This window comes from Ornithorhynchus anatinus, chromosome 10 (assembly GCF_004115215.2).
Source record: "Ornithorhynchus anatinus isolate Pmale09 chromosome 10, mOrnAna1.pri.v4, whole genome shotgun sequence".
In the NCBI taxonomy this organism is placed as follows: Eukaryota; Metazoa; Chordata; class Mammalia; order Monotremata; family Ornithorhynchidae; genus Ornithorhynchus; species Ornithorhynchus anatinus.
The window spans coordinates 56,069,831-56,207,163 of NC_041737.1; the positions used below are offsets into that span (position 1 = coordinate 56,069,831).

General features: G+C 58.7%; 6 protein-coding genes and 1 non-coding gene across 12 annotated transcripts; 3 read left to right on the forward strand and 4 right to left on the reverse strand.

The window, feature by feature from the left end:
* Positions 1–10,895: 10,895 nt before the first annotated feature.
* On the forward strand, positions 10,896–24,204 carry CERS5 (ceramide synthase 5). Of its 3 annotated transcripts, XR_003762293.1 has the most exons (11): positions 10,896–11,126; positions 18,045–18,150; positions 19,034–19,164; positions 19,547–19,604; positions 19,697–19,747; positions 19,964–20,056; positions 21,344–21,472; positions 21,561–21,667; positions 22,191–22,347; positions 22,725–22,834; positions 23,818–23,901. XR_003762293.1 is itself a non-coding variant. In XM_029072668.2 (10 exons), exons 1-10 carry the CDS (start codon positions 10,924–10,926, stop codon positions 23,965–23,967), a joined length of 1,185 nt encoding a protein of 394 aa, XP_028928501.1. In that variant the 5' UTR covers positions 10,896–10,923; the 3' UTR covers positions 23,968–24,204. The 3 variants fall into 3 exon arrangements, 2 of the variants coding, with proteins under 2 accessions (XP_028928501.1, XP_028928502.1); XM_029072668.2 differs by lacking the exon at positions 22,725–22,834 and having other exon boundaries at positions 23,818–24,204; XM_029072669.2 differs by lacking the exon at positions 23,818–23,901 and having other exon boundaries at positions 22,725–23,096.
* A 1,628-nt stretch (positions 24,205–25,832) lies between these two features.
* On the reverse strand, positions 25,833–26,728 carry LOC100085933 (cytochrome c oxidase assembly protein COX14). Of its 2 annotated transcripts, none has more exons than XM_029073770.2 (2): positions 26,693–26,726; positions 25,833–26,331 (listed from the first exon to the last, which is right to left on the reverse strand). In XM_029073770.2, exon 2 carries the CDS (start codon positions 26,248–26,250, stop codon positions 26,071–26,073), a length of 180 nt encoding a protein of 59 aa, XP_028929603.1. In that variant the 5' UTR covers positions 26,251–26,331; positions 26,693–26,726; the 3' UTR covers positions 25,833–26,070. The 2 variants fall into 2 exon arrangements, with proteins under 2 accessions (XP_028929603.1, XP_007654859.1); XM_007656669.4 differs by having other exon boundaries at positions 25,834–26,258; positions 26,693–26,728.
* A 7,962-nt stretch (positions 26,729–34,690) lies between these two features.
* GPD1 (glycerol-3-phosphate dehydrogenase 1) lies at positions 34,691–43,076 on the reverse strand. The gene is given in 14 exon segments (XM_029072923.2): positions 34,691–35,102; positions 35,303–35,334; positions 35,336–35,353; positions 35,355–35,411; positions 37,282–37,332; positions 37,334–37,441; positions 37,444–37,497; positions 37,499–37,513; positions 37,515–37,532; positions 38,634–38,746; positions 38,946–39,084; positions 39,602–39,742; positions 41,506–41,683; positions 42,972–43,076. Coding segments are annotated over 14 exon segments (1,386 nt in total). The 5' UTR covers positions 43,022–43,076.
* A 3,198-nt stretch (positions 43,077–46,274) lies between these two features.
* SMARCD1 (SWI/SNF related, matrix associated, actin dependent regulator of chromatin, subfamily d, member 1) lies at positions 46,275–56,849 on the reverse strand. Of its 2 annotated transcripts, XM_029074239.1 has the most exons (14): positions 56,676–56,758; positions 55,481–55,680; positions 52,909–52,951; positions 52,375–52,377; positions 52,113–52,235; positions 51,813–51,935; positions 50,353–50,469; positions 50,076–50,177; positions 49,817–49,978; positions 49,490–49,587; positions 48,452–48,587; positions 48,173–48,295; positions 47,835–47,936; positions 46,275–47,310 (listed from the first exon to the last, which is right to left on the reverse strand). In XM_029074239.1, the coding sequence occupies exons 1-14, from the start codon at positions 56,733–56,735 to the stop codon at positions 47,257–47,259; spliced, it is 1,446 nt and encodes a 481-aa protein (XP_028930072.1). In that variant the 5' UTR covers positions 56,736–56,758; the 3' UTR covers positions 46,275–47,256. The 2 variants fall into 2 exon arrangements, with proteins under 2 accessions (XP_028930072.1, XP_028930071.1); XM_029074238.1 differs by lacking the exon at positions 52,375–52,377 and having other exon boundaries at positions 56,676–56,849.
* Positions 56,850–61,498: 4,649 nt separating this feature from the next.
* ASIC1 (acid sensing ion channel subunit 1) lies at positions 61,499–84,251 on the reverse strand. Its single transcript, XM_029072775.2, has 12 exons — positions 84,118–84,251; positions 83,282–83,685; positions 81,543–81,738; positions 69,515–69,665; positions 68,132–68,259; positions 66,956–67,106; positions 66,732–66,788; positions 64,351–64,504; positions 63,602–63,693; positions 63,169–63,248; positions 62,460–62,564; positions 61,499–61,703 (listed from the first exon to the last, which is right to left on the reverse strand). The coding sequence occupies exons 2-12, from the start codon at positions 83,641–83,643 to the stop codon at positions 61,599–61,601; spliced, it is 1,581 nt and encodes a 526-aa protein (XP_028928608.1). The 5' UTR covers positions 83,644–83,685; positions 84,118–84,251; the 3' UTR covers positions 61,499–61,598.
* A 10,961-nt stretch (positions 84,252–95,212) lies between these two features.
* Positions 95,213–95,285, forward strand: TRNAK-CUU. Its single transcript has one exon. It is a non-coding gene; the product is annotated as a tRNA-Lys (tRNA).
* Positions 95,286–115,611: 20,326 nt separating this feature from the next.
* Positions 115,612–137,016, forward strand: RACGAP1 (Rac GTPase activating protein 1). 2 transcript variants are annotated; one of them, XM_007662744.3, is made up of 17 exons: positions 115,612–115,699; positions 125,443–125,531; positions 127,466–127,668; positions 128,244–128,380; positions 129,247–129,316; positions 129,820–129,873; positions 130,348–130,428; positions 130,776–130,893; positions 131,645–131,775; positions 131,889–132,053; positions 133,885–133,980; positions 134,073–134,271; positions 134,883–134,988; positions 135,312–135,444; positions 135,549–135,684; positions 135,875–135,983; positions 136,071–137,016. In XM_007662744.3, the coding sequence occupies exons 2-17, from the start codon at positions 125,447–125,449 to the stop codon at positions 136,144–136,146; spliced, it is 1,899 nt and encodes a 632-aa protein (XP_007660934.1). In that variant the 5' UTR covers positions 115,612–115,699; positions 125,443–125,446; the 3' UTR covers positions 136,147–137,016. The 2 variants fall into 2 exon arrangements, with proteins under 2 accessions (XP_007660934.1, XP_001515108.1); XM_001515058.4 differs by having other exon boundaries at positions 125,447–125,531.
* Positions 137,017–137,333: the final 317 nt, after the last annotated feature.

Here is a 137,333-nt window from a genome sequence, read left to right on the forward strand (position 1 = left end):
CTGGGGGAGGTTAATAGAGTTAGTAGATCCAAGACCTTCTGGGAGTTTAAATCCTGGGAAGGAAATGCTCTCAAATGTGTGTGTGTATGTGGTTTTACACACATATATGTTGAGGGGAGGTCAGGGTACCCCAGAGAAATGCTGTAGGTTCAAGGAAATTAAATCAGCATTTACCGAATGTCAACTGTGTGCATAGCACTGTAATAATGATAATAATAACGATGGCGTTTGTTAAGCGCTTCGTGCCGGGCACTGTTCTAAGCGCTTGGGAAAGTAGATAGGATCCCTACCTTCAAGGAGCTTACATTCTGGGGGGAGACCGATGCCACAATAATTTACAGTGGATGCGCGTATGGGTAAGCGTTAAAATAACGGAGCACGGAAAATACGCGCAGAAGTGCCGGCGGGATGCGTGTACGCCTAGGGGTACGTCAGCAGCGTGGCTCAGTGGAAAGAGCCCGGGCTTGGGAGTCAGAGGTCGTGGGTTCTAATCCCGGCTCCGCCGCTCATCGGCTATGTGACTTTGGGCAAATCACTTCTCTGTGCCTCAGTTCCCTCATCTGTAAAATGGGGGCGAAGACCATGAGCCCCATGTGGGCCGACCTGATTACCTTGTATCTACCCAGTGCGAAGAACAGTGCTTGGCACATAGTAAGCGCTTAGCAAATACCAAAATTTATTCTTATTATTATTACTTGGTGCAGGGGATGAAGCCAAAACTGTCATGGGTGTGACCCCCCCCATCCCGTGACAACGTGTGCCATCCTGTGGGACTCAACGTCTAGGCTGCCACCCCGAGCCTCGAGTTGCCCCGTCTGGACCCAGCGTGGCCCAGTGGGAAGAGCCCGGGCTTGGGAGTCCGAGGTCGTGGGTTCTAATGGCGGCTCCGCCGCCCGTCAGCCGTGTGACTTTGGGCAGGCGACGTCACTTCTCGGTGCCTCAGTGACCTCCTCTGTGAAATGGGGATGAAGACTGTGAGCCTCACGTGGGACCACCCGATGACCCCCCCGTATCTACCCCGGGGCTTAGAACGGTGCTCGGCACATAGTCAGCGCTTAACTAGATACCAACGTTATTAATATTATTTTTATTATTACCCGAAAGGCCGGCGTGGCGTGGAGGCGGGCAGAGGAGAGACGACAGGATTGGCGAGTGGCCACTGGGTGGTGCCGGCGAGCCGCTCCGGAGCTGAGCAGAACGTGGTTGACAAGGTCAAACCCCTTCCCGGACCCTAGCGGAGCCGGGGGCCTTAAGCCCCTCCACCCCCTGCTTTGACACATTCAACCAGGTCCACACTCGTGCTCGCGCTTAAGACAGCCGTTACGTTTCCTTCCCAGGGTTCACATTATTAGCCTGATGTATTAATATTACCGTACCGGTTGAGCGCTCACTACGCATCGGGCGCTGTAATAATAATGCTGGTATCTGTTAAGCGCTTACTACGGGCAGAGCACCGTTCTAAGCGCTGAGGTAGATACAGGGTCATCAGGTTGTCCCACGCGAGGCTCACAGTTCATCCCCGTTTTACTGATGAGGGAATTTAGGCTCAGTGAAGTGACTTGCCCACAGTCGCCCAGCTGACAAGTGGCGGAGCTGGGATTCGAACCCATGACCTCTGACTCCCAAGCTCGGGCTCTTTCCACTGAGCCACGCCGCTTACGAAGCCCCGGGGGGGGGGGGATACAAGCGAAGTGGGTTGGACACAGCCCCTGTCCCATGTGGGGCTCACAGCCCTAATCCCCATTTTCCAGATGAGGGAACTGAGGCCCAGAGACGTGACTCTCCCAAGGCCGCGCGGCAAATGGAGCCGGGATTAGAACCCAGGCCCACGCTCTATCCACCGGGCACGCTGCTTCTCTGACCGTCATTGTTACGGAAAGAAGCGCTTACTATAAGTTAAGCACTGGGGTAGATACAAAATAATAATAATGGTATTCGTTCAGTGCTTACTATGCGCAGAGCACTGTCCTAAGCACTGGGCTAGATACAGGGTCATCAGGTTGTCCCACGTGAGGCTCACGGTCTTCATCCTCATTTTCCGGATGAGGTCACCGAGGCCCAGCGAAGCGAAGTGACTCGCCCACAGTCACACAGCTGACGAGTGGCGGGGCTGGGAATCGAACCCATGACCTCTGACTCCCAAGCCCGGGCTCTTTCCACTGAGCCGCGCCGCTTCTCGCGGCTCACCACGAGATAACCAGGACAGTCCCTGTCCCACAGGGGGGAACTCCCCATTTTACAAGTGTGGAAACGGAGGCCCAGAGAAGTGACTCGTCCAAGGTCGCGCAGCGGGCAACTGGCAGACTCAGTTGCTCTGACTCCCAGGCCCCGGGCTCTTTCCACCAGGCCGCCCCGCTCCTCCCTCAACACTCTGTACCTTTCGCAAAGGGAAGGGGCTCGTGTGATCCTGTTAATTGATCAACTGCTGGCGTCCTAGGCTCGTCACGCCCCGTCGGAGCCCCGAAGGACGGTTTCACCCCGCGTCTCCCTAGGGCTTTTCGTCGACATGGCTTTCGTCAGCCTGGTGCGCGCCCGGAGGGGAAAGTTCTTGCCTTCGCCCCGTGCCGAACTGTAGCTTTTGGAGGAGGCGGGTGCCCGGTCCCCGGGCCGAGACGCTGCTTTCCGAGCCCACGGAGGAGGAGAAAATTCTCCCTCGGCCGAACGAGAAAGATTGGTGCCCGTATCCGGGGCCGGCGGAGGCTAAACGGCTGCGGATAATTATACCCTGCTCCGGGCTGCTCCCCGGGGATCATTTGGGCGTCAGCCTGGGCCTCTGAACTGTCTCGGAGCCAGAACTGTGTCTGGTCCCCTGTGAGATGATGGTAATAAAAGGTACCCGTTAAGCGCTTAATAATGATGTTGGGATTTGTTAAGCGCTTACTATGTGCTGAGCACTGTTCCAAGCACTGGAGTAGATACAGGCTAATCGGGTCACGGTCTTCATCCCCATTTTACAGAGGAGGGAACCGAGGCCCAGAGAAGTGAAGTGACTTGCCCACAGTCACACGGCTGACAAGTGGCAGGGCTGGCATCCGAACCCGTGACCTCTGACTCCCGAGCCCGTGCTCGTTCCACTGAGCCACGCTGAAGCACCTACTCCGTGCCAAGCACTGGTCCGAGCCCTGGGGTAGATACTCATCAGGTTGGACGCGGTCCCCGTCCCGCCGGGGGCTCACGCTCTGTATCCCCATTTTCCAGATGAGGTCGCCGAGGCCCAGGGGAGCGAAGCGACTCACCCAGGGTCACACAGCAGACAAGTGGCGGAGCCGGGATTAGATCCCAGGTTCCGATGCCCGGGCCACGGGTTCTCCGGGGTCCCCGGTCCGGACCGTCGTGGAAGGGAGGGGGCGTGGGGAGGGGCTGGACCAGTTGGATCAGTCAGTCGTGATAGAGGGAAGCAGCACGGCGGAGTGGATGGAGCCCGGGCCTGGGGAGCCAGAAGGGCACGGGTTCCGATCCCAGCTCCGCCACGTGTCTGCTGTGTGACCTTAGACAAGTCACTTCACTGTGCCTCAGTTACCTCATCTGTAAAATGAGGAATAAGTCTGGGAGCCCCACGTGGAAGGTGGACTGTATCCAACCCGACTTGCTTATATCCACCCCAGTGCTTTGTACGGTGCTCGGCACGGAGTAGACGCTTAACAAATACCATAATTATTCGGCGCTTAGCACAGTGTTTGGCACAGAGTAAGCGCTTAACAAATACCGTCGTCACTATTTACCGAGCGCCTTCCGCGAGCTGAGCGTTGCCCCCCTCACCCGCGTCCTCCCTCCGGCCTGGAACTCCGTCCCCCTTTATATATGTCGGCCGATGGTTCTCCTCGCCTTCGGAAGCGCTCTTAAAAATCCCAACTCTTCTTAAGCCTCATCTCCCCTGTGCCCTCGCCCTTCTGGTTCACCGCCCCCTCTAGCCAGGGAACGGGTCTCCCAACTCTGTTGTACTCTCCCAAGCGCGTAGCACAGTGCTCTGCACGCAGTAAGCGCTCGATAAATGAAGAGCCCGGACTTGGGAGTCAGAGGTCATGGGTTCGACTCCCGGCTCTGCCACTTGTCAGCTGTGGGACTGTGGGCGGGTCACTTCACTGGCCCTCAGTGACCTCATGTGGAAAATGGGGATGAAGACCGTGAGCCCCACGTGGGACAACCCGATGACCCTGTATCTACCCCAGCGCTTAGAACAGTGCTCTGCCCATGGTAAGCGCTTAACAGATACCACCGTTATTCTTCTTTTTAGAGAAGCAGCGTGGCTCGGTGGAAAGAGCCAGGCTTGGGGGGTCAGAGGTCATGGGTTCGAATCCCGGCTCTGCCACGCGGCGGCTGTGTGACCGTGGGCAAGTCACTTCACTTCTCTGGGCCTCAGTTCCCTCATCTGGAAAATGGGGATTAAGACCGCGAGCCCTACGTGGGACAACCTGAGCGCCCCGTATCTACCCCGGCGCTTAGAACAGTGCTCCGCACATAGTAAGCGCTTAACAAATACCAACCTTATTATTCACTTCTCTGGGCCTCAGTTACTTCATCTGGAAAATGGGGATTAACTGTGAGCCTCACATGGGACAACCCGATTACCCTGTCCCTTCCCCAGCGTTTAGAACAGTGCTCTGCCCATGGTAGGCGCTTAACAAATACCGACATTATTAATAAATACCACCGATTGTTGACAGCTGGGCACCTGGGAGAGAACAACAGCCGGTAGGCACAATCCCTGCCCTCAAGGAGCTTACACTTCCGGCTGAGACATCCCCTAATTATGGTATTAAGCGCTTACTATGAGCCAAGAACGGTTCTAAACATCAGGGTAGATAGAAGGTTATCAGTTTGGACCCGGTCCCCGTCCCGCCTGGGGCTCGCCGCCTAAGTAGGAGGGAGTGGGATTTAATTCCCACTTTACAGATGAGGTAACTGAGGCCCGGAGAAGTTAAGTGACTCGCCCGAGGTCACGCAGCGGACAAGAGGCGGAGCAGGGATTAGAACCCAGGTCCTCCGACTCCCAGGCCCGGCCTCCCTCCACGAGGCCACGCAGCTTCTCCCACCCACGCAAGCGTCGTTCGTCTTCCCCTGCGTCGGGTCGGGGTGAGAGCTTGTTGGTGTCTTTCGGTATGAGAAGCAGCGTGGCTCAGGGGAAAGAGCAGGGGCTTTGGAGTCAGAGGTCATGAGTTCGAATCCCGGCTCTGCCGCTTGTCAGCCGTGTGGCTGTTATTGCCATTGTTCTCGTCCGTCCGTCTCCCCCGATTAGACCGTAAGCCCGTCGAACGGCAGGGACCGTCTCTATCTGTTGCCGACTTGTTCATCCCAAGCGCTTAGTACAGTGCTCTGCACATAGTAAGCGCTCAATAAATACTAGTGAATGAATGAATGAAAGTCACTTCACTTCTCTGGGCCTCAGTGACCTCATCTGGAAAATGGGGATTAAGACCGTGAGCCCCACGTGGGACATCCTGATTCCCCTGTGTCAACCCCAGCGCTTAGAACAGTGCTCGGCACATAGTAAGCGCTTAACAAATACCAACCTTATCATTATTATCCCAGCCCCATGGAGCGTCCTGGGTTCGTGAGCTCGTTGTGGTGTTCTACTGTACTCTCCCGAGCGCTTAGTACGGTGCTCTGCACCCAGCAAGCGCTCAGTAAGTACCACTGAATGACGTGTGGTGGGGGTAAACTGACGCGCTCGTCCTTTCTCTGCAGTTGGCTGTAATCGGGCGACTTCCTCCTCGGAGAGGAGGAGAAGGCAGTTGCAGGCAGGGCAGATAAGCACCTGATAAATCCCATTAATAGATCGATACGGCAGAGGGAGGGAAGGGGGTGGGAGGAAAGTCTAAATGACCACTTCATCTGGTCGTCGAAGGGGCGCGGGGGGCTCTCACCGGGCGCTGTCCGAGACTGTCGGGTCAACGGTATTTATTGAGCGCTTACTGGGTGCGGAGCGCTGTGCCGGACTCTTGGGAGGATACGGTATAACAGAGTTGGTAGACATGTTCCCTGCCCACAGCGAACTTACAGTCTAGAAGGGGAGACAGGAATGAATCGAAAATAAAAATTAAGGACGCATATGGGCAGAAGTGCTGTGGGGCTGAGGGAGGAGTGAATACGGGCTGAGAATCTAAGTGACCCAGAGGGAGTGGGAGAAGAGGAAATAATAAGAATAATAATAATAATGTTGGTATTTGTTAAGGGCTTACTATGTGCAGAGCACTGTTCTAAGCGCTGGGGTCGATACAGGGGAATCAGGTTGTTCCACCTGAGGCCTACGGTCTTAATCCCCATTTTTACAGATGAGGTAACTGAGGCCCAGAGAAGTGAAGTGACTCGCCCACAGTCCCACAGCCGACAAGTGGCAGAGCCGGCATCCGAACCCATGACCTCCGACTCCCAAGCCCGGGCTCTTTCCACTCGGCCCAAGTCGGGGAAGGCCTCTCGGAGGAGACGGGCTCCTCATCAGGCTTCGGAGGTGGGAAGAGCGATTGCCGGTCATGAAAAGTGTGGGTGGTCCGGGCCCGTTGATCAGTGGTATCTATTGAGCGCTTACCGCGCGCGGAGCACGGCACTAAGCGCTTGGGAGAGTGCGGCACAACAGAATTGGTACGCACGGTCCCTGCCCGCAGCGAGCTCACAGCCCAGAGGAACGTTCCAGGTCGAGGACCAAGCCGGCCGGAAATAACTTCAAATCGCAGCGAGAGAGATTGGAGTTAGACGCCGGGAAGAACTTCTTGGCAGGGAGGAAGATCGAAAGCAGAAACTGGGGCCCAAGGGATATAATGGCGACACCAATCCCTGACGCTCCCACGCCCGCTCCGGACGAGTCGAACGTGCACCTGCCCGGGGACGGGGGGGGGAGCTGGACCGAGTGGCTTTCGGCTCCCCGGCTTATCCAGGCCGGCGCGCCCGCGGTCACCCGCGGCTTTCCCGCCGCCCGGCTGTGGGGTCCCCGGCCCACCCCGCTCCCCCCTACGGATGCCCCTTCCTCCTCCGCGGGCCGGGCTGCAGCCGCTCTGCCCCGTGCCCGGTTTTCGGCCGGGCTCGGCTCTCCCCTGGGTGCCAACGTGCTCGGACTGGTTAGATGGCTCTCTTATCTCTCGCCTTGCGCAAGACGTAGAGATTTTAGTGCCCTCGATCTCCTGGCAGATCAACCCAGTCGCAGCCTCTTAGGGTAATGAACCTGGCAGGTGACCGTCCCAAGGCGCTCGGGCGCTCTGCCTCACGCGTCCACACACGGGGGGCCGGGCGGGCCTGGGGGAGCCCCTTCGACCTCCGTCGGGGGCCGGGTTTCAGGCCCGGGGGGACCCAAAGGGGGATGAGCAGATGGGGGTGACCCCCTCCTCTCCTCCCCCTTGCGTCGGCGAAGGCGCAGGTGATGCTTCTTGCTTCCTTGAATTTTCCACTTCAGTTCTTGAAGCCCTTAGACTTCCTCCACCTCTCTCGTCCTCTCCCTCCCTCTGGTTCTCTCTCCCGGGTTCTCTCCTTCCCCTTGGCCCCCGCGGCTCGGCTCCAGGCAGGGTGCGGCCAAGCGAGGAGACGGGGGAAGGCCCGAAGACAGAGAATCGGGGAGCCGGGCTGGGCCCCCACGGCCCCTCTCCCTTCCCCGCCCCCCGGGATCACCCCTCTTGCTCTTCCATCCCTTTCCGTGCCCTCACCCCCTTCTCCTCCGAGGATGGCCCACCCAAGTCCAAAGTCTCATCCCTCTGTTTTGGTCTCCGAACAAGACCCAGTGCGGGGAGGCGAGGCCCGCCGGAGGGCGGGGTGGAGCAGAAGGGGCAGGGCCCCATTTTTACCCCCGCTCCCCAGCTTCCTAGGGGCACGGGTGACTTGGGGGGGGGGCGTGGACGGGCTACTGCCGGGATTGCCTGCGAGGGAGGGGGCTGGGTGGGGGAAGGGCCACGTAGGCGGGGCACCCCTCCGCCACCCGCAGATCCTCCACCCCACATAATGACGCTTGCGGTATTTGTTAAGCGCTTACTGTGAGCCGAACGCTGAGGTAGTTAGAAGATAATTGGACCCGACACGGTTCCCGTCCCACCCGTTGGCTAAGGAGGAGGGAGAGTTGATTGGGAATCCCGTTTTACAGACGAGGAAACCGAGGCCCGGGGGGAGTGAAGGGATTTGCACCACCGGCCCGTGGCCCGGCCGGAATGAGAAGCCAGCTCCTCTGACCCCCTGGCCCGTGCTCTTTCCGTCGGGCCGGCGCACCGCCCCTCATCTTCAGAGCCCTCCTAAAAGCCCGCCTCCTCCAGGAAGCCTTCCGGCCGGGCTAACAGCCGAGCTAGTTATGGGCCGGGGACGTATTTGTCGATTCCGCCGTATCGTTCTCTGCCGAGCACTTAGTACGGCATTCTGCGCTGTCGTAAGCACTCACCGAACACCATCTACTGATTGAGCGTGGCCTCGTGGACGGAGCCCGGAGCGGGGACTCAGAAGGACCCGGGTTCTGATCCCGCATCTGTAAAAGTGGGATTAAGACTACGAGCCCCTCACGTGTCCAACCTGATTAGCTTGTATCTAGCCCGGCGTTTAGCCCGGTGCCTGACACCAAGACCGTCATTATCATCTATTCTTATTATACCCCCTCGCCAACCCGTGCGCGTCCGATATCTCATTCGGCTACCTCGCCCCCAATCCTCCCTCGTAACCTTGACCTTCCTCTTCACCGGCGGCGCGAAACGTTTTGGGTCGGTTTGCCTCCTCCCGTCCGTTCGGCTGTGAACCCCTGGAGGGGCAGCGAAGGCGTGCTCGGCTCGGACGGGTCGATCAGTTGCCGACCCATCGATCCTCCAGAAACTTCACGGATTAAAAAAAAGGCGGGGGAGGGCGAACGGAGGGGGCGAGGTCCCGGGTGGAAGGGGAACGGGGCCGGGGGCCCGGAGATTCGATCGTTCGTTCGGTCGTATTTATTGAGCGCTTACTGTGCGCAGAGCGCTGGACTAAGCGCTTGGAAAGTAGAATTCGGCAACAGAGACAATTCCTACCCAACGGGCTCACGGTCTAACGGGGGGGGGGGGGGGGGAGACAGATGACAAAACAAGGCAAGCGGACAGGCAACGATCGCATCGTTATAAATCGACGGAATTATGGATAGATACGCATCGTTAATAAAGTAAGTAGAATAATAAATATGGACATATAGACACAAGCGCCGTGGGGCGGGGCGAGGGGTAGAGCAGAGGGACGGAGTCGGGGCGATGGGGTGGGGAGGAGGAGCAGAGGAAAAGACTGTCTCTGTTGCCCAATTGTACACTACAAGCGCTTAGTACGGTGCTCCGCACACAGTAAGCGCTCAATCCGACTGAATGAATGGGAAGGCCTCCTGGAGGAGGTGAGCTTTCAATAATAATAATGGCATTTGTTAAGCGCTTACTAGGTGCAAAGCACTGTTCTAAGCGCTAGGGAGGATACAAGCCAATCGGGATGTCCCCCGTGGGGCTCACAGTCTTCATCCCCATTTTACAGATGGGGTAACCGAGGCACAGAGAAGTGAAGTGACTCGCCCATAGTCACACAGCTGACAAGTGGCTGAGCTGGGATTTGAACCCATAACCTCCGACTCCCAAGCCCGGGCTCTGTCCACTGAGCCGCGCTGCTTCTCTAGGGCTTTGAGGGGGTGGGGGAAAAAGGGGGGAGTGCCACGAGCGGGGCTCCGCTTGGAACGAGAAGCGCTGTGGCTCAGTGGAAAGAGGCCGGGCTTGGGAGTCAGAGGCGGTGGGTTCCAATCCCGCCTCCGCCACTCGTCGGCCTATGACCTCGGCCAAGCCACTTCGCTTCTCGGTGCCTCGGTGACGTCGTCTGTAAAACGGGGGTCAAAAGCGTGAGCGCCACGTGGGACGCGTGGCTCAGCGGAAAGAGCCCGGGCTTGGGAGTCGGAGGTCACGGGTTCGAATCCCGGCTCTGCCACTTGTCAGCCGGGTGACTGTGGGCGAGTCACTTCGCTTCTCTGGGCCTCAGTGACCTCATCTGTAAAATGGGGATTAACTGCGAGCCCCACGTGGGACAACCTGATTCCCCTCTGTCTCCCCCAGCTCTTAGAACAGTGCTCGGCACACAGTAAGCGCTTAACAAATACCAACACTATCATTATTATCCTGATCACCCCCGGCGCTTGGAACAGCGCTTGGCACAGGGTAAGGGCTTGCCAAGGACCGTCGTTGTGGAAGCAGCGTGGCTCAGTGGAAAAGAGCCCGGGCTTCGGAGTCAGAGGTCATGAGTTCGACTCCCGGCTCTGCCACTTGTCAGCTGTATGACCGTGGGCGAGTCACTTCACTTCTCTGTGCCTCAGTCACCTCATCTGTCAAATGGAGATTGAGACCGTGAGCCCCACGTGGGACAACCTGATTCCCCTGTGTCTCCCCCAGCGCTTAGAACAGTGCTCGGCACATAGTAAGCGCTTAACAGATACCAACATTATTATGATTCTGGAGGGTGGGGTGGAGGGGGGTGAGAATCCCGAGGAGGGGGAGGTGGGCGGGGCTTAGGGGAGCTGCCCCCCGATTGGACGGCAGTCGAGGGGGCGTGGCCTAGGCGACCCCAGGGGCGGGGCCTGTCCGAGGGGGCGGGGCCAGGACGCCACGGGGCGGCGCGGCTCAGTGGCAAGAGCCCGCGCTTGAGAGGCAGGGGTAACGGGTTCGAATCCCGCCTCTGCCTCCAATCAGCCGGGTGACCGGGGTGGGGGGCGATCCACTTCGCTTCTCCGGGCCTCAGTGTCCTCATCTGGAAAACGGGGGTGCGGACGGCTGGGCCCCACGTGGGACCATCCCCATCCCCCTCTGTCCTCCCCGGCGCTTAGCGCAGCAGAGGAGGCGCTCAGCAGATAGCGGGGGGGGGGGGGAGATCGGGCGGGACCGGGGCGTGCAGGGGGCGGGGCCGGCGCCGTCGTCGTCGGTGTGGGAGGGAGGGAGGGAGGGAGGGAAGGAGGGCGGTGTGTCGGGGAGGGGTAAGATGGCGTCGTGGGCGTCGGGAGGCCTGGGCCTGCTGTGGGGCTGGTTGTGGAGCGAGCGCTTCTGGCTCCCGAGCAACGTCAGCTGGGCCCACCTGGAGGCCAGCGGGGGCCCCGGCCAGCCCTCCTACCCCCGGGCCCGACACATCCTCGCCGTCTTCCCCCTGGCCGCCGGCCTCTTCTCCGTCAGGCTGCTCTTCGAGCGGTGAGAGCCCTCGCACCCCGAGGAGCGGGGCAGGGGACCCGCTGGGAGCGGAGGTGGCGGGGCTCGGGGTGGCCATCCGGACCCGGGGCTGGGGATTTAGGAGCGAGGAGGGGGCGGCCGGAGCGGGAGCGGGAGGCCTGGAAGCAGAGGTGGAAGGGCTGGGGGCGGGGGGGGGGGGGATTTAGGAGCAGGGGGGTGGGAAGCAGGGACAGGGAGACGGGAGGCAGAGGCTGGGGGCGTTGGGAGGGGGGAGCCGGGGGGAGCAAAGAGCGGGGGAGTCGGGAGCAGCAGCAGGGGGCTGGGAGTGGGGAGCCCAGAAGCAGGAACGGGGATCTAGGAGTAGGGAGGAGGAGCGGGGAACGGGAGCGGGATCGGTGGGCTGGGAGCAAGAGAGCCAGGAGAGGGTGACGGGGGAGGCATCGTGACGACGGCATCCGTTGAGCGCTGACGATGCGCCGGGCGCTGTTCTAAGCGCTGGGGGAGATACGAGGTCGTTAGATCGTCCCACGTGGGGCCCTCGGTCTTAATCCTCGTTTTACAGATGAGGTGATCGAGGCTCAGAAAAATCAAGCGGCTTGCCCAGAGCGACAGGTGGCGGAGCCGGGATTAGAACGCACCACCTCTGACTCCCGTGCTCCTTCCGCTGAACCATATTGCCCCTCCCTAGAAGCGGGGGGGCTGGAGCCTGGGGTCGAGAGCGAGCAGAGTTCGAAGTGGGGGAGGAGGGGGGCGGGAGCTAGGAAGGGAGTTGGGGGCTGGGCCTGGGAGAAGAGGGTTGTAGGGTGGAGTTGGAGGAGGGGGCTGAGGGCTCGGGGAAGAAGGAGGAGGCCAAGGTGATGGGGAGGAGGAGGCTTGGGAGGAGAGGACGGAGGGGGAGGAATGGGGCGAGGGGCCAGGACGGGTTAAAGCCGTGCAGAAGGGGTCTTGGCGGGTTGGGGTCGGCGGGGTAGCGGAACCGGGATGGGGGCATCGGGGCCGGTCCGAGGGCCGGGACGCCCGTCGTCTCCTACGCCCGTCAGATGTGTCCCGAAGCGCCTCCGACCTCCTGTGGTCGCCGAGGAAGGAAGGAGTCGGTGGTAACCGGGGAGAGCCGGGGGACCCCCGGGGAACGCCGGAGACCGGCGGCAGGCGCGGGGTGCGGGCCGAGCGGGGGCAGACGGATGGGAATCCGGAGCCGGGCCCCGACGGGGGCAGCCGGGGTGGGCGAAGACGCGGGGTCCGGCCCCTTTGGCCGCTCCCCGGCCGCCGCGCTCCACCCCGTCCGAGGGGCCCGGCCGGACCTCGCTGCCCGGGCCGCTGTGGGGCCGAGGGGCGGGGGGTTCTTTCGGGCCTCGGCCCCGGCCGAGACCCCCGGCATCCTCCCGCGCGGCGAGCTGTATCAGAGAAACGACGCCCCCCGCCCCTCTTGGCGGAAGCCCCCTCCTCACTCCAAACCCAGAAGCGGCGTGGCCTAGTGGACGGAGCGCGGGCCCGGGTTCTACACCCGACCCTGCCGCCCGTCTTCTCCGTGGCCTTGGGCAAGCCACTCTCTGCTTCTCTGAGCCTCAGTTACCTCCTCTACCAAATGGGGATGAATCGTGTGGGCCCCATGTGGGGCAGGGACTGGGTCCAACTCGATTAGCTTGTATCGACCCCGGCGCCTAGGACGGTGCTTGACGTATAGTAAGCGCTTAATACAATAAAAAGCGGAAACCCTTGAGCCTCTCCCAACTCACCCCAGCCTCCGGGTGCCACCGAGATTTCCTCGGACCAAGGGCGACGGGGGCGGCGGTGTCCCCGCTCCGAGGATCGACGGGGGTTCCCTGCCCTCTCCTGATCGCAACCGACGAGGCCGGGAAACCCTAGCCCGGTGTTCTTCTGGGGCCGGTGCCGGACTGGACTGATAATACTAATTGTGGAATTTAAGCGCTTACCCTGTGCCAGGCAGCGTACTAAGCGCCGGGGTTGGAAACAAGCAAATCGGGTCGGGCACAGTCCCACGTGGGGCTCACAGTCTCAATCCCCGTTTTCCAGATGAGGTCGCTGAGGCCCAGAGAAGCAAAGCGACTCGCCCGAGGTCGTACAGCGGACAGATGACGCAGCCGGGATTAGAACCCATGACCTTCTGACTCTCGGGCCCGGGCTCTAGCCACCGGGGCCGGACTGGGCTGGAGCCGGGCTCAGCCTCCCCGCGGGTTACCCGGACTCCTGGGGCCGGGGCGGCGGGGAGCCTCGCGCGGTGGAGACGCGGCGAGGGCCCACGGGGCCGGGACTGCCGCCTGGATGCAGGGAGAGCCCGTGCCGTCGGGCCCCTGCCGTTGCGTCCCGGGAGACGGTGAGGGGGCCCGGGGTTCGAGTCCCAGCGCAGCCGGCTTGATCTGGGGCCTGGCCCGGTTCCGGCGGCGGTGGGGTCCCTGGCTCCGGCCCCCGCCCCCCCGTCAGCGGCGGTCCCCGGCTCCGGCCGGGGGTGGTGTTGGTGGTGGTCTTCCCTTGGGGGGAGCGGAGGCGGCCCCGGCTCCCGCTCCCGGCTTTGCTGGGATGTGGCGGGTGGCGGGAACGGCCTCGTGGATCGCGTCTGGGGGCTCGTGCGGTGACCCCGGTGTTCCTGGTCCGCGCGTCCGGGCCGGAGGGCGGCCCCCCCGTAGACACGTGTCCATCAGTCTGTCCGGGTCCCCGTGTATGTGTGAGTCCCACCCTGGGGCCTGCCCACAGCCTGTGCGTGTGTGTATGTGTGTGTGTTTGTCCCGGGCCTGCCCCCAACACGTTTGTGTGTGCGCACACATGGGCGTACACGTGTGTGTCCTAGCCGGAGGCCTGTGTATGTGTGGGTGTCTCTCCCAGCCGGAGGCCCGCAACCCCACCCCCACGCGTGTATCGACCGGAGACCCGCCCCCGGCCCTTTCCCCTCCCGGCCAAGGGGCCTGGAAGCGAGTCGGGCCGGCGGCGGTGGGCAGCGGCGACAGCGATGGCTGGGCGCTCCCGGCCCCCTGGTCCGCTCCCCCACCCCGCCCCGTTGGGTGGGCTCGGGAGAGGAAGCACGTTTCGCCCGGCCGGACCACCGTCTTCCTTTCTCTTTCTGTTCCCGGCCGGTCATTCCTCCGCGTTAGCAGAGACGACACCCGGGGCCGGGGTGTGGGGCCGGGGGCGTCGGGGTCGGGGAGCCTCGGGGGGCAGGGGGCCGGGGCGGCGGTCAGCTTCCGGGCCCGGCCGGATCCGCCCATCCAGCCGGGCAACGGCGACAAGAGGCCTTCCCCCCACCCCGCCCCCTTTCCGCCTCACGCCTCGGCCCGAGCGCCTTAACCGGAGTCGGGGGCCGCCGCCCCCCACCTTGCCGAGCCTCGGCCCCGAGGGCCCCGAATCCCCACGCTTGAGGAGATCCCCGGGGAGCGGTCCCCTGCCTCCAGGGGTACCGCCGCCCAGGCCGTGAGGACGGTTAATTCTGGCTCGCCCTCGCCCTTTCCCGCTCTCCGAATCAGTTGCCCGTCCCGGCGTTGAATAAGCCCGGCAGGAAAAGCTCTTCCTCGGGTCTAACCGCAGTCTCTCGTCGCAATCGAAGGCCCGTTTCCTCTTGTTTGGGCTTCACGGACGGGGGCGGGGGCGGTTATGCCGGGTTCCCCCGACTCTTCTCTAGAGCCCCCCGCCCCCTCTGCTCTGTTTGGTTGTGTGCGCGCTCTCTCTCTGTCTCTGTCTCTCCAGAGCAGCCTGGGACCTGGCCTCCCACCGCCCCTCCCCGCTGTGGGGAAGCCCAACTTTTGAGGGGGCCGGCGTGGGGTCCGCCAAGACCCGGACCCTCGGCGGAGGGGACTCGGGCCACCGGCCCCTCTTCCGCCAGTCCACTGACCACCGCACAGCATACAGTCATATTGATGATGACGCCATCTGTTAAGCGCTTACTCTGCGCCAGGCACTCTACCGAGCCCCGGGGTGGATACGAGCAGATCGAGTCGGGCACAGTCCCCGTCCCACGTGGGGCTCACGGTGTCAATCCCCGTTTTACGGACGGGGGGACCGAGGCCCAGGGAAGTGGCGGAGCCAGGAGTAGAACCCGGGACCTCCCGGCTCCCGGGCTCTAACCGCTAGGCCACGGTGCTTCTCAGCATACGCGGGGGTGGGAGGGGCCGCTGCTCGTTCTCCTGGTGGTTGGCCCTGGCTGGGTTGGACCTTTTTTTGGAGGGGGGGGACGGCCAGTCGGAGTTGGGGTGGGACAGGTACGGTTGGACTTTGTGGTCTTGGCCAGTTCCCTGCACTCGTGTCCGTGGATCGCACAGCTTCCTGTGTCTTTAGGGTCTGTGGTCCCCTGCCCCTCCTCCACCCAACCCCCACCTCCGCCCGCCGCCCCTCTGCCACTCAGTGCCCAGACCGACCCGTCCTGGCGGATGGGCGGCCCGAGGGGAGGGGAGAGAGCCGGAGGGCTTCCCGGAGGAGGGCGCCCCGGGGCGGACGCCGGGGGCGGGGCGCGTCCGAGTTCTGATCCCGGGGTCTCGCTCCCGGCTCTGAGCCAGGGTGGCCGGCGCCGCCTTGACCCGGTGGCGACCTTGCGGGGAGCCCCAGGTCTCGCTGGCATCCACTCGGGCCGGGGTCTGTTGCCCGGAACTGGGCGTCGGGAGAGCTGGGTTCTAGCTCTGACTCTGCTTGTGTGACCTCGGGCTAGCCAGAGAAGCGGTGTGGCTTAGTGGATAGACCCCGGGCCCGGAGGTCGGAAGGCCCAGAGTTCTAATCCCAGCTCCTCCACTCCGCCGTGTGACCTCGGGCCGGGCACTTCACTTCTCTGGCTCTCATTCATTCAATAGTATTTATTGAGCGCTTACTATGTGCAGAGCACTGTACTAAGCGCTTGGGATGAACAAGTCGGCAACAGATAGAGACGGTCCCTGCCGTTTGACGGGCTTACGGTCTGATCGGGGGAGACGGACGGACGAGAACGATGGCACTAAACAGCGTCGAGGGGAAGAACATCTCGTAAAAACCGATGGCGACTAAATAGAATCGAGGCGATGTACAATTCATTAACAAAATAAATAGGGTAACGAAAATATATACAGTTGAGCGGACGAGTACGGTGCCGTGGGGATGGGAAGGGAGAGGTGGAGGAGCAGAGGGAAAAGGGGAAAATGAGGCTTTAGCTGCGGAGAGGTAAAGGGGGGATGGCAGAGGGAGTAGAGGGGGAAGAGGAGCTCGGTCTGGGAACGCCTCTCGGAGGAGGTGATTTTTAAGTAAGGTTTTGAAGAGGGAAAGAGAATCAGTTTGGCGGAGGTGAGGAGGGAGGGCGTTCCGGGACCGCGGGAGGACGCGACCCGGGGGTCGACGGCGGGACGGGCGAGACCGAGGGACGGTGAGGAGGTGGGCGGCGGAGGAGCGGAGCGTGCGGGGTGGGCGGTAGAAAGAGAGAAGGGAGGAGAGGTAGGAAGGGGCGAGGTGATGGAGAGCCTCGAAGCCTAGAGTGAGGAGTTTTTGTTTGGAGCGGAGGTCGATAGGCAACCGCCGGAGTCGTTTAAGAAGGGGAGTGACACGCCCAGATCGTTTCTGCGGGAAGATGAGCCGGGCAGCGGAGTGAAGAATAGACCGGAGCGGGGCGAGAGAGGAGGAAGGGAGGTCAGAGAGAAGGCCGACACGGTAGTCTAGCCGGGATATAACGAGAGCCCGTAATAGTAAGGTAGCCGTTTGGGTGGAGAGGAGAGGGCGGATCTCGGCGATATCGTAGAGGTGAAACCGGCAGGTCTCGGTAACGGATAGGATGCGTGGGGTGAACGAGAGGGACGAGTCAAGGATGACACCGAGATCGCGGGCCTGCGGGACGGGAAGGATGGTCGTGCCATCCACGGTGATGGAGAAGTCTGGGAGCGGACCGGGTTTGGGAGGGAAGATGAGGAGCTCAGTCTCGCTCATGTTGAGTTTTAGGTGGCGGGCCGACATCCAGGTGGAGACGTCCCGTCCCGGAGGCGGGAGGAGATGCGAGCCCGAAGGGAGGGGGAGAGGACAGGGGCGGAGATGTAGATCTGCGTGTCATCTGCGTAGAGGTGGTAGTCAAAGCCGTGAGAGCGGATGAGTTCACCGAGGGAGTGAGTGTAAATGGAGAACAGAAGAGGGCCAAGAACTGACCCTTGAGGAACTCCAACAGTTAAAGGATGGGAGGAAGCTCCAGCGTAGGAGACCGAGAATGATCGGCCAGAGAGGTAAGATACCTCAACTGTAAAACGGAGACTGGGAGCCCCTTATGGGACAGGGACTGTGTCTAACCTGGTTAATTTTTATTTCATGGCCTTTGTTAAGCGCTTACTAAGTGCCAGGCACTGTACTAAGCGCTGGGGTAGATACAGGGTAATCGGGTCGGACGCAGTCCCTGTCCCACATAGAGTTCGCAGTTTGAATCCCCATTTTACAGATGAGATAGAGGAGACACAGAGAATCGATCCGTCATCTCGGGGAGAGTACAGAGAAGTAAAGGGACTGGCCCGAGGTCGCACAGCAGACGTGACCGAGCTGGGATTAGAACCCAGGCCCTTCTGACCCCAGCCCTGTCGACCAGGCCAGGCGACTTCTCAAGAGTAGACGTGGGATAATCAAGTTGGACACAGTCCCCGTCCCACGGGGGGCTCACAGTCGACGACGGGCTTCGATCGCAACCCCGTTTTACAGATGCGGAATCCGAGGCCCCGTAAAGCGACTTGCCCGAGGTCACACGGCAGGCTTGCGGCGGAGCCGGGATTAGAACCCAGGGCCCGGGCTCCTTCCCCAGGCCGCGCCGTCTCTCCGTTCCGGGTGTCCGAGGGGAGCCGAGGGACTGAAGTGGTGCCGAGCTCCGGACCCCGCGGCTGCTTCCTGACTGCGGCCGCCTCGGGGAGCGCTGGGTGAAGCACCAGGGCAGGGGTTCGGGAACGGACCCGGGCGCTCCAATCCCCGCACCCGGTCCCTTGACCGGCTTCCCGTCCCCTCCTGCAGGTTCGTCGCCAAGCCGTGCGCTATCCACCTGGGCATCCAGGACAGCGGGACGCGCCACGCCCAGCCCAACGCCATCCTGGAGAAGGTTTTCACGTCCATCACCAAGGTGAGCGGGCGCGGGCTCCCAGAGGGGGACGGGGGGGGGCTCCCCTGGCTCGGTTCTGCCGCAGCCCCCTCCCCGCCCCCCCCCACGGAGAAGAAGGGGAGGTCCTTGCCGTTCGGTACCATCGAACGTATTTATTGAGCGTTTACTCGGTGCAGAGCACCGTACTGAGCGCTTGGGAGAGTACGGTGCGTCAGACCCATTCCCCGCCCGTATGGAGTTTACAGTCTAGAAGGGGTGGCGGACACGGATGTGAATAAATTACGGATTTGGACGTAAGTGCTGGGGGTGGTGAACAAAGGGAGCCAGCGAGGGCGACGCGGAGGGGAGTGGGAGACGAGGAAATGAGGGGTTAATCGGGGAAGGCCCCTAGGAGGAGACGCGTGAGGCCGCCGGGCAGGGAGACGGGGAGGCAGGGTGGCCCGGGGCACGGAGGGACCCAGCCCGGACCCCGGAGACCCCGCCCGGGGAGCGAGACCGGGGTCGATCAGTCGAGCGATGGTATTTATTGAGCGCTTCCCGTCGGAGTCCGATAGGACAGATTTGGTCGGCACGCTCCCTGCCCGCCGTGCGGTTACGGTCGGGCCGCCACAGGGTCCAGAACCGAGCGGCCCCCTTCCCTCGCCATCCCGGGAGGACCTCAGTCAATCGGTAGTATTTATCGAGGGCCGACTGTGGTGCGGAGCACTGTACTAAGTGCTGGGGAGGATACAAGACAGCAGAGATGGAAGGCCCATTCCCTAGAGGGGGATCAAAGGCAGGTTGGCAAACTCTCTCGCCCGAGGGCCCCCCCACCCCGGAGCCCGGTCCAGGAGTCCACCAGCCTGGGGGGCCGGGGGGGGGGGGGGGGGGCCGGGGGCGACCGTGACCCCTCCCCGACCTGCAGAGCCCCGACGGGAAGCGGCTGGAGGGCCTGTCCAAGCAGCTGGACTGGGACGTGCGGAAGATCCAGTGCTGGTTCCGGCACCGCAGGAACCAGGAGAAGCCGCCGCCGCTCACCAAGTTCTGTGAAAGCATGTGGGTGTGCGGGGGAGGCGGGGGTGGGGGGGCGGGGGGCGGGGGGCTCCGGGCCGCGGGGCCTGGGAGAGTCGGAGACCTCGGTCTCCCTCCGGGACAGCCCCCGGGTCCGCGCGCGGGCGTGGGCGCGCCTGTGATCCCCCGGATCGGACTGGCCACCCCGAGGGCCAGGACTGGATCTCCCCCAGGACGGGGTTCTGCAGGAACGGGGTCCCCGGCCCCTCCCCCCCACCCCGTTTGGCCAGCCTGCCTCGACACCCCCCGGGACCGGGCCGCCACCACCCCTGCACCCTCAGTCGGGGGGCGGGCGGGGGGAGACGGCCCCGAGTCCCTGAACGGGGCAGGGGTCTCCGGGTTCACCCCCGCCCCCTCCCCCCACCAGGTGGAGATTCACCTTCTACCTGTGCGTGTTTTGCTACGGGATCCGGTTCCTGTGGTCGGTGAGTCGGGGCGGGGGCGGCCGGGAGTGGAGAGGGGGGCGCCTCCGGGCGCGGGCTGACCTTCCTTCTGGGGGGGGGGTCTCCTCCCTCAGACGCCGTGGTTCTGGGATACTCGACAGTGCTGGCACGGTTACCCCTACCAGGTGGGGCCGGGGGCTCGGGCCGGGACCCCTGACCCCAACGGTCCCTCGGGGCGGCCGGGGGGAGGGGCGGGGGGGCTCGGACGGCCCGGAGGCTGCGATTCGGGCTCGACCCTTACTTCCCTTGCCACCCCCCACCTCGGGTCAGGGATCTGGGGGGCGGGAGCTGGGACGGGGGGGGTCCCGCCCGGAGTCTCACCCGTCGTCTCCACGCTGCAGCCCCTCACCTCGGACCTGTACCACTATTACATCATGGAGCTGGCCTTCTACTGGTCCCTCATGTTCTCCCAGTTCACGGACATCAAACGCAAAGTGAGAGGCTTCTCCCCCTCCCCTCCCTCCTCCCCCGCCCCCTCCGCCGCCCCGCGGGGGGGGGGGGGGCAGACTGCGTCCGACCTGATCAGCTTGTCCGTACCCCAGCCTTAGTACCCGACGCTAAGTGAACGCTTAACGGACGTCACCGTCAGGCAGGCACGGCTAAGCAGCCCCCCAGCACCGAGGTTTTCCGTGGGGCGGCCCGGGCCACACCGACCCCGTTGACCGGCTCACAGCGGCCTCGGCGGCCCCCCTCCTCCCCCCGTTTCAGGGAACGGGGGGGTGTGGAGGGAGGGGGATGTGGGCAGGGACTCCCGTGGGTCTTTTACCCGGGGGATGGGGGTGGGGGGCGAGGGCGTGACCCGGCCGGGCTTGCAGCCTCCGCTCCCTTGACCCGGGCCCTGCCCGCCGCCCGGGCCTGGGCACGCGGGGTTTGTGGGGAAGGCGGGGATCGGGGTGGCGGTGAGGGCGGGGGGCGGGCAGGAGGCACGGACCGCACGGGTCCGCCTCCTCCCGCCGACCCCCCTGGGGACAGCTGGGCCCCAGGGGAGGGGACCCAGAGCCGGGCAGACCAGTCCGTCCCAGGGTCTCGCGGAGAGTGGGGAACGGCCGGCCCCGCCGGCTCCTCCGCTCTCCGAGTCCTCGGCTCGGGCAGCCTGCGGGGACGACGCCGGCGGGGGTGGGAGGGGCAGGGTCGGCGACTCAGACCCAAGGACCCCGGCCCCGAATCGGGTCCGTAGGGTCCCCAGAAACGTTCGTCCCATTATATTTACCGAGCACCCACCGTGTGCGGAGCGCTGTACTGAGTGCTTGCGAGGGGCACGGCCTAGTGGGAAGAGGAGGGGCCTGGGAGTCGGAGGACCCGGGCTCCGATTCCCGTTCCTCCGTGGACTTGCTTTGAGACCTCGGGCAAGCCCCTTCACTTCTCTGGGCCTCAGTTCCCTCATCTGCAAAAATCAGGGATCCGGTATCTGTTCTCCCTCTTACTTACAGACTGTGAGCCCCATACGGGACCCGATTATCTTGTACCTACCCCAGTGCGTAGTAGAGGGTCCGGCACGTAGTAAGCGCCGGACGGATACCGCGATTACAATATAATCCTCATTATCACTATCGTTATCGTCAAGATGGACCCAGAACGATCCAACCGGGTCCGGACGGGTCAAGGGAGAGGGCCGGGCCCAGTCGGGGCCGGGGCCGGGGGATCCTCCGCCGGGCGGGGAGGCGGGGCGGGTCGTCGAGCGGGCGGTCCGTGGACCGTGGCCCGCTCGTCCCCCTCCCCAGGACTTCCTGATCATGTTCGTCCATCACCTGGCCACCATCGGCCTCATAACCTTCTCCTACATCAACAACATGATGCGCGTGGGGACGCTGGTCATGTGCCTGCACGACGCCTCCGACTTCCTGCTGGAGGTGAGCCGCCCGCCCCCTTCCTCAGCTCCTCCCCTCCCCCATCTCCCCCCCTCCCCTCCCCGCCTCACCAGCCATCCCCTCCGTCCAGGCAGCCAAGCTGGCCAACTACGCCAAGTACCAGCGGCTCTGTGATGCCTTCTTCGTGGTCTTCAGCGCCGTCTTCGTGGTCACGCGCCTGGGCATCTACCCGTTCTGGTGAGTAGACGGCGGCACCGTGCCCCGGCTCTCCCCCTCGGGCTCCCCTCCCAGCCGGCCCCACCTGTCCCTTCCGAGCTCCTCCCCCGACGTGTCCGCCTTTGGGCCCGGGGCCGTGCCCCCCCAATCTATCTCCTGCGCCCCCTGCCCTCCCCCGGGCTCTGTACCCATTGGTTCCCCCGAACTCTGTCCCCGTCCTGCCCTCCCGGGCCCCACCCCGTTCATCCCCCCGAGTTCCCGCCCCGTCCATCCCCCGCAGGCCCCACCACCGTCCACCTGCTCAGACCCACCCTGTCTGTCCTCTTCAGGCTCTGCCCCCCCCCGCCCCGACTCCCCCATCCCCGTCAGGCTCCACCCCTTACACACACACCCCCATCCATCCCTCCAGGCCCCACCCCATCCATCCCCATCCCCCCGCCCCCGTCCGCTCCCGGGTCACCCTCCCCGCTTAGCGGCCGTGGGTCGGCGCTTGCCCCCGGCCCTCGCCGCCCCATCCCCCCCATACACCTCCCGCCCCCCGCAGGATCCTGCACACGACGCTGGTGGAGAGCTGGGAGATCATCGGGCCCTACCCGTCCTGGTGGCTGTTCAACGCGCTGCTCCTCGTGCTGCAAGGCCTGCACGTCATCTGGTCCTACCTGATCGCCCGCATCGCCTACAAGGCCCTCGCCCGGGGCAAGGTGGGGCCCGGGCCCCAGGCCCCCTCCCCGCGACCCCGGCCGGAGGGGCGGGGCCGCGGGACCACTCGCTTAGAACGGTGCCAGCCCTTAGAACGGTGTCCGGCACATAGTAAGCGCTTAACAGATACCGTCGCTATTATTATTATTATTATTATTGACCGGCGGCTCCGCCCGGGTCCTTCCCCCACCCTTCCGGCCGGGGCCGGGCGGCGGGACCCCCAAGCCGTGCCCGCGGTCGCCAGTGTCGCCGTGCCACCTCCCGGTGTCTGTCCGTCCATCTGTCTCGCGGTCGCCAGCCGCCCCCATCTCTCCCCTCCTGCTCTTCTCTCTCTCTCCCTCTCTCTGTCTCTGTTCCTCTCCGTCTCTCTCCTGCCCAGGTGACCTAGCCCAGGGGAGGACCGGACCCCGGCTCTGTACTCTCCTCTTTTCTCACCTTCCTCCTTTTCTCTGTGCCAGACACGGAGCTGGACAGTCTCATCTCTTGCATGTAAGTGTAATCTGTGACGCCGCCGCCCCGCTGCCCCATCCCGCGAGGGTCGTGTGCGTGGTGTCCGTCTGCGGGCGGGCACGTGTGTGTCTCTGTGTGCGCGTCCCGTGTCTCCTCGTCTCTCCTGTCTCTCTCTTCCCGCTTCTTTCTGTCTCTCTGCGTCTCTGCCCCCGGCCCCGCCTCGTGTCTCCGGGCGCCTGGCTGCGGCGCCCCCCTCGTGGCCGCCCCCCCGCACCCCAGCCTGCCCTCGCGCCCTCTGCCGGGGGGGTGGGATGGAGGAGGATGGGGCCCGGGTGGGCAGGCCCGCCACGCCTGCCCCCTGGGGGAGCCCGGCACCGGGGGGAGGTGGGGGGGTTTAGCGGCAAGAGGACGTGGGTTCTAATCCCGGCTCCGCCACGCTTCTGCTGTGTGACCCTGGGCGGGTCGCTTCTCCGGACCTCAGTCCTTACCTCGTCTGTAAAACGGGGATTAAAACCGTGAGCCCCACGTGGGCCAGCCTGACTGCAGTGTGTCTTCCCAGGCGTTTTAGAACAGCGCCGGGCACGTAGTAAGGGCTCAACCGATGCCGTCACCGTTGTTGTTTGTGAGAGGGCAGGGCCAAGGGAGCCCCGGGCTCCTCCCTCCCGCCCCTGCGACCCTCCGTCCGGCAGCCCGGGCCGAGCCCCCCGGGGAAGAGCCCCGGGGCCCCGGATCGGATGGCGGGGAAGCGGGGGGGGGGGGGGGGGGGCGGGGGCCGGGAACGCAAGCCATCCCGGCGAGCCTCCCGGGGGCGAACCCGAGCAGCCCCGAGCCGGACGGTCGGTGCTTTAAGAGGGGGTGACTCCGGGAGGGCTCCCTGGAGGCGGCGGACCATCCCGGAGTCCGGGAGGGCGGCGGGTTAGCAGGCAGACGGAGCCGCGGGGAGGGGGCGCGGGACGGCGGCGACGGGACTGACCGGCTCCGTCTCCCCCTCTCCCCGCCCGCCCTCCCGCCGGGGGCCGCAGGTGTCCAAGGATGACCGCAGTGACGTGGAGAGCAGCTCGGAGGAGGAGGACGGCGCCCGGAAAGGTCCTCGGGGCGGGGGCGGCACCAGCAACGGCGCCAACCGCGCCAACGGGCACGCCTCCGCGGGGAGCCGCTGGGCGAGGGAGTAGGGCGGGCGGCCGGGCGGGGCCGACGAGGGGGCACGGCCCCCGGGACCCACGGACTCTGAGGCCTCACCCGCGGCCCCGCTCCGGGACGGAGGAGCCGGGGCCCTGGAGACAAACGTTTTTCCCTTTTTTTTTTAAGAACCCCCCGCCTTTTGTATTTAATAGCCTCCGTGTCCTTCCGTGACGTGACGGCGGTGTGCGTGTGTGCGTGCGTGCGTGTACGTGAGCTGGGGCCGGGACCCCGGGGGGACCGGGGCTCCCGGTCTCTCCCCCCCGGCATCCCGCTCTCCCACCCGCCCCCCGGCCGGCCCCCGTGCCCCTTCGGGCGGCCGCGTGCGGGCCCGGCGGCGGGGACGCGGAGACTTGCCCGGCCCCCGGATCCTCCGGCGGGGGCGGCCCACCCCGGGGGGCGCCGGGGCCTCCCGCCATGGTACGTGGAGATGATGGGCGGCCCCCCGGGGGGGGGGGGGGGCAGAGCGGGCGCCGGCGGGTGAGAGCTGTTACCGTTTTATATCGTCGTTTACTCTTCTCTGTGATTAAATGTGCTTGGCCCCCTCCAGCTCCGCGCGCCGTCTCTGTTCCCCTCCCCGGCGGCGCCGGCCCGGGGGGGGCCCGACCCTCTCTGGGCCGCGGGGAGGGAGGTGCGGCCCGGTCCGGCCGGGGGCCCCCTCGAAGCCACGGCCGGGGCGGGAGGACCGGTCCTTGGGCCTCGGACCGTCTTTTTCTAATGGTATCTGTTAAGCGCTTACTATACGCCAGCCTCTGTACTAAGCGCTGGGCTAGATACAAGCTAATCGGGTCGGGGACAGTCCCCGTCCCACACGGGGCTCACGGCCTTAATCCCCCCTTTTACGGAAGAGGTAACTGAGGCCCAGGGAAGTGGAGCGACTCGCCTGAGGTCACACAGCAGACAAGCGGCAGACCCGCGATCCATTCATTCGATCGTATTTATTGAGCGTCCACTGCGTGCAGAGCGCTGTACTAAGCGCTTGGGAGAGGACACTGGGACGATAAAGAGACACACTCGGGCCCCACCACGATCTCGCAAGTCTCGAGGGGGAGAAAGACGATAGAAATAAATGATGAGAACCCGGGGGGGCCTAGCGGAGGGCAGAAGGCCCTGGGTTCCGATCCCCGCTCCGCCCCTTGGCTGCGTGACCTTGGGCGAGCCGCTTTACTTCCCTGTGACTCGGTTACCTCACCTGTAAAAATGGATTCAGGCCGTGAGCCCCACAGGGGACACGGATTGGGTCCAACCCGATTTGCCTGCATCCGGCCCAGTGCTTAGTACAGTGCCAGTGCCCGGCACATAGTAAGCGCCTAGCAAGTGCCACGATCGTTAGGTTCTTCCGACTCCGGGCCTCGTGCTGTTTCCATCCCCTCTCTGTCCATCCTCCCTGCGGGCCCGGGGGTGGCTCTGGCCACGAAGAGGGGGGATCGGTAGCCCGGGTTCTAATCCCGGCTCGCCCGCCTGCTGGCTGGCGGGATTCCCGACCAGGTCGCTCTGCTTCTCTGTGCCTCGGTCTCCTCACCTGCAACACGGGGATTCGACGCCCATCCTCCCTCCCGCTGCGAGCCCCCCGCGAGACCGGGGTTAGCTGGTCCGACGCTACTGGGTCTGTCAACGGAGAACCGAGAAGCGGCAGGGAGTGGGGGGTGGAGCCCGGGCCTAGGAGTCGGGCCGTGGGTTCTCAACCCCGCTCTGCCACCTGTCTGCTGTGCGACCTTGGAAAAGTCACTTCGTTTCTCTGGGCCTCAGTCCCCTCATCTGTAAAACGAGGATCGAGGCTCCGTCCAACCCCATCTGCCTGTATCGACCCGGCGCCTGGAACGCAGTAAATACCATGAGAGAGCGCGTAATTCCGATTCATTATTATTATTAAATACTTAAATATAACAGTTATTATCCCCGCCCCCCGCCCCCGGGACGAAGCTCGGGGGAGAGAGGATGCTCCCTCTCTGCTCGGTGCCCGTTCCGGGGCGTGGGTGGGGCGAACGTGGCGGGCGATGAGCCCGACCGGACCCGTTTCGTGCCCCCGCCTCCCCCTCCGGTCGCTCCCCCGCCTCGGGCCGGGGGCGGCGGGCAGACGGGGGGGTCCGAGGAGGTCAGTCCCGCAGGGCGGGCGGGTCGGCCTGCTGTTGGGCCGCCTGGCGGAGGGCGCCGCGGCGCTGGAAGAAGCGGTAAGCGCGGGCGCTGCACAGGAAGGCGCCGTACACCGTCAGCACCATCATGGAGCCCGAGAAGGCCTTGTACCCGAAGTCGGCCAGCTGCTTGGCGGTGGGCATGACGCCTCCTGCGGCGGAGGGGAGAGGCGGGGGCGGACCCCACTTGCGACCTTCCGTTCGATAGTATTTACTGAGCGCTCCCTACGGGCGGAGCACTGTACTAAGCGCTTCGAACGGACGATTCGGCAACAGAGAGAGACCGTCGCTGCCCTCTCACCGGTCGAGTCAACCCGCCCCCCCACGCGGGTCCCCCCTCCATCTCCACCCGTCCTCCGGCTCATCCGCCCGTGGCGCCCGGGCACCACCCCCGGGCATCCGTCCTCACCGCTACCTCCCCTCCCGCCCCTCATCTTATTCGTCGAGCGCTTACTCTGTGCAGAGCACTGGGTTAAGCGCTTGGAAGAGTCCGATACAACAGTGAAGAGACAAATTCCCGGCGAGCGGCCCGGCATCCCGGGGGCACGGAGATATCCCCGTCACCACTCGCTGGGAGAAGCCTTACCTTTAGTTTGGGAAGCGGCGTGGCCCGGCGGATAGAGCACGGATCTGGGTTCTAATCCCCGCTCCGCCACGTGTCTTGCTGGGTGACCCGGGGCAAGTCGCTTCACTTTTCCGGGCCTCGATCACCTCACCTGTAAAAGGGGGGTTGAGACTGTGAGGCCCCTGTGGGACGGGGATTTGTGTCCAACCCGGTTATCCTGTATCTACCCCAGGGCTTAGTACAGTGTCTGCACAAAGTAAACAGGTAACAATTACATAAATACATAAATACATAAGTAAAAAATAAAAAAAGAGCACACAGTAAAAGGGAAACAGGTGAGCGGGCCACGTGGGACACCCAATCTAAGTATGAGAGAGTAGAGGAATCGACTCTCCACTTTACAGATGAGAAAACTGAGGCACAGACTGAGGCCCGTGGTGGCACGGCAAGAGAATTAGAACCCAGGTCTTGTGACTCCCGGGCCCGGGCTCTCTCCACTAGGCCACCCTGCTCAAATCTCTGCTCGTTCAGGGGCTGCTTCTGACCATTCTGGGGGTCCCTTCTCCATCAATCAATCGATCAACGGTGTTTGAGCACTCTGTGCAGAGAAATCAATGGTATCTACTGAGCGCTTACTCTGCAGAGCACCGTACCGAGCGCCTGGAAGAGTACAGTACGGCAGAATTAGCAGTTGCGTTACCCTGCCCTCGACGAGCTGACAGTCTAGAGGCTCAACTCCACGTCCTTCCTGGGACGCGGGGACCCCGCGGCCGCGTGGCACTGAATTTCTGGGCGCCCCGGGCTTAATCAAATCAGTGGAATTTACTGAGCACCTACTACGTGCGGGACACAGCACTAAGCCCTCTACTCAATCTGGGAGACTCCGATTCGGCAAAATTAGACCAATTTAGGCAAAATTCGGCAGACCCGTTCTCTACCCATAACGAGGTAACAGTCTAGAGGAGTTATGCGCGTGGCTTAGTGGATACAGCCCGGGAGTCAGAAGGTCATGGGTTCTAATCCCGCTCCGCCACTTGTCTGCTGTATGATCTTGGGCAAGTGGCTTCACTTCTCCATGCCTCTACCTCATGCCCAAAATGGGGATCGAAACCGTAAGCCTCGGGTGGGACAGGGATTGTAATAATAACGTTGGTATTTGTTGAGCACTTACTACGTGCAGAGCACCGTTCTAAGCGCTGGGATAGATACAGGGGAATCAGGTTGTCCCCCGTGAGGCTCACAGTCTGAATCCCCATTTTACAGAGGAGGTAACTGAGGCACAGAGAAGCGAAGTGACTTGCCCACAGTCACACAGCTGACAAGTGGCAGAGCCGGGATTCGAACCCATGACCTCTGTATCCAACCCGATTTGCTCGTATCCACCCCGGCGCTTAGTACGGTGCCTAGCACAGAGTAAGTGCTTAACAAATACCATAATTATTATTACTACTGATCTGACCTAAATCCCTCGCACTGCATTCCCCGCTGTCCCGTAGCAGAGCCTCCCCCACCTCTCCATCTCTCATCGCCCCAGCTCCCCTGTGGCCCCCCGGAAATCTGTGACCTGTGAACGCGCCCCCTGGGAAGCAGCACGGCCTAGTGGCTAGAGCCCCGGCCGGGGAGTCAGAGGACCTGGGTTCTAATCCTGACTCCGCCGCTTGGTCTGCTCTGTGGCCTTGAGCAAGTCACTTCTCTTCTCTGGGCCTCAGTTCCCTCATCTGACAAATGGGGATGAAACCCGTGAGCCCCATGTGGGACAGGGACTGTGCCCAACCTGATTACCTTGTAGAATAATAATAATAATTGATATTTATTAAGCACTTACTACATGCCAAGCACTATTCTAAGCACTGGGGGAGATACAAGGTGATCAGGTTGTCCCCCGTGGGGCTCCCGGTCTTCATCCCCATTTTCCAGATGAGGTCACTGAGGCCCAGAAGTGAAGTGACTTGCCCAGAGTCACACAGCTGACAAGCGGCAGAGCCAGGATTAGAACCCGTGACCCATGACCTCCGACTCCCAAGCCCGGGCTCTTTCCACTGCTTCTCTAACGCTGAATCTACCCCAGCGCTTAGAACAGTGCTTGACACAAAGTAAAGCGCTTAACAAATACCACCACCATCATCATTATTATTATTATTATTAATATTACGGGAAGCAGCGTGGCTCAGTGAAAAGAGCCCGGGCTGGGGAGTCACAGGTCATGGGTTCAAATCCCGGCTCCGCCGCCTATCAGCTGTGTGACTTTGGGCAAGTCGCTTCACTGGGCCTCCGTTCCCTCCTCTATAAAATGGGCATTAAGGCTGTAAAAGAGCCCGAGCTGGGGAGTCACAGGTCATGGGTTCAAATCCCGGCCCTGCCGCTTGCCAGCGGTGTGACTTCGGGCCAGTCACTTCACTTCTTGGTGCCTCAGTTCCCTCATCTGTAAAACGGGGATGAAGATCGTGAACCCCACGTGGGCCAACCTCATCACCTTGCCTCCTCCCCAGCGTTTAGAACAGTGCTTGACACAGAGTAGTCAGCTGGGTGACTGTGGGCAAGTCACTTCACTTCTCTGGGCCTCAGTTCCCTCCTCTGTAAAATGGGGATGAAGACTGTGAGCCTCACGTGGGACAACCTGATTACCCTCTATCTCCCCCAGCACTCAGAACAGTGCTGTGCACAGAGTAAGCGCTCAACAAATACCAACATTCTTCTTCTTCTCTGTGCCTCATCCATTCAATAGTATTTACTGAGCGCCTACTAGGTGCAGGGCACTGTACTAAGCGCTTGGAATGGACAAATCGGTAACACATAGAGACAGTCCCCGCCCTTTGACGGGCTTAGTGACCTCATCTGTAAAATGGGGATGAAGACAGTGAGCCTCACGTGGGACCCCCCGATGACTCTGTATCTCCCCCAGCACTTAGAACAGTGCTCTGCACAGAGTTAACGCTTAACAGATACCAACATTATTCTTCTTCTCTGTGCCTCAGTGACCTCATCTGTAAAATGGGGATGAAGACAGGGAGCCTCCCGTGGGACGATCCTGATGACCCTGTATCTCCCCCAGCGCTTAGAAGCAGTGTGGCTCAGTGGAAAGAGCACGGGCTTTGGAGTCAGAGGTCATGGGTTCGAATCCCGGCTCGGCCACTTGTCGGCTGTGTGACTTTGGGCAAGTCACTTAACTTCTCGGTGCCTCAGTTCCCTCATCTGTAAAATGGGGATTAAGACTGTGAGCCCCACGTGGGACAACCCGATTCCCCTGTGTCTACCCCAGCGCTTAGAACAGTGCTCGGCACATAGTAAGCGCTTAACAAATGCCAACAAAAAGAACAGTGCTCTGCACAGAGTAAGCACTTAATAAATATGTGGCTCAGTGAAAAGAGCGTGGGCCTTCGGCATCAGAGGTCATTTGTTCGGCTCCCGGCTCTGCCCCTTGTCAGCTGTGTGACTGTGGCCAAGTCACTTCACTTCTCTGGGCCTCAGTGACCTCATCTGGAAAATGGGGATTAGCTGTGAGCCTCACAAGGGACAACCTGATGAGCCTGTATCTCCCCCAGCGCTTAGAACAGTGCTCTGCACAGAGTAAGCGCTTAACAAATACCAACATTATTATTATGATGATGAAATACAACGTTACATAAAACGCTTGACAAATGTCATGAGGATCATTATTATCATTGCTACTTCCGGTGGGCCCCTCAACGGGTCTGTCCCCCAAGGGGGGGGCGGTCCTCGGGGGGCAGGACTGGTGGCCGCCCTCCCCTCACCTCCCCGGCTTCGTGAGGACCCCAAGGCCCGGGCCGCGACCCCCAAGTCCCCCCTCACCTCCACGGCGGCCTCCTCCTCCCCTTTCCCGCCACTTCCGCTCCAACGGCGGCCTCCAGGAACCATAGAGACGCAGGCGGCCGGAGCCTAGAGCGCCCGGGGACGCCCAGCGGGAGGCCGCCATGTTGGCTTTGGGCGGAAGTGCCTCGCCCTCCACCACTCCGCCCTAAGCGGAGTCGGGTGGGCCGAAACGGCGAGGCCCCGAGAGGTCGACGGGGAGTCGGGGGCAAAGCCTCCGAGGGGCCGGCCGTCCTCTGCCTCCGAGCAACGAGGAGGGTCCCGTCCTGAAGGGGAAATTCAACTTCCGGTCCCTGGGACCAACCATCTTGCTCTCCTGAGCCAGTCCTTTCTGTGGAGCCCAGTGCATTATGGGGTTTGTAGTCAGCCCCAGAAAGGGCCCGGACCCCTGGGTCCCCAAGGAAAGGGGTAGAGAGGGAACGAAAACCCTGCCCTCTCTCCCGATGGATTTACTAGGACCTCCCCTATGTAAAATAAATAAATAAAACCCTCAAAATATAGTGGCATTTGTTCATAATAATAACGTTGGTATTTGCTAAGCGCTTACTATGTGCAGAGCGCTGTTCTAATAATAATAATGGTGGTATTTGCTAAGCGCTTGCTAGCTGCAAAGCACTGTTCTAAGCGCTGGGGGGAATACGAGCTGATCAGGATGTCCCATGTGGGGCTCACAATTTTAATCCCCATTTTACAGCTGAAATCACTGAGGCCCAGAGAAGTGAAGTGACTGGCCCAAAGTCACACAGCTGGCAGGCGGCGGAGCCAGGATTAGAACCCATGCCCTCTGACTCCCAAGCCCGGGGTCTTGCCAACTGAGCCACGCTACAATAATGATGGTATCTGTTAAGTGTTTACTATGTGCAGAGCACTGTTCTAAGCATTGGGGTGGATACAGGGTCATCAGGTTGTCCCACGTGAGGCTCACAGAATTCCCATTTTACAGATGAGGTAACTGAGGCACACAGAAGTGAAGTGACTTGCCCACGGTCACACAGCTGACAAGTGGCAGAGCAGGGAGCGCTTACTATGTGCCGAACACTGGGGTAGATACGCGATCATCAGGTCCCGCACGGGACTCTCACAGTCCAAGTGGGAGGGAGAACAGGTGTTCAATCCCCATTTTGCAGATGAGGGAACCGAGCAGGGAAAGTGAAATGACTTGCTCAAGGTCACACAGCACATGAAGAAGAAGAATAATGCTGGTATTTGTTAAGCTCTTATTAGGTGCCAAGAGCTGTTCTAAGCGCTGGGGTAGATACAGGGTCATCAGGTTGTCCCCAGTCTTCATCCCCATTTTACAGATGAGGGAACTGAGGCACAGAGAAGTGAAGTGACTGGCCCAAAGTCACACAGCTGACAAGCGGCGGGGCCGGAATTAGAACCCTCCACCTCTGACTCCCAAGTCCCAAACCCGTGCTTTTTCCACTGGGCCACGCCGCTTCTCTCGGCAGAGGGCGGATTAGAACCCAGTTCCTCTGACTCCCAAACCCCTGCTTTCTCCACTAGGCCACACTGTTTCCCATTCATGCTACTTACTATCCGTTGTATCTTTCTTCTTCCTCCTGCTCCCTGTATTTGTAGATGATTTATGTAGGCCTGAGGGTAAAACCCCTGCAAGGCGGAGAAGAGAGGTGGGGTCAAACCCCACCCAAGTATTGTATTACACGTTGTTTCCACGCCCTTTATTCCACTGAAAGCGCCCTCCCTCCTCACCTCCGTTAAACCAATTCTCTTCCCCTCTTCCAAACCCTACTTAAAGCTCACCTCCTCCAAGAGGCCTTCCCAGACTGAGCTCCCCTTTTCCCTCTGCTCCCTCTACCCTCCCCCCCGCTTCACCTCTCCTCAGCTGAACCCTCTTCTCCCCCCTTTCCCTCTGCTCCTCCCCCTCTCCGGTCCCATCCCCTCAGCACCGTACTCGTCGGCTTATCTGTATATATCTTCATCACCCTATTTATTTTGTTAATGAGATGTACATCACCCTGATTCTATTTATTTGTTATCGTTTTAATGAGATGTTCTTCCCCTCGATTCTATTTATAGCCACAGTTCTCGTCTGTCCGTCTCCCCCGATTAGACCGTGAGCCCGTCAAAGGGCAGGGACTGTATCTGTTACCGATTTGTCCATTCCAAGCGCTTAGTACAGTGCTCTGCACCTAGTAAGCGCTCAATAAATACTATTGAATGAATGAATGAATGAATAAAGTCACCACTGATCTTCTTCTTGCCAGATCCTCTACTCCTTCCTCTACTCCATCCCTAATCCTCCTCCACCTCTCAGCTGCCTTCGAAACTGTCTGTGGGACCTGATGATCGTGTATCTACCCGAGGGCTTAGTACAGTGCTTGGGATATAGTGAGTGCCTAAAAAAAATCACAATTATTATTATCATTGTTGTTGCCACCCAACCCCATCTCCCCAACAGGGGACCTGAGGCCTCCGTTTCCTTCCCCAGAGACTCCTCCCCAGAGACCCCTTCCCAGGAGAGACTGAGTCAGACAGGGATGAAGACTTTTTGCGGAGAGCCATTCCCCGAGGGCACGTCTCCAGGCTCCCCCGAAGTGGAAACCCTTCCCAACACTCCTGTCCCTCTCCCACCCCGCTTCTATTTGTAGCCCTGGACGGGTTGCTGACCCGGGCCGTGGATCAACCGGCACTGCCATCCGATCCCCTGGAAGGCCCCGGCCGGGCCCACTGCCCCTGGCTGGACTCTCTCTCCCTCCCTCCCTCTCCCCGTCCCACTGGCGGGCAGGCGGGGGGAGGCAGGAGGGCAGGTGCGGTGCCCCTTCCTTCAGGTCACCTCCCCCACCCCGGCGTCGGGTTTCGCGGCCCCAACTCTGCCCACCACATGGCGCTCCAGGAAGCCGGCAGATGGGCCAGCGGAGGGAGGGTCGAGGGTGGCGTGGGGCGGGGGCTGAGAGTCAGCGGAGGGTGGGGCGGGGGCCGGGGGCCAGATGAGGGTGGTGCGGGGCTGGGACCCCGGTTGGGCACAGGCTCTCCGGGTGATGGTGTCATCTCCCCCCTGCTGGGAAATCTCAAAAGATCGTCTAGTTCAGTCCCCTGCCCTCCAGCAGGGCTGCCCGCCCCCGCCACAAAAGGAAGCTGCCTCATCCCAAGGGATGGAAATGTTGGGGCCTTCTGGGCTCTTCCAGGAGCCCCTTAACTCTCCTGTCTAGCCCAAATCCCTCCCGCTGCACAAGAAGAAACGATCTATCCCGTTCTCTACGGCCCTGGATCCCCATCACCCCCGAGCAGCGTGGCCTAGTGGAAAGAGCTCGGGCCCGGGGCTCAGAGGGCCCGGGTTCTAATCTGACCTGTCACCCGCCTGCTGCGTGACCTTGGGCGAGTCACTTACCTTCTCTGTGCCTCAGTTTTCTCATATGTAAAATGGGGACTCAATACCTGTTCTCCCTATTATGTGGGAGCGTCATGTGGGAGGGGGGACTGGGTCCTGACCTGATTAGCTTGCTTAGCTACACCAGTGCTTAAGAACGGTGTCTGGAACATAGTTAAGCGCTTAACAAATACCATTAAAAAAAACCAAACCCATTTGCCTTGTCTGAGGGCTCTGCCGCCTCAGACCCTGATTTCTGGACGCAATAGCTGGGCATCCGGAGGGGTGAGCACAGAGTCACGCCCTAACGCAGGCCGGTCTGGACGGGGCGGGCCAGAGCCCCCACCCCCAACCCACCCCCGGGGAAGAGCTCGGCCCATCCCCGGGTCTGAATGCCCTCCTCTCCGCTGTGGTCTTCCCAGAACACGTCTACCAACTCTATGTTGTTGTAGCCTCACTCTCCCAAGCCCTTAGTACAGTGCTCTGCGCACAGTAAATGCTCAATAACTACGATGGACTGATCGAATCTAAAACACGACTCCTGCCTCCATTAGGAGGCCTTCCTAGACTGGACCCGGAGTCTGGTCATCCGCGCTCTCCCGCATTGGGAGTATCGACCCCCCACACCCGCCTTGGGGTGTGTTGGCAGAGGAAGGGCAGTGTTGCGGGGGGTTCTCCCCACCCCTGGGTCCGTGGCGGTGGCCGGCCCGGGCTGGGGTCCTGGGGTAAGCAGAAAGGTCAGGGCGGAGGGGGGTGAAGAGGGCCTCCTGCACATCAGCAGATCAGGTTCCGGCCCGGGGGGTGGGGAGGAAGGAAGGAAAGGTCACGGAACGGCTGCCGGGCGGAGGGAGCCGGGGGGACTAGGGGTCCGGGCACCGGGGCGAGGGCACTGCCAGGCCCGGGGGCACGGGGCCGGAGAGACGGTGCCCGACGCAGGAGCGGGGAGCTGCAGATCTTCTGTATTGTTCTCGAAGGGTCCAACCGGTGCTAGGCCTGAGGAGCACCCCCACTCGGGGGAGGGTCGGAGGGGCCCCCACCCACCCCCCGCAGGGGCAGAGACGGGAGTCCCGGGCCTGGAGGAGAAAGTGTCCCAGGCGGTCCGAGGCGGCCTGCATCGAAGAGGTGGGGAGCCCCCGGGGGCGGGGGACTGGCCGGGCCAGCCGTCCGCGGTTCACATGTGCTCTGGATGGTTCTGAGGGCAGCGGATGAACTCCGACAACCGGGTGGCCCTCGTAGCACACCTGGTACAGGTCCGCCGTGAAGAGGGGGAACCTGGATGGTGGCGGGGGCAGGGGTCAGCCGGAGGGGGGGGCACCTGGTCGGCCAGAGAGGGGTGAGGGGTCAACCCGAAATGGGGCAACCGAGAGGGGAAAGGATCAGCCGGAGGAAAAGGGGGCACGGAGGGGTACGGTCCTGGGTCCTCCTGGCCCCCGGGGTCCCCGGAGCGGTGGGGAGCGGGCGGGGTGACTCACTTGTCCACGGCGGATCGGTGCCGGAGGAGTGCCGTGGGACTCCCGGGCCGTCTTGCGGACCCTGCAGCTTCTGCCCGTTCAACATCTCCGCCTCCAGCTGCTCCAGCGACTGCGTGGGTAGGGGTCGGGGTCAGGGGGTGGGGGCGCCAGGGCAAGGGCCAGGGCTCAGAGGCTGAAGGTGCGAGGGGTCGGACAGAGGAGGAGAGCGCTCGGGGAGGGGGGCGTTGGGGAGGATGATGAGGGTACCGTCCAGCTAGTGGGAGAGGGCGGGAAGACTGCGTGGCCTAGTGGATAGCGCCTGGGCCTCCCTACTGTACCTATATATGTATGAATATACTATAATTCTATTTATTTACACAGATGCCTGTTTACTTGTATTGCTGTCTGTCTCGCCCCCAGTCTAGACCGTGAACCCGTTGTGGGCAGGGATTGTCTCTTTATTGCTGTATTGTGCTTTCCAAGCTTTCAGTACAGTGCTCTGCACACGGTAAGTGCTCATCGAATCCGACCGGATGAAGGAATGAATGAGCCGGAGCACCAGGCTTCTCATCTCTGCCTGCTGCGTGTCCCTGGGAAGAGCACTTTTAAGTTCCCTCATCTGCAAAATGGGGATTCCAGTGCCTGTTCTCCCTCCTACTCTTTTTTTTTTTAATGCTTACTTGGGTGCCAGGCACTGAACTCAGCACTGGGGTAGATTCAAGATGATCAGGTTAGACACGGTGCTTAGCCTACGTGGGGCTCACAGTTTAAACCCCCATTTTAGAGATGTGGTAACTGAGACACCGAGAAGTAAAGTGACCGGCCCCCAATCGCACAGTAGACAAGTGGCAGGGTTGGGATTAGAACCCAGGTCCTTCTGACTCCCCCCAGACCGCGGTCTATCCACTAGGCCACGCTGCTCCTCCTTGTTAGACTGATTCCCTCTCGCCCCCCCCCCATTATCTACTCCAGTACTTAGTACAGTGATTGACACATAGCAAGCACTTAACAAGTATCCTAATTATATAATAATAATTTTTTAACCTCTCCAAACCTGTTTCCTCGAGTTTATAATGGGGTTATTAATACCTGCTTCTCCCTCACCAGGAATATTGGGAGGATAAAATGAAATGACTAAAGGGAAAGCACTTTGAATAAATAAAAGTCATGGCTTTTCTCTCCCCTAATCTCCACCCCCACCAAGACCCTCCTGCCTCTCCAGACCCAACCTATCCCCCCCCCCCTTCCCACCTCCCTTCTCCCTCCATTCCCCTTCTTCTCCTCCTTCTCCTCCCGCTTAATTCCGCTAGATTGTAAAACCCTCGAGGGCAGGAGTTGGGTCTCACTCTCTCTGCTACTCTCCCCAGCCTTTCGTACAGTGTTCCGCACACAGTGACCGCTCAGTCATTTCCATTGATGGATGGATTGATTGATTCCCGTAGACTGGAAGCTGCTTGTGGCCGGGGATCGCCTCTACCAACTCTGTTGTACTGGACTCCCCCAAGCGTTCAGTGCGCCGTACGGTACACCGGAAGCGCTCAATAAATACCACTGATTGATCTCCCTGCCCTCCTCCTTCGCCCTCCTCTCTGCCCCTTTGCCCTCCCCACCTCCTTCCCACCTCCTCCTTCACCCTCTCCCCCTCCCCTTCTCCAGCAGCGTGGCTTAGTGGAAAGAGCCCGGGCTTGGGAGTCGGAGGTCGTGGGTTCTAATCCCGGCTCCGCCGCTCGTCAGCTGTGGGACTTTGGGCCAGTCGCTTCCCTTCCCCGGGCCTCAGTTCCCTCATCTGTAAAACGGGGATGAAGACTGGCAGCCCCACGTGGGACAACCTGATGAGCTGTATCTAAATCCCAGCGTTTAGAACTAGGTGCTTACTTTGCACATAGTAACGCGCTTAACAAATACCATTATTATTATTATTCCTCCCACCTGCTTCTTCCTCCTTTGCCCTCTGCCACTCCCGGCCATCTGGGGACCCCGGGGGCCCGGGGTGCGCGGGCACCTTGCGCGGTGCGCACGAAGGCCTCGGCCAGGCGGCGGTTGCGTCCCCCCGTAGCAGGTGGTGATGAGGTCGGCCACTGCCGCAGCTCTCTCAGGAAGGGTGTCGGGGGGTCACGGGCCCGGCGGCAGAACAGCCTGGGCGAAGCCGATCATCTCGGTGTGAGCCCCAGCCGGATGACCAGGCCCGCCTTCGTGTTGTCGCCCAGGCCCAGCCCCGTCGCAGAAGCCGGCGGCCCACCGCCACTACGTTCTGCGGAGGGCCGGGGGAGGGAAAAGGGGAGGGACCCCTGAGATACGGCGGGGGGAGGGCCCCACCTGGGTCCTGGACCACCACTGGCCCAGCCGTCGCCCGTACAACCTCCACGTCCCCCAGAGACCAAGCCAAGAAGCGAGCGGGCTTTGACTGCAGCAAAGAGAGTCGGGTTAGACTGGGGGAAAAACTTCCCGATCCCCCCATCGCTTCGAGGACTCGACCCCGACCCGGTGGAGTCTCTGTCCTCGGGGGCTTCGAACCCCGGGACAGGTGGATATTCTCCGGTGAGGTTGGGCCGGAGAACGTGTGAGTCTCCCCCTCTAGTCCGTAAGCTCGCCGCGGGCAGGGCATGGCTCAGTGAAAGACCCACGGGCTTGGGAGTCAGAGGTCATGGGTTCGAATTCCGGCTCCACCACCTGTCAGCCCTGTGACTGTGGGCAAGTCACTTAGCTTCTCTGTGCCTCAGTTCCCTCATCTGTAAAATGGGGATGAACTGTGAGCCTCACGTGGGACAACCTGGATTACCCCGTAATCTACCCAGCGCTTAGAACGGTGCTCTGCACATAGTAAGCGCTTAAACAAATACCAACATTATTATTATTATTACATATCTCCCAGGTGCTTAGTGCAGCGTTCTGCACACAGTAAAGCGCTCGACAAATACGATTGATCGATCGATTGGGCGGGTCACAGGTGAAGTACCGGCTAAAAAACAGCTGTCTCCTCCTCGGGGAAGCTCGAGAGTCAGAGGGCCTGGGTTCTAATCGCGTCTCTGTTTTGTGTGCCCACTATGGGCAAATCGGTTCTCTGTTGCCTCAGTTACCTCACTCGCCAAATGGGGATTCAATCCCCGTTGTCCCTTCGACTTGAGACCTGTGCGGGACCTGATGATCTTGTAGCTATCCCAGTGCTTGGCACAGAGTAAATGCTCAACAGATGCCGCAGTTATCAGTGTTATTGTTATTAGAGGCCAGCTGAGAGTTCTGGGTGTCCTGCTCTTCCCTCGGTATGCTGTGTGACCTCGGGCAGGTCCCGTGACCCCTCGGGTCCTGTTTCCTGGCCTCTGCAAGGGGGGTGGACTTTCCCGCCGCTCGTCACCTTGAGGGCTCCACAGATCTCGACCGTGTCCACTTCCTTGACCACAGTGACCCGGAAGTTGGGCGTCTGAAAGAGTTCCTTCAGCAGCTGACCCTGGGCCGGGTCCCCGCACCCTGGCACGGCAGAGAGGGAACTGTCAGGGGTGTGGGCATGGGGGCCACCCCCGGCAGGATGCAATTGGCCACGGGGTCAATGGCCCGGGAATCTGGGTCCCCGTCTGGGGGTGAGGCACGATTGGGCGAGGTGGGGTGGGGAAGGAGAGGGAGGGGCTGGGCCAAGATGGGCGGGAGGCTCGGCCCGGCGGGGATTTACCGATGGTCGTCTCACAGAAGTTCTCGGCCGCCACCTCGTTGGCGATGTTGGCTCCCATGAGCACGCTCATGGGGATGCCCAGGCTGTCCCGGATCACCTCTGAGATCAGCTTCAGCCCCTGGGGGCCCTCGTCCACGCCCTGCCACGGGACGGGCATCAGGCCCGGCCGGCCCGTACGGAAATCACACAGACTCACACACACACGCTCTCCCTCTCAACTGGCACTGGGGGAGGGACAGAGAAAGAAGACGTAGTCCCTGCCCCCGAGGCTGCCAGTCTGATGGGGGAGAGCAGCGCTCTTTCTCGCTCTCATACGTCCGTGAGAGAGCACGGACCCTCAGACCCAGAATAACAGACAAGGCCATTGTAGCGACGGGGGGGGGGTCGGGGGAGCCCGTGGGGGTTCATCCGGGCCGGCTTCCCGGAGGAGGAGGGGAGGGCGGTGGTGGTTGGTTCGGCGGCCACCCGAGGAAGGGGACAGTCACGTCTTGGAGAGGAGGTACGGGGAAGGTATTGTTATGTTGTCTTCCCCCAAGCACTTAGTACAGTGCCCGGCACACAGTAAGCGCTCAATAAATACGATCAATAATAATATCCCGGGCCGCGGGGCTGGCCGGGCCGGGGATTTCCGAGGGCGGGGTGGGTGGGTTCGGCACCTTGATGAGGGACACGCCGAGAGTCTCCGCTTTCAGGCGTCCCTTGAGCTGCTCGCAGATGCGGCCGATGAACTGGTGCGGGACGACGAAGACCAGCACGTCCGCGTCGGCCGCCGCCTGCACCAGGTCCGCCATGGCCACCTGAAGACCCGACCCCCAGCCCAGGGACAGGAGGGGAGGGGGAATGGTCCGCAGCCGCCCGAGACCCCCTCGCCCCCCTCCCTCGCGGGGGTCCCGGCCCCTGGGCCAGAGACGGGATCGGGGCCCGGAGGCCGGCACGGCAAGGGTGGGAGATGGTGGGGGGGGGTCTCGATGCTATAGACCCAGGCTAGGCTGCTGTGTGACCTTGGATAAGTCACTTAACCTATCTGGGCCTTAGTGAAATCTTAGATCTCCTCTCGCCTACCCCAGGGGCCTCGGGGGTGTGTGTGTGTGGTGTGTGTGGGTGTGTGTTGGGGGGTGGTCTCCACATTGAGGATTAAAGGCTTACTCGGGTAGGGGGTGGTACGCTATGTTAATGATAATCGTGATTAATAACGATAATGTTGGTATTTGTTAAGCGCTTACTATGTGCAGAGCACTGTCCTAAGCGCTGGGGTAGATACGGGGTCATCGGGTTGCCCCACGTGAGACTCACAATCTTCATCCCCATTTTACAGATGAGGGAACCGAAGCACAGAGAAGTGAAGTGACTTGCCCACAGTCACACAGCTGACAAGTGGCAGAGCTGCCATTCGAACTCATGACCTCTGACTCCCAAGCCCGGGCTCTTTCCCACTGAGCCACGCTGCTTCCCAATGATTATGGTATCGTTAAGCGCTTACTATGGGCCAAGTGCTGTTCTAAGCACTGGGGTAGATACAAGGTCATCAGGTTGTTCCATGTGGGGCTCACACTCCTAATCCCCATTTCACAGATGAGGGAACTGAGGCACAGAGAGGTTAAGTGGCTTATCCAAGGTCACACAGCAGACAAGTGGCAGAGTGGGTATCCACCTCGGCGCTTAGAACAGTGCTCGGCACATAGTAAGCGCTTAACAAATACCACCGTTATTATTAGTATTAGAGCACGGAGCTGGGAGTCGGAGCACCTGGGTTCTAATCCCGGTTCCTCCACCTGCCTGCTGTGTGACTGTGGGCAGATCACTTAACTTCTCTGTGCCTCAGTTACCTCATCTGTAAAATGGGGATTAAGAGTGTGCGACCCATGAGGGACAGGGACTGGGTCCAATGTGATTAACTTGTATCTGCCCTGGCGCTTAGAACAGTACTTGGCACATAGTAATGTTGATGGTATTTGTCAAGCGCCTACTATGTGCCAAGCACTGTACTAAGCGCTGAGGTGGATACAAGCAAATCAAGTTGAACCCAATCCCTGTCCCACGTGGGGCTCACAGTCTCAATCCCCATCTTCCAGATGAGGTAAGTGGGGCCCAGAGAAGTGAAGCGACTTGCCCACGGTCACACAGCAGACAAGTGGCGGAGCCGGGATTGGAACCCGTGACCTTCTGACTCCCAGGCCTGGGCTCTTGCACCATGCTGCTTCTCAAGTAAGTGCTTAACAAGTACCAAAATTATTATTATTGATAATAATAATAACCTCCCCGACCCTCTCTCTCTCTCGGAAATGGGCCTGGCCGAGGAAGCCCCAGATCTGGATGTTGTTCGTAGCCTCCTTTGCTCCTCATTCATTCATTCAATAGTATTTATCGAGCGCTTACTACGCGCAGAGCACTGTACTAAGCGCTTGGAATGGACAATTCGGCCACAGATAGAGACCATCCCTGCCCAGTGATGGGCTCACAGCCTAAGCGTCCCCAGGAGCAGTAGAACGGGGGAACGGGCCTCAGCCCGGCCCCCGGCCCCGTCTCCCCCGGCCCCCCGAGACCCCAGACGCCGGCTCACCACATTGGGGGGCAGCTTGTGGCCCGGCAGATACTTGACGTTTTCATGTTGGGAGTTGATGATCTCGGTCAGCTTCCGGCCGTCCACCTCCTCCTCAAACACCCACATGGTCACCCGCGAGTCGAACCGGTCCAGTTGCCCGGCGTTGCTGCCTACGATCTTGGCGATGGCCGAGCCCCTGGAAAGGTGTCACATACACACACCGATGGAGGGGTCGGTGGGCTCGGGCGTCTCCCCTCTCTCCCTGCTTCAAAGGTAGTGTAACTTAGTGCCACTTGTCAGCTGCGTGACGGTGGGCAAGTCACTTAACTTCTCTGTGCCTCAGTGACCTCATCTGTAAAATGGGCATTAACTGCGAGCCTCACGTGGGACGACCTGATGACCCTGTATCTCCCCCAGCGCTTAGAACAGTGCTCTGCACATAGTAAGCGCTTAACAAATACCAATATTATTATTATTATTACTAGTGGAAAGAGTCAGTAGGTCATGGGTTCTAATCCCAGCTCCGCCACTTGTCTGCTGTGTGCCCTTGGGCAAGTCACTTTACTTCTCTGGGCCTCACTTACCTCTTCTGTAAAATGGGATTGAGACCGTGAGCCCCAAGTGGGACAACCTGCTTACCTTGTATCTATTCCGGGCCTTAGATTAGCGCTTGGCACATAGCGCTTAACAGATATCATCGTAATTATTATTATTCCGGCAGGGTGGCCCTCCTGGGGGTGGGGAGGGGGCGGGCCGAGGCCGTAGTTTCGCTCCTATGATAATGTTGGTATTTGTTAAGTGCTTACTATGTGCAGAGCACTGTTCTAAGCGCCGGGGTAGATACAGGGTAATCAGGTTGTCCCACATGAGGCTCACAGGTAATCCCCATCTTACAGATGAGGTATCTGAGGCACCGAGAAGTGAAGCGACTCGCCCACGGTCACACAGCTGACAAGTGGCAGAGCCGGGAGTCGAACCCATGACCTCTGACTCCCAAGCCCGGGCTCTTTCCGCTGAGCCACGCTGCTTCCCCTTATCGTTCAGGGGGCGCTGATAACGGGAGTCCAGGACGGGGAGGGCCCCGCCCGGGGTCAAAGGGCGCCGACCGGGACAACTGTCCCAGCAGAGCCGGGGTCCCTCCACTCCCAAAGAGCCCCCCAACCCGCGGGACTGGACCGAGGGCTTTTTGCCTCGGGGAAGCGGGATCAGGAAGACCCCGGGGCCCTCTCCCAAAGCCCCCTTCCCGACTGGCCTGAGGGTCCTACCCCAGGCCCCGGCCCGAGGGTCGGTGCCAGAGGGAGGGATTACCCGCCCCCAAGACCCCCCACCCTCCTAAATCTGCAACACCTCAGCAGCACCCCCACGGCCTCGGGCTCGCTCCCCCAACCCCCCAGCTCTGAGGACCCTCTCCCTCTCCCCCCAGCTCCCCCTCTCCCTCCAAGGACCTCGGGGGATCCCCCCGCTCAGCAGAGCCCCAAACGCACCAGTTTCCGGACCCCACGATGCAAACCTTCTTCCCGCTCCCGGTCGCCATGGTCCTGCCACCGTCCGCGCTGCCCCTCGATCCCTTGCCCCTCGGGCGGCCCGGGGCCTTTAACCCGCACACAAACACACAGACACACACACAGGTGGGTGTCCCTGGGGCCCGCCTCCCGGGGGAGGGACAGTGGAGAGAACGAAAGAGAGAGACAGTGACAGAGAGACAGAGACAGAGAGAGACAGAGAGAGCGAGGGGGACAGTGATGGACTGAGACAGGTGGAGGGGAGGGGAGAAGGCCGGACCCAACCCCAGGGACCCATTCTCCCCTCCCTCGCCCCACCCCGACCCTCTTCTCAGGCTCCTCTCCCACCTTGGGTTCCCGGCGGGATCTCTGGTTTCTCGGTTTCGGGGACCCCCCAGCTCTGGGGGAGCGGAGGCCGAACCCGTCCCGGCCCTGCCAGGCACCTATAATCCCCCTCCCCGCCTCGTGCTGCGTGACTGGTGGTACCCCCACAACGGTCTCCCCCGGATTTGGGGGGGAGCTGGGCCTCTCCAGTTTCAGGGGAGGGTAAGTTAAAGCTCAGAGAGGGACACGGTTTACCCCAAGGGTAGACAGCAGTCACCCGGAGGCGGGGTGGACAGTGGGCCACTGTTCCACTCAGGACCCTCTTAAGCCGATCAGGGAGGGGAGAGTCACCCCTGACTTTTCACCCACAGACGTTGGGGTTCTCGGGGCCCGGCTTCCCTCGTGGGGGGCGGGCGTAGCACGGGGCCCGGCCCAGATTACGGCCCGTGGGAACCTGCAGTTTGCCCAGGCCAGCCGCCGCACGTGTCACCCCCTCTGCCCGGCCCCCGCAGAGAGGCCGGGGATGGGGGCGATACCCACCCCCGCCCCTCATCGGGTCTGCCCAGAGAGCGCGGCGGGGTCGGGGGCACAACCCAGCCGGGCCAGGGCCGTCCATGAGGGTGGCGGCCGGCCGGGCAACCGGCCGCGGCTGGCCGGCTCCCTGTTAAGGGAAACGCCGGCGGCTTGCAGGTTGGCATCAGGGACGGGTCAGACGCCAACGGTAGAGCGAGCCAAGCTCGGGGGTGAAGCCCCCGGTGGGGGCTGGGGGGGGCAGGGCCACATGGGTCAAATATTCCCGGTGCACGTCTGCATTTAATAATAATAATAGCTGTATTTAGTGCTCACTACGTGCCAGGCACCGTACTAAGTGCTGGGGATTGATATAAGGTAATCGGGTCGGACGCGGTCCCCGTCCCACACGGGGCTCACGGTCTCCATCCCCATTTTCCAGATGAGGGAACTGAGGCCCAGAGAAGTGAAGTGACTTGCCCGAGGTCACAGAGCAGGCAAGTGGCCGAGCCGGGATGAGAACCCAGGTCCTTCTGACTCCCAGGACCAAGTTCCGTCCTCCGCCCGGGTCGAACCTGGAGCCAAAAGCCCCGGTCGGCCCAGAGGCCGGATCCCACCACCCTTCGGCCCACAACCCTGGAGTAGGGCTTCCAGGGATCGTTCGGCGACACTTCTTTCTTCGTTTTCCCCTCTGATCTCTAAGCTCCTTGTGGGCAGGGAGCGTGTCTACCAAGTAGCAGTGGGGTCCAGGGGAAAGGGCACAGGCCTGGGAGTCGGCGGACCTGGGTTCTAATCCCGGCTCTGCCCTTCGCTTGCTGTGTGACCTTGGGAAGTCGCTTCACTTCTCCATGCCTCAGTTCCCTCAACTGTAAAAAGGGATTATTATTGTTAACAACAGTAATAATAATAATGGTATTTGTTAAGCACTCACTGTGTGTCAGGCACTGTACTAAGCGCCGGATTAAATACTGTACTCCTTCCTAGTGAGTCTCATGTGGGACAGGGACTGTGTCCGGCCTAGTCGATCAATCGTATTTATTGAGTGCTTACTTTGTACAAAGCACTGTACTAAGCACTTGAGAGAGGACACTAACACATTCGTTGCCCTCCACAAGTTTAGTCTAAAGGGAATCAATTAACCCGATTAACAAGTTGACTAGCACGTGAATAAGGGACCTAATTAACTTGTACCCACTCCAGTGCTTAGAACGGTGTTTGACACATTTGACAAATACCGTAAGAACCCACCTCAAAACTCTATGTTCTGCTCCCCCAAGCGCTTAGTACAGTGCTCGGCTCACAAGTGATCGATTCCCAAGCACTCAGTACCACACGACGCATCCACTAACGTGGCCACGCTGTCTCCACCCAGAGCCCTCTAGGGCAGACGGACCCGAGTTCAGGAGCGCGCTTTTGGAAATTAGCTCCACTCTAGGGGTGAAGCCCCGCGGGGGTCCGGTGCTTCTTGCTGCCTAGCCCAGGGCCCTCGTCGTCGTTGCCCGGGCCTCGTCCCCAACCCCTTTAGGACCCAGCTTTCTTCCCTTCGTCCTGGTTGCTCTCTCGCCCTGAGACACTTTTAGCCTGGCAGTTCCAACCCTGCGGGGTGGGGGAAGAAAAACAGCAGGCCCCTGGGGTTGGGGAAAGGTCAGCGGAAAGACAAGCAGGGTGAGGGCTGGCACACGCCCAGGGGCGGCAGGCTCGGGCAGCACGGGGGAGGGACCCAGTCGCTCCCAGGATGGGAGAGGTGAGACCCGGGTGGGCGTGGGCAGCCCGAGGTGGGGACTGTCATCACGGTGGCCTCCCTGCGGGCCCGGACTCACCCCAAGCGACGCCCCTCCGTCGGCATTTCCCCCCAACCCGGCTCCCCCTCTGGACCGTTAACTCATCACGGACGGGGAACGTGTCCGCTAATTCTGTTGTAATAAAAAGGTTTGGTACAGAGCTCTGCACGTAGTGAGCACTCGAATACCATCCGTGGGGTGGTTGAGAGAGATTTTTACCCGGGGCAGCGCCCATCTGTTTGTGTAAATCCATCTGAGGTGGGATTTGGGGTTCAATGGTCTCCCCGTTTGGAGGTGCGGACCCAAGGCTGGGAGAACCAAAGGGTCATCTGGTCGGGTTGCCGGCCTCCAAGACTGAGGATTTCGGCTCTCTCACGCAGTCAGCCAAATCTGTCTGGGCTTGGGCAGCCCCCTGCTCTTCCCCCTCTCCCCCCGACCACTGGCGTGAGGGGCGAGACCGAGGAGGGGTCTCCATTGCAAAAACTATCAGGGTGCTTTCCCCCGGGACGCTGAGATGACCCACTCTTCAATCCCATGAGCAGAGCAGGGGCCACTCCAGGGCTCCTATTCCCTATTTCCTACTGCAGGCCAGCGTCAAGCGAGGCCAAACCCGGACCGTCGGCCACCCCCAAACGCGTCCCTCCCCCCCCACAGGGCCTGACCCCACATCTCGGACCAACCTTCTGAAGAGGCTTTTATTAAAACCGGGTGACAACTAGTAGGGGACAGTACAAAAAAAATTTGGTCCATGAAAAAATGCAGTATCCGGTAGTAAAAACAGTTATTCTGCGACAGCTACTGGCCGGGGCCCCGAGCCTTCCCGCCCGGTGTGGGGGGGTGGGCCTCCCCAGCCCCCGGCTTCCTGGGGCTCTGGAGGGGGAGCGGGAGGCCCGGGGGGGTGGCGGGGGGAGAGGAAGAGGCGGGGGAAGTCGGCGGCCGTGTCTGGCCGGTCGCTGCGGACCTCTGGGTCGCCTGCCGGCCCGGCCCCGCCGCCCCCGCCTAGGTCTCAGCTCGGTCCGGTGCCTCTAGTGGGTGGGGGGGACGCCCCAGGATCTGGTCACCGGGGGCTTGTAGGGGTGGGGGACTGGGGGTGGGGAGGCCCGCAACTCGGCCCCGGGCAGCGGGCCTGGCAGCCCGTCAGCACCCTTGGAGAGGGGTGCGGGAGGTCAGTTGGGGTCACCCTTCCCGTGGGCTGGGATGTCCGAGGTATGGGCAGAGCCTTGCGGAGGAAAGGGTGGGGAGTGTGCCCGAGGTGGGTGGGTCTCAGTAGGGAGGAAAGGGGAGGGGTGGGGAACTGCCAGCTTACGGGCGTCTCCGGGGGCCGGCTGCGGCTGGGACCGGTCGGGGACCCCGATCCCCGACCCCCGGACCCCAACCGGCTCCGTGCGCATCAGATTCCCACCACGGGGGTCTGGCACTAACACTATGAGGGTCCTACCGGGACCGGGGCAGGCCCGGAGGCGGGAGTCTGGCGGCTGACAAGGCAGAGCGAGGGACGGGGTGGGGGGGGGGGGGGGAAACGAAGGACCGAGGGCGAGGGGCTAACAGCTGCCGTGCGGCCCAGAAACGAGGCAACTCATTGGGTCGGGGTGGCGGCCTCCGGCCCCGGGGTTCCCGGGTAGCGGGGGGTGGGGGACCGGGCCGGCGAGCCCCTATGTGTTACGGATTCCGAGGGCCTGCTCCAGCTCCTGCCGCCTCTGCTGCACCTGGAAGGGGGGAGGGAGAAGAGGAGGGGGTGTCAGCGACCCTCCCTGAGGCCCCCCGACCCCCGGGAGTCCGGGCCTGCGTCCTCAGACTCTCCCATGGCCGTTCCCCTCCTGCGGCCTCCCCGTTCCCCACGCCTGGCTGTCCGTCTCCCCCTTCAGACCGAGAGCCCTTCGTTGGGCAGGGACTGTCTATCTGTTGCTCTAATTGTACATTCCAAGTGCTCTGCACACAGTAAGCGCTCAATAAATACGACAACGAATGACCGAATGGAATGCCCTCCCGGCTTCTCTTCCCCTCCTCCTCCCTGCCCTCTCCTCCACCCCAACCCTACCACCATCTCCTTTAGAGAGCCTTCCCAGATTAACACCTCCCCCGGCTCCCGCCCCCGGCGAGCCTCTCCGTCTGATTTTGTCCATCCTGTGCGGCCCACCCTTCCCCACTGCCCGCGAGGTCTGAGCTCTGAGGCTCGGGGCGGAGGCGGGCCTCGGCCCGGCCCACCCGCCAGTCCGGGCCCCGCACCCACCTTAGAGTAGAAGTAGCGACACACGGCCTCCTGTGCCCACGGCTGGAAGTAGAATTCGGCTCGCCTCTCCTCCTCCGGGTTGCCCACCACGTCGGTCATGGCCTGGGGGCGGGCGGGATCCAGGGGCTGGGCCGATTCCCCGGCCCCCCTCCCGCGGCCGGTCCGGTGACACGCTTTCCCCCCTCCCCAGTTTGCCGGCACCAGAACGGCCGGGACGGGGATGGGGTTGGAGGGGGCCGTCCGTCGGGGCAGGCGACCCGGAGCTCTCCCCGCTGGCCCCGCCCAAGCTCCGAGCCACGGGCACAGCAGCGCGGGCGATTTCGGGCCCCCGGGCTCACCTTGAGGTCCCGGCACTGAGACTGGAGCCAGTCGTTGATAAAGCCCTGGGGGTCCCGGGCGAAACTCAGCATGAACTCGCGCTGCGTCTTCAGCTGGTTGATGGTCTCGATGGTCTCGTGAATCTGGGGACGGCAGGGATTGGGGCCGGGGGGTGGGTCAGGGTGGGCACAGCAGGGGTTTCCGGGGGGGGGGTGTATCAGGACCATCTTGCGGGGGGGGGGTCTCCCTAGAAAGGCCAGTTTGGCCCGCCCCCCGGGTGGACGGGGGCGGCCCCCCACCTTGTTGTCCAAGGCGGCGATCTCCTGCTGGCTGGCGGTGGACAGCAGGAAGGAGTTCATCTGCGTCTTGAGCGTATCGTCCACTTCCACGTCGATGTCGTAGCAGGCCGTCTTCTTCTGGTCATTGGGGTCAACGCTGGCGGCGCGGGGAGGGGGACGGGGAAGACACGGCGGCCGATACAGAGCGACCCTGACCAAAGCCCGACCCACCTCCCAAATTCCATCCTGGACTCCCAGGCCCCACCCCGGCCCACCCCCAGCTCCTCCACCCCCAGCTCACCCGACTCCCGGGATCCAGCCACCCTCTCCCACCTCGAGCTCTCTGCTTCCCAGGATCGTATTTATTGAGCGCTTACTGTGTGCAGAGCACTGAACTGAGCGCTTGGGAGAGAACAATATAACAATAAACCTCTGCCCCTATCCATCTCAATCTCCTGATTCCCAGAATCTTCTCCCACCAACCCCTTGGACCTCTATCTCCCACCTCCAAAGATGGGGCTGGCCCAGGGGCCAAAGAGATCGGGGCAGGACGGGCTCAAAGGGACGTCACCCCCCCCAGGCTTGATAATCCCGAGCCCTGTTCTGGGCACCGGGGGAGAGGGAGAGGGAACCCAGCCCGGCCCTCAAGGGCTGCCAGTCCATTGGCACTGCTAGATCCAGAAAGGTGTTCTCGGAGCATCGCAGGGGCCGAGGGGCCGACTGGAGCGGCGCGGCCCAGTGGATAGAGCCGGGGCCTGGGAGTCGGAAGGACCCGGGTTCTAATCCCGGCTCTGCCACTTGCCTGCTGTATGACTTTGGGCAATCTGGGCCTCCGTTCCCTCATCTGTAAAATGGGAATGAAGGCTGTGAGCCGCACACGGGAGGGAGACTGTGCCCAACCTTATATCTACCCCAGTGCTTAGCACGGTGGCTGGCCCACAGTAAGCACTGAACAAATACCAGTTAAAAAACAGAGTCCCGAGGGGCCGGAGACGAGAGGGTGCGATCCTGGAAGACTCCTTGGGAGAAGAGATCGGGGGAAGCGGGCCTGGGCGGTACCTGATGACGTGGTTGATGATGATGGGCTCGGGGGGCATGAGCAGGGCATGAAGCCGCTGGGGGATCTCTGAGAACTTCATCCGCTGCGACTCGAAGATCTGGTGGGAGAGTCGGTCGGTCAGTCGATCGTATCGACTGACCGCTTACCGCGTGCGGGGCACTTTACTAAGCTCTTGGGAAAGCACGGTACAACGGGAGAGAGACACATTGCCTGCCCACGACGAGCATACAGTCTAGAGAGGGTGCGACAACCGGGGCGGGGGCAGGAGGGTGAGGACGGGGGAGGGCAGGGGGTTGAGGGCTTCCCCTTGCTCGTCCTCCCGTCACCTGCTGCAGATACTTGTCACAGCTGACAAACTCCCTCTCGTGGGGGTCCTGGAGCTTGTGGGTCTTGATGTACTGCCATAGGGCCTGGATGATCACGGGCCGGGTCTGCGTGTGGATGCCCAGCAGGCGGGCGAGGCGGGGGTCCAGCTTGAACTGGGGAGGCTGGCGGGGGGGACACAGAGACAGCGGGAGGGAGCTTTGAGGGGGCGAAGGTGGGGAGAGGATGGACAGGGCGGGGACAGGGCGGTAGGGGCGTTACCTGGTAATCGAGCATGAGCAGCACGGTGCAGCGGACATTCACGTCCCCCGGCCTCTTCACCTGGAAGCCGTCCGTCTCTTGCGTGGTGGCGGTCCGGTGCCACTGCGGGGGCGAGGGGAGGGAGGAGATCGTCCGGGAGCGGCTCCGCCCGCTCCACCGCAGAGGGAAGAGGGCCCGGGGGAGGGGCATTCCTCCGCTTGGCTTCCCCAGCCCCGCGGTGGGGCCCGGGATCCGGCGGTTGGACGCGCCAATCTAATCTCCCGCCCCCACCGCTCACCTCCACCAGGTGGTTGTCGGGCCCGTACAGGTCCTTGTCCAGCTCGATCACCAGGGACTTGAAGAAGGAGGAGAATTTCCTCTTCTGCTTAGTGGCGTCGTACTTGGACAGGGCCGACTGGGGGGAGGCCGAGGACACGGTTTGGAGAGGACCGTGGTGGGGACCTCCACGGAGCCTGCGCCCTCCCCAAGGCTGCCCGGGGTGGACGGGAGACTCCGGCCGGGAGGGCAACGGTGCCAAGGCCTCACACCGGGACGGAGGGGCCGTGGGTATCCGGGGGGCCCGCCCGGAGGCGGGCTGGGCTCAGAGGCGTGGGAGGCCCCGTGGAGCCGTTCCCGGAGCAGGCGGGAGCAGAGTGGGAGCCGGGGAGGGAGGAACGAGGACTCGGGAAGAATTCACTGCTATGGGAACGAGGGGGAGAGTTGCTGGGCCTGAATAACTGTGTGAGTTTCTATATTTGGGTGGGAGAGGGGTGGGCGGGAGGGAGGAGGAGAGACGAGAGAGACGCGGGCAGGAAGAGAGAAAAGGAGAAGGAAGGGAGAGATGGAGAGGTGTGGAGGAGAGGGAGATGTGGGGGAGAGAAAGATGGAGGGAGGAAGGGAGAGGGAGAGATGGGAGTGGGAGAGAGAGGTAGGGGGAGGGAGAGACGGGGCGGCAAGGGAGAGATGGGGGAGGAAGAGATTGGGGGAAGGGAAAGATGGGGATGGAGACGGAGGGAAAGGAATGGAGGTGGAGGGAGGAAAGGAGAGATGGGGAGGAAGAGAAAGATGGGATGAGGAAGGGAGAGATGGGGAGTGAGAGCAGCAGTGAGGACGAGGGAGACGGGAGGAGGAAAGGAGACAGGAGGGGGGAGATGGGGGTGGAGAGCATCTCTGGGGGGACTCCTTCCAGTCACCGGCATGAAAGGGCTACACTCCTAGGGATCACCTGGGCCAGGCCCCTGCCTTCGGCCAAGTAAATGTCCTTTTTTTTTTTGTTTGGCCCTAGGTGACCTGTTCTGAGGCTTCCTTGGCCTGCTCCCCAGCCCCAGAGGGCAGAGGCTCCTCCTGCTGTCTAACGTGACTTCGGCCTGATTTAAGGCCGGTTCCCGTGTCTGGGGGTTGGCGGGGACGGGGAGGCGGCAGCCGGGCAGGATCCTCCTTACTGGAAGCGTCAAGGGCTCGAAGGCCTTTGGTTCCTCCCCTTCCCCATCTCCACCCTGCCCTGAGCCCCCAGTCTAAGCCCCCACCCCAAGAAGGGCCTGAAGGGAGACCAGCCTGAAGCCCTTCTGGAACAGGCAGGGTCAGAGGAGGGGTTGGCTGGCGGGAGGATCATGGGGTCTCCGGCCTGACAGGAGAGGCACACAAAGGGCCATTGTCTCCAGGCCGGGGAGGAGGAGGACAGAGGACAGAGGGCTTGGCTCCGCCCACCAGCCTCTGGCCCCCCACCCCCAGCAGGACCCCCGCCCCCTGCCCACTCACGTCCTCCAGGAGCCGTCCTTCCACCCGCAGCTCCCAGGAGGCCACGGTCCCCTCCCCGTCCTCCGCGTCCGACTTGGCCGGGTTGAAGGTGTTGGAAATGAAAATGCGCAGCTTGCGTTTTTGCTGGGGGGAGAGGGGCATCGTCAGCAGGGTCCGCGGGGGCGGTGGAGACCCCGAGGCCAGGGACCCTGCGGGGAGCACCGGCCCCGGACCCCTCACCCGGGGGAAGGACGCCCGGTCCGACTCCACCGGGACCCTCGGAGGGGAACCCCGGGTCGGGGGCCGGGGGGGGGGGGTTACCTTGATCGGCCGCTTCAGGGCCTCCTGGATGTCCAGCCGTTTCCTCATGATGGTCTGGTCCAGTTTGCGCTCGAAGGCCAACAGGTCCATGTAGGCCTGGGACTCTGGGACCAACTCCCGGATCTGCAGGGGCAGCGGCGCTCACTCACTCACTCGCTCGTGTTTATTGAGTGCTTACTGCATGCAGAGCGCTGTACTAAGCGCTTGGGAGAGGACGGTCCGACAATATAACAGACACATTTCCCGCCCATAACAAGCTTACAGTCTAGAAGGGGAGACAGACATTAACGTAAATAAATAAAATCAGGGGACAGCAGGCCGGGAGGCAGAACGATCCGGGAGACCTCAGCGGGGTGGGCCCACGAGGGGCCGTTGAGGTCCAGCCCCTCCGTCCGGACCAGAGTCCCTCTTCCCGCGAGCTAAACCCTTCCGTCCTGAAAACTCCTCGGGGACGGGGACGTTCCACAATCTCCCCAGGACACCCTCCTGCGCCCCGGCAAGACGGGGCGGGGCGGGGGGGGGGGATGTCCTTCCTCGGGTCTGAACTGAACCTCGCCTCAGTTCCCACGTCTGCAAAATGGGAATTAAGTCGGTCAGCCTGATGTGGGACGGGGCCTGGGTCCAACCCAATTAGACTGTATCTACCTCAGAGCTCAGTACGGTGACCCACACATAATGATAATAATTACGGTGGTATTTGTTAAGCGCTTACTACGTAAGCATACGCAGTAAGCATTTAAAAACAAAAAATACCCCCAAACCTCCCCGGTTGCCCCAAACCCAGCCAGGGACTCACCCTCTGAGGTAGAATCTTGTCAGCCATCTTCTTCTTCTTTGCACTGTGGACAGGAAATAGCAAAGTGAGGGAGGCAGCACCCAGCTGGATGCCCACCCGCGGGGAGTGATCATCCTCGCCGTGGTCTTTGCTAAGCGCTTACTCTGTGCCGAGCACTGTGCTAAACACTGGGAGAGATACAAGGCCATCAGACTAGACACCATCCCAGTCCCTCGCGGGGCTCGTGGTCTAGAGAGGCAGCGAGCGTATTGGAAAGAGCCCGGGCCTGGGAGTCAGAAGGTCGTGGGTTCTAATCCCGGTTCCACCACTTGTCTGCTGGGCAGGTCACTTCCCTGGGCCTCCGTTACCTCATCTGTAAAATGGGGATTAAGACGGGGAGCCCCACGTGGGACAAGGTGTACGTCCAACCTGATTGATTTCTATCCACCCCAGCTCTCAGTACAGTGCCTGGCACATACTAAGCGCTTAGCAAACACCGTAATTATTATAGTGTGGGTCCCTTAAGGCTCCCGCAGCACAAACCAAGCAGTCCTACCCGCCCACCCATCCGCGCTTAGCACAGTGCCCGCAGTAATCGCTCAATAAACACGACCGATCGATGGATCCGACCGCAATCCAAGAATCCCATCTCCGCTGCCCGCGGCTTTCCCGACATCCCCGGCCTCGTGCTCCACACCAACTCCACCCTCGGATCCCTCCTCTGGTAGCTGCAGGAACGGGGCTGATCTGAGCTCCCGCCGGATGCGACGCGCTGTACTGAGCGCTTGGGAAAGGGCAATGGGAGCACGAAGCCCATCCCCTGCCCGTAAGGACCGTCCACTCAGTCGATCATCATCAATAGCATCTATTGAGCATTTACCGTGTGCGGAGCACCGTACTAAGCGGCCGGCAGAATACGACCCTACAGGGTTGGGAGACACGTCCCCTGCCCACAGCGAGCGCAAAGTCTAGAGGTGAATCGAACGCATTTCCTGAACGCCGCGTGCACGGCCCTGTACTAAGCACTCGGGAAAATCCACTCAACGGAGCTGGTAGAAACATTCCCTGCCCACGAGGAGCTTACAGTCTGCAGACTACGCTCTAACACAGGCTTGACCAAGAGGAATCTGAATAACTGACTCCACAATAGATTTCACAGGGGTGCTGAGGATGGGTTATAAAAATAATAATATTAATAATCGTGGTGTCTGTTAAGCGCTTACCGTGGGCCGGGCACTGTATCGAGCGCTGGGGTGGATACAAGCAAATCGGGTCGGACACAGTCCGTGTCCCTTCGGGGTCTCCCAGTCTCGATCCCCATTTCACAGACGAGGTCACGGAGGCCCAGAGAAGTGAAGTGACCTGCCCAAGTTCCCGGAGCAGACCAGTGGCGGGATTAGAACCCACGACCTTCTGACTCCCAGGCCTGTGCTCCACTAGGCCATGCTGCTTCATCCACTCTACCAACTGCCAGAGGTGGCTGTTGAGTGTCCACCCCTCTTCCGGCCGCTTTCAACCAACCAGTAGCATTTATTGAGCACCTACCATGCTCAGAGCTCTGTACTGGGCGCTTGGGAGGGTACTCCTTTAGACTGTTGGTATCTGTTAAGCGCTTACTATGTGCCGAGCACTGTTCTAAGCGCTGAGGTAGATACAGGGTAATCAGGTTGTCCCACGTGAGGCTCACAGTTGATCCCCATTTTGCAGATGAGGTAACTGAGGCACAGAGAAGTGAAGTGACTTGACTGAAGCCCCATCGATCAATCGGTCGGCCGTATTTGCTGAGCGGTTAGTTGGGAGAGTACAATATGACGGACTCAGTCGCCACGTGTGAGACGCAGGGTCCCATCTCATCATCTTGCACCTACCCCAGCGCTTAGGACAGCGCTAAGCGCATCGAAAGTGCTGAACCCACGATACAACTATAATTACAAGAGGATGAACAGACCAGATTCCTGTCCCCAAGGAGCTTCCGCTCCCACCCGCCTTTCTCCTCTCTGCCAAGCACGCCCGTCTCTGCTGAGGAGCCTTCCTGGGTTCCGCGCATAGTAAGCGCTCAATACATAGTACTGCATGAATGGGTTAACCCCTTCTGGCTCCGGTCCCCCCGGCGAAACCCTCGCACCGCCACCCGCGTCTCCGCGACACCATCACCGGGGGTATTTACCGAGCGCTCACTGTGCGCACGGCCCTGTGCCGAGTGCTCGGGCGAGGACAACACAGTCGGCGTCACGCGCATGCCGCGTCCGTAGCTGTCTGTGCCTTAATCGTGGCATTTGCTAAGCGCTTCCTACGTGCCAGGGACCGTACTGAGCGCTGGGGCGGACACGGGCAAGTCGGACCCGGTCTCCGTCCCACACGGGGCTCACGGTCTTCGACCCCGTTTGACAGCTGAGGTAACTGAGGCCCGGAGGAATGAAATGATTTGTCCGAGGTCACACGGCGATGAGTGGCAGAGCTCAGTACAGTGCCCGGCATAGAGTAAGCGCTCGACGAACGCCATCGTTATTGCCGGATACCCCCGGCTGAGCGACCGGTTGATTCGATCCCCCCGCCGGAGGGGTGGAGGCGGACCGGGCCCGAGACCCCTTACTTGTGGTTGCGGTTCTGCACGGCCGCCTGCTGCTGCTGCTGCTGCACCTGTTGGATCTGCTGCGGCGCCGGGCGCTTGCGTGACTGGTCCAGCCCCGTCTGGGCCAGGCCGGGCCGGACCGAGGGGCTCCCGCCGTAGCCGGGGGGGCCCATGGACGGCCCCTGGGGGGTCAAGCGGCTGCCCGGTAGCATCCCGGGGCGCTGCGGAGAGAGGAGACCCCGGGGGTCGGGGATGGGAGGGGGAATTGGGGGAGATTGGGGGGGGAGGGGAACCCCGGGATGGGGGAGATGAGCCGTGGGACCCGGATCGGCGGGGGGAGGGGGAATTGGGGGAGACTTGGGGGTGGGGAGGAGATTCTGGATTAGGGGAGACCTGGGGGGGAGGGGAAACCCAGGGGGGTGATGAGATGCAGGGAGAGGAGACCCCGAGGTGGGGGAAGTGTGGGGGGGAATTGGGGGAGACTTGTGGAGGGAAGGAGAACCCCAGGGGGAGAGGAGATTCTGGAGTGGGGGAGAGTGGGATTTGGGGGGGACTTGGTGGGAGGGGAAACCCGGTGGGGGGGTGAGATGCAGGGAGAGGAGACCCCCGAGGTGGAGGAGTTGGGGGGGGTGAGAAAATGTGGAGGGAGGGGGAAGTGGGGGAGACTTGTGGGGGAAGGGGAACCCCAGGGGGGAGAGGAAACCCCGGATTGGGGGGGGAGTTGGAGGGACGAAACCCAGGAGGGTGATGAGATGCAGGGAGAGGAGACCCCGAGGTGGAGGATTTGGGGGGTGGGGTGAAAAGGCAAGGTGGATGGAGGAGGAATTGGGGAGACCAGGGGGAGGGAAGGGAATTGGGGTATTCCTCGAGGCACCCCAGCCCCTGGTGCCTGGAGAGGAACCCTCCCTCCCTTCCTCTCAAATCCCACCCGACGAGCGCTTAGTCCAGTGCTGTGCACATAGCGAGGGCTCAGTACATACTACGGAACGAATGATAACCCCGCGGATAATCCACCCGGGCCGCGGTTAATCCGCCCGCCTCAAGGGGCCGGCGGCCGGTCCTTGGGGGGGGGGGGGGGGAGGAGGAGGGGAGCGCGCCCCCTGTCGGTCCGGCCCGGTCCTGCGGGGGCCCCGCCCCCTTGCGCGCGCCCGCCGGCCCGCGCGTCCCCGAGCCGAGCCCAGCCGAGCCGAGCCCAGCCGAGCCCCCGCCCGCTCACCGGATAAGCGGCGCCGGGCAGCGGGGAGCGGTAAAGCCCCTGGCCGGGGGCCGGGCCCATCCGCACCGGGCCGCCCGGGGGCCCGCCCGGGCCCAGCCCCGCCCCCGCCGCCCCCGCCGCGCCGCCCCCGCCGCCGCTCGGAGCCACTGACTGGAAACCCGCCCGGGCCGCCATCTTTAGCCCCCCCCACCCCCCTCCCCCCGGCCGCCGCCGCACAAAGAACCGGATCCGGAACTCCTCCCCCCCCCCCCGCCGCCCCGATTCCCTCCCCTCCGCCCTTTTGCCGGCGCGGGGCGGCCGGGAGGAGGCGAGAGGGCGGGCTAGAAGGGCGGCGGAAGCGCGGCAGGTCCCGCCCCCTCCCCCCGTCTCCAGCCGGGGGAGCCACCGAGCTCCGCGCGGGGCAGAGCGGCCCCGAGAGAGCGCCCCCCACAGGGCGGGAGGAGGGGAGGCGCCTCCGCCTCTCGGCTGGGTCACCTTGGGCGAGTCGCTTCTCCGGGCCTCAGTTCCCCCATCTGGAAAATGGGGATTCATTCATTCAGTAGTATTTATTGAGCAAAAACTCCTCGCTCTAGGCTTCAAGGGTCTCCATCACCTTGCCCCTTCCTACCTCTCCCTTCTCTCTTTAATAATGTTGGTATTTGTTAAGCGCTTACTATGTGCAGAGCACTGTTCTAAACGCTGGGGTAGACACAAGGGAATCAGGTTGTCCCACGTGGGGCTCACAGTCTTCATCCTCATTTTACAGATGAGGTAACTGAGGCACAGAGCAGTTAAGTGACTTGCCCACAGTCACACAGCTGACAAGGGTCAGAGCCGGGATTCGAACCCATGACCTCAGACTCCAAAGCCCGTGCTCTTTCCACTGAGCCACGCTGCTTCTCTCTTTCTACTGCCCATCCCGCACGCTCCGCTCCTCTGCCGCCCACCTCCTCGCCGTCCCCCGTTCTCGTCCATTCCACCGTCCACCCCTGGGCCACGTCCTCCCGCGGTCCTGGAATGCCCTCCCTCCTCACCTCAGACAATCTAATTCTCTTCCCCTCTTCAAATCCCTACTTAAAGCTCACCTCCTCCAAGAGGCCTTCCCAGACTGAGCTCCCCCCTTTTTCCCTCTGCTCCCTCTACCCCCCCTTCACCTCTCCGCAGCCAAACCTTCTTCTCCCTCCTTCCCTCTGCTCCTCCCCCTCTCCTGTCCCACCCCCTCAGCACTGTACTGGTTTGCTCGACTGTATATATCTTCATCACCCTATTTATTTTGTTTAATGAGATGTACATCACCCTGATTCTATTTAGTTGCCATTGTTTTTACGAGATGTTCTTCCCCTCGACTCTATTTATCGCCATTGTTCTCTGTCCGTCTCCCCAGATTAGACCGTGCGCCCGTCAAACGGCAGGGACCGTCTCTATCTGTTGCCGACTTGTTCATTCCAAGCGCTTAGTACAGTGCTCTGCACATCGTAAGCGCTCAATAAATACTATTGAATGAATGAATGAGCGCTTACGATGTGCAGAGCACTGTACTAAGCGCTTGGAATGGACACTTAGGCAACAGAGACGATCTTGTATCTACACCAGTGCTTAGAACAGTGCTTGGCACATAGTAAGCACTTAGCAAACACCGACATTATTATTATTATAACGGAGGGCACGGGAACCACCCCCCCCCCCCCCCATCAATCGATCAGTCCTATGTATTGATCGATAAACCTTCCAGGCGCTATTTCCCTGACCCCCATCCCAGATCTCAGCCCCCCACCCCCACCCCTAACCCCAGTCCTCAGTCTCCTCCCTCTCACGTTCGGTCTGGTGAGAACGGGTCCGAAGCGTTTAGTACAGTGCTTTGCACACGATAAACACTCAAATAGGTGCGATTGAACGTCAGGTCCCACTCCAACAGCGCCTGATTCCTGGCCTTTGACTCTCCGACCCTGGATTCCTCACCTTTGACTCAACTTGATATCAGTTGGTTCTCACCAATGGAACCAGCCCTGGCCTAGCTGTCATAGTTGGAGAACAGAGTGGCTCAGTGGAAAGAGCACGGGTTTAGGAGTCAGAGGGCATGGGTTCTAATCCCGGCCCCGCCACCTGTCAGCTGTGTGACTTTGGGCAAGTCACTTAACTTCATGGTGCCTCAGTTACCTCATCTGTAAAATGGGAATGAAGACTGTGAGCCCCACGGGGGACAACCCGATTACCTTGTATCTACTGCAGCGCTTAGAACAGTGCTCGGCACATAGTAAGCATTTAACAAATACCAACATTATTATTATTATAGTCCCTCCGGACCCCATAGTTACCTCCTTCCTGGGAGCCCTAAGCCCTACGCGCTAGCCCGTTCCTTTTTTTTAATGGTATTTGTTAAGCGCTTTCTACGTGACAGGCACTGAACTAAGCGTTGGGGTAGATGCGCGCGAATCAGGTTGGACACAGTCCATGTCCCACGTGGGACTCACAGTCTTAATCCCTATTTTACAGTTGAGGGAACTGAGGCCCAGAGAAGTAAAGTGACTTGGCCAAGGTCACACAGCACACAAGTGACGGAGTCAGGGTTAGAATCCAGGTCCTTCTGACTCCCAGGCTCCTGCCGTCTCTTTTAGGCCACACTGTTTTCCACACTGCGCCTCCCGGAAGGGTCTGTCTCGTGATCTTCCGTGTCATCTCTTTAGACTTTAAGCTTCTTGTGGACGGGGAAATGTGTCTAGAAATTCTGTTATGCCATACCCTTCCAAGCGCTTAGGACAGCTTCTGCGCAGCGCAAGCGCTCAATAAATACCACTGCAGCTGATGATACTCTCCCTAGTGCTTAGTACAGTTCCCCGCACACGGCGAGAACTTAGTAAATACGATTGTTCGATTTGATTGATTGATCCACTCCCCTCTCCCCGGGGACAAGAACACCACAGTGAAAAGCAGTTGGTTCAAACCCGGTTTATTAAGCCAGAGGCATGCGTCCTCCATCACCGCAACCGCCCAGCGCACCACGACCCTCCAGCCGGCCTCCTACGTCCCTCGGGAAGCAGCGCCCCTCACCCGTGGCGCCCCTCGTCCGTCCGGAGGGACCAGCGACGGGGACCGGGGGCCCCGGGCGACCCCCGGGCGACCCCCGGGCGACCGCCGACTCGATGCCCCCTCTGGGGCCGGGAGCGACGGTGTGATGTCAGAAGGCAGTCTTGTCTCTGGGGCCAGGGAGCCGGGGGGGGGGGGGGGATCGGGGCAGAGAGGGGGTGTCTGGGCCCTACAGGTTGGCCTGGAAAGGGGGCAGGGGTCTGGGCGGAGGATCTAAAGTGGGTTGAGCCCACCAGACCCATCCTTCCCAGACTCTCTCCCACGCCCCCCAAGTGTCCTCTCCCTCCGCCTTCTCCTCTCTGACTAGGCCGCAGCGGAGAAACTGAGCTTCGGAGGGTTACGGGCGGCAAGAGAATAGACCCCTCGGGAGGGGGCAGAGGGCAGCGGTTAATCAGGCCTCCAGACCCCCCACCCCCCGGGAGCTCTCCCTGCTCTCCCATGCCTCCCCCCACCAGTGCCTTCTCCCCATCGTGTCATCCGGATTAACTGCGCAGCGGAGTGCGAGGGGCGAGGGGTGAGTGGGGGTCCGGTCTCAGAGACCCTACAGGGACCCGGGGATCCTCTCCACCCCTTCCCGCCCCTCCTGCCAGGCCCCAGATAGGCAGAGCCAAATCCCAGAGGGGGCAACACCCCCGGTTTAGGGAAGAAGGTCACGGGGGCCTATCGTGGGAGGGTGGGAGTTTAAGGCTACAGAGAGGGGAAGGGGCGAGGGTCAGAAAGGGGTCGGGGGCGGAATTCACAGCTTCCTTTATGTCGCCGCTAAGAGAGCGAGAGATACAATGCGTATGTCGTCGTGTTGTGCTTTCCGAGGGGTGGGGGGTGGTTTGGGTGTGTACACAGACACCGCAGAGGGTCTAACACTTTATACAGGCGAAGGCATTCGGAGACCCGAGGGGTTCGATGCGGGGGTCGTGGGTGGGGACGGGGGTGGGGGAGAGGGGCCAGAGACACAGGGGAGGCTCTCGGGGGGGCGGAGGGGGTTGCTTGGTGGATACGGATGGGCCGGAGGAAGGGTGTGGGGGGGTGTATATACAGAGATATAGCAATATAGAGTCTATCGTATAGAAATAGAAAATGAGGATGAGGTTGTATAAAGAAACCAGCTGGAGGGAACGGGGTGGGGTGGGGGCGGGAGAGGAGGGAGGTCGAAAGCGCCATAAGAAAATTTATGGGACTTCGGGGGCTGGGGAGATTGGGGGGCTGGGGGCATTCCAGGTCCCTGAGCCCCTGGGCCTCTGGGGGGAAGGACGGACAGACCGACAGGAGGGGACTGTACTGATTACCCCCGGGGGGGGGGGGAGGGAATAGCAGCCCCCTCCCCCCTGTAGTTTCCTCCTCATTCCCCCCCTCCTCCGCTCAGCCCCTCCCTGGGGGTCGGGAGGAGGGCGAGATGGGGGTCTCAAAGCGGGGAGGGGGCAGGGGAGGAATACGGGAGCTGGGGGTCTCAGCCCTCCCCCCAAGCCCCCCCCAGCTACCTTCTCCAGCTGGCAGAGGACGAGGGGAGAGGGGAGCTTGGGTGGAAACAGAATGAGGATGGACAAACGGACAGAGCCCAGGATGGGGAGGGGGCGGGCCGGGTCGACCCTAAACCCCGCTCCTCCCCTCCTCTCTCTTTTTTTTTTTTTTGTTTCCTTTTTTGTTGTTGTTGTTGTTTTGTTAAAAATGGGAAAAACAAGGGACGGGGAGCGGTGGGGAGGGGGCGAGGGTCCCCAGGGAGGGAGGGCGGGGGGCGGGGAGCTGCCCCTGGGGGTCCCCTCCTCCCCCTCCTCTTCCCCCCACCCATCGTCTCCCCTCCCGCCCCGAGGCCTTTGGTCGAGGCCGGGCCCAACGGGGTCGAAAGGGGTCGAACGGGTCCCGGGCTCAGCAGGTAAAATCCTCGAAGGTGCCACGGGCCGGGTGGTGAGGTAGGATGTTGGCGGCGTACGTCAGGCCGGCGGGGTGGCCCCGGAGGCTCTCGCACGGATTCTGGAGGGAAAATGGGCCCAGGGGTGGGGAGGAGGGCGGGGGGGATCAGAGAGGAGAAGCAGCATGGAGCAGTGGCTAGAGCGCGGGGTCGGGGAGTCACAAGGTCATGGGTTCTAATCCCGGCCCTGCCGCTTGTCAGCTGTTTGACTCCGGGCAAGTCACTTCACTTCTCTGGGCCTCAGTGACCTCAGCTCTAAAATGGGCATTAAGACCGTGAGCCAGCTGGGTGACTCCGGGCAAGTCCCTTCACTTCTCTGGCCCTCAGTGACCTCAACTCTAAAATGGGCATTAAGACCGCGAGCCCCACGTGGGACAACCTGATCACCTTGTATCCTCCCCAGCGCTTAGGACAGTGCTTTGTACATAGTAAGCGCTGAACAAATGCCATCATCATTATTATCATTATGGGTTCTAGTCCCGGCTCCTCGGCTGCTCTGCCGTGTGACCTTGGACAAGTCGCCTCACTTCTCTAGGCCTCAGTTCCCTCGTCTGGGAAACGGGGATTGAGACCGTGAGCCCCACGTGGGTCAGGGGCCGGGTCCAACCCGATTTGCTTGGATCCACCCCAGCGCTTAGTACAGTGCCTGGCACATAGTGAGCGCTTAACAAATAGCACTATTGTTATTATTGTTAGATGGGGAGCTAAAGGAGGAAGGGGACGAGGTGGGGGGAGTTGGGGGGCTGGGGGAGGCCGGGGGGGGTGTTGGAAGGAATTGGGGGAGTCTGAAGGAGGGAAAGGGGGGTTCGGTCCCTCACGTGGCGTTTGACGTCATCCAGGCTGAGGGCCACGCCTTTGTCCACGCTGCTCCTCTTGGCCTCCTTCTGACACTTGCCCCGTCGGCACAGCTTGTGCTTGATGACCTGAGAGGAAAGGAGAGGGGAGGTCGAGGCAGGGAGGTCCAGATGCAAACCCCCACCGTCCCTTCCCAACAGCTTCCTCCTCCCCCTTCCCCCGCCCTCACCCCGGCCCCGGTTGGGGACTCATTCACTCATTCGATAATGACAGCATTTGTTAAGCACTTACTATGTGCCAAGCACCGAGCACTGTTCTAAGCGCTGGAGGGGGTAAAAGGTAATCAGGTTGTCCCACATGGGGCTCACGGTCTTAATCCCCATTTTACAGATGAGGCAACTGAGGCCCAGAGAAGTGAAGTGACTTGCCCAAAGTCACACAGCTGACAAGTGGCAGAGCCGGGATTAGAACCCACGACCTCTGACTCCCAAGCCCGGGCTCTTTCCACTGAGCCACGCTGCTTCTGGCTGCTTTTTTGAGCGCGTACGGTGTGTAGAGCACTGTACTAAGCGCTTGGTAAGTTTAACGCAGCAAGAAAGAGACGATCCCTGCCCACAGTGGGCTTAGAGTCTAGAGCGGGGGAAGACAGACATCGGAACAAGTAAACGGGCATCAATATAAATGAATAGAATCATAGATATATACATACATACGTAAGTGCTGAGGACTTACCTCGTAGGCGTAGTCGAAGAGTTCAAGCACCGTGAGGATACTAGCCCCGATAAATAGCCCCATCTGCCCCCCGATGTCACCTGTGGGAGGGGCGGCCGGGGTCAGGGGAAATCGAGTGGGGTCAAAGAGGGATCGGGATGGGATCCCTGGGGTCTGGTTTGGGTCAAGTTGGGGCAGGATGGGTCAGTGGGGTCTGGATGGGGTCAAGGTGGGATCGGGATGGGTCAGTGGGAGTCCTAGGGGTCAGGAGGGGGTCAATGGAGCCTGAGAGCTTCCAGGTGGGGTCAAGGTGGGGTCAGGATGGGTCGGTGGGGTCGAAGAGGGGTCAGGATAGGGTCAATGGAGGTCCTAGGGGATCAGAAAGGGTCAAACTGGGGTCACGATGGGGCCCGAGGGGTCCGAGGGGTCGGGGACGGGGTCAGCAGGCACTGACCGAGCAGTCCGGCAATCTCGTACGCCTTCTTCTGCTCGATGGTCTCGTAATTCAGGACTTCGAAGAAGATGTCCAGCACCAGGATATTCTCCCTGTGGCCAAGGAGAATGAGAATATCCTCGTTGTGGGCAGGGCATGTGTCCATTTATTGTTCCACTGGACTCTCCCGAGCGCTTAATTCAGTGCTTTGCACACAGTAAGCACTCAATAATCTCTAGGCTGTGAGCTCGTTGTGGACAGGCATCTACTGTTAAATTGTTCTTTCCCAAGCGCTTAGTACAGTGCTGCACAAGGCTCAGGCCCCACCCCCAGGGATCAAGATAATAATAATAATAATAATGTTGGTATTTGTTAAGCGCTTACTATGTGCAGAGCACTGTTCTACAGATACAGGGTAATCAGGTTGTCCCACGTGAGTGTCACAGTTAATCCCCATTTTCCAGATGAGGTAACTGAGACACAGAGAAGTGTCTGTTATCTAATCAGGTTGTCCCACGTGAGTCTCACAGTTAATCCCCATTTTCCAGATGAGGTAACAGACACAGAGAAGTGAAGAGACTTGCCCACAGTCACACAGCTGCCGAGTGGCAGAGCCGGGATTCGAACCCGTGACCTCTGACTCCCAAGCCCGGGCTCTTGCCACTGAGCCACGCTGCTTCTCTCAAGACCCCCAAGATCAAGGTCCCGCCCACCAGGCCCCACTCCCAGGGATCGGGCCCGGGCCCCGAGGTCCGGGCCTCGCCCCTCACCCAATATATTGCTCCGATTTGTTGAATTTCTTGGCCAGGTACTTGGCGGAGGCCTTGCTGGGGATCTTGACCATGGAAAGCTCTTTGCCGTAGCGCGTCATGTTGCAGGGCATGTCGCAGACGCAATAGTCCTGGTCCTTCTCCACCAGAAAGTCTGCCCGGGCGGAGGGCGGGAGTGGATTGAGCCCCTGGACAAGAGACGGAAGCCCCTTCCCTCCCCTTCCTCGCTTGCTCCCTTTATTCGTCCCCCCCGCACCCCTGCCCTACATCGCTCATGTCCATATCTGTCATTTCTTTCTTTCTATTCATCTCTGTCTCCCCCTCTAGACTGTAAGCTCACTGTGGGCAGGGATTGTGTCTATTCTGTCATTTTACTCCTCCAAGCGCTTAGTACATTCATGTGATAGTATTTATTGAGCGCTTACTATGTGCAGAGCACCGTACTGAGCGCTTGGAATGGACAATTCGGCAACAGCTAGAGGCCATCCCTGCCCACCGACGGGCTCACAGTCTAATGGGGGGAGACAGACGGACAGAAACGATACAACTTAATCACGATAAATAATAATATTGGTGTCTGTTAAGCGCTTACTATGTGCAGAGCACTGTTCTAAGCGCTGGGGGGGGGAATACAGGGCCATCAGGTTGTCCCACGTGAGGCTCACAGTCTTCATCCCCCTTTTACAGATGAGGGCACAGAGAAGTGAAGTGACTTGCCCACAGTCACACAGCTGACAAGTGGCAGAGTCCGCATTCGAACCCATGACCTCTAACTCCCAAGCCCGGGCTCTTTCCACTGAGCCACGCTGCTTCTCTAGAATCAAGGGGATGGACACCTCATTAATAAAAATAAATAGGGTAATAAAAGTCTAGAGGGGAGGGGAAGGGAGCGGGGGGAGGAGCAGAGGGAAAAGGGGAAGCTCAGTCTGGGAAGGCCTCTTGGAGGAGGTGAACTCTCAGAGCACAGAGCTCTGTACTCAGTAGGCGCTCAATAAATACGATCGAATGGATGAATCCTTCTTCCACCCCGCCCCACCTTCTTTTTAATAATATTCGTTAAGCATTTCCTCCGTGCCAAGCACTGTCTTGATTCCACTTATTGCTATTATTCTCGTCTGTCCGTCTCCCCCGATTAGACCGTAAGCCCGTCAGAGGGCAGGGACTGTCTCTATCTGTTACCGATTTGTCCATTCCAAGCGCTTAGTCCAGCGCTCTGCACATAGTAAGCGCTCAATAAATACTATTGAATGAATGAATGAATGAATGTACTAGGCGCTGGGGTGTATACAAGCTAATCAGGTTGGACCCAGCTCGGGTCCCAGATAGGGCTCACGGTCTTAATCCCCAATTTACAGGTGAGGTAACCGAGGCACAGAGAAGAGAAGTGACTGGCCCAAGGTCACACAGCAGTTGAGGGGCAGAGCCGGGGTTAGAACCCAGGTCCCGTGCTCTACCCATTAGACCACGCTGCTTTTCAAGCCCCCTTCCCCACACGAAGAACCACAATCACACAGTACAAGGCGCACTTTCGGTGTCACAGACTCGAACAAGCGCACTGCACCTCACGAGCAGCGTGATCTAGCGGCTAGAACACAGGCCTGGGAATCAGAAGGACCTGGGTTCTAATCCCGACTCCGCCACTTGTCTGCTGTGCGGCTTTGGCCGAGTCACTTCACATCGCCCAGTGATCTCATCTGTAAAATGGGGATGAAGAGTGTGAGCCCCATGTGGGACAGGGATTGTGCTCAACCTGATTAACTTATGATAATAATGATGACGGTATTTGTTAAACGCTTTCTATGTGCCAAGCACTGGTCTAAGCGCGGGGGTAGATACAAGGCGATCAGGTTGTCCCACGCGGGGCTCACAGTCTTCATCCCCATTTTACAGATGAGGTAACGGGCCCAGAGAAGTGAAGTGACTTGTCCAAAGTCACACAGCTGACAAGTGGCGGAGCTGGGATTAGAACCCATGACCTCTGATCCCCAGTGCTCAGAACAGTGCTTGGCACATAGGAAGCGATTACCAGGATTAGAGAAGCAGCGTGGCTCAATGGAAAGAGCCCGGGCTTGGGAATCAGAGGTCATGGGTTGGAATCCCTGATCTGCCACTTGTCAGCTGCGTGACTGTGGGCAAGTCACTTCACTTCTCTGTGCCTCAGTTCCCTCATCTGTAAAATGGGGATGAACTGTGAGCCTCCCGGGGGACAACCTGATTACCCCGTATCTCCCCCAGCGCTGAGGACAGTGCTCTGCATATAGTAAGCGCTTGACAAATACCAACATTATTATTATTATTATTATTATTTCCCTGCCCGGAGCAGCACAAGGACCGGGAGAGGTTTTGTGTGTGTGTAGGGGGGCGTTATAGGGGGGACTCACCCAGGGCGGGGTCTGCGCACTCCTTGTACTGCTCCGGGGTGCAGTAGGGAGCATCCCCTGCGGAAGAGGAAGACCAGGAGGGGCGGGGTGGGGCGGGACCCCCTCCCCCAGGAGAGCCCTGCCTCCACCTCCCCGCATGCAGGGGACGACCCCCCCCCCCCCGGGACGGCGGGACCGAGAGGTTGGGTGGGTGACGGTGGGGGGGGGGGGGTCGGGCCACGGACCTGGCATGTGCACCATGCGACAATTACAGTTCTCCACCAGGTAGCGGGTCTCGCAGTCGATGCGGCAAGCCGTGATGCTGTAGGAGTCAAAGAAATCCGAGTCCATGGTGACTGCCTTGCACGTGCCCCAGGGCGGGGGCAGGTAGATGAGCTGAGAAGCAGGGAGAGCCAGGGGACGGGCTGGTCAGACCCGCAGCAGGGACCCAGGTGTCCTGCCCTCCGGCCGCCACCCGTCCCCATCCCTCCCCCTTCCCTCCCGGTCATCATCATCATCGGTGGGCAACGATGATGATAATAATTATCACTGTATCACCTGTTAAGGGCTCACTCTGTGCCATGCGCTGTCCTCAGCCCTGGGGTAGATACCGGTCAGTCGGGGTTGGACGCAGTCCCTGTCCCACAGGGGACTCACGCTCTTCATCCCCGTTTTACAGATGAGGGAACTGAGGCCTACAGAAGTGACTGGCCCAAGGTCACACAGCAGACACGTGGCGGAGCCGGGATGAGAACCCAGGTCCTTCTGACTCCCGGGCCCGGGCCATGCGCTCTCTCTGTGCAGAGCCCTGTACTGAGCCTTTGCGAGAGGGCAAGGCAGCAGAGAAGCAGCACGGCCTAGAGCGGCAAGGGCACGGGCTTGGGAGTCAGAGGACGTGAGTTCTAATCCTGACTCCGCCACTCGTCTGCTGCTGCTGTGACCTAGGGCAAATCGCTTCACTTCTCTGGGCCTCGGTTCCCTCATCTGTAAAATGGGGATTGAGACTGTGGGACGGGGACTGTGTCCGACTCGATTTGCTGGTATCCACCCCAGAGGCTTAGGTCAGTGCCTGGTACATAGTAAGCGCTTAATAAATACCACCATTATTATTATTATTATTATTCTCTGTGCCTCCTTTACCTCTTCTGTAAAACGGGGATCTGTGAGGCCCATGTGGGACAACCTGATTTCCTGGTATCTACCCCAGCGTTTAGAACAGCACTTGGCACATAGAAAGTGCTTACCAAATACCGCAATAATAATAATAATAGAGGGAGCAGACACATTCCAGTCCCGCTTTGTCAGTGCCCTCTCTCCCCAGGCCCGGACTTTTTGCCGTCCCCCACCGCCCCCACCCCACCTCAGCCCCTGGGCCCAGCTGACCCAGCCCGACAGGACGGCGGGCAGTGCCTGCTCCTCACCCGCTGCTCCTGGCAGGACACGAAGGTCTGGAAGCCGGGCGCCACGCCGAAACCCAGCTGGTCGATGAAGGGAGGTTCATCTTGGCTGTGGATCTGGACCTTGATCCCGGCTTCGAAAGACGTCTCGTCTGCGGGGGGACGATGACGGAGTGTGTGTCCGCCCGTGTGTGTTCGTCCGTCTGAGCGTGGGGGGCCTCAGAGGTGTGGGTACCTGGTGTGAGGTGTGTGTGTTTGTGCGGTGCCAAGTATGTCTACGTGGTGTGGTTTCTGGTGCGTGTATGTGTCTGTGCGTGCATGGTGGACCTCAGAGATATGTGTGCATGGTGTGTGAGTGTGGGGGCGTGTGTATGGTGTGAAGTTTGTCTACACGGTGTAGGGTGTGTGCAAGTGTATGGGGAAAGGGGTGCGGGTGTCTGAGGTAGGGTGGGTGTATCCTTGTGGGAATGGTGGGAGTGTGTGTGTGTGTGTGGCCGAAAGTGTGCGGGTGCCTGAGATAGGGTGTGTGTGTTTGTGTATCAATGTGTGTGTGTATATACTAACATGGAGCTAAAGTTGGGCCAGCCCCTTGGAATTTGGGGGTTGGGGGACTCCTGGCCCAACCCTCCCCACCTATATCCCCAGCCCCTGCTCCTCCAGGAGACCTCAGCCCTTCTCTGTCTCTCTATCTCTCCCACCTGTATCTCTCTCTATCTCTATCTCTCCCATCCCGTAGAGAAAGCGACGTGGCGTAGTGGATGGAGCCCGGACCCGGGAGTCAGAAGGTCAAGAGGTCTAATCCCGACTTCCCTCACTTCTCTAGGCCTCGGTTCCCTCATCTGTAAAATGGGGATGGACCCTATGTGGGCCAGGGACTGTGTCCAACCTCCCAGCGCTTAGTCCGGCGCCTGGCACATAGGAAGCGCTTAACAAATGTGATGATGATTATTATTATCATCTGTGTGTGGGGAGGGGGGGGACTCTGATGGTCTGGCAGGCCCTGTCTTCCCTACCGTCTCTCTCCCAGTCTCCAGCCCGGCTCCTCCCTCCCGTCTAGCGTCCATCCCACTGCCCTCCAGTTCTCGGGTGCCCGCCTGCAAGCCCGAGGAGGAGGCTATTTATAGGCCCCAGAGCACCGGGGCGAGAGGAGGAGAGCAGAAGCGAGGGATGGAGAGTGATAGCTGGTTACCTAGGAGAGTCAGGGTGGTGGGGGGAGAGAGGGAAGGGGAGGAGCAGAGACACAGAGGGAGAAACAGAGACCGTCGGGAGAGACATCCAGTCCTTCGGGGAAGCAGGAGCTAGAGAGATGGCCCCTCTGATGGCTCCAACGACCCCTTGGGTCGTGAGGAGAGGGTCGGGGGGCAGGGGCTTGGTGGGGTGGGGTGGGTCGGAGGGGTCCGGCCGTACCGGTCTCCCCCCACACCGGCAGGTACTCGTCCTGTTGGATGTCCAACATGATCTCCAGCCCGTTGCCCGTTCCGCCCTTCATGCTCTTGAGCCGCGGCTTCCCGTCCCTCCCGGAGTTGAACGTGTAGCATTTGCCGTAACGGGTGAACACCTGGGGTGGTGGGGAGGATGAAAGGGGGCAGCTGAGACTTTGTGCCGGCCTGAGATTCCGCCCCATCTTCCCCGGTTTGAGTTAATAATGATGGTTGTTTGTTCAGCGCGGACTACGTGTCGAACACCGTTCTAAGCGCTGAAGTTCTCGCCCCTGGCCCCATCCAGCCTAGAGATCCATCCCTGGTCCCGCCCGGGCAGAAATCCCACCCATTTTGAAGCCTCGGCCTGCCCAGCCAGAGAATTGACCCGTCCTGAAGCCCCGGCCCCGGGCCTGCCCACCCCGTCCCCCTCCGCCCCTCCTGAGACCGCCCACCTCTGATTTGAGAACCTTCCTATTTGAATATATTGTGATTTTCCCCAACCTCCCATCCTAAACTCCCATCGATCAACCTGAGGCCCAACCAATAATGCCAGTAATAACCATGGTTTTTGTTGAGGATAATAAATAAGAATGATGATGATGGTATTTGTTAAGCGCTTACTCTGTGCCGAGCGCTGTTCTAAGCACTGGGGTTTACAAGGCAATCAGGTTGTCCCACATGGGGTTTACAGTCTTAATCCCCATTTTCCAGATGAGGGAACGGAGGCACAGAGAAGTGAAGTGACGTGTCCAAGATCACACAGCAGACAAGTGGCGGAGGCGGGATTAGAACCCACCACCTCTGACTCTCAAGCCCGGGCTCTTGCCACTAAGCCAGGCTGCTTCTCTACTAGATTTACTACATGTCAAACATTGAAGTAAGGCCTGAGGAAGATTAGAGAAGCAGCGTGGTTTAGTGGAAAGAGCCCGGGTTTGGGAGTCAGAGGACGTGGGTTCTAATCGCTGATCCATCACTTATCGGCTGCGTGACTTTGGGCAAGTCACTTCACTTCTCTGGGCCTCAGTGACCTCATCTGTAAAATGGGGATTAAGACCGCGAGCCCCACGTGGGACAACCTGATTACCTCGCATCTACTCCAGCGCTTAGACCAGTGCTTGGCACGTAGAAAGTGTTTAACTAATACCATCATTATTATACACGATAATGAAGTCTGACACAATCCCTGCCCCCTATGGGGCTCACAGTCTAAGTGGGAGGGAGAACAGGGATTGAATCCCCATTTTACAGATGTGGAAACTGAGGCCCGAGAAGTTGTGACTTACCCAAGGTTCACCCAGCACGCAACTGGCGGAGCTGGGATTTGAACTCAGGTCTCCTGACTCCAAGGCCCCGGGTCTCTCTACTAGGCCACACTTTTACTTCATCTCCAGCCCTAACGACCTTCCCTTCAGTCCCGTCTCGTTCTGAGACCCCTTCTAACCCTTCCTAAGGACCCTTACCAGACACGGAGCTGGAGTTTCTGCTCCCCCGGCCCCAGTCTTGCCCCTTTCCGGAATGTCTCAGCCTCCGCCTCTGGTATCCCTTAGAAGATAGCCTGACCCCTTAGTAGCTACCATAAATAACATTTACCGAAAACCTCTAATATAAAAAGCACTGTACAAAGCAGTTGGGAGGGTACAGAAGCGTTAGGAATCACTATCCCTGCCCTTTCCATCATTCATCCCTGTCTCTCCATACACCTCAGCCCCCCCCCCCAATACAATCCCCTGCTCTCACCGTCCCCCACCGAGCCCCCCCAGCGACCACACTTTATGTACATATCTATAAATTATATATCATCAAGTATTTATATTAATGTCTGTCTCCCCCTCTAGACTAAACTCAGGGTGGGCAGGGAACGTACTCTCCCAAGCGTTTAGTACAGCGCTCTGCACCCAGAAAGTGCTCAGTAGATACCACTGATGATGTGGATGACTTCCAAACTGCACTACCCATCCTCCCTACTGTTGTGACCCCTTTCCACCCACGAGGCCCATCCCATCCCTGCGGACATCAGGGGAGGGTGGCCAGGAACACTTTGCCTGCTCTCAGTCAGTCAATTGTATTTATTGAGCCCTTACTGGGTGCAGAGCACTGTACTAAGCGCTTGGGAGAGAACACTAGAACAATAAACGGACACATTCCCTGCCCGCACGAGTTTACAGCCTAGAGGGGGAGCAGGCATTAATAGAAATAAATAAATCACGAATATATACCTAAGTGCCGTGGGGCTGGGAGGAGGGATGGATAAAGGGAGCAAGTCAGGGAGACGCAGAAGGGCTTGGGAAAAGAGGCTCCTTCCGCCCCTACCCACCCACCGGCCCCTGCCCGCTTCTATTCATTCAATTGTATTTATTGAGCGCTTACTGTGTGCAGAACACTGTACTAAGCACTTGGGAGAGTATAATATAACAATGAACAGGTATTCCCTGCCCACCACGAGCTTACAGTCTGAAGGGGGAGTCAGCTGGTCCCTTGATGAGGACTCAGGTGCTAAATCCAGTCCTTATCCTCTTCCTCATCTCCCTGTTCCCGCCCCCCTCCTCCTCCCCGCCCCACGGAAACCAGAGATAGCAACAAAACCGTGGCAGGGTGGGGGAAACGGGAATAAGCTCTTTTGGGGCAGGGAACGTGTCTACCAACTCTGTTGTATTGCTTTATCAGGCTCTCCCAAATGCTTAGTACGGTGCTCTGTATAGAGTAAGCGCCCCCAAACCACGATTGATTGATTGATACGATGACTTCTTGAGCCTCAGTAATCTCTCCCCACCTCGCCCACACCCATGTCTATGATTAAGTCTGAGCCGGTGGCATTCCCCGGGCTGTGGAGACAGCAGAACTAAACCAGTGAAGTCGAGACCCTGGTTGAGTGGGATTGTTTCGGGGAGGAGTTGTCCGGGGTGGGGAGAGTGGAGAGATCATGAAATGACAGAGGAGAAAGCTGAGGGAAAAGGAGCCAGCCCCCCAAGGATTCAACCCCCTTACTAGCCAATCTGCCTACCCACCCCCTGCGCACCCCCATCCCCAGGGGACCCAGGGGAGGCATGGCAGAGAGTCAAGGTCCAGGGTGGGGTCAATGGATGCAGAGGAGAAGGCTCTCGCACCTCGGGAAAGCCAGACGGTGGATGGGGAGGAACGAGAAAGGGAGTCCGGGTTGGATTCTGAGGTTGTTGGGGTTGGGGGTTGGGGGCAGAGCCCCCTTCCTCAGACTCACTCATTCAGTCGTATTTATTGAACGCTTATGTGTGCAGAGCACTGTACTAAGCGCTTCCTGGTCCTCCCCTCTCTCTCACCCCAAGCCAAGACTCAGCTGCACGGCCCGGGAGAAGGACGGGAGGAGGGGGAGGTTTGGTCTGTGAGCAGCGGGGAGGTGCTGACCTCCGAGGCCACCAGAGGAAATTTAGGGGAGACCGGTCTCGGCGGGGAGGGGACAGGCCTCACCGGCCTGTGGCTCTTACAGGGCCCTGGCTCCCAGCCCCCTTCCGGAAGCCGGAGTGGGGGACGGGGAGTGCGTCCTACCCCCGCCCCTCGTGTCTTACCCACATCCACGGTAAGGCCCCAGGTGCCCCCCAATCTCCTCGGTCCACTGGGCCAATGGGGGAGTCGCGTCCACCGAGCCCCACATCTCTCTGAAACCGCACTCCCTGGCTCCTCTAGCCTGGGCCCAGGCCCGAGGAACCAAATCGCTCAGACCAAGGGAAAGAGGCAGATCGCCCACAGCCCGAATGCCCACAGACGGGTGGAACCCGATTTGGAGCTGGAGTACTTAGTACGGAGCTCCGCAAATACGATCGATGGAGGATTGTCACGGGGCGCCGGTCGTCCGTGACCGCCCTCGCTGCCTGCAGGGTGAGGGTCTCCGGGCAGGGCAGACTCCCAGATCCAGGGTCTGGGCCAACAGGCCAGATCTGGCCCTCCCGGGAAGGCCACAGACTGTCCAGAGACCCTCAGGGGCCAACTCTTCCAGGGGAGGTCACGGGTGTAGGCCTCAACCGTCCCTCCTTTCTCGCCGGAGCCCCGTCCCCACAGTGACCCCGACTGTGTTTTCCAGCCAAAGAGGCTGCAAGTGGGGGGGGGGGGGAGTGTCCTCCGAACCCCATCGGCTCCCCAGCCCCCTTGGGACACCCTTCGAAAGGCCCCCCGGCCCCCCTAAACAGTCTTCCCGACCTCCTAGACCGTGAACTCATTGTGGACCGGGAACGAATCCGTTTATTGCTATATTGTCCTCTCCCAAGCGCTTAGTACAGCGCTCTGCACACAGTAAGCGCTCCGCAAATACGATGGACCGGCTGACCGAGCCCCCCCGGCGTCCTCCGCGCCAGCCGGCCTCCCCGGGATGTCCAGCGCCTGGCACAGAGTGAGTGCTTAACAAATACCACAGTTATGCTCCCCCCGCCCCCGCAAGCCCGTGCCGGCCCTACCCTCCACCCCGTGCCGGGAGGTCGATTCGGTCAGTCGTATTTATTGAGCGCTCGCTGTGGGCAGAACACCGTACTGGGCGCTTGGGAGAGGACAGTGGAACAACCGGACGGACCCGTTCCCGGCCCACGGGGAGCTCAGGGTCTAGAGGGGGCTGGCGGGTGGGTGGCCCCCGGACTGACCCCCCCCCCTATTCTTCCACCCTCGCCCCCCCAGGCCGGCCCCGGACTCACCACGGAGAAATTATCGGGCCCGCACACCCCCCCGCGGAAGGAGCAGCGGAGCATCATATCTTCCAGCCGGTGGCAGGACCGATCGTAGAAGCGATAGAGGTCGAAGGGCTGGTCGGAGAAGGCGTCGGGGCCCGGGGGGGCCAAGCCCACCCCCAGGTCCAGATCGCCACCCTCCTCCAGGCCCAGCAGCGGCGCCAGGTAGAGCAGGTCCGGGTAGCTGAGCTGCGACAGGCGGACGGTGTTGGCGTTGCACAGGGTGACGGCGGGGAAGGCCAGCTCGGCGCTGGCCACCTCGTCCAGCAGCGTGACCCGCGGGTAGCTGCCGTAATGGGCCACGCGGTCGGCCACCTGGTAGAGGAAAGCCCCCAGGGCCAGCAGGAAGGCCCCGGCCCACAGAGCCTGGCGTGGCCCGGGCCCCCCGGCCACGAAGACGTGACTGAGCCCGTGCAGGCTGCAGCCGCCGGCGAAGGCCACCAGGTCCGCGGCCCCCGGAGGAGACCCCTCCTCTCCCCCTTCGTCCCAGGGAGCCGGGGGGGACCGGTCCCCGGCCCGCTGGCCGTGGGGGCAGAGGTCGGGGCCGGACCCCCGGGACCCCTGGGACCCGGCCGCGGGGCCTTCGTCCGAGGCGAAGGAGACGGAGCAGAAGATCTGGACGGGCATCTTCGGGGAGGGGGCCCGGGACCCCCGCGGGAGGGACAGCCGAGGGGAAGGGGACGGAGAGAGCGGCCCGGCCGTTTGGAGGATGGAGAGAGCCAAGGACGGACGAAGGGAAGGAGGGGAGAAGGGAAAGGGGGGGTGGGGGCGGGGCCGAGGAGGGGGGAGGGGGCAGCTTGGGCCTCGAAGCGTCGATGAGCCCACTCTTGGCGGGGGTCTGCCCCTCTCAGGGCAGGAGGAGGGAGGGTGGGGGGGGGGGGAGGCGAGGGCGGCAGCCCCCATCGCCCCCCGTGAGATCCCGAGGCAAGAGTCTCCCCCCGGGCCCGGCCACCTCTGCTTTCGGGGTCCGGCATGTCCTCGCCGTCCTCAGCAGCTGGACCCCAGCCCTCCTCGCCCCCTCCCCCTCGGCCCCGGCCCCCCCCCCCCCGTCCCTCTGGCTCTGCGGGATGGCCAAACCCATTAGAGAGATTTCTCTGTGGCCACAGAGTCGATCGCGGCCGTTCCCGGCACGGATGAGGGGGCCTTGTGGCCAGTGGGCTTCCTGGAAAGGATGGGGGGGGGGGGGGGCTCCTCTCCCACTCCGAACTCAGCCCCGGGCCCCTACCCAGATGTATCCCCCAACACGGCTGTGAACCCCCAGACCAAACGCAGCGACCCCCAACGCAGCTTTGAACCCCCCACCCAACTCTGTGCCCCGCTCCCCCGGTCTAGTGTCCCCCAACAAAGACCTCCCGAACAGCGCTGGGCCCCCCTCCAACCAGACCCGAACCCCAACACAGCCCTGAACCTCCCAAACGGCTCTGCCTCCCCAACACAGACCCGAACCCCGACACGGCCCCGAACGCCCCAAGAGCCCCGTGCCCCGACCCAGCCCCGTGCCACCCAACTCAGCCTGTTGTCCCCCAACCCAGCCCGCAGAGGGGTCCGCGGAGGCCCATCTCCCCTCCCTCTCTAGGAAAACTGAGGCTGGAGGAAGGGCAGAGACCCAGGGATCTGGGAGTTCGGGGAGGGGGGGGGGATCCCCATCCCAGAAACCCCCCCAAGGCCGGGGGCCGAGAGGAGCCGAGCAGAGGGGGCCTGCGATGCCCCTCAGCTCCAGCCACCCGCTTTCTGGCCCGGTCTCCTCCGCCGTCAGGAGGGTCCGGTTACCAGGCCCGACGGGGCTGAGACACCCGAGCCGTCACCGCAGAGAAAATCTCAGCAACGGGAAGGTGACCTGGGGCGGGGGGCGACCTTTAACCCATTCCCCGCTGGGCTGGGGACGGGGACCGCGAGGGGACTCCCACGGGACGGGAGGAGGGAGGAAGAATGTAAATAAATTGTATTTATTTATATCGATGTCTGTTTACTTGTATTGTGTTTGCTTGCAGTGAGAAGCAGCGTGGCCTAATGGCCAGGGCACGGGCCTGAGAGTCCGAAGGTCATGGGTTCTAAACCCGGCTCTGTCCCTTGTCTGCTGTGTGACTCTGGGGAAGTCACTTGGCTTCTCTGGGCCTCAGTGACCTCATCTGTACAGTGAGATCGGGAGCCCCACATGGGACAGGGACTGTGTCCAACCGGATTTTCTCCTATCCACCCCGGCGTTTAGGACAGAGCCTGGAACATAGTAAGTGCTTAACAAATGCCATTATTATTATTATTATTATTTTCTTGATGTCTGTCTCCCCGACTCTAGACGGTGAGCTCGTTGTGGACAGGGAGTGTCTCTATTGCTGCATTGTATTTTCCCAAGCTCTCAGTACAGTGCGCCGCACACGGCAAGCGCTCAAAAACTACGATGGAATGAATGAATGTGAGGCGGAGACCCCGGGCCCCCGATTCACCCCCACTCGGCACCCCCTTTTCCCTCCATCCCGCTCTGAGGATCCGGGGCTTGGGACAGGGGTCCCCCTGCAAGGGGCTTGGGGGCTCTGGGACGCCTGGGTCCCGATCGAGCTGTCAGACCTGCCCATCCCCGTCCTCGGGAGTGGGAGCCCAGGAAGAGATAGGAAGGCGGAGAGACCCGGAGAGACCCGGAGAGACGCGGAGAGACGATCGGGGGGAGGAGAGACGAAGGAAGGGGAGGCCTGGGGTTGTTGCTGGGCTCGGCGGAGGCCGCTAGGTGGCGCCATCGACCGCCCGATGGCCCCTTGGGGGCTGGGGAGGGGGCGGGGGGCTGGGGACCCTCCCCCCAGGAAAGGGGAAGATGCGGGAACCCAGCCTCAGCTACACTGCCAGGCTCTCCACCCCTCCAACACACACGCACAACCCTCCCCCCCCCCCCCCCATGCACACGGGGAAACTTGCACAGACAAACACAAGCACAGACATGGTGTCTACATGGTGTCTACACGGTTGCATAAGCACACCACGCAGGGACCCTCCCCCCCCAGGAAAGGGGAAAATGCGGGAACACAGCCTCGGGTACGCTGCCAGACTCTCCAACCCTCCAACACACACACACACACACACACACACACACACACACACACAAAACCCTCACACACCCCCATGCACACGGGGAAACTTGCACACACAAACACAAGCACAGACATGGTGTCTACAGGGTTGTATAAGCACACCACGCAGGGACCCTCCCCCCAGGAAAGGGGAAAATGAGGGAACACAGCCTCGGGTACGCTGCCAGACTCTCCACCCCTCCAACACACAACACAACCCTTCACACACCCCCGTGCACACGGGGAAACTTGCACACACAAACACAAGCACAGACATGGTGTCTATATGGTGTCTACATGGTTGCATAAGCACATCACGCAAAGGGAAACGTACATACAATCACACACACACAGAGGCACATCTCTTCAGAGCACACCTCGGGATGCAGCATGGCATAGTGGATAGAGCACGGGCCTGGGCGTCAGAAAACCATGGGTTCTAATCCCGCCGCGAGACCTTGGACAAGTCGCTTCACTTCTCCGGGCCTCAGTTACCTCATCTGCAAAACGGGGATTGAGGCCGTGAGCCCCACGTGGGACAGGGACTGTGTCCAACCCGATTTGCGTGTACCCACCCCAGCGCTTAGCACAGTGCCTGGCACAGAGTAAGCGCTGAACAGAAAAATACCATTATAGGGGTATAGTCGTGCCAAGCACTGTCCTAAGCGCTGGGATGAATAGGAGCAAATCCGCATAGGGCTCACCGTCTTCATCCCCATTTTTGCAGATGAGGTAACGGAGGCCCAGAGAAGAGAAGTGACTTGCCCAGGGTCACACAACAGACAGAAGGAGGGGCCGGGATTAGAACCCATGACTTTCTGACTCCCAGGCCCGCGCTCTACCCTCTAAGTCACCGCTGCCCTTCTCTCCTCAGTGCCCCCAGCCCCTGCCCCGATATCTCTGCCCATCCCCCAGCACTTCTGCCCCTCTCCTCAGGGTCCGCCATCCTTGTTCAGCCCCTCTGCCTTCCCCCAGGACCATCTCCCTTCACCCCTCTCCCTAATGCCCCCAGTCCCTTCCCCAGACCATTGTCCCTTCCACAGTACTTCCGCCCCTCTCCCAGTACCCCTTCCCCTCTCCCAGTACCTCTGCCCCTCTTCCCAGTGCCCCTGCCCCTTCACCAGTAGTCCTGCCCCTCTTCCCCGAGTGCTCCCCTTCCCCTCCCCCCCGCCGCCCCCGGCTGCTCTACACTCCTGCCACATCCTTGCCCGGCTCGGGCGCTGCCAGGAACAGATAAGGCAGCAGCTGGGCATGGAGGAGCCGGCCTGTTGGCCAGGCTTCGCTGCAGCTGCTCCCTGTGCCCCCCGCCATCCCGCCTCCTGCCCCCCCCCCCACCTGGCGTCAGCATGCAGCTGGCGCCCCCAGCCAGTCAGCCCCCTCCCCAGCCCAGCCAGGCCCCTCCCCACTGGCTGGCCCAGCCCCCTCCTGCTGGGAGGACCAGAGAGGAGAGAGGCAGCAGGCCCGTTGCCCTGGCAACAGTCTCCCGGCCTGCGAGAGGGAGGATGCGGGGAGGGGTCGGGGGGGGGGGTGGAAGAGGTTGGAGGGGGGTGGTCTTCTCTAGGGGACGGTCCTCGGGCCTCCCTCCAACTCAGCCTCGCTGGTGGTGCCAGGGGAGGAGCGTCAGGCCTTCTATGGGGAAAGGGGAGCCCCTCCCCCCTGACGGGCCCAGCCTGCCCACCCTGGCCCTTGGGCAGGGGCCACCCAGGTACCTGGACGGAGGTCCCCGGGGTGGTCGCCAGAGGCTGGGGGATCGAAGCTGTGAGCACATCTGGGAGTCCCACATTCGCAAGCGCCAGGCTCGGACGGGGCCCGGCACAGGGGGGCGGCCGGGGGCCGGGGGCCTGGGCAGGCGGCCTGGGTCGGCAGCTGGGAAAGGACAAGGCCTCGGCCCTAGAGACAGATGCGGGTCCCACCTGGAGGTCACTCTGACCAACACCAGAGGTCTGGGGGCTCCGGGGGGGGCTGGTCAGGGGGGCTCTGCCTCAGGCCGGCCTAGCCGGATGCTTGGGGAGAAGGTGCCGGGTGGCATAGACAGCATTCTCTAGCTACCCCGCCAACCGCAGGGCCGGGACGGACCGGCCAAAGGGGAGCCGTCCTCTCCACCCCACCTCCCACCCACCAATCGTGCCTCGACTTCACTCCATAGACCCCGTCCAGGTATTTTTAGCCAATCATATCTCAACATTACAGCTCAGCCCTTTGGGGCCAATATAGACCAATGTGAGATTGCCCGCTTAGAACCTGTCCCGGCCAATCGGAGACAATCTTCTCCCCTCCCCGTCCACCACAGCTCCCACCTCTCTCAAACCATTCATTCAGTCATATTTATTAAGCGTCTACCGGGTGAAAAGCACTGTACTAAGTGCTTGGGAGAGTATAATATACCAATAAACGGACACATTCTGTTTACACAAAGAGCTTACAAGGGAGTCAATCCAATTTCACTTCCTTTTTCTCTTCTTGGACCCCCGACTGGGCCATGCTGGGCCCCCTCTGGGTCCCACTGGGCCAACAGTCCTCGTCAATCAATCAGTGGTATTTATCAAGCGCTTACTGTGTACAGAGCACTGTACTAAGCGCTTGGGAGAGTACAATAGACAGAGTTCTTCGGTACGTTCCCTGCCCACAAAGAGCTTTCCCCACAAAGACTTCGACCCTGACGCTCCTCTCCGAAGATATCTCGGGCCTCCTCCTTCCTCCCCGACAGGCTCCCCGGTCAATCCATCAATCATATTTATTGAACACCTTCTGCGTGAAGAGCACTGTCCTAAGCGCTTGGGAGAGTACAATAGAACAGGGTCGGTAGATACATTCCCTGCTCACAAGAACCTTACAGTTCAGTCGAGTCCAACTCTCCCACTTCCTGTCCTTCTCCCCACTTCTTGTCCTCCCCACTCTCCCCCTCAGAAACTGCCGTTTTCTCCTCAGAAACCGTCACTTCTCACAGTAACCGCATCCCTAGTATCAGTTAGTAGCAGTAGTAATAGTAGGAGTCGACGTCATCTTCACTGGCGTGGTGGTATTTATTGAACACCCACCGAGGGCGATGCACTCTATTAATCACTTCATTCCCGGAACATCTGTGTTTCCCAAGTGCTTTGCCATCTCTTATCATCTGCCCTCCACCTCCTGGAGAGGTTTAGGAGAGGGAGGATTTCTTGGCCCTTCTGAACTCTGGGAATAGCGAGGTCCAGAAAGGTTGAGTGACTGGACCAAGGTCACAGAGCATGACAGGGGCAGTCGCAGAAGGCTTTAGAGAACAGAATGAACGGGAACACTGGGGGATGGAGGGAGGGGGATGGAGGCTCAGCTCCGGGGTTAGGGGTGGGGGGGATGATACAGGACTGTGGGGCCTGGCTCCTTTGGGATCGATTAATTCCTAGCCTCTCCTCTGAGTCAGGGGTGAAGGTTCAGGGAGTTTGGGAGAAATTTGCTCAGGAAAGGGGCTCTAGTTTGGGGTGGGGGAGACATTTGCTGAGCGGGGGGGGGGGGGTGTCTCTGAGCAAACGCCTCCCTCTCTGAGCCAATACCCCCCCCCCAGGAAAACTCCCCTCACTTTGAGTCATTCCTTCTCCACTCTGAGCAAACTGCCCCCTTCACTGAGAAAACTTCCCCTCACTATAAGAATATAATCCCCCTCCCCAGCAAAACAGTCCAACTCTCTGAATAAACAGCCCCCCTCTCTGAGCACACTTCCACCTCACTCTGAACAAACCGGCCCCCTCTGAGCAAACGGCCCCTCACTCTGAATAAACACTTCCATCACTCTGATCAAACTGCCCCCTCTGCAAAAACAGCCCCCCACTCTGAACAAACAGCCCCACTTTCCGAGACAATTACCCCCCCCAACAAACATTCCCCCCAAAAGCCCCCTCTCTTAGCCAACACCTCCTCTTTGAGCAAACAGGCCCCCCTAAAAAGCCCCCCTCTCTGATCCAATACCCCTTCTTTGAGCAAACAGTGCTCCCCAAACAAACAGTTCCCCTCTCTGAGCAAACGGTGCTCCCCAAACCAACAGCCCTCTCTCTCTGAGCCAATACCCCCCACTCTGAGCAAACAGGGCTCCCCAAACAGCCCCCTCTCTCTGAGCCAACACCTCTACTCTCTGAGCAAAGAGTGCTCCCCAAACCGACAGCCCCCTCTCTCTGAGCAAGCAGCCCCTCCTGGAAAACCCAGGCCCCCACTCTGAGCAAACATTCCCAACCCACCGCCCCGGCGGGCGGCCCGCTGCCCCCCCCCCACTTCCCCCCACGCCCCCCGGCCCCCTGACCACTTTGAAGTCGTCGGGCCCGCAGGTCTCCCCTCGGAACTGGCAGGTGAGCAGCATGTCGCGGACGTCGTGACCGGCGCGATCGTAGAACTCGAGCATGTTGAAGGGCTTGGGTTTGAAGCCGCGGAAGTTCGCCTTGTCCTGCAACACTTCCAGCTGCTTCTCGTCCGCCATCTGCGTGTCCGGGATCTCGTACCTGCCGAGGGGCGAGGGGCGGCCGGGATCACAGCCACCCCCTCCCCCCGAAAGGACCCCTTCCCATCCAGCCTCTCCCCCCCTAGGATCACTTGCCCTCCCTCTCTCCATCCACCTGTCACCCCCCCCCGTCCCGGCTGCCCCCTGAAACCTCGACGCTCTTGCTGGAGCTCCCTCTCCCCCACCCCCGCAACCCTCCCCGGGGGGTCCTGAACCCCCCCTTCCCCCACCGAGCAGGGGGAAAGGGTGGAGGGGAGAGCCAGTGGGCGTCCCCACCGCTGGGCACGGCGCCCACCTGGAAGAGTGACCAGGAGGGCCGGAGGAGCACAGAGAGGGAGCCAGGGTCCCCTCGAGGTTCACAGCACGGGGCGGGAGGAAATGGGGACACCCCTTGAGGGGAGGGGGGAAGCGGGCTAAAGAAGGGGGGATCCGGAAGGCCAGGGTGGGAAGATAGGAGGGGACTTGGAGGGAGAGTGAGGAAGAGGACGGGGGAGGCACTGCCAAGGGTCAGCACTGCCCTTCCTCCTCGTCCCCATCCTTCACTCCTGACCAGAGACACAGGGAGAGACAGAGGGGGAGACAGGGAGACACAGGGAAACGTGAGCGAAAGAGGGAGAGCCAGAGAGCACGCTTAGTGTCTATGACCCCTCAGGGCCAGGGCCGAGGGAAGGGGTCCGGGAGAAGGCGGGCCCGGACTCCCGGACCAGGTGTGAGGCTCTGGGGCTGAGGCTTGCGTCTCCAGACAGGTCACGCCAGGACACGAGGGTCGAGGGATGGGGGGCGGGGAGGTGTCTAGCAGGAATGCTGGACCCGGGGACAGATTTCTCCAGGTTGCTGGACTCGGGGGACAGGGGACGGGGGGCTCTCCAGACGTGCTGACCTCGGGTGACAGGCATCTCTCCAGAAGGGTTGGCCCCAGGGGATGGGATCTTTCCAGATGTGCTGACCCTGGGAGACAGGGTTCTCCCCAGATGTTCTGACCCCAGGGGACAGGAGTCTCCCCAGATGTCGTGACCCTGGGGGACATGGGCCTTCCCAGATGTGCTCGCCTTGGGGAAGAGGACCTCCACCCGTGCTCTGACCCCGGGGAGAGGGGTCTCCCCAGATGTTCTCACCCCGAGGGACGGGGGTCTTCCCAGATGTGCTGACCCCCAGGGACGGGAGTCTCCCCAGATGTTCTGACCCCAAGGGGGCAGGGGTCTCTCCAGATGTTCTGACCCCGAGGGACGGGGTCTCCCCAGATGTGCTGACGCCGGGGGACAGGGGTCTTCCCAGATGTGCTGACCCCGAAGGGTGTCCCCAGATGTTCTGACCCCAGGGGACATGGGTCTCCCCAGATGTTCTGACCCCGCGGGACAAGGGTTTCCCCAGGCGCGCTGGCCAAGGGACGGGGCCCCGGTTCGGGACCGTCCCCTCCTCAAGCCCAGGGACCGGGCAAACCGGTGAGGGCCGAAGCCTGGGGTGGGGACGACGACGACGACGACGGGGTGCCCGGAGAAGGAGAAGCAGGGAGGAGGGTCCCCCCCCCCGGCCGCCGGACCCACCTGTTGTTGAGGAGGGCCAGCAGCTCGCCCGCGTGGTACAGGTCGTTCTTGGTGACTCGGCTGAAGCGGAACTCGTTGAGGTTGCAGAAGGTGACGGCCGGGAAGGTGAGGTGGGAAGCGGCCACCTCGTCCAGCTTGGTCACGTGGTGGTAATGGAAATAGTATTGGACCCGCTCGGTGCAGACGCAGAGCAGGAGGGCCAGGGAACCCAGGAAGCAGAGGGTCCACAGGGCCCGCTTCAGGGACAGCCGCTCGTAGGAGAAGATGTGCGCCAGGCCGTGCAGGGTGGAGCTGCTGGCGAAGGCCTGGATGCTGACCGGTTGCACGCCGCCCGCCTCCTCCTCGTCCACCTTCAGGTCCATCCTGGCCGCGGGGCAGAGGGGCGGGGAGGGGGCCTCGCTGGCCTGCGGCGGGGCGGGGAGGGGGGATCCGTTATGGGGTCTGCAGGGCTACTCCCGACGGGGTGCTCCCTCCGGCTGGGCCGACCCTCGGGGTGGGGGGAGCTCCCTCAGGCGTGCTCGTTCTGGGGACGGGGGGTGGGGGGTGCTCCCCGGCTGGACTGCTCCTGGGCCGGGGGGGAGGGGGTGCTTCCAGAAGTGCTCACTTAGGGAGGAAGGGGGTAAGCCGAGAAGCGCTCACTCTGGGAAAGGAGGTGCTCCCTGAAGTGCTCACTAGGAGGGAAATGGGGAAGGGCTCACTCTGGGAGGAAGGGGTAGTCCAAGAAGCGCTCACTCTGGGGGAAAGAAGGTGCTCCTAGAAGTGCTCACTCGGGAGGCAGTCAGGGCCCCGAGACGTGCTCGCTCTAATGGAAAGGGGGTGCTCCCCAAAGTGCTCACCCTAGGGGAAAGAGGTGCTCCCAGAAGTGCTCACTCAGGAGGCGGTGAGCGGTCCCAGAAGTGCTCACTCTGGAGGCGGTGAGCGGTCCCAGAAGTGCTCACTCTGGGGGAAAGAGGGTGCTCCCAGAAGTGCTCACCCTAGGGGAAAGGGGTGTTCTCAGAAATGCTCCCTAAGGGGGTACTCCAAGAAGCGTCCACTCTAGAGGCAGTGGGTGCTCCCCAAAGTGCTCACTCTGGGGGAAAGGAGGCGCTCCCAGAAGTGCTCCCCCTCGGGGAAACGGGTGCCCCTCCCCCCATTTCTCAGCCTGGGAAAAAGGGGGTGCTCCCGGAAGTGCTCACTCTGGGGGAAAGGGGTACCTCCAAGATGGGCTGACCTAGGGGCCAGGGGTGGGCCAGAGTCGGCCCTCCCAAGACGGCGGCCCCCTCCCCAAACCCCTTGACCCGGTGGAGTTGAGGAGGGGCGGCGGGGGGCGGTGGATAGAGTGTAATGGACAGACCTAGGGGGTTCCCCAGACGTGGTGACCCAGGGAAGGGGACTTCCTCCAGATGTGGACACCCGGGACGAGGGGATTCCTCCAGATGCGCTGACGCGGGAGAAGGGGGTGGGGTGGGGGGTTTCCATCGCCCCGGGACCCAACCCGGGACTCCCCAGATGGGAAAGGGAGGAGGAAAGGGGAGGAAGGGAAGGAGGTGCGGGGGGGAACGTGGAAGGACTGGCTGGTCTCCCTACCACCCAGCGCAGTGTGTGTGTGTGTGTGTGTGTGTGTGTGTCTGCGCGCGCGCCTGGTGGGGGGGGGGCGTTGGGAGGGGCTCCCTTCGGCGAACTGGGGGTGGGGGGCGATAGGGGGAGGGGTGGGGAAAACGGCAGGAGGGGGAGGCGGCTCCTTTAGCCGGCGGGCTGTCCCCGCCCCATCCCACCCCACCCCCGCTCGCTCCTCGCCGCAGCCTCCAGACCCCCCTCCCCCGACCCCCCATCCCCAAGCCCCCCGCCGCCCCCAGACCCCCGTGCAGCCCTGGAGAAAGGTGGGGGGGGGTGGGGAGGGGAAAGAGAGGGGAAGGGGGGGGGATCCACCAACCTCCGGTAGCGTCGGGAAGCCAGAAGCCGCGGGCGAGTCCGGGGGGGGGGAGGGGAGGAGCTGGGGGTGGGGGTGGGGGGTGGGGGGTGGGGAGGGGGAGAGGGCGGGAGCAGACGCCCGCTTAGCGCCGAGCCGCCGAGCCCTTCATCGCCCGGGTGGAGGAGGAGGAGGAGGAAGAGGAGGAGGAGGAGGCAGCTCGGGCCTTGCACAGCCTTGCAAGGAACCGCTCGCCCGCCCGCTCGCCCGCCCGGGCCCGAGCCCGAGCCCGGGCTTCTTAGCTGCGGGAATCCATCGCCGGCCGGACCGGTGGCCGGCGCCGGGCTCTCTCGGTCCGTCTGTCCGTCTGTCTCTCTCCCCCTGCGTGTGTCTGTCTGTGCGTCTGGGTGAGTGTGGGAGCTGGAGGGGGTGTCTGGGTGTGTGTCTGGGTGTGTGTCTGGGTGAGTGTGGGAGCGGGGGGGTGGGGGGAGGCCGGAGGCCGAGGACCCCCGGTCTGGAAGGGCGGGAGGGTGGGGAGGGGGCGGCGGGCAGAGGCGACCGGGAGAGCGGGAGACAGAAGGAGTGCGGGAGTGTCAGCGTGTGTGTGTGAGTGTGTGTGTGCCAGAGGGAGAGGGGGGGTAGGCGCCCCCCCTTCCTCGTCCCCCCCTCCCCCCCCCCCCAAGTCTCTGATCGATGCTGCTGCTTCCTCTGGTGGCCGGTCCCCGGTGGGCCTCCCCCCCCCCCCGCCCCCTCCCCCCAATACACACACACTCACAGTCACGCACTCACACACAATAATGCACTTATGCACCCAGACGCACAAGAATGCACTTGTAGACCCAGAAATCCACTTTTACCCACTGACCGAGTGGTACCCTTTCACAGACAGACGCACGCCGATAGACGCACGGGCACCGATCGACGACAGTGCACTTGTGTAGCCAGAAATACACTTCGACACCCCAACCGATGCCCTTTCGTACACTCCCACAAAAGCTTACATACACAGATCTACGATAATGCACCCGTAAACCCAGAAATACATTTCCATGCACACCGACTGACGGATACCCTTTCACCCGCACGCATCCCTCCCCCCACTTTAACCCCGAAAATATATCCAGGGATACGTTCATAGGGACCCGGGACCCGCACACCAACATCCCGGGGTAAAAGTTTCACTTACCCAAGCTCTTACGCGCCTTCGCAAGCATCTTCTCGTGTAGACAGACGTCCCCCCTACAAGACACACGCTCACACCTTCCCTCCCGGAGGGGAACACGGATACTCTTAAGCACACAGGGACGAAGTTAACGGCATAGGGTCACGCACTTACCTTCAACATTCGCAAAGAAGTCCCCCCATCCACCTACACTCATTCCCACTCGTCCACTCCCCGGCTGTGGTCCCCACACACACAAGCTCACGCTCACCTAAACCCTCGCACATGCAGACACACACACAGAGACACACACACGCTCCCTCCTACTCATCTGCGCATGCACACACACACACACAACACACATACATGGATGCCACACTTTTGCATTCTGCATAGACCTCCCCCCTCCCCACCCCTCTCTCACTTCCCCCCTAACTCAGGGGAGAAGTTCACTTGGGAGGCGCAGGCCCCGGTGTCAAGTTGAAACGCTCTTCCACCTCAATCCCTGAATTTCGGTGGGAGGGATGGGGGGCGGGGAGGGAGGAATGGGGGGGGAAGGGGTCGAGGGACCGAGGGGGGCCGGGATTAGTGGAAGGAGCTGCGGAGGGGAGAGGGGAGGTAGGAGATGACGAAGAAAGAAAGATCGACCCTCTTCCCCGCAGTGATCTCTTGTTTTTTTCTTGGGGGGGGGGGGCTGGGGAGGCAGCGAGACCCCAGACCCATCAGACCTCCCCTCCCCCGGCTTCGCTGCCTGGTTGAACTCTCATGGATCCAATTAACAAGGACGGAGCAATCAAGAGGAAGGTGTTAATTTGCCGAGGCTCATTAGGGGCTCTTAGCACAGAGATTGCCGAAAAAGCTTCCAACGCTCCCGTTCCTGTGAGTGTATGGGGGGGGGGGGGAGGGGTGTGTGTGTGTGTGTGTGGTGTGTGTGTTTGTGCTAGATAGAGCCCGGGCCTGGGAGTCAGGAGGACCTGGGTTCTAATCCCGGGTCCGCCACTCGCCTGCTGTGTGACCTTGGCCAAGTCATTTCACTTCTCCGGGCCTCAGTTCCCTCATCTGTCAAATGGGGATTAAGATTGCGAACCCCACGTGGGACGGGGACTGTGTCCAACCCAATTTGCTTATAACTACTGCAGCGCTTAGTACGGTGCCTGGCACATAGTAAGCGCTGAACAAATTCCACCATTATTCCCATCCCCTCTCTCCCGGCTCCGTCGCCCCCCCCCCCAAAAAAAAACCCACACATTTGCGTGGAAGGAAGAGGAAATGGAGGGAGAAGGAGCGGGCGTGGTGGGGAAGAGCGGAGAAGAGGAAGAGAGGTCTGTGGAGTGGAGATCTTGCAGAGTTTGACCTGATGGTGTAAGGAGTCAGTCAATTGTGTTTACTGGATGCTTACTGTGTGCAGAACACTGTTCTGAGAGCTTCGGAGAGTACAGTTTAAGAGGAGACCAGGGAGCAGAGGAGATATATTGTACTTTCCAAGCGCTTAGTACAGAGCTCTGCACACAGTAAGCGCTCAATAAATATAATTGAATGAATGAATGAAAGGAGATTGTCAGACAAGGGGAGAGGGCCAGGGACAAGGGTGAGGGTGCGAGACAAGAGGAGACGTCCAGAGACCACTGCTTACCTTCTCCCTCTGGCCTGGAAATCAGTCCCCACCCATATCTGACACACCACCTCTCTCCCCACCTTCAGAGCCCTACTAGAATCACATCTCTTCTAAGAGACCTTTCCCGATCAGGTCCCCGTTTTTCTTATTCTCCCTTCTGCATCACCCAGGCAGTTGGATCCATGACCCTTAAACACTTGTTGTTCGCCCCACTCCCAGCCCCACAAGATTAATGTACCTATACCTATATGTTCCCATTTTTCCGAGCTGTAATGTATTTTAACGACTGCCTCCCCTCTCTAGTCTGTGAGCTTTTTGTCAGCGGGGAATGTGTCTATCAGCTCTATCGCATTGTTCTCTCCCAAGCACCTAGCAGAGTGCTTGACGCACAGTAAAGGCTCAATAATTCCATTGACTGATTGATTGGAGAGGATCCGAGACCAGGGGAGAGACTCTGAGGCCAGGGAGAAGGTCGGGAGCAAGGGAGAGGATCAGAGGCCAGAGTCAGAGACCAGCGGAGAGGGTCAGAGACCAGGGGAGAGGGTCAGAGGCCATGGAAAGGGTCATAGTGTAGGGGAGAAGGTCAGAGAGCAGGAGAGATGGTCAGAGGTCAAGGAAAGGGTCATAGATTAGGGGAGAAGGGCAGAGGGCAGGGGAGAGGGGAGAGGGTCAGAGGCCAAGGAAAGGGTCATAGAATAGCCTGTCACTGGGCAGGGATTGTCTCTATAGGTGGCCGAATTGTACATTCATTCATTCATTCATTCATTCATTCATTCGTATTTATTGAGCGCTTACTATGTGCAGAGCACTGTACTAAGCCCTTGGAATGTACGAATCGGTAACAGATAGAGACAGTCCCTGCCCTTTGACGGGCTTACGGTCTCATCGGGGGAGACGGACAGACAAGAGCAATGGCCATAAATAGAGTCGAGGGGAAGAACACCTCATTAAAACGATAGCAAATAAATAGAATCCAGGTGATGTTCATCTCATTAACAAAATAAATAAGGTAATGAAGATATAGACAGCCGAGCGGACGAGTAAGCGCTCAGTACAGTGCCCCGCACACAGTAAGCGCTCAATAAATACTATTGAATGAATGAACGAGGGGGCCAGAGGGCAGGGGAGAGGGTGTGGATCAGAGGCCAGGGGAGAGGGTGAGACCAAGGAGAGGGGCAGGGGCCAGGGGTCAAGAGGGGGAGAGGCAGGGGCCAGGGGAGAGAGGCAGGGGCCAGGGGAGAGAGGCAGGGGTCAGGGGAGAGAGGCAGGGGCCAGGGCAGAGAGTCAGGGGCCAGGGGAGAGGGCCAAGTGGCCGGATGAGGGTCCTTGAGTTTATTTAGCGAGTTAGTGCGGAGAGGGGAGTGCGTGGCTAGCGGGAGCTGTCCAGCAATAGCCGCCTACGACGGAGCCTTGGAGCGCAGGGCCGGCGGGCAGCCACTAGGTGGCAGCATCCGCTTGGAGAGCCGGGGGCCGGCGGCAGGGGGATGGCGCCTTTGGGGGAGAAAGGGACCGGAGAGGTTCCCCGAGGGTCCCTTTGGCGAAGCCCGGGAGTGACTGGGTGACAGGAGGGTCTTCTTCTGGAGTTGGGCTGGAGAGTCTCCCTGGACTGGAGCTGAAGCTCTTAGAGTTGTCCCCATCCAGCACTCTCGGGCCCAGCGCCTCAGCCTGGCTCAGGGGAAAGAGCCTGGGCTTCGGAGTCAGAGGTCATGGGTTCGACTCCCGGCTCTGCCACCTTGTCAGCTGTGTGACTCTGGGCGAGTCACTTCACTTCTCTGTGCCTCAGTGACCTCATCTGTAAAATGGGGATTAACTGTGAGCCTCTCGTGGGACGACCTGATTCCCCTGGATCTCCCCCAGCGCTTAGAACGGTGCTCGGCACATAGTAAGAGCTTTACAAATACCAACATTATTATTATTATTATTGTTCCCCTCCTCCTGCCTTTTTCCTCTTTTCCCGACATCCCTAGTCTTCGCCCCTCCCTGCCAGGACCCTCGAGCCCAGCCCCCTTTTCCTCTCCACCCTCGCTCGACCCCCTCTCCCCCTCCGTCCCTGCCCACCTCTCCCCAAAGCTACTTAATCCCAGCTCTGCTACTTGTCTGCTGTGTGAGCTAGGGCAAGTCGCTTCACTTCTCTGGGCTTCAGTGACCTCATCTGGAAAATGGGGATGGAGACTGTGAGCCCCAAGTGGGACAGGGACTGCGTCCGACCCGATTCGCTTGTATCCATCCCAGAGTTTAGAACGGTGCCTGGCACTCAGCAAGCGCTTCAAAAATACCATAATTATTATCATCGTTATTAACTTCTCTGTGCCTCAGTTTCCTCAGCTGTAAAATGGGGATTCAATATGGGTTCTCCTCTCTCCTTAGCCACATGGGGGACAAGGACTGTGCCAGTTCTGATTAACGGATTAATAGGAGAAGCAGCATGGGGTAGCGGATAGAACCCGGGCCCGGAAGTCAGAAAGTCCATGGGTTCTAATCGCGGCTCTGCCACTCGTCTGCTTCTTCACTCGGACCTACCCCAGCTCAGGATAGTGCTTGACACGTAGTAAGCGCTTAACAGATGCCACGAAAAACCAAATTAAGCCCCAAGGGATTCCTCCCAGAGAAGAAGAATTGGGTTTGAAGCCTGTAGACTCAGACCAGGGAGCTCAATTGACCAAGCATCCTTCCTGGGGGCCGAGCCCTCTCTGATCTCTTCCCTTTCCCTTCCCACCCCCCTTCTGCAATCCACTATGAGACCGTCCCCGTCAAGGGGACTGAGTGACGTCTTATGTGAGCTGTTTCTCCTGCTAATGGATGGAAAATTGCTTCAATCAACCGGGATTTTACTGATCTAGAAGACTGAAATAGCTGGGGGAGGGCGGGAGGGGCCTGTAAGGAGGAGGGGACCTCCCTAGGGTGGTGACCGGGGGGAGGGGTTCTATCTTTTCTCACCTAGACAGGATGTTGAGGCGGGTAGGGTTGGGGTGAAGTTCTCTCTAATAATAATAATGACGGTATTTGTCGAGCGTTTATTGGGTGTCGAACACTGTTCTAAATTCTGGGGTAGATACAAGCTAATCAGATTGGACACAGTCCCTGTCCCCCTTGGGGCTCACAGTCTTCATTCCCATTTTACAGATAACTGAGGCGCGGAGAAGTAAAGTGACTCACCCAAGGTCACACAGCAGACGAGTGGCAGAGCCGGGATTAGAACCCATGACCTTCTGACTTCCAGGCCCGTGCTCTCTCCATTAGGCCATGCTGCTTCCCACCTACAGAGTGTTGAGGTGGGGAGTTGGGAGTGAACCTCACTTAGAGAGGCCGAGACAGTTGGGGTGAAGTTCTCTCTGGAGGGCCGGCGGGGGGGAAAACCCAAAGTCCCACCTCCACTGGCAGGGTCACCCCAGGGTGTCCATCCCCTTTATTCTATTTATCGTGATTATGTTGCCTTGTTTTTGCCCATCTCTCTCCCCTGATTAGACTGTAAATCCGTCATTGGGCAGAGATTGTCTGTATCTGTTGCCAAATTGTACATTCCAAACGCTTAGTACAGTGCTTTGCACATAGTAAGCGCTCAATAAATACTACTGAATGAATGAAATCCACCAACTCCACCTTCCTCCTCCTCAACCTTCCTCCTACCCTGTAGCGTCCTCTTGTCTGCCAACCCCGAAAAGCCTCTGCTTCCTTGTTTAGGATGCTTACAGTCTCTAAACTGGAAGTTTTAGAGACTTGTGCGGCTGAATCGTACTTTCCAAGCGCTTAATACAGACAGTAAGCGCTCAGTAAATACGACCGAATAAATGAAGTTCCTTGTGGGCAGGAAACTCGGCAACCAGCTCTGTGGTATTATTATTATTATTACTGGTATTACTAATAGTAGGAACAGTATTGTTCAGCACTTCGTATGCATCAAGCACCGCTTTAAGTGACTTGCCCAAGGTTGCCCAGCAGGTAACTGGCTAAACTCTCCCAAACACTCAGTACAGTGCTCTGCAATACCATAAGCACTCATCACTTCCACTGCCTTGTGGATAGAGTCCGGGCCTGGGAGTCAGAAGGACCTGGGTTCCAGTTCCGGCTCCAGCCCTCATCTGCTGTGTGACCCTAGGCAAGTCATTTCACTTCTCTGGGCCCCAGTTACCTCATCTGGAAAATAGGGATGAAGACTGAGAGCCCCTTGTGGGACAGGGAGTGTGTCCGTCCCGATTTGTTTGTATCCACCCCAGCGCTTAATACGGTGCCTGGCACATAGTAAGCACTTAACAAATACCGCAATTATTATTATTATTATTATAGCATTGATTGATGAGTGCTGCCTTGGGGCAGGAGAGTTGGGGAGAGTCCTGTGCCTCCAAATAGGCCTGGATCTGGTCCACCCAAGATGGAGACTGCCCCCTCCCCATGAGGGAGGGATTGGGTCCAACCTGGTTAGTTTGTCTCTACCCCGGCGCTTAGAAACAGTGCTTGGCACATAGTAAGCACTTAACAAATGCCATCATTGTTATTATTATTATTATTATTAAGACAGTGAACCCCATGTGGGACAGGGACTGTGTCCAACCTGCCTAACGCGTGTCTATCCCTGTGCTCACTACGATGCCTAGCACGTAGTAAGTGCTTAACAAATAGCACAAATAATAAAATCAATAAAATTCAAATCTCCTTCCCTCCTCCCCCTCCGCCTGACCCCCCCAGTAGAATCTTTCACTAAAGGGCCGACTACAGAGAGCCGTGTAGTCGGCCAGTCAACGGTATTTACTGAGCGCTTACTGTGTGCAGAGTTGTGCTAAGTGCTCGAGAGAGTTTAATACAGTGCCTGGCACAAAGTAAGTGCATAATATTATTATTATTACATATAACCACACATTCCCGGCCTACAACGAGTTTAGAGTAAGCCTCTTTCCCCCAGGAATATCCCTCACCGCCCTCCCACCGATCCTCTCCCACTCCTCTGCCTCTTACCCTAGCTGCCTTGGCTGTCCGTGGCGGGGTGGGGTGGGGGGGAGGTGGGGGTCCTCAGGGTTCAGAGAATCCCCTCCCTGCAGCCCTGACTCTCCCAGTAGCCCTCCTTTCTTTTAAAGGGTCCTTTCCCTGCGGCCCCGCCCCTGGGAGGCTCCTCACCCGCTCCCCAGGGGACCCCACTTTTCTGGAAAGTAATCGGCCTAGGAGAAACAAGAGAAAGTGGTGTTCTTTCTAGCCCCCCACCCCCCTGCCTCCTTTCCCTCACATCTCTGCCCCCCACCCCCCAACCTGCTTGGGGACTGACAAGGCCGAGACTGTTTCTCTGGGTGGGGGGGGTCGCCTCTTGGTGGGGGGGCTCTCCCCTGCACCTCTCTGCTCCCCTCAGTTGTTCACGACCTCCCCTCCTTGAGTCCCCCCCAAGTATCATCCTTCCTCTTCCCTGTTTAACGCTCTCCGCCCCCAACCTCCTCCCTCCCCCCATTGCCCCCCATCAGACGACCCCGTTTCCACCATCTCTCTCCTTCCTAGCCCTCTCCCCTCATCCCTCGCCCACCCCCTCCCAATATTCAAGAGACCCCCCCCCACCATAGATTCTCACACCCAAGCCCACACACTTGCAACCCAGCTAAAAGGAAAATAAGGTGGTCCCTGGAGATGAGGTGGGGGACACCTGGATTTCCCTTCTAGCCTCCCCTCCCCCGCCTTTCCTCTGGGTCCCCGCTCTGCCCAGCCCTATGACGCCACCCCCTCCCCCATCCGCCGAAGGTGCTGCCTCAGCAAAAGCAGAGACAATTAAGGAGTTAATTAGCAGGAGGCAGACCCCGGGAGGGGTCCCCAGAGACGGCAGCAGCTGCGATGGACCCACTCAACCGAGTGGAAAAACTGGGGGTGAGGGTGGGGGCGAATGCATCCTGCTTTTGGGGGGGCGCGGGGAGGGGGGAGCGCTGCAGAAATTTTATGGGGGGGGGAGGGGAGACCCAGGCCCATCGCGGGGGGCTTCCTTAGGCTGGACTCAACCACTGCCCCCCACCCAACCGCCCCCCGGGCCGTCAGCCTGTGACCGTGTCTCTCTCTGTCTCTGTGTGTCTCTGCACCTCTTTCTGGGGGGGGGGGGGGGTCTCTGTGTCTCTTTGTGCCTCTCTCTGCTGCTCTGTTTCTAGGTGTCTCCGTGGGTCTTTGGCTTCTCCGTACGTTTGTCTGTTCCCGTCTCTACAGGTCTCTGCATCTCCTTTTCTGGACATCTCTTGCGTCTGCACCGGTTTGGGGGTATCTCTGTGCCACTCTGTGCATCTCCGTTTCTGGGCATCTCTTTGTGTCTCTGCATCTGTCTCTCTGTGCATCTCTGCATCTGTTTCTGGGCCTCTCCGTGAGTCTCTGCATCTCTGTACATCTCCGGGCGTCTCTGCAACTCGGTTTCTGGGCCTCTCCGTGGGGCTCTGCATCTCTGTACATCTCCGGGCGTCTCTGCACCTCTGTTTCTGGCCATCTCTGTCTCGGTGTGTCCTGTGTCTCTGTCGTTGTGCCTCTCTGCGTCTTTGTTTCTGGGCTGTCTGTCTCGGAGGGCCTCTGCCTCTCTGCATTTCTCCAACTCCGTTTCTAGGAATCTCTGTCTCCGTGTCTCTGCATCTCTGTCACTGGGTGTCTGCTCTGTGCAACTCCGTGTTTCTGCCCCTATAGATGTCTGCGTTTGTCTCGGTGCCTCTCCATATCTCCGCTTCTGGGCATCTCTGTATCTCTGTCACTGCGTTTCTCTGTAACTCTGCCTCTCTGCCTTTGTGCATCTCTGTGCGTCTCTACCTCAGTTTCTGGGCGTCTCTGACCCTGCCTTTTAGCAGATTCGTGTCTCAGTCTGGCGAGAACTCACGCAACCTCCGTGTGCCTGTCGCTCTCTCCTTCGAGGTCCCTGGATGTCTCGGCATCTCTGTGGGTGGATCTGCACTGGGGGGAGGAAAGGGGGGGTTGGGACCGTCTCCCCTCCTCCCGTCCCCCCCTCCACCTCCCTCCACGAGGCCGGGAGGGTATCTTTAGCGTGTCATGTTGCCGGATTTGCAGTGTCAACATATCGTTGTGCTGCTGCGACAACTTCAGGAGGGAAAGATCAGAGAGAAGCTGACGGAGACGCCGGGAGAGAGAGAGACAGAGATAGAGAACTGACAGACTTTCAGGAAGGCACAGAGGCAGGGGGGTGAACCCAGAAATAAACTGCCCCATCTTCCCCATCCCTGTAGATTTGCTTGTATCCGCCCCAGCGCTTAGTACAGTGCCCGGCACATAGTAAGCGCTTAACAAATTCCATGATAATAATAATAATAGTGGGCCCGGCTAGCTCAGTCGGTACAGCAGGAGACTCTTAATCTCAGGGTCGTGGGTTCGAGCCCCAGGCTGGGCGTAGTACTTAAGCGTTTAGTATAGTGCTCTGCACTCAGTAAACACGAATGAATGAATAATTATTTCTATTTGTTCCTACTTCTGTCCTGGTTCCCCCTCCTCCCAACCCGGTTCTCGCATCCGGCTACCTGGGGGCCACTTTTTTTTGGGGGGGGGGCAGGTCACCTAATCCCCCCCCACGGCCCTCAGTCTCCCCCTCGACCCCCCAAACCAACCACGCTAAAAACGACGCTCATCCCCTAACCTGACAAAAACCAGCCCCCGTTTCAATCACTTACCCAATTTCTCCAACCCTTAATATAAATATATTAGTAATTTTAGCGATTTGGGGGTTCGACCCGACCGGGAGGATGGAGCGGCCTTAACCAAACCCAGTTACGAAAACCACGTCTCACTCCTCCATTCATTCGTTCATTCAAATCGTATTTATTGAGCGCTCACCGTGTGCAGAACACTGGCCTAAGCGCTTGGAAAGTACGATTCGGTAGCAGATAGGGATTATCCGTGCCCCACGACGGGCTCACAGTCTGGCGGGGGGGGGGACGGTCCCCCAAATCTCACTCCTTCTCCTTCCTGGGGTCCAGCACATCCTCGAGCCCCGAGTGGGACACGCCGTGTGCCCCCAACCCTCTCCCCACCCGTGCCCCCCTCTCAGGCATTCTGCGTCTGGAGGCTGAACAGTCTCAGGACCCAAAAGGAGAAGGAGGATGCGACTGGTGAATAATTCATAAAGCCGGGAGCCCTTATCTCTCCAGCCGAGCCCCCCACCCGGGGCTCCTGGACTGGCTGCCGTCTCTGAGTTTCCTCTCCCCGCTCCCCACTTTATCTCCGCTCCCAGCTTGTAATTCAGCCCGGAATATCAGAGGCGGTTGAGGAGATTAATTTTCTGGTTTTGCATGGGGAAAGGCGGGGGGACGGAAGGGGGAGGGAGAGGACAGAAAAGGGAAGCTTTCCGATTTCAGACTCCAGTTGCCTAATCCCAGCCCTGCGGAAGGCAGAGGGGGAAATTAGGGGAGGGGGCGTCTGTGAAACTGCAGATCCGGGTGGCGCCTCCCCCCCACGGCTGGGTTTCCTCGGCCCTGTCACCATCTCCTCCTCTTCTTCCGTTTTTTTTTTTAGAAAATGGTAATTGTCAAGAGCTTACTATGTGCCAGGCACTGATATGAGCACCGAGGTAGATACGAGGTAATCAGGTCAGCCCCGACCCGCCCCAGAAGGGGAGAAAAGGAAGACAGAGAAAGAGAGGTCGTTCATTCGATCGTATTTGTTAAGCGCTTACTGCGTGCAGAGCGCTGCAATTAATAATAATGTTGGTATTTGTTAAGCGCTTACCGTGTGCAGAGCACTGTTCTAAGCACTGGGCTAGATACAGGTTGCCCCACGTGAGGCTCACAGTTAATCCCCATTTTTCAGATGAGGTAACTGAGGCCCAGAGAAGTGAAGTGACTCGCCCACAGTCACACAGCAAAGAGGCAGAGCCTGGATTCGAACCCATGACCTCTGACTCCCAAGCCCAGGCTCTTTCCACTGAGCCACGCTTCATGATGATAATAATAATGATGATGGTGTTTGTAAAGCGCTTCCTATGCGCCAAGCGCTGCTCTAAGCGCTGGGGTAGATTCAAGGTCATCAAGGTTGTCCCACGTGGGGCTCACAGTCTCCATCCCCATTTTACAGATGAGGTAACCGAGGCACGGAGAAGTGAAGTGGCTTGCCCAAGGTCACACAGCAGAAAAGGGTCGGGAGCCAGGATTATTAATAATAATAATAATAATAATGTTGGTACTTGTTAAGCGCTTACTATGTGCCGAGCACTGTTCTAAACGCTGGGGGAGATACAGGGGAATCAGGTCGTCCCACGTGAGGCTCACAGTTAATCCCCATTTTACAGATGAGATTAGAACCCACGTCCTCCGACTCCCAGGCCCTTGCTCGTACCACTAAACCACACTGCTTCTCTAGGGATGGTATGATAATGATGGTATTTATTAAGCACTTACTGTGTGCAGAGCACTGTAATTAATGATGGTATTTGAGGTCGTTCATTCAGTCGTATTTATTAAGCGCTTACTGTGTGCAGAGCACTACAATTAATGACGATAATGATAAGGATGATGGTATCTGTTAAGTGCTTACGCTGTGCCCAACACTGTTCTAAGAGCCGGGGTAGATCCAGAGTAATCAGGTTGCCCCACGAGGGGCTCACAGTTTGAACCCCCGTTTTACAGATGAGGGAACCGGGTCACAGAGACGTTAAGTGGCTTGCCCGAGATCACACAGCAGACAAGGGGCCGAGGCGGGATTAGAACCCAGGTCCTCGGACTCCCAAGCCCGTGCTCTTCCCGCTAAGCGCTTGGGAAAGGACGATACGACAATAAAGAGTGATGAAGCCTGTCCACAGCTAGCTCACGGTCTGGGGGTGGGGAGACAGACAACGATACAAATAGACATCGATACAAATAAATAAAATTACAGCTATATAATAAGTGCTGTGGGGCGGGGAAGGGGGGAAGAGCAGAGGGAGGGCGTCAGGGCGACGCAGAAGGGAGTGGGAGATGAGGAAAAAGGGGGGCTTAGTCTGGGAAGGCTTCTTGGAGGAGAGGGGCCTTCAGCAAGCCTTTAAAGGAATGGAGGGAGAATCACTGTCATTCATTCATTCAATAGTATTTATTGAGCGCTTACTATGTGCAGAGCACTGTACTAAGCGCTTGGAATGGACAAATCGGTAACAGAGACAGTCCCTGCCCTTTGACGGGCTTACAGTCTAATCGACTGTCGTCCTCCCGCCCCGTACCCCAACTAATCGACTCTCCCTAGGTGCTGCCCCAGCTGTGAGCTACAGCTGCACACACGTGTTCACATGTGGGCCCACAAGAACACAAGTGTCCATGTGTGCTGGGCTGCAGATGCCCCCAATCATCCCCTCTCTGGTGTATTGGACTCTCCCAAGCACTTAGTACAGTGCTCTGCACTCGGTAAGCGCTCAGTAGTTCCGCTCTCCATCTAGACTGTGAGCTCTTTGTGGGCAGGAATGTGTCTGTTGTTAATAATAATAATAATGATGATGATAGTGATATTTGTGAAACACTTACTATGCGCCAGGCACCGTACTAAGCGCTGGGGTTGGACACAGTCCCTGTCCCATGTGGGGCTCCAAATCTCGATCCCCATTTTACAGATGACATAACTGAGGCCCAGAGAAGTGAAGCGGTTTGCCCAAGGCCGCACAGTGGACAAGTGGCGGGATCGGGATTAGACCCCATGATCCGTAACTCAGTTTAGACTGTGAGCCCGTCACTGGGCAGGGGTGATCTCTATCTGTTGCCGAATTGTCCATTCCAAGCGCTTAGTCCAGTGCTCTGCACATAGTAAGCGCTCGGTAAATACGATTGAATGAATGTTGTCATGGCTCAGTGGAAAGAGCCTGGGCTTGGGAGTCACAGGGCATGGGTTCGAATGCCGGCTCCGCCACTTAGCTGTGTGACTGTGGGCAAGTCACTTCACTTCTCTGGGCCTCAGTAACCTCATCTGCAAAATGGGGATGAAGACTGTGAGCCTCACGTGGGACAACCCGATGACCCTGGATCTCCCCCAGCGCTTAGAACAGCGCTCTGCACATAGTAAGTGCTTAATACCCCCGTTATTATATTGTGCTCTTCCAAGCGCTTAGTACAGTGTTTTGCACACAGTAAGCGTTCAATAAATACGATTGATTGGTGGAATGAATGACTGGGACCCCACTTTCTGACACCCCCCCCGACCCTCGTGTAGTAGATATCCCCGCCCCGGCACCCCCAGCCCCCAGAAGGGGGCGCCATCACCCTAAAACTGGGTTGGGCCCGGGCCCGTGTGCGCCTGCAAACCGGGGAACGGCGTGAGAAACATTCATTCAAACGTCTTTATTGAACCTTTACCTTGTGCAAAGCACTGTACTGAGCGCTTGGGAGAGTCCAGGATAACAATCAACTGACACAATCCCTGCCCACAGCGAGCTCACGGTCTAGAGGGCAGCGTGGCCTAGTGGCAAGAGCCCGGGCCTGGGAGTCGGAGGACCTGAGTTCTCATCCCGGCTCTTCCACTCCCCTGCCGTATGACCTTGGACAAGTCGCTTAACTTCTCCGGGCCTCGGTTTCCTCAACTGGGAACTGGAGATTAAAAGAGGGACAAACGAAAGGTGGGGGGAAGGGAAAAAGGTCCCAGAGCTCGCTATGCCAGGCCCCGCGGGTTACTGTCTCTGTTGCCGATTTGTCCATTCCAAGCGCTTAGTCCAGGGCTCTGCACATAGTAAGCGCTCAATAAATACTATTGAATGAATTATTATTATTACATAGCGTTATCACTATGTTATTGCTATGTATTACCTACTACGTATTATTACATAGTAGATAATAATAATGAGTGTCCCCCCCTTACACTGGGACAGGGACTGTGTCCGATCTGATCAACTTGTACCTAGCCCAGCGTTTAGAATAGGGCTTGACAAACGGTAAGCATAAAAATAGTAATAATGATAATTGTGGTATTTGTTAAGCGCTTACTATGTGCCAGGCACTGTACTAAGCGCTGGGTGGATACAAGCAAATTGGGTTGGACACAGTCCTTGTCCCACAGAGGCTCACAGTCTCAGGCCCCATTTTACAGAGGAGGTAACCGAGGCCCAGAGAAGTGAAGTGACTTGCACGAGGTCCCACAGCAGACAAGTGGTAGAGGTGGGATTAGAACCCATGACCTTATGACTCGCAGGCCTCTAGCCACTACGTAATAAGAATAAGAATAAGAATAACACGCGGGGCCCGGCACAGCTAGCTCTGGCACCTTTTTCCCTTCCCCCCACCATTTATTTGTCCCTCTTAACTGCCCTTTCGTTTGGCTATTATTTATTATTTAGCTCGATAATTGCCTCGGGGAGAAGAGGGAAGCTCAGAAGCAGGCCTGTGCGGTTGGCGTCGGGAAACTCCACCGGATGAGAAAAGCTGTGGTGGTGGGAGAGAGGCGGGGTGGGAGAGGAATAGCGGTGTAATGGGAATAGTGGGGGGAGGCTGGGAGGACCAGGCTCGGGACCCTGGAATCCCAGCTTTTTTGCCCCTTCCCCTTTAATAATAATGTTGGTATTTGTTAAGCGCTTACTATGTGCAGAGCACTGTTCTAAGCGCCAGGGTAGATACAGGGTAATCAGATTGTCCCACATGAGGCTCACAGTCTTAATCCCCATTTTCCAGCTGAGGGAACTGAGGCCCAGAGAAGAATAATAATAATAATGTTGGTATTTGTTAAGCGCTTACTATGTGCCGAGCACTGTTCTAAGCGCTGGGGTAGACATAGGGGAATCAGGTTGTCCCACGTGGGGCTCACAGTCTTAATCCCCATTTTCCAGATGAGGGAACTGAGGCCCAGAGAAGTGAAGTGACTTGCCCACAGTCACACCGCTGACGAGTGGCAGAGCCGGGAGTCGAACCCATGACCTCTGGCTCCCAGGCCCATGCTCTTTCCACTGAGCCACGCTGCTTTAGCTCTTCCCTCTCCTCCCTAGAGAGGTTGGGGGTGAGGGTGACCGGGGGTGAGTGCAATTAACCAAACAGTAGTATTTATTGAGCACCCATTTCATGCTAAACACTGTCCTAACCTCTTGGGAAAGTAAATTAGAGTTAGTAAACTCCATTCCTGCCCTCGGGGAGCTTGCAATCTCAGCAGGCAGATAGTTCCTAAAATAATTTGCAGTTGGGAAGAGAGGCAGCACTGGTAGGGGGAAGACCATGGGCCTGGGAGTCTGAGGATATGCGTTCTAATCCTGACTTAGTCACTTGCCTGCTGGGTGACCTTGGGTAAGTCACTTCACTTCCTCAATACCTCAGTTTCCGCATCTGCAAAATGGGGATTCAATACCTTTTCTTTCCCCTGCTTAGACGGTGAACCCTATGTGGGACCCGATTGTCTTATATCTGCGCCAGTGTTTAGTACAGTGCTTGGTACACTATAAGCACTTTATAAATACCACAGTTATTAATTATTAAAGAAAGGGGGATTATGTAGCTATCTCCCCCTCTAGATTGTAAGCTCATCGTGGGGAGGGAATGTGTCTACCCGCTCTGTTACAGTGAACTCTCCCTAGTGCTTAGGACAGTGCTCTGCACTTGGTAAATGCTCAATAAATACGACTGACTACAAAAGGGCAGCTCGCAGCCCCAGCCTCCTCCCTCCATACCTCCTGGCACCCCTGACCCCCATGAAGCAGCGTGGCTCCGTGGAAAGACCACGGACTTGGGAGTCAGAGGTCATGGGTTCGAATCCCGCCTCTGCCACTTGTCAGCTGTGTGACCGTGGGCAAGTCACTTAACTTCTCTGTGCCTCAGTTCCCTCATCTGTAAAATGGGGATCAAGACTGTGAGCCTCACGTGGGACAACCTGATTACCCTGTATCTCTCCCAGCTCTTAGAACAGTCCTCTGCACATAGTAAACGCTTAACAATTACCAACATTATGATTATTATCATTTGGGAGACCCAGAGAAACAGGGAGGGGAGCATTCACTAATATTTATTGAAAACTATACCAAGCACTTGAGAGAGTTCCACATGATCCTTGCCCTCAAGAAGTTTACAATCAAGGGGAAACTGTCTAAACCACAGACGCCGGGCAGACCGGAGACATTACGTTTCGACTTCCTGCTTCCTCCTCTAAACGGGTCATGGATTTTAATCCCGGCTCTGTCGCTTGTCTGCTGTGTGGCCTTGGGTAAGTCACTTCACTTCTCTGGTCCTCAGTTCCCTCATCTGTAAAGTGGGGATTAAGACTGTGGGGCGTGGATTGCGTCCAACCTGATTATCCTGTCTCTACCCCAGCGCTTAGTACGGTGCCTGGCACATAGTAAGTGCTTAACGAATACCATAAAAAGGTGGGGGGGGGGAACGTTCGTGACTCAGAATGTTTCCCGCCATCTCAGTCCTTCCTCCAATCTTGCTTCTTCCAGGAAGCCCTCTGAGAAGCTGGAGGGAGAGAGGATCCTCGTGACTCAGAATGCGTCTCACAGCCGCCCGGCCCTGCCCCATCCGCATTTGGGCAGTCCAGCTGTCTCCTAATGGCTGGAATTGTGCCAGGCCCAGTGGGAAACGACCTGTGGTTTCCCAGTTCACTCTGGTGCACGCTGGCTTGGAACAGCCAGCCAGACTGGACCAGGGACTGTGGTCATTTTCCCCAGAGAAGGGAGCAGGAATGAAGGAGGAGAAGGTACTCAGTGCTGAGGCGAGGTCTGAATCAGTCAATCAATCGTATTTATTGAGCGCTTTCAGTTTTCAGAACACCGTGCTAAGCACTGGGGAGAGTTCACTTGGACAGAGTTGGTAGATAGGGCCCCTGCCCACCAGGAGTATATAGTCTAGAAGGGGAGACGGATGGTCAAATAAATTATGGATGTGTACGTAAGTGCGGTGGGGCTGAGGGTGGGGTGGATATCGAGTGCTTAAAGGGCACAGATCCAAGTACACGGGCGACGCGGGAGGGAGAGGGAATAGGGGGAAATGAATAGAGGAAGGTCTCTTGGAGGAGATGTGATTTTAATAGGGATCTCTCTTTCCCAAGAGACCTTTCAGGATAAGAGAGCGTTTGAGTTGGAAGAGGAGGAGCCGTTGTGACCGGAGGCAGGCAGGTGGCTTGGGCTGACCCGGAAAAGTCCGGGATTTCAGGAGCGGGCACACTGCTCCCCTTCCCTTCCGCGGATTTGGGTCAGTGTATCACTGACCCAGGGGTCACCCAGGTCAGGCATTCCCTAACCCATCCCGGCTCTGCCGCCTGTCTGCTGTGTGACCTTGGGCAAGTCACTTCCCTTCTCTGGGCCTCGGTTCCCTCATCTGTAAAATGGAGATTGAGCCCCGTGTGGGCCAGGGACTGTGTCCGACCTGATTAGCTTGTATCTCCCCCAGTGCTTAGTAAGCGCTTAACAATCATAAACAATAAATGATAGCAACTCAAACCTTGGTACCACCAGGGCTAGGGTGGGCCCTCGTTTCTAGATGGGACGACGGTGTCCGTAATCTCTGAAGCTAAATAGGGCCCGGGAGTCGGAGGGACGTGGGTTCTAATCCCGGCTCTGCCGCTTATCTGCCATGTGACTTTGGGGTGGTCACTCCACTTCTGTGTGCCTCAGTTCCCTCATCTGTAAAATGGGGATTAAGACTGGGAGTCCTGAGTGGAACAGGGACCGTGACCAAGTTTATATTCACCCCAGCGCTCAGTACAGTGCCTGGCACAAAACGAGAGCATAACAAATGCCACCGTCATCATCCTGCCCCTATTTTGCTCCCCACCCCCCGACCCGAGCTTGGGTGAGTGGGGTAGGATGCTGTGTCCTGGAGGGAGGGGCTTCCCCGCGGTCCGGCTGGAGGGTCCTGACCCGTTCCTCCCTCACCGGTTCTCCGGGCCCTGGATTTCTCCAGTACTGGCTCAGGCCCCCTGCCTGGGGTCCAGCCACAGACAACCATCCCCCTCCTGGGCCCCCCTAGAGAGAGGGAAATCAAAGGTTCCCTCTCTGCATCTCCCGCTGCCTTATTGTCAGTGACAGCAAATGGATTGTGCTAATCTTCTCTCATTTCAGCGGGATTGGCTGTGCTCTGACCTCCAGGAGCAGCTTTAAAGACTGCGGAGGTGGGAGGCGAGGGGAGGAGAGAGGGGGCGGAGGAGGGAGAGGGGGAGAAAGAGAAAGGAGGGAGAGAGGAGAAAGAAGAGAGGGAGGAGGGGAGATGGAGAGTCCAGTCCTAGAAGAATCTTCGCGGGGGGCAGGGCCAGGACAGAGAAGGGGGAGGGAAGCAGGTCAGAGAGCCAGAAGGAGCTGGGTTCTAATCCCCACTCTGCCACCGGTCTTCCGTGCGACCTTGGCCAAGTCACTTCGCTTCTCCATCTGGAAAATGGGCATTGAGATTGTGAGCCCCACGTGGGACGAAGGACTGTGACCAACCCAGTTTGCTTGTATCCATCCATAGGCGCTTAGTGCAGTGCCTGGTACATTGTAAGCACTTAACAAAGACCGTACTTATTATCATTATTAACATTATCAAGTGCTTACTATGGACTTCACAATCTCAATCCCCGTTTTCCAGATGAGATAACTGAGGTCCAGGGAAGTGAAGTGACTCGTCCAAGGTCATACAGCAGACAAGTGGCAGAGCTGAGATTAGAACCCATAACCTTCTCAGTCCCAGGCCCGTCCTTTATCCTCGAAGACATGCTGCTTCTCTTCCCACTTAATGAATACTCCAAAAAAAAGGGGAAGGGAGGAGGGGATGAGGAATAGGGGGGCTCCCTTAAAAGGCCTTGCTTAGACTGTGAACCCCCTGTGGGACAGGGTGGGGACAAGGACTTGTCACATAATAAGCTTTTAATATTTATTATTGCCCAGGTGACTTGCCCAAGGTCACCCAGCAGGCAATGGGAGAGGTGGAATTAGAACCCAGGTCTCGACTCCAAAGCCTGGGTTCTTTCCACTGGGCCATGCTGCTTCCCCACTCCCTCTGCCTCTCTGTCCCTCAATCTCTCTCCCCCAACTCGCCCCTCATCCAGATCCTCCGCCTCCCTCCCTACCGTCGGAAAACCCGAGATCACATCCACCAGGTCTCAGTGCGGCTCGGATCTGGGAAGCGGCCAAACTGGGAAAACTGGCGGGGCGGCTCAACTGGGAGCCTGGGATGCCTGGGTCTAGCCGGGGCTCAGCTGTTGCCCTTCCCCCTTGGCCAGATGGGCATGGGTGGGGACGGAGTAGGGGGTTCCCCTAAATAGGTGTCAGCGCTTCCTCGGTTCCAGTGTGAGGCTTGGATCTCCAGCAGCTCCCTCAAATCCTCAGGATCACGGGGACCCAGGTTGGGACAGGACGCAGGGAACCTGGACTGCAGATTGGGGATTTGAACCACCCACCCCCTTCACCCCCACCTCCTTTTTTATGGTATTTGTTAAGCGTTATGTGCCAGGCACTGTACTAAGCGCTGGGATAGGTACAAGCAGTGCCTGGCACACAGTAAGCACTTAACAAATACCATAATAATTATTATTATTACAAACTGATCAGGGGTTCATGTCCCACGAGGGACTCACAGTCTCATTTTACAGATGAGGCGACTGGGGCCCAGAGAAGTGAGGAGTTTTGCCCGAGGTCACACAGCAGGCGAGTGGCAGAGTCGGAATTAGAACCCAGGTCCTCTGATTCCCAGGCCCGGGCTCAATCTGCTAAGCGTTGCTGCTTCTCCCTACTCCCAGATTATTATTATATGCCATCAAGTCGTTTCCGATTCACAGCGACTCCATGGATATACTTTCTCCAGAACGTACTGTCCTCTGCCATAATCGGCAACTTTGTTTGCCCTGGATTTTTCCTAGCATTGGTGTCTTCTCCAGAGAATTAGTCCTCCTGATTATGTGTTCAAAATATGCTAATCTAAGTCGAGTCATTTGCCTTTCCAAAGACCAGGGGACCTGAAAACAGAATTATCCCGCGGTCCATAACCCCCGGCTGGCTGGGGCCGTAACAGGGCCCCCGCCGAGAGACCTGGGGTCCCCCTTTCACTTTGAACTCCTCCCCCACATTTATTACTAGCACCAAATACTAATAATAGTGCTTATCAAACGCTCAGTACAGTGTTCCGCACATAGTAAGTGCTTAGTAAATACGATTGACTGAATAGTGGTATTTGTTAGACGCCTACCATGGGCTAAACACTGAACTAAGCGGAGAGGTAAGTATAAGATGATCAGGCCGGACACATGGGGCTCACAGCCTAAGGGGGAGGAAGAAGGATTTAATCCCCATTTTACAGATGAGGACACCGAGAAACAGAGAAGTAAAACGACTTGCCCAAGGTCACCCAGCAGGCAAGTGGTAGACCAGGGATTAGAACCCAAGTCCCCTGACTCCCAGGCCCGTGCTCTTTCCGCTTGGTCACGCTGCTTCACTTCACCTCTATTAATTTGGGATTGAGTCTTTGGAAGGCGGAAAATGGGATCATTTATTCCCGGAGGTTCTTCTCGGTTCTCTTTCCTCCCCACCCCGTTTCTGCTGGGCTGGTTGGACAAGCCGGGGGTGGGGGGGAGGACTAGCGGGGGGAGGAGGGGTGGCTCAGAGAGGGGAGGGGCTTGCCCGGGGCTGCACAGCAAGGCGGGGGCAGAGATGGGATTCGAAGGGCCAGGCCTAGGTTAAGGACGTGGGGGGAGGGATGGCGATCGGGGGTCCTGGAAATGGGGGTGTGATTATTCAATCATATTTATTGAGCGCTTACTATGTGCATAGCACTGTACTAAGCTCTTGGAATGTACAATTCGGCAACAGATAGAGGCAATCCCTGCCCAACAAAGGGTTCACAGATTAGTGGGGGGAAATATGCTGACAGAGACAGAGAGATAAACAGGAGGCAGAGATAGATGGAAAGAGACATAGATGGAGAGTCAGATCCAGGGACCGTGTCTGTTTATTGTTATAGCGTACTCTCCAAAGCACTTAGTACAGTGCTCTGCACACAGTAAGCGCTCAATAAATACAATTGAATAAATTGAATGAATGCACGAAAGAGTTAGAACGAGAGTCAGAGACAGTGATAGAAGGAGAGTCAGAGACAGAAATAGACCGAGTCAGAGACAGTGAGATGGAGAATCAGAGACGGACCAGCAGACAGATACAGAGATAGGCAGTCAGAGAGAGTCCAGAAGGTCAGAGACCGAGGGAGATAGAGAGTCAGTGACAGAGACAGTCCGACAATCGGGTACAGTGGGATGGAGAGATAGAATTGCAGTCAGGGACGGAGATGGACCCGGGGTCAGAGACAGACAGAAAGTCAGAAACAGAGACCCAGAGTCAGACACAGAGAGAGACCAGCAATCAGGGATGGAGAGAGGTGGAATCGGAGATAGAGATAGACCAGTTGTCAGGGTCAGAGAGAGACCAGTAGTCAGGGACAGAGATAAAGACAGAGCATCAGATAAAGGAAGAGACCAACAGTCAGGGTGAAAGAGAGACCGAGAGTCAGAGACAGAGAGAAACAGAGAGTCAGAGACAGAGATAGACCTACAGTCAGGAACATAGAGAGACAGAGAATCAGAGACAGAGTTGGGCTGGGAGGTACGGGGAGAAGGAGGGTCAGAGATGACCGGTAGTCAGAGACAGAGATAGACTGAGAATCAGAGACACAGATAGACAAGAAGCCTGACGATAATAATAGTAATGATAATAATGATGGTATGTGTTAAGCGCTTACTATGTACCAGGCAATGAACTAAGAAGAGAGACGGTCAGAGCGCTAGGAGAGAGAGAACCAGCGAATCCCAGAGATTCTCAGAAACAGAACCAGAAGGCAGGTTGATGATGGATTGATTGATTGATTGAGAACAGCCTGATTCTATTGTGTGGATCCCCCTCCCTTTCCCAACCCCCACTCCCGGCCTCGTCCATTTCTTTTGCAGGAAGATTGAGTACGAGGTACCACCCACCCAGCCTCACCGTTGGGGCACCCCAGAGCGGCTGGGTGTGGGGGGCAGTGAGGAGTTGGCACCTCATGCCATAGAGGGATATTATCATTAATTCCATTAACGGCTTCCTGGAGAGGCGCCGGAGCCCCCCGGGAGGAGGGAGCAGCCGGCCCGGAGATAATGGTTTTCCAATAAAGGACTCGGGCCGAGGGTCAGGGCCTGGCGCTCCGCTCCTCCCTCTCCCTCCTTCCCATCGCCCCCAACTGTGGCCAGAACCGTTGCCTCCTTGCGGAGAGGGTTGGTGGGCCCCAAGGTATTCATTCATTCATTCACTCGTATTTATTGAGCTCTTAGTGGGTGCAAAACACTATATTCAGCGCTTGAGAGAGTACAGTATAACAGTAAACAGACACATTCCATGGCCACAGTGAACTCACAGTCTGGAGGGGCAGACAGACATTAATATAAATAAATAAAAGGCTGATATGGACATAAGTGGTGTGGGGCTGAAAGGGTGGGATGAATAAAGGGAGCGGGTCAGGGTGACGCAGAAAGGAGTGGGAGAAGAGGAAAGGAGTCGAACAACCCTCCTGCAGCGACAGCTTTGGATTTTCTGGACCTGCATTGCACTGGGGCCCGAGGGAATTTACAAAGGGAGGAAAATAAATCAAAGAGTTGCATTTATTGAGCACTTACTGGTGCAGAGCACTGTACTAAGTGCTTAGGAGAGTATACTATAACAGAGTCAGTAGCCACGTTCACTGCCTGCAAGGAGCTTGGGGTCTAGAGGGACTGTAGACTTGTGAGCCTTCCTCTCTAGACTGTAAACTCACCGTGGGCCCGGAATGTGTCTGTTATATTGTCCTATTGTGCTCTTAGTACGGTGCTCTGCACATAGTAAGCACTGAGTAAATACAATTGACTGACAGACAGAACAGTGTTCAGTGCTTAAAACAGTGCTTGACATGTAGTAAGTGCTTAACAAATGTCATTATTATTATTATTATTATAGATATATAGTCTATGTATTGTATATATTTGTATAGTATACATATATAATAATAATATTTGTTAAGCACTTACTATGTAAAGCCAAGCACTGCTCTAAGCACTGGGACAGAAACAAGGTAATCAGGTTGTCCCACGTGGGGCTCACAGTCTTAATCCCCATTTCACAGATGAGCTTACTGAGGCACAGAGAAGTGAAGCGACTTGCTGAAGGTCTCACAACAGACGGGAGGTGGGATTCGAACCCATGAGCTCTGACTTCCAAACCCGTGCTCTTTCCACTAAGCCACACTGCTTTTCATATATTTATATTTGCTTACCGTGGTGTGGGGCTGAGGTGGGGTGAAAAAAGGATGTAAATCCAAGTTCAAGGGCGATGCAGAAAGGAGTTGGAAAGAGGAAATGAAGGCTTAGTGGGAGAAGTAGTTTAGGATGCCTGAAAAAAGAGAGAGCACGCGACCCCATCTGAGAGCAGATTGTGTTCGAGATGATCGTCCTGTATCAGGATCCCGGGTAGGTTCTACCTCAGAGTAATAATAATCCACAAGATAATAAAGAAATTAAAAATACAGAAGTTCTGAAATGGCGGTAGCGGATGCACAACCTGCTAGCCGTTAGTTTGCGTCAATTTTGGAAGGCTTCAAGCGGGAAGGGGCTTTCCGAAAGGGTCTTGAAGGAGGGCGTGGTAGAAAGCACGTCAATCAATCATAATTGTAGAGCGCTTACTGTGTTCAGAGGAATTTACTAAGCGCTTGGGCGAGTATAATGTATCAGAGTTGGAAGACACTTTCCCTGCCCACAGTGATCTTACAGTCCAGCGGGATTTGCACGTGGATCTAGGAGTCAGTGAGTCCGGCTACTAATATGAGCTCTGTCTCTAGTGGGCTGCCATCAGACCTTAGGCGAGTCATTTAACCTCCCTGTTTATCTTGTATCTACCCCAGTGGCCCGGCACACAGTAAGCATTTAATAAAAACCATAATTATTATTGCCGGGTATCGATTTATCTCTTCAACTTATTTATTCGTCTCTTCATTTTTTGCTTACTTTGGTTACTCAGCATCTCTGTTATTTCCTCTCGTCCTCGTTGTACGTACCCGATCTTTGTCTGCCTGCTTCTCCCCCGTTCAACTTTCGGTTCTGTGAGGCCAGGGACCCCGTCTTCCCTTATTATCGAAGGCTCCCAGGGGCCTAGTGCGGTGCTCTGAAAGCGCTCGGTGAGCCCTGGCGACTGAGCGATGAACTGGCTGACTGCCTGACCGACAGACTTCTTTGGTGTGTGACAATCGGGGACGGAGCGACTCAGTGCAGAGGCTTCGGGGATGATTGTGAGAGCGACGGGCCTAGATCAAAAGCGCCTTGGGCGCCGAAAATAGCGAACGAAGCGGGTGCAGCAAAGAATGATCTTTCCACGGGCGCTGTGTGGAATAGATTGCCGGTCACACATCAGTCTCTTAGCCACACTTGTGCACGAGGATAAGATCTCCCTGCCAGGAGCAACCTCTTTGAACCTCTCTGCCTTTGCCCTCTACTATGGCCCTCTCTTATAGTATTAGAGGTAAAAAATATTTTCTAAGCTCCCACTGAGAGCAATACATTGCACTAACTGAAGTGTGAGACGTGTTTCCTGCCCATGAGTAGGGAAGCAGCGTGGCCTAATAATAATAATGATGATGGCAATTTTTAAGCGCTTACTATGTGCTAAGTACCGTTCTAGGGTAGAAACAATTTAAGTAGTTTGTCCCACGTGGGGCGCACAGTCTTAATCCCCCTTTGACAAATGAGGTCACTGAGGTCCAGAGAAGTGAAGTGGCTTGCCCGAAGTCACAAGGCTGAGAAGTGGCAGAGTCGGGATTAGAACCCACACCCTCTGTCTCCCAAGCCCGTCCTCCTTCCACTCAGCCACGCTGCTTCTCTAGTGGATAGACCGTGGGCCTGGGAGTCAGAAGGACCTGGTTTCAAATCCCGGCTCCACCACTTGTCTGCTGTGCGATCCTGGGCGAGTCACTTTGCTTCTCTGTGCCTGCGTTACCTCATTTGTAAAAGGGCGACTAACACTGTGAGCCCAGTGTGGGACAGGAACTGTGTCAAACCCAATTACCTTGTATCTACCCACTGCTTAGTACAGTGCCCGGCACATAATAAGCGCTTAACATTATTGTTATTACAAGTGCTTGTACTATTTATTAAGTGCTCATAGTGGGAAAAGCACTAAGGACTGAGAAAGAATAGACAATTGGGAAATAGACACTGTTCCTCTCTCTCAGGGGGCTCACAATTTAAAAATTAAAAGAGGGAGAGGGATCTGACCCAGATATGTAAGCAGAGAGGAAACATAACCAACCCCCCCCAGAGATCAATAGGGTACGGTGATTTAAGGAGCAGATTTCCTGCTTTTTTTCAATGGTATTTATAATAATAATTGTGGTATTTGTTAAGCGCTTATTATGTGCCAGGCACTGTATTAAGTGCTGGGGTGGATACAAGCGAATCGGATTGGACACAGTCCCGGGCCCATGAGGGGCTTAGAGTCTCAATCCCCATTTTATAGATGAGGTAATTGAGACCCAGAGAAGTGAAGTGACTTGCCCTTACAGCAGACAGAGCTGGGATTAGAACCCAGGGCCTCCAACTCTGAGGCCTGTGCTCTGTCCACTAGGCCACACTGCTTCTTGTGGCTAAGAGTCCTCACAACCGTGGCCGAAGCGACCACTAGAGCGACTGAGGCCACGGTCTTTCCGAGGTTTTGTGGAGGCAGGGGCAGGCTGTGGCTGCTTTTAAATAAGCATATTTATTGAGCGCTTACTGTGTGTGGGACACTGTGCTAAGCGCTTGGGAAAGTACAGTATACAGTCCACCGGGGCAGTGAGAGGTGGGTTGGGATGGAGGTTCCTTGGTGATGCAGAGGTGAGTCAGAATGGGATCCCGGGGAGGCAGGGTGGTCCGGTAGAAGAGGACGCCGAGGGTCCCGAGAGCCAGAATGAGGCGTAACAGAGGAATCATACAGCCAAATGGGGAGAGATCTGGGGCACAATCAGTAGTGGCTTAATAATAACAGGGGTATTTAAATGCTTACTATGTGCCAAGCACTGGGGTAACGAGGTTGTCCCACGTGGGGCTCACACTTTTAATCCCCATTTTACAAATGAGTCAACTGAGGCCCAGAGAAGGTGAGCGACTTGCCCAAGGTCACACAGCAGACAAGCGGCAGAGCCGGGATTAGAACCCATGTCCTCTGAGTCCCGAACCCGTGCTCTTTCCACTGAGCCAAGCTTAAGCACAGCACCCCAAGAGCAGCAGCGAGGGGAGGCAAGCATCGGAAGGATGCTGGTGGAGAAATAAAAGCATTTATAAATGGGGCAATTAGAGCGAATCGATCGTGAAGTCGATCATATACATGTACAATAGGAGCTGAGGGAGGGTACAACTAAATAAATATGTAAGTACTTGAAGGGGCTGCTAGGTTGATGAAATTTGGCCCTCTCCCCGCCTTCTTCTTTATGAAGAAGCAGCGTGGCTCAGTGGAAAGAGCATGGGCTTTGGAGTCAGGGCTCATGAGTTCGAATCCCAGCTCTGCCACTTGTCGGCTGTGTGACTGTGGGCGAGTCACTTAACTTCTCTGTGCCTCAGTTCCCTCATCTGGAAAATGGGGATTAAGACTGTGAGCCCCACGTGGGACAACCTGATTCCCCTATGTCTACCCCAGCGCTTAGAACAGTGCTCGGCACATAGTAAGCGCTTAACAAATACCAACATTATTATTATTATTATTATTCAAAGCTTTACTAAAATCCTATCTCCTCCAAGAGATCTTCCCTGACTCTGCCCTCGTATCCCCTAAACTCCCACTCCCTTCTATGTCGCCCATACAGTACCCTTTAAATCAATCAATTTAAATTTATCAATTTAAACACTTGATAGTTCACCCCATTTTTAGCCCCACGACACATATATATATATAAAACCATTTTTTTTTAAATGTCTATCTCCCCCTCTAAACCGTAAGCTCCTTGTGGGCCGGGAAAGTGTCTGTCGACTCTGTATTATTGATCTTTTCCAAGCATTTAGTACAGTGCTCAGTACATAGTAAACACTCAATAAATACACTTGATTGATTGATTGATTGATCTGGTTTGGGGAGTTAATCAGGAAAGGCTTGTTGAAGGAGGGGGGTTTTAGGAGGGCTCTCCTCTCCCTTCTGGACTCGTCTCCCTTCTCTCCTTCTCGAAAGACCTGGATGTCAGAGGACCTGGATTTTAATTCTGACTCTGCCACTTGCCTGCTGTGTGACTTTGGGCAAGTCACTTCACTTTTCTGGGCCTCAATTTTCCTCATCTGTAACGGGGCGTTAAATCCTACTTAGATCATGAGCCCCCTGAGGGACAGGGACTCTTCCTGACCTGATTATCTTGGATCTATCCCAGTGCTTAGTACAGTCCTTGGCACATTGAAAAGAGTTAACAAGTAGAACAGTTACTATTAACACCCACCCCACCACACACACAACCCATTGGAAGGGGGAAAACTTGCTTTACCATAACATTAATTGGTGCCTTTTCTTTTTACTTTTGATCACAATGCCATAGTTGCGTTCTAAGCCTCATATTCCTCCCAACAATAGGCACATATCATGGGTCATTCTTTGAAGTCACTACTGCATTCCTGAGTCAAGTAGTGTCCTGGAGTAATTAGTCTATTAGTCAAGATTTATACAGAGCCTCTCGAAAGCAGAATCCTGTCTGGACACCATGGTAGGGTCAGAGGAAGAAGACAAAGTCACCACCCTAGAGGAACTGAGAGTTTCACGGTGGAGATTATAATAATAATAATGATGGCATTTGTTAAGCGCTTACTATGTGCAAAGCACTGTTCTAAGCGCTGGGGAGGATACCAGGTGATCAGGTCGTCCCACCTGGGGCTCATTATACATATGCACACCCACCCACACCCACGCACACTTGGCTCTGTGGATTTCCACCACAATTTCTGTAGAGAAACAGCATGGCCTAGTGGAGTAAGAAGGTTGTGGATTCTAGTCCCGGCTACACCGCTGGTCAGCTGTGTGACCTTGGGCAAGTCACTGCACTTCTCTGGGCCTCAGTTACCTCATCTGTAACACGGGGATTAAGACTGTGAGCCCCATACGGGACAGGAGCTGTGTCCAACTCGATTTGCTTGTAATAATTTGTTAAACACTCACTATATGCAGAGCCCTGTTCTAAGTGCTGGGGTAGATACAGGGTAATCAGGTTGTCCCACATGAGGCACACAGTCTTGATCTCCATTTTACAGATGAGGTAACTGAGGCACAGAGAAGTGAAGTAACCTGCCCACAGTCACACAGCTGACAAGCGGTGGAGCCGGGATTTGAACCCATGACCTCTGACTCCCAAGCCCATGCTCTTTCCACTGAGTCACGCTGCTTCTCCGGTGTTAGCCACTCCAGCGCTGCGTACGGTGGCCCGGCACTTAGTAAGCCCCTAACAAATACCATAATTATTACGTCAATACGTTATGTCGTGTAACCCGTTAAGTACACATGATATAATATGTGCGGTCCTTCCGGGTCAGCAAAGGGGCAACTGATTTTTCACAAATGTCCTCTGTGGCCATTTTACACTCTCACACTGAACGGGGTTGAAAGGAGGGTCACAGGGAGGAAGAAAGTCCTTGCTCTTGAGGAACTGACAAACTGATGGGAGAGATAGGTCAGACACATTTGAAAGAACACAAACTGGCCAAACCACACAGGGACACTTTATATAAACACACACGCTTCGTAGAGTTCCTTAAAACCATTTCCACATCTTCACCCCATCTCAAACCCACAGGAATTCTTTAAATATAGTCTTCTTAATCTGTGGGGCAGAGAGAAATGGGTTTGCTGGGCAGGTCCCTCAACCTCAGGTTGGAAAGATTGGAGTGCTCAGGGCTAATCTGGGAAGATTTTCTGGAGTAGGTGTTTTTTCAGTTTTTTTTTTTTTTTTAAGTCTTGTCAGCCTTTCAAAGCGAAAGCCTGAAGCTAGCAGCGTGGCTCGGTGGAAAGAGCAGGGGCTTGGGAGTCAGAGGTCATGGGTTCTAATCCCTGCTCTGCCACCTGTCAGCTGTGGGACTGTGGGCAAGCCACTTAACTTCTCTGTGCCTCGGTTACCTCATCTGTCAAATGGGGATGAAGACTGCGAGCCCCACGTGGGACAACCTGATCACCCTGTATCCCCCCCAGCGCCTAGAACAGTGCTCAGCACATAGTAGCGCTTAGCAAATACCAACATTATTATTGTCAGCTGTGTGACTTTGGGCAAGTCCCTTAACTTCTCTGTACCTCAGTGACCTCATCTGTCAAATGGGGATGAAGACTGTGAGCCCCACGTGGGACAACCTGATGACCCTGTATCCCCCCAGCGCTTAGAACAGTGCTCAGCACATAGTAGCGCTTAACAAATACCAACATTATTATTATTATTTGTCAGCTATGTGACTTGGGGCAAGTCCCTTAACTTCTCTGTGCCTCAGTTCCCTCATCTGTCAAATGGGGATGAAGACTGTGAGCCCCACGCGGGACAACCTGATGACCTTGTATCCCCCCCAGCGCTTAGAACAGGGCTTAGCACACAGTAGGCGCTTAACAAATGCCATCATCATTATTATTATAGAGCGAATCCACCCCTTCCCCCCACCCTTTTGCCAGCGGCCGAAAAAGGGTGGGTCTAAACACGTGGCCTCGCCTTTGCCCTCAGTCAAGATGGCGGCCGCCGGTTGTGGAAGCGGAGTGCCCTAGTAAAGATGGCGGCCGAACCGGCTTCACCCCGGTACGTGACGCCGAGCCCAGCGCGCATGCGTGTAAGGGAAAAAAAGGAGGGGGCGGGATCCTCGTCTGTGATTGGTCGAGGCGGGAATTCAAACCGGTGCGGGCGGCGGGAGCTGCGCTTGCCGTTGGGGGAGGCGCGGAGCGCAGGAGGTCGCGCTCAGGTGAGTCCCGGGGGCGGCCGCGGATCCCCCCACCTGGGTGACCTTGGTGAAGTCACTTCCCTTTTCTGGGCCTCAGTGACCTCATCTGGAAAATGGGGCTGAAGCCCGGGAGCCCCATGGGGGACAGGGACTGGGCCCAACCTCATTAGCTTGGATCCACCCCGGTGGTCGGCCCAGTGCCTGGCACAGAGTAAGCGCTTAACAAATGCCACTGAGTCACTTGGCTTCTCTGGGCCTCAGTGACCTCGTCTGTAAAATGGGGATGAAGCCTGGGGAGCCCCATGGGGGACAGGGACTTGGGTCCAACCCGATTTGCTTGTAGCCATCCCAGCACTCAGTCCAGTGTTTGGCATGTAGTAAGCGCTTAACTAATACCACTATTAAGTCACTTGGCTTCTCTGGGCCTCAATGACCTCATCTGTAAAATGGGGATGAAGCCTGGGAGCCCCATGGGGGACAGGGACTGGGTTCAACCCGATTTGCTTGTAGCCATCCCAGGGGTCAGTGCAGTGCCTGGCACGTAGTAAGCGCTTAACAAATGCCACTGAGTCACTTGGCTTCTCTGGGCCTCAGTGACCTCGTCTGTAAAATGGGGATGAAGCCTGGGGAACCCCATGGGGGACAGGGACTGGGTCCAACCCGATTTGCTTGTAGCCATCCCAGCACTCAGTCCAGTGTTTGGCACGTAGTAAGCGCTTATCTGATACCACTATTAAGTCACTTGGCTTCTCTGGGCCTCAGTTCCCTCATCTGTAAAATGGGGATTGAGGCGGGGAGCCTCATGTGGGACAGGGACGGTGTCCAACTTGATTTGCTTGTATCCACCCCAGCGCTTAGTACAACGTCTGGCACACAGGAAGCGCATAATAAATACCATCATTATTATTGTTATTACTCCTCTCTGCATCCTGTTTGGGGGGATGCACGCCCTGGAGGTGATCCCTCCCCTCTCTGACTTCCCCCTCGAGACTGTAAGTTCGTTTTGGGCAGGGAACGTGTCTGCTCACTGTTGTACTCTCCCAAGCGCTTAGTACAGTGCTGTGCACGTTACGCACTCAGTAAATACGATTGACCTGTAGGAGGATTCTGTTGGGGAGGGGGTGCCCCCTTTAATAATAATTTATGATACGCCTTAAGTGCTTATGATGTGCCAGGCTCTGTACTAAGCGCTGGGGTGGGTACAAACAAATCGGGTTGGACACAGTCCAGAGAGCTTACGGTCTTAATCCCCGTTTTCCAGATATAGTAACTGAGGCCCAGAGAAGTGAAATGACTTAACCAAGGTCACGTAGCAGACCAGTGGCAGAGCCGGGATTAGAACCCATGACCTTCTGACTCCCAGGGCTCTATCCACTAGGCCGTGCTGCTTTCCCTCTGACCCCCTAGGTGTGTTTTGGAGGAAGAGCGAGCCGAGGGTGCCTCGGCTTCGTCTCAATCAGTGGTATTTGAGAGCTTACCGTGTGCAGAACAGTGTACTAAGCGCCTGGGAGGGGACGTTGTAAGAGAGTTGGTAGACGTGTTCCCTGTCCATGAACGTGTTTCTAGACTGGGAGCCTGTTGTTGGGTAGGGATTGTCCCTATCTGTTGCCGAATTGTACTTTCCGAGCGCTTAGGACAGTGCTCTGCACACAGCGCTCAATAAATACGATTGAATGAATGAACAGAGGGGCCTGGGGGGGGTGTAGGTGGGAGAAAAGACATTTTTCCACAAGGGAATCCTCCCACAGTGGGTGGGCTTCCTGGCAAAGGGGTGGGAGGACGGGGGGGCTGTAGTAATAATGTTGGTATTTGTTAAGCACTTACTATGTGCAGAGCACTGTTCTAAGCGCTGGGGTAGACACAAGGGAATCAGGTTGTCCCACGTGGGGCTCACAGTCTTAATCCCCGTTTTCCAGATGAGGGAACCGAGGCACAGAGAATTTAAGTGACTCGCCCACAGTCACCCAGTTGCCAAGTGGCAGAGTCAGGATTCGAACCCATGACCTCTGACTCCAAAGCCCGTGCTCCTTCCACTGAGCCACGCTGCTTCTCCAAGGCTTTCCTTTCCTCTCCCTTCCTTGAAGACACCCCGCAGCTGAGGGGCATGGGGATGGTGCGCCCATCTTGTGCGCGGAATGCGACGTGTACACAAGGTGACAAGAATCCCCATTTTTCCCCGCCATCCCCGCCTGCTGTGTGACCTTAGACAAGTCGCTTCACTTCTCTGAGTCTCCGTTATCTCGTCTGTAAAATGGGCATTAAGAGTGTGAGTCCCAGGTCTAACCTCATCAACCTCTCATCAGAGAAGCAGCGTGGCTCAGTGGAAAGAGCATGGGCTTTGGAGTCAGAGGTCATGAGTTCGAATCCCAGCTCCGCCACTTGTCAGCTGTGTGACTGTGGGCAAGTCACTTAACTTCTCTGTGCCTCAGTTCCCTCATCTGTCAAATGGGGATGAAGACCGTGAGCCCCACGTGGGACAACCTGATTCCCCTGTGTCTACCCCAGCGCTTAGAACGGTGCTCTGCACATAGTAAGCGCTTAACAAATACCAACATTATTAACTTGTATCTGCCCCAGAATTTAGAGCAGTGCTTGGCACATACTAAGCGCTTAACAAGTACCATAATTACCAGTAGTCACATTACGGAGATTAAGAGCCTGAGCTCCGTGTGGGACAGGGACTCCGTCCCACCTGATGAACTTGTATCTACACCCAGTGCTTAGAACAGTGCTTGGCACATAGTAAGCGCTTAACAAGTACCATCGTTATTATTAGTGAGCCCTCCTCTCCCATAGTGTAAGCAGCCTGGCTCAGTGGAAAGAGCCCGGGCTTGGGAGTCAGAGGTCATGGGTTCAAATCGCGGCTCTGCCACTTGTCAGCTGGGTGACTGTGGGCAAGTCACTTCACTTCTCTGTGCCTCAGTTGCCTCATCCGGCCAATGGGGATGAAGACCGTGAGCCTCACGTGGGACAACCTGATTACTCTGTAAATCTACCCCAGCGCTTAGAGCAGTGCTCTGCACATAGCGCTGAACAAATGCAAACATTATTATTATTATTATTATTACAGCCCCCTCTAGACTGCAAGGTCGTTGTGGGCAGGGAGCATGTATATTAACTCTGCTATATTGTAGCCTCCCAAGCCCCTAGAGTGCTCTGCACCCAGTAAGCGCTCAGTAAGTCCCACTGATTGATTGGATGTCCCGACGGCATCCCTGTCCTCTCTACCGATAAAATGCCTCTTGGCTCCCCGCAGAACTAATCTACGGAAGCGTCCTCAAGTGCGGGCCGGGGTCTCCCCGCAGCGGGAGCCGCGGTGGTCTGCGGTTCCGAGCGGAGGCGGCCCGCCTCCTGGCCGGGAGGCTGAAATTGAACCGGGGGCTCAGAGCAATCACGTCGAGATGAGGCTGCCGCCTCGTGATGCTCAATCTCTCCCCCGGGTCGGGGGGAGCCTCTGAAATACCGCCTGCATCCCCCTCTGGGTCTCCCCGTCGGCGACTGAGATCTCGCCGCCCGAGATCCCGCGAGCCGGTCCCCCAGCGCCACCCCGAACGCCCGCGCCTCCGTAGTGAAACGTGACAGCTGTTTGCAGCTGCCCGGCGATGCAATTTTGTTTGTGTTTCCTTCCAAGCGAAATGAGGCGAAGGAGGGGTTGGAATTGAGGGGGGGAGGAGATACTGACAAGGGAGAGTTAAGACCGTTTCCATCCGACACTGCAGAGGTGGGCAAAATTGAATCCGGGCCAGGCTTCGGGGTTAATGCTGATGTAGAGAGATTTCCGTCACCTATAAATAATTCCTGAGAGTCTCTTTTTCGGGAGAAAGTTAATAATAATAAAAAAAAAAAGGAGAGAGATGGTCCCGCGGCAAGCCAAGAGTGGGGAGTTTCATTCTGTGCTAATGTTGTTTGGATTTCTTTAGGAAAACGTGTGGAAGATGAAGCGCTTGTTCTCGCGGGGCCTCCCCTGACCCTTAAAGCCTCAGCTCTGCCAGTTTTTGGTGGCCGGTGTGACTGGGCCTGATTGCGTTGTGTGTTGGGCAACTATCCAGGCTAATTGTGTTGTGTATGTGAGTGAGGGGGGCGCTGGGGACCCCGGGGATTTGGAAAAGAGAGGGGATCCTAGGGGAGGGAAGGGACCTGACAGATGGGCTCGCAAGCCTTCAAAGTCAGCAAAACGGCATTTAAGTACTCGTTGTGCCGAGCATTATGCGTAATGCTGGGTTAGATACAAGATAATCAAGTTAGACCCCTGGGCTGGGTTAAGGAGGAGGGAGGACAGATATTTATAAATGGTATCTCGTGCCCTCCCCTTAGACTGCTTCATAGCGGCTTCTTCCTTCTCCACCCTCGCTTTGAAATCTACTTTTTTGGTTTATCTTTTAAAAATAGCTTTCCTATTTTTGTAAGGTTGGGTGGAAAAATGTACCGTGGGCAGGTTCTCACCTTTTCCTTAGCCTAGAGGGAGCTGGGAGTCTGGGCTGAGGAACGGCCAGCAGGTGAATAATAATAATTATAGTATTTGTTAATACTTAGTGTGTGCCAGGCACTTCTGCTAAGCGCTGGGGTGGATCCAGGCAAATGGGGTTGGGCACAGTCCCTGTCCCATGTGGGGCTCTCGGTCTCAGTCCCCACTGTACAGATGAGGTCACTGAGGCAGAGGGAAGTGAATTGACTTACCCAAGGTCACACGGCGGACAAGTGGCGGAGCCAGATTTTGAACCCATGACCTTCTGACTCCAAGGCCCGCGCTCTATCCACTGCGTTATCTGCCAGGTTGCCTCGATCCACCTCTGCCAATCACCGGCCGCTCCCCCGGAAGCCCTTATTTCTTTAGTCGGTCGTATTTATTGAGAGCTTACTGTGTGCAGAGCACTGTACCGAGTGCTTGGGAGAGTAACGATGCGACAGAAGACACACACTGCCGCCCACAGCGAGCTGGCAGTTCTTGGGGGCCGGTCGCATGCGGAGCCGCGTAACGGGGTTCGCGGATTATGGCCGGGCCTCGTGGGTCCCACGGACATCAAGGGGTCAGTGCGTCCCCCTGCTCTTGCCTGCTTCTGCTGGGCTCCTTGCTGCTGTGTGGCCTTGGTCAAGTCACTTCACTTCTCTGTGCCTCAGTTACCTCCTCTGTAAAATGGGGCTTAAGACCGTGAGCCCTATGTGGGGCAGGGACTGTATCCAACCCGACTGGCTTGTATCCACCTCAGCACTTAGTACAGCGCCTGGCACATAGTAAGCGCTTCACAGATACCATGATAATACCTTAATAATAATAACCATTTTGCAGGAGGGAAGCGTGTTTAGCTGGTACCTTTCCAAGCCACCCGAGCAGCCGGGATTGAGGTCGGCTTTGGTGAGATGGGCTTGTCGGGAAGTAGTTTAATAATAATAATAATAATATGGCATTTAAGCATTTACTATGTGCCAGGCACTGTATTAAGTGCTGGGAGGGATGCAAGCAAATCGGGTCAGACACGGTCCCTAGCCCGCGTGGGGCTCACGGTCTCCATTCCCATTTACGAGGTGAGGTAACCGAGGCACAGAGAAACGAAACGATTTGGCCGAGGTCACACAGCAGACAAGTGGCGGAGCTGGGATTAGAACCCTTGACCCTCTGACTCCCAATCCTGGGCTCTATCCACTCCGCAAAGGGACGGGGTCGTCGGAAGACGGAGAGGAATCGGTTGGGCCGGAGGGAGCAGGCGAGTCGAAATTCAGAGGGCTCGGGGGGCCGGTTTGCGGGGTGACGATTACGGTGTTGAAGTGCTCGCTGTGTGCCAGGCGGTGTGCTGAGCGCTGGGGTGGATATGAGCAAATTGGGTTGGACACGGTCCAGATGTGAACTCCGAAGTGGACTGGCTCTGGGGAACTAGCTTCCCCCCCCCCCGCCCCCGAGACTTTGAGAGACCACCCTCGCCCCGTCCGAGGTCTCCGGGCACGGATTGCCCGCCGGTGTCCCTTCCGGATTAAACGGTCGTCCCGGCTCCTGGAGATAACGCGGTCGCCGTTGGATGCCTCGATGCTAAGCGGCGCCCTCGGACCTCCGTCCCCCGGGCGCTTAGCGCGCTCGCCCGGAAAACGCCACTCGGTCCCGGGAGCCACCTGAGGGCCGAGGGCAGGCCTGACGCCTCCGAGGAAGGCCGGCTTTTGTGCGCGAAGAACGTGGATCCTCGTTCCTCTCGCTCTGCGGGTCCCCCTTGGAGGGTCATCTGTCATCCCGTCCCTCCTCCCCTGCCGGGAGGCGAGTGGGCCGGGCCGGAACCCCGCTGCCCACAAGGTGAGGGAAGGCTACCGGGCCTGTGGTTGCCCTGGCAGTTCCTTCCCCGGGGGCACGTTGGGAAGCAGCCTGCCCTCAGAAATGCCGGCCTCTGGTCCAGCCACTTGGGGTGCCGCCGCCCAAGCCCAAGATTGATGACAGGCCCCATTCTACCTGGTGACCTGCCTCTGATGCTTTTCTAGGGCTGGCGGAGGCCCTGTGGTCTTGGGCATTCTCTCTCTGTCTCTGTCTCTCCCTTTTTCTCTCTCTCTCTTTCCCTTTCTCTCTCTTTCCCTTTGTCTCTCTTTCCCTTTCTCTCTCTCTCTTTCCCTTTCCCTTTCCCTTTCTCTCTCTTTCCCTTTCCCTCTCTTTCCCTTTCTCTCTCTCTCTCTCTCTTTCCCTTTCTCTCTCTCTCTTTCCCTTTCTCTCTCTCTCTTTCCCTTTCTCTCTCTCTCTTTCCCTTTCTCTCTCTCTCTTTCCCTTTCTCTCTCTCTATTTCCCTTTCTCTCTCTATTTCCCTTTCTCTCTCTCTCTCTTTCCCTTTCTCTCTCTCTCTTTCCCTTTCTCTCTCTCTCTCTCTTTCCCTTTCTCTCTCTCTCTCTCTTTCCCTTTCTCTCTCTCTCTCTCTCTCTTCCCCTTTCTCTCTCTCTCTCTCTCTTCCCCTTTCTCTCTCTCTCTCTCTCTTTCCCTTTCTCTCTCTCTCTCTTTCCCTTTCTCTCTCTCTCTCTTTCCCTTTCTCTCTCTCTCTTTCCCTTTCTCTCTCTCTCTTTCCCTTTCTCTTTCTCTCTTTCCCTTTCTCTTTCTCTCTTTCCCTTTCTCTTTCTCTCTTTCCCTTTCTCTTTCTCTCTTTCCCTTTCTCTCTCTCTCTTTCCCTTTCTCTGTCTCTGTCTCTCTCTGCCTCTCTTTCTTTCTCTCTCTCTCACACACACACACACTCTCACACACTCCCTCCCTCCTTCCTCATCCAAAGGCCAATAACTCTCCCCGCCCCCTGCTTCAAAGCCTTATTGAAGGCCCATCTCCTCCAAGAGGCTTTCCCAGACTAAGCCCTCCTTTCCTCTTTTCCCTCTCCCTTCTACGTCGCCCCGACCTGCTCCCTTAATTCATCGCCGCCCCCAGCTCCACAGCATCTATGTACATATCTGTCGTTTCTTATTATTAATGTTTATCTCCCTCTCTAAACCGTAAGCTCTGTGGGCAGGGAATGTGTCGGTTGTATTGTACTCTCCCAAGCACTTAGTAAGATGTTGTGCACACAGTAACGCTTAAGAAGTACGACTGACGCTTGGACAGAGTTGGGGGGGGAGTCAGGCCACCCCCTCGATATACCGATAAGCTTACGGCTGATGCGCTTAGAACAGTGCTCTGCACATAGTAAGCGCTTAACAAATACCAACAATATTATTATTATTAGTAATCCATAGGCCCCAGTGGAGCCTCCTCTCGGCCCGCCCCGTACCTCTAGTCTTTGGCATCTGGGCCCACGACCCTGTTGCCTCAGCGGCGTCTGACTAGCCCAGGCGTTGGTTTTCAGTCTCTCGGCCTGGTGAGGGTCTGCCCTTCTCCTCTGCCTGCCCCCTTGCTGCCCGACTCCCGGTTTTGCAGTTAAATCAGGCACGGCCCCCGCGCGTCTCCGGTTTTTGGTCCCGCCTGCCGAGTGACCGCCTTGGAAGCCAAAGCCGGCCGGGCACTAGGCTCAAACGAAAACCCGGGGAATACCAGGCCTCCAATCGGAGGGTGGAAAATGCCACTGAATGGCTCTTGCCTTATCCTCTGGACTGTAGCTTGTTGCGGGCAGGGAACGTGTCTACCAACTCTCTTGTATTATGCTCTCCCAAGTGCTTAGTAAGAACAGTGAAGCAGGGTGGCTCAGTGGAAAGAGCCCGGGCTTGGGAGTCAGGGGTCATGGGTTCGAATTCCGGCTCTGCCACTCGTCAGCTGTGTGACTGTGGGCGGGTCACTTCACTTCTCTGTGCCTCAGTTACCTCATCTGGAAAACGGGGATTAGCTGTGAGCCTCAAGTGGGACGACCTGATTACCCTGCATCTACCCCAGCGCTCAGAACGGTGCTCTGCACATAGTAAGCGCTTAACAAATACCAACATTATTATTATTACAGTGCTCCGCACACAGTCAGGACTCGTTCAATATGGATCGAATAATCCCTGCAGGACTCGTGTACTCTAGACTGTAATCTCCTTGTGATCGGGGAACGTGCCTATGAATTCCGTTGCATGTGCTCTCCCAACCACTTAGTACAGTGCCCTGCACCCAGTAAGCACTCAGTAAATATCATCGATTGGCCCCTGCGGGGCTCGAGAACTCTTGTCTCCCAAGCGCTTAGTACAGTGCTCGGCGCACCGTAAGCCTTCGATAGATACGAATGATTGGATCAGGGAGAGAACTTGGGCACTGCCCCCTCGCCCCCCCCCAGAGCAAGAGCCCTTTAGAACCACTCCGAAGAGAACACCTCGGGCACATCCCACGTTTGGATGGTCGTCCCCCAAACGGGGCCTCCCACCCGGCTCCCACCCCTTGCCAGCTGGATGGACTGAGATGTCGGGAAATTTAAGCCTCCTGATCGGTGCCCGGGACCTCTTTTTCTGTCTGTAACTTGGCCTCAACCAGCGCGATGAGGGTGCGGGGCGGGTGTGGAAAAGGGCATCCTCATATGCCTGGGAACAGGTGCCCATTTTTTTCCTCCCCTCCTGCCCTTCCGCCCCCGAAGGCGGTGAACTGTGTCTTTGATGCCAGGACGTGGTACAACAAAATCCTTCTCCTAGACTTAGTATCAGTTTATTAGCCACAGCCTCTCCCCCCTAACAGCCCCCTCCCCTGCCCAATGCAGTCCAGCCGCGAGCCCCGCATTACAGAAATAATTCTTGCACTGCTGAGCCGGCGGTTTCCCACTCAATCACCCGCGTGACGTCACCGGCACCGCTCGCCGAGAGGAATGTGCTGACCATGTCCTGCATCTTAAGAGCCGGCTTGCGCCCCCCCCGCCCCGCCGGGCCTGGGGGGGCCCGAAGCGAAATGAAATGCGAAGCTCTTAAAGAGCACTAAAAGTCGCCCCCCGCGCCTCCCCCCACCCCAACAAATCTCCCACGATGAAGAGGGGAAGCGTGACCTCAGCCCGGCAGGCTTACTCGCCCCACTTTTACAAGCCCCTGGTGATCGATCAGCGGACTCGATTGGAGAGTTGCGCTTTGGGGGGGGGTGGGGGCGGCTGACCGTTGCCGGGGGCGACCACGGAAGCCCCCGCGATCGTTTCCGAAAGGGCTGGGGTGCAGCCCAAAGCTGAAACAAAGCGGGAGGTGGGGGGTGAGCAGACACTGGGGGGGTCTGCCAGGTACTCTGGTGATGGGAGCAGCCCCTGCCTGTCCTGGGTTGACACTGGGTATCGTGGCAGGGGAGGGAAAGAGGGTGGCATGCGGGTGTGTGTGTGTGTGTGCGCGTTTGGGAGGCGGCGGGGGAGCCGAGCCATGACGTGCGTCTGATCTGTTGGCAGGAAGATGGAGACGGCAATGCTGAATCTGCGGAATCTGTTTGAGCAGCTCGTGCGCCAGGCGGAGATCCTCAATGAGGGGAACGAACTCCGTAAGTCGCCCCGCCAAGCAGCCCAGGGCCGCGGGGCCGGCGCGGAGCCGGGTTGGCTCCCGTCGGAGCCGGCGCGGTCCGGGGCTGGGTTCCGGTGGCCCCAGGGGGCTCCCCGGGAAGGCCTCGGCGTCTGGGGCGCCTCTCTCGGCCGGCCCTGATTCTCTGAGGAGGCGGTCTGGTCGGGCTTGGCTCTGGGCGGGCCCTTGGGGCATCAAGGTGACAGCCCTCGGTCCCTGCCCCATTCGGTGGACAGGGCTGACCTCCCCTTCCACCCTGGTCCACTGTCCAGCAGTCACGCCCGTAACGCCTCATCGCCATCTTTGCCGGCCCCCTCTTTCTCGCCCCCACCTCGTACTTCTGCTTGGGTGTCACGGCCCTGGGAGAGCAGAGCCTTTGAGCCAGGAGTCAATCAATCGGTGGTATTTATTGAGTGCTTACTGTGTGCAGAGCACTGCACTAAGCGCTTGGGGAAAGCTCAATGCAGTAGAGTAGGAGTGCCCGGAGTAGAAATGCTGCAGGATCTAAAAGTCCAGGCGATAAGGTCAGCAGTGGTGAGACAGAGGTGGCACTTGGGGGGGAGCACCCGGAAGTGGTCCGAAGGGAGAGAGATGCTCCCAGGGCCCCCCTCCCCCCCTCTCTCCGGTCAATACGCTTCGTCCACTCTGTCCACGCCTACTTCTTGACGGGTCTGTGGGAGCCCAGATGGTCACATTCAAGCTCCTGGTTTGATAGAGAGAATCGTATCTGAGCACCATGTGCCAAACACCACGCTAAGCACTGGGCCGGATACAGGATGATCCTGTCAGACGCGGTCCCCAGTGAGTAGGCACTGAATCCCCATTTTATAGCTGAGGAAACTGAGGCGAAGAGGAGGCGTGACTCGCCCGGGGGCACACGACGGGCAGGTGGCGGAGCGGGATTAGAACCCAGGTACTCTGACTCTCAGGCCCCCGCTCGTCCTGCTAGTTCACACTGCAGCCCTGGCAACAGGCGTTGTGTGCCTACCCTGACACGTGGCCAGAGAAGCAGCGTGGCCTGGTGAACAGAGCCCGGCCTGGGAGGTGGAAGGACATGGGTTCTAATTCCCGCTCTGCCGCTTGTCTGCTGCTGCTGTGTGACCTCGGGCCACTTCGCTTCTCTGAGCCTCAGTGACCTCATCTGGAAAATGGGGATGGAGTGTGAGCCCAATGTGGGACAGGGACTGTGTCCAACCCGATTTAGTTGTATCCCCCCCCGTGCTTAGTACAGTGCCTGGCACATAGTAAGAGCGTAACAAAAACCATAATTATTAGTATTTGTTATTATTAGAAAAGGAAACCATTCCTTCCTCTATCTCTCTGCCCGTGAAGATGCGCCTTTATGGCCCAAACCTAGCTTAGCACCTGGAGCTGGGAGCGAGTGGGACCGGAAGATCGATTCAGGTTGAAGAGGAAATGGAGCTCGGAGGACGGCATCCTATGACCCTCCCCCATCTTCCAGAGGCCGGGGTGACCCCGCTTGTCGGCTCATCCCGGGGATGCGATCCAGTCCCGGCCTCTCATACTGGCCTCAGGAGGAGCCCTGGACGTCGCTGGGATCTGCCCTCGACGGGCCCACCTTTGTCCGCCCACCCTTCGGGGCCGTGTTAAACATCTACGGCAAATTGGCTCTTTACTTTGAAATCAATATTTGTACAATTATCTCCCCAAGTGGAATTGTGGGTCCAGTCACCCAGACTGTTAATCTGCGGCACCCGGGGCAGATCCCCGCCGGCGCCCACCTCCCCAGCCTGGCGGAGCACGATGGGAAGCGGAGCCCGTCCCATCTACCGGCCCGAGTCGCCCCGCGTGTGAGACGGCGGCCTGCCTGAGCTAAGGGTGGGCCAGCGCCCTTCTCCAGGAGAACTGGAGGCCTCGATCGGGTTTTCACCCTCTCCCCCCCGTCTTCGCCCCCAGAGTTCATCCAGCTGGCCAAGAACTTCGAGGATTTCCGCAGGAAGTGGCAGAGGACGGAGCTCGAGCTGGGCAAGTACAAGGACCTGCTGATGAAGGCGGAGACGGAGCGTAGCGCCCTGGACGTGAAGCTGAAACACGCCCGCAACCAGGTGGACGTGGAGATCAAAAGGCGGCAGCGGGCCGAGGCCGACTGCGAGAAGCTGGTGGGTGCCGACCCCTCTCCCCACAGGCGATGGGATAGAGGTGGGGGTGGGGGGCCGTCCTTTGGGGGTGCAGGGGTAGCTCTGGGTGGGTGGGGGAGATGATTATTGCAGGTTATTCTGGTCCTGGGGGTGGTTTGGAGGCAAGTCCTCTGAGGAGTTCGCGTTCGGCTCATCCTATCCCCTAAACGGGACCGGTCTGGGGAGGGGTGCGAGGCCCCGGGGGGCCCGATCCATTGTGGAGCACAGCTGAGCCCCATTAACTTGTTCCACCTCGCCCTCCTGGCCCCGATTCCCTTCTAGCTCCTTTCGTTCCGCCACGCGGGTAGGAGGGTGGCCGCCCTGGTCAGCACTAGTTGTCCCGGGAACACGGCTCTGAGGTGTCAGCTCAAAGAGCCGTGTCTTGGGCACCACCCCCGTCCTCCCCGCCCCAGAGCTCCGGGCCGGGCAGGAGGCTGAGCTGCCATCTGGGCTGGACGGGAATCGATACGTCCCCGGGGTCGCCGTGCTCCCGTCGGCAGGATGCCACATCCTCCCGTCCCCCGGCCGGCCCTGACTCTCTTTTTATCCCTCCTCAGGAGCGGCAGATTCAGCTGATCCGGGAGCTGCTCATGTGTGATGGGGCTTGCAGCATCCAGCTGAGTGAGGAGCAGAAGTCGGCCTTGGCGTTCCTCAATCGGAGCCAACCTCCCCGGGGCAGCACTGGCAACAAAAGGTGGCCCAGTGGGTGGGGGCGGGGAGGTCCCCGTCAGGGTCCGGAGGCAGAGGGACCCGCTCGCTCCACCCCTAGCCTATCCTTTGTTTCGTGGGGAGCTAATTGCTAGTAACTGAAGCAGCCCCCGAGGCCCACGGATGGGCAGCTTCCCCTGACCGCCACGGAGGGCCAGGTTGGCTCTTAGGACTCGGCATGGCGTCCGGCCTCTTCTCGACCAGCCGAGGTCAGGGGCATTCGAGGAAGTGTCTGTTACATTGTTACGCTGTACTCTCCCAACCGCTTACTACGGTGCTCGGCGCACAGTGAGCGCTCGATAAATTCGACTGATGGACTGAGTGCCATCTGGTCCCCAGAGGCCCCGTCCGGCCGAAAGGTCGGCCAATCGTCACACCCCGTGAAATGGACCAAACTGGGAATTGTGACGAGCCCCTCTCTTCCAACCTGCTGGGGTCCTTTTTTTAATTTTTTTTTTTTAGGGTATTTTTTAATCGCTTATTATGTGTCAGGCACTGAACTAAGCGCTGGGGGAGATGCAAGTCCCTGATCCACATAGCACTCAGAATCTTAATCCCCATTGTTACAGATGAGGTAACTGAGGCACAGAGAACTGAAGTGACTTATCCAAGGTCACACAGCAGAGGGGTGGCGCAGCCGGGATGAGAACCCAGGACCTTCTGACTCCCGGGCCCGTGGTCTATCCACCGGGCCACACTGAGGAAGGGCAACGTCTCTGCCCGCAGCTCGTGTGGCCGTCCTGGCTCCCCTCCCCTCCCCCGTCCCCCCGGCTGAGGCGATTCCAAGGAGTGTGGGGCTTTCACCTTCAGCTGACCCCGTGACTAACGCGCTCTCGCCTCCCTGTCTTTCAGACTGTCCACCATCGACGAGTCGGGCTCCATCCTCTCCGACATCAGCTTTGACAAGACTGATGAATCGCTGGTAATGAAGCTTAGATCTCCCGGGACGATCTGTGGCCTTACCTCCCTCCCTCTCTCTGGCGTATCGTCTGTCTGGCGGCGGGTTCTGAGAGATTTTTTCTCCCCTACTCCCATCGTGGGTAGGGGCAGGGCCCCGGGGCCGCCTCTTGACGCTCTGTCTTGGGGGGGTGAGGAGGCCCAACCCTCTGGGTTTGTGGGGGTTCAGGGGTCATTCCGGATGGTTTGGGGGGTTAAAACAACCGTCGGCAACATGGCGGTCTCTCCCCGTTGCGTGGGGAGGGAGATGCCAGGCTGGTCCTAGGACCTCAATCCCTCCTCCATAGATTTTAGCAGAGCACTGGACTAAACGCTTGGGCTTGTTCAATAGAATAGACAATCTTTGCCCACGAGGAGTTTTCCCTCTAGTGGGCCTGGCACTCTCTCTGGGGTGGGGCAGGGGAATAAGTCACATAGCAAGGGCTTCATAAATACCATTATTATCAAAACCTGTTTTGTTGCCCTCAGGACTGGGACTCCTCTCTGGGGAAGACTTTGAGGCTGAAGAAACGAGAGAAAAGGGTACGTGGGGGAATTTTTCGGGAAGGGTGGACTCCCGCCTTAGCCTTAATCGATCCAGAGGGGTTTGAAGTGCATAATTGTCCTCTGTTGGTGACGAGGAGCCTTTTCAGGGTGTCCCAACCCTTGGGCTCTGGGGAATCCGGTCTCTGTTGTCTCACCAACATCTGTGCACAGGCAAGTCTCCATGGGAGAGAGCTACAAAGTGGCTGTGTGTGTGTGTTTGTGTTTTTTGGGGTGGGCACGCATTTCTCACCAGGGTTGCGCCCCCAACATTCCCGAAGCTTTCCTCCCAACGTCCCCGAGTACTTGGGTCATTTCTGTGTGAAGGCAGAGTGAGCTCCCTGTCACGGAAGGGGCCTAACCTGGTCTCTGGGCTGTTACTTTGAGAGACATCTGAAATCTGGGGTGAGTCACTTTGACCCTCATTCCCAATGCTGTATTTCCCCACCCCTCTCCTTCCTCCCCGCATTGCAGCGCTCCAACAGCCGACAGTTTATCGAGGGCCCGCCGGGACCGGCGAAGAAAAACCGGTCTATTGGTTCCACGTTGGATCAGGTGAGCCTGTTGACGCTGGGAGACCTGGAAACTGGCCCCCATCAGAAACCCGGGTGTTGGCTGCGGACGGGCCTGGAGGCCGGATCGGGCCTGGGGGGAGGGGTCTTCGGCTGATGGCCTCACCTCACGGCTGGGGAGAACCGGGAAGGGGCTTAGATCTACGGGAAGGGATGCAGTAAACCGGGGGTGCCAACAGCAACGCAACAACATCTTTTTGGGGTGGGGGCATCCAGAATCGAGAGCCTGGAAGGCTCCAAACCGAGACTCACGGGACCGTGAAGGTCTGCTCCCCTTTTCCCCAAGGGATCCTCCTGCGTTCACCCCCATCCCGTCTCTCCCCTTTCCAGGGGAATGAGTCCATTGTGGCCAAAACCACAGTCACGGTCCCCAGCGACGGCGGCCCCATTGAGGCGGTGTCCACCATCGAGACTGTGCCCTACTGGACCAGAAGCAGGAGGAAATCGGGTAGGAGGGGCCGGCCGCGGCGGAGAGGGGCTGGGCTGTGGCCGAGGCCGCTGGGCACCAAGGCTCCAAGTCGAAGGGGTGTCCGCGGGGTAGATGGGCGGTCGGCTGCTCCGGCCTTGCCTGTCCGCACGGGCTGTAACCTCTGAGGGTGATGCGTGTACCGTCATGAGTTGGAGCGGCTTGGATGGTGTGGATGAAGGGGATGGTCAGCGGTGGGGAAACGGCAACTGGGAAGGAGCCCAGCCAACCGTGGCATTGGAGAGGGCAAACTGCCCCGGCTGGGCAGGAAGGGGCGGGTGGCGAGAAGCCAACCCCAATCAAGGATGGATGGGGGTGAATTGGGAGAGGACACTTACTTATTTCTAGATTGTAAGCTCGTCGTGGGTAGGGAATGTGTCTGTTATACTGTTATATTGGACTCTCCCGAGTGCTCAGTATAGTGCTATGCAGACAGTAAGCACTCAATAAATACCACTGAGTGACTGAGGACACTGTCTGTAGCCGGCGGTGGGGTGGCCAAGTTGGTCACTTTTTATTGAGCGCTTACTGTGTGCAGAGCACCGTACGAATCACCTGGGAGAGGACGATGTGGCTGAGCTCTGCGGTAAGGAGACACGCAAGGAGGCCGCAGCCTCCTACTCTGGGTCGAAAGCTGGTGGTCCCGAGACCCGGGGAGGCCGCCCTCCTGTGCTGGAGCCCGCTGCCCACAGAGGAACAAGAGTGCCGCACCTGACTTGCCTCTCCGTCCCAGGCGCCCTGCAACCCTGGAGCAGCGATTCCACCCTGGGTAGCCGGCAGCCCGAGTCCAGACCTGAGACGGAGAGCTCGGGGACCCCCCAGGGCACCGGAGGCATCCGCCTGCACGAATTCGTCTCCAAGACGGTGAGGGCCGCCGCTGGGAAGCCGGGGCGGGGTCGCTCTCCTCTCCCTCCCCCGTGCCGAGGGAGGCCCGTGAGCCTCTCTCTGGCGCTGACCGGCCTCCGCTGTGTCCCCAGGTTATCAAACCGGAGTCCTGCGTGCCCTGCGGAAAGCGGATCAAGTTCGGGAAAATGTCCCTGAAGTGCCGGGACTGCCGGGTGGTGACCCATCCGGAATGTCGGGAACGCTGTCCCCTGCCCTGCATTCCCACGCTGCTGGGCACCCCCGTCCGCATCGGAGAGGTGGGCCCCACCCCCCTCACGCCCCCAATCCCATCCCGTGTCTATCTGTGACGAGATGAAGTCACGCCACGGGTCCGGGAGCGCCGAGACCCAAGCCCCGTGTCTCCTTGCGCCGACCGTGGGCCTTTGGGGTGGGCAGCTTCCCTGACAGGCTCCGGCGGAGGGGTCAGAGCCCCCCGTTTCCCACAGGAGGCTGCCCAGGCCCCCTTACACTTCTCCAGAAAGTTGGGTCCGATGCCCTCTTTGCCCACACCCCGCCCAGGTCCCTCCGAGCAGAGATCTTCGCCTCAGTCGTGGGGTTGGGAGGGGGGCGGTTCTGGAGCGGGGGAGCGGCGAGGGAAGGGGGCTAACAGCTCTCAGTCCCTGGGGCATCTCTCTCTCTCTCTCGAGATGCCGAGCAAACCAGGCATATGCCAGGCACTCATTTATAGACCGTTAGATCTCCCGGCTCCTTGGTGGCAATCAGTCCTCCGCAACCGTATTCAGCTTAATTAGACTTTTAATTGTTATAGAGCTGCTCCCCAGTCAGGGAAGCTTGGCAAAGCTGCAACTGCTCTCGCTCTCGTCATTTCTCCGAGTCCCGCTGAAGCGGCATGGCGCAGCGGATAGAGCGCGGGCCTGGGAGTCAGAAGGTCATGGGTTCTAAACCCGGTCCTGCCACTTGTCTGCTGCGTGAGCTTAGGCAGGTCGTTTCACTTCTGTGGGCCTCAGTTACCTCATCTGGAAAATGGAGATTGAGACTGTGAGTCCCTCGTGGGACAGGGTCTGTGTCCAACCCGATTTGGTTGTATCCACCCCAGCGCTTAATACGGTGCCTCGCCCATGGTAAGCGCTTAACAAATATCGTTATTATCATTTCTCCCTGGAGCCCCGTAGGTGGTGGGGAGCGGGGGCAGGAGGGGGGTCCCCTTCTCCAGTCAGTGGCCCTGAGGCGTCATCAAGACTTGTGTCTGGGGCAGGTAGCACTCAGTCTCCTTCCCTAGACTGTCAGGATCCCATTTCGGTCGCACCCCTTCCAGCCTTGTCGAAGGAAACCTGCACCAGCTCTTCCGACATCGATCCTGTTCCCCTCTGGATAGAGACGTCATGCCGGAAGACGGTTTCCGAATGGTGCTCTTCCTCCCTCCCCTTCCTCTGACTAGACTGTAATCTCCTCAAGGGCAGGGCTCACAGAATAATAATAATTGTGGCTTTTAAGGACAGACATCGCCAGACACTGTACTAAGTGCTGGGCTATGTGCAAGCAAATCGGGTTGGACAGAGTCCCTGTCCCACGTGAGGTTCACCCCCCGTTTTACAGATGAGGAAACTGAGGCACGGAGAAGTGAAGTGACTTGCCCAGGGTCACACAGCAGACGTACAGAGCTGGGATTAGAACCCAGGTCCTTCTGACTCCCAGGCCCGTGCTCTATCCACTGAGCAATGCTGCTTCTCTACCTAACAACTCTCTTGTGTCATATTCTCCTGAGCTCTCTGTACACCCAATAAGCATAACAGTAAATACCGTCGATTCGATTGCTCCAATCTAGGTGGTGAGAGACAGTCTTGAGGGACCTCTCGGGGGGGGGGGGGCCCAAAAAGGCATCTGATCCACCAATCAGCCATGATGAGGGCCTCCTTTGGACGTATGCGAGGGAGAGGGAAACAGAGTAGATAGTCACGGTCCCTGCCCTTGAGAAGCTTCTGCTCTAGCAGGGGAAACGGACAGTCTAAGTCGATGTGCGGATTGGAGGGAGGTGGGCGGGTAGAGAGAGTGACTAGTAGGGTGTGGAGGTTCCCAAGGGCTGACGGGGGCACTGACATCACCCCCCCCCCCCCCACCTCCTTGCAGGGCACTCTGGCCGACTTCGTATCCGTCACATCTCCCATGATCCCCTCCATCGTCGTGCACTGCGTGAACGAGATCGAGCAACGGGGACTGACGGAGGTGAGGCCGAGAGGGGAGGCCGCGAGGGCGGGCGGGTGGCTGGAGGGCCGGGAGCTGGTGGCCTCTCAGACGGAGGGTCCTCTCTCCCACAGACGGGCCTGTATCGCGTCTCGGGCTGCGACCGGACGGTCAAGGAGCTGAAGGAGAAGTTTCTCCGCGCCAAGACCGTGCCCCTGCTCAGCAAGGTGGATGACATCCACGCCATATGTGGCCTCCTCAAGGACTTCCTGAGGAACCTGAAAGAGCCCCTGCTGACCTTCCGGCTGAACCGCACCTTCATGGAGGCGGCAGGTGAGGCGTCCTGAGACCTGGTGCCCCGTAGCCCTCTGAACTGTGGGCGTGTGTATGGGGGCGGGAGGGGGGAGAGGCGACCTACCGTGAGGATCCCCCCCCTCAAAAGAAGGGCGGTCTACCTGGAGGACCCCAACTCAAAAGAAGCGGTAAAGCTCCTTGGTAATGGTACAGTCGTATGACGTGGGTGGTTTCAGGGCGTTCAGGGGGGTAGCAGGTGTGTCTTGAGGCCTGGTGCCCTGTGTCCTCTGCTGTGTGTGTATGTTGGGGGGATCTATCTTAGAAACCAACCCCTCCCCCTCCCAAAAAAAACAGCAACAGCACAGCTCCTTGGTAATGGCACCGTTGTGACGAGGAGGGTGGTCTCAGCGTGGCGGCGACTGCCCACGCTGGCCCCCCTGCCGTCCTCAGAAGTTCCGGCTGCTAGTATCGAGCCACGGGTCAGCATCCGGCTCGTTAATGGCCCGGGGTCCGACGCAGTCATGAACCTCATCAAGGCTCCCCGTTCAGCTGAGCCTCGGCGTCGATAGCCCAGAAACCGGTTGCCCGGGGAGAGGAGCCCGCCGGCCTCTCCACGGTCTCGCTCTCTTTCCCCTCCCCACCCCCGCTAGAAATCTCGGATGAGGACAACAGTGTGGCGGCCATGTACCAGGCCATCAGCGAGCTGCCCCAGCCCAACAGGGACACTCTGGCTTTCCTGATCATTCACCTGAAACGGTGAGCGTGGCGGCTGAGCCCCCACCGTCCCTGGTCGGGGGAGTGGGAACTGGGCGTGGGGGGCTTTGCCGGGGGGGCTGGCGGCCTGTGAGAGGTCAGTCCCGGGTCCTTCCGGCCCGTCTGGGCCTGTTGGGCTCTCTTGGGTCGCCCTCGGTTTTCGACGGACACCAGGAAAGGGGCAGGGGGAGGTGAGGCGGCACCTGGTGCGTCGCTGGTGGGGAGGGATGCTCACCTGACTCTCGGGAGGCGGGGACCCCCGAGTCTGAAGTGGCGTGGGAATGACCCCGGTTGTTCCTGAGGGCACAACCCCCTCTCTTGTCCAGAGTGGCCCAAAGCCCGCACACTAAAATGGACATCGCCAACCTGGCCAAAGTCTTTGGCCCGACCATCGTGGCCCACGCGGTGCCCAATCCTGACCCCATGACCATCCTGCAGGACACCAAGCGGCAACCCAAGGTAGGCGGGCGGCTGGGGCGTCGGGGCTGGTGGCCCCCTGCCTCCGGGGCCCGGGCGGGCACCCAGGCTGGTGGTGGTGGTGGTTGACGGGGGCTCGTCGTCAGGTGGTGGAGCGCCTGCTGGCACTGCCCCTGGAGTACTGGAGCCAGTTCATGATGGTGGAGCAGGAGAACGTCGACCCGATGCACGTCATCGAGAACTCCAATGCCTTCTCCACCCCGAAAACCCCGGATGTTAAAGGTGAGGCCCCGGAGGGACTCACCTAAACGTTCTAGGGGCAGGGTCCTCGGCTTCCCTGGCCTCAGCTCCCCAGCCAGAGGCCTCGGGCATGGGCCGAGCCCCACCCTCCACGCCCGGGGAGGTAGGAGGCCCACTCGCCGTGGCTGACCGCCCCCCCACCCCGGTCTGACGCGCTGGCCTCCTGTCCTAGTGAGCATCCTGGGCCCGCTGACCACTCCAGAGCAGCAGCTGCTCAAAACGCCTTCGTCCAGCTCCCTGTCGCAGAAAGTGCGCTCGACGCTCAGCAGAAACACCCCCAAGTGAGTGGCTTCGGGGGGCCGGGGAGGAGCTGGGCAGGGGGCACGGATCGACCCACGCTCACCTCTCACCCTGCCCCTCCGTTTCAGGTTTGGGAGCAAGAGCAAGTCGGCCACCAACCTGGGGCGCCAAGGCAACTTCTTCGCCTCCCCCATGCTCAAGTGACGCGGCTCCCCCGGCTGCTCCCTACCCCGCTGTCCCGTGGCCTCCTCGCCTTCCCCCAATCCTTTCCTCTCTTCCCCCTGACTTTTCTCACAAGGTCTCACTAAAACCGACCCCGTCTCTTCCCTTCCCCTTGGAGGTGCGGCGACACCCCAGGCGGGGGTCTTTAGGGTCGATGCGGCCCGTTTTTACATGGCTAACGGTAGGAGCTCAAGACCCCTGGGCAGGCAGGAAACCTGCCACTTGCCACTGGCAGAGCCAGGCCCTGGCTTGGGAGCAAAGATGGGGAAACGAGGGAGGGAGGGCCTGGGTTTTTGACACATCGCGTCCCCCTTCAAAGCGCCGGGAAGCGGGTTGAGGGGGCGGGGGTCGTTCTGGGAGTCCTGCAGAGCCGCGTTGAGGGGTGGGGGTGGGAAAAGGACGGGGAAGTGCCTTAGCATCTTAGTGACTTAGTAAATAGGCACCCAAGGCACGGCGGTGTTCCGTGGTGCGGAGCTCAACAGTAGGGCTGCAGTGTGATCAAAACCAGTCTCTGGAGATGTTGTTGGTTTACTTTCCTTTGTGGGGGAGCGTTTGCCTCTTTAAAAAAATTTTTGATTAGGGCTCAGCACCTCGGCACCTGCCTTGACCAATGGGACTTTTTTATGGGAAGTCAGTGCGGCCAGACCACTGAATCTAATCTAAGGGGAAAACGGCCCCCCCGCAAAAAACCGGTATTTACCTGCTCTCCGTCCCCACCCCGACCGACCCCTTCCTTCTTTTCCGGCTGGTAAATGTGGCTCTTCCCCCACCCCCGACTTCACCTCTCCAGTGCTCTGCCGACTCCAGTCTGTATGACCCCCAGGCGGAGAGTAAACAACTAGTTTAAAAATGCGTGGAATGGTTTGCCGCGTCCGTCGCCGCCGCGTCCGGCTCCTTCCTCCGCCCTCATTCCTTTTCTCCATCCTGTCAGGTCCCCATTCTTCTCAAAGGGAAAATCGACGGGCCGAGCGCCTTATCGGGCTGGGCCCCGCCCAACTGGGCGCACGTGTGCCCAAGCGTGTCTCCATTTTAAGTTTCTAAAGCAAATCTTTAAGGGCCAGAAGGGGGCAGTTCTACAAAACACACCTTGGCAGGCCGCCCGGACCCTCTGCTGTGGCGAGAAGTGACTGTGGAGGGAGCCGGGCTGATTAGAGACAGAGCCGCTGCCC

Bases quoted from the DNA above. Each gene is read 5' to 3' on its own strand.
- RACGAP1 (XM_007662744.3), top strand. From the start codon at position 125,447: ATGGAGACGGCAATGCTGAATCTGCGGAATCTGTTTGAGCAGCTCGTG. The intron at 133,981-134,072 runs GTGAGGCCGAGA...TCTCTCCCACAG, and splicing joins AGCAACGGGGACTGACGGAG to ACGGGCCTGTATCGCGTCTC. The intron at 135,685-135,874 runs GTGAGGCCCCGG...CTCCTGTCCTAG, and splicing joins GAAAACCCCGGATGTTAAAG to TGAGCATCCTGGGCCCGCTG.
- SMARCD1 (XM_029074238.1), bottom strand. From the start codon at position 56,849: ATGGCGGCCCGGGCGGGTTTCCAGTCAGTGGCTCCGAGCGGCGGCGGG. The intron at 55,681-56,675 runs GTGAGCGGGCGG...CTCTCTCCGCAG, and splicing joins TGCCCGGCGCCGCTTATCCG to CGCCCCGGGATGCTACCGGG. The intron at 47,311-47,834 runs GTGGGTGCGGGG...CCCCCCTTCCAG, and splicing joins GTCGCTACTTCTACTCTAAG to GTGCAGCAGAGGCGGCAGGA.
- CERS5 (XM_029072668.2), top strand. From the start codon at position 10,924: ATGGCGTCGTGGGCGTCGGGAGGCCTGGGCCTGCTGTGGGGCTGGTTG. The intron at 21,473-21,560 runs GTGAGCCGCCCG...CCCTCCGTCCAG, and splicing joins CCTCCGACTTCCTGCTGGAG to GCAGCCAAGCTGGCCAACTA. The intron at 21,668-22,190 runs GTGAGTAGACGG...CGCCCCCCGCAG, and splicing joins CTGGGCATCTACCCGTTCTG to GATCCTGCACACGACGCTGG.
- ASIC1 (XM_029072775.2), bottom strand. From the start codon at position 83,643: ATGGACCTGAAGGTGGACGAGGAGGAGGCGGGCGGCGTGCAACCGGTC. The intron at 64,505-66,731 runs GTGAGTCCCCCC...CCGCCCGGGCAG, and splicing joins GTGCGCAGACCCCGCCCTGG to ACTTTCTGGTGGAGAAGGAC. The intron at 63,694-64,350 runs GTGAGGGGCGAG...CCTTGGCCACAG, and splicing joins AAATCGGAGCAATATATTGG to GGAGAATATCCTGGTGCTGG.
- LOC100085933 (XM_029073770.2), bottom strand. From the start codon at position 26,250: ATGCCCACCGCCAAGCAGCTGGCCGACTTCGGGTACAAGGCCTTCTCG.